The sequence below is a fragment of the Lagopus muta genome, chromosome 24 (genome assembly GCF_023343835.1).
Source record: "Lagopus muta isolate bLagMut1 chromosome 24, bLagMut1 primary, whole genome shotgun sequence".
Lineage (NCBI taxonomy): Eukaryota > Metazoa > Chordata > Aves > Galliformes > Phasianidae > Lagopus > Lagopus muta.
In genome coordinates, this window is record NC_064456.1 from 3484796 (window position 1) to 3592095 (window position 107300).

The following is a 107300-nucleotide window of genomic DNA, read 5'->3' on the forward strand; positions in this document are numbered from 1 at the left end:
GGGACGGGACATCCCGCGTGTCACCGCACCGCGCAGCTCCTGTCCTCCTCTCTGCTGTCGGTGTTTGACCGCACGGCCCCTCGCAGGCCACCGCGGTGCTACGACAGCGATCAGTCGGCGACATTAAGAGAGGCGCAAGGGAAACCCTTCCTCCGTGCGCTGCTCAGTTCTTCTCTTAACGGAATGAAGCGATCCCAGGGATGCTGGCTCACACTGCAGCACTGCAGCACAGAATCTGAGGAGAGCTGCAGGGTGCCAGGCGGGTTGCAAGAACACGGTCTGCCTCTGACACAAGTCCATGAGCCGGGAACAGCCCAAGAAGAGAACTTTCCTCAGTTGTGGGATCAGATTCCTCCTCCTGATGGATGGCTTTGATTTTCATTGGTTCCAAAGGAAAGGAGCAGAGGTAGGGGGAAACAAAACCAAACCACAGCCATCACGCAGTGCCCGCTGTCAGCACTGCTCCCATGTGCAGTGCCCACTGCAGGGCCCATCAGCAGCTGCACTCCATCCTGCTGCACTGCCCAGCCCAGAGCCCTCAGCCCCAGAGGAGGCAGTGGGGACACAACGCATGGAAGGGAGAACCAATGGGTGCTGCTTCCAAAACCAAGCCAGGAATGGAGCATTTCCACGGCTATGATTTGCACAGACCTGGCCTGGGCCATCCTGCAGCCATAAGGCTGAAGGCAACCCAGTGACCTTTAGCCCTGCAAGGATGAGCCTCTGCCCTTGTGCTCGTGAGGAGTGTGACCGAATGCAGCTCCATGCTGCTGAGCAGCCCTGGACCAGCTGTTAACAGGATTGGCACCCATAGGCAGATGCAGGTTTGCCTGCAAGCTGTGCTCAGTCCTTGCTGGGCGCTCCGGACTCTGCCCAGGGCTGACATTGGGATGCAGTTCTGCAGGCGCCGAGCTGTCCCTGCGCCTCCCACTGTGCTGCACCAGCTGATCCCTGTACTCTCACACCAGGGCCTTCCCACGGGCTGGCTCCAAGCACAGCCTCCCAGTTCGGCCCATGGCCCCAGTAACTTTCCACCGGCGTTTGTTTTTACTGAAGAGTTGCTGTAGCGGAAGTGCAATACCAGCAAAAGCTGGCAGGGAATCCAGGGGGCAAGTCTGGAGTAAAATTCTGATAATGCTGTGTTTATACCAGGAATTTCTTCAGCAGATAAATCAAGTGAGCGCAATAACAGATGGGGAATGGCTGCAGACACCAACGGGTTCTGCACGCAGCTGGGCACCCGCTCACCATGGGTGCTGCTGCCCTCCCACCTCTGCAGGTGCTGCTCCTGGGGTCCTGGGCTGTCCTGCACTTGGAGCTGTGCCCTCGGGCTGTGGCTGCATGGAGCTGGGGACCATTAGCTGCATGCACGTGAAGCTCTGTGCTGCAGTACTCGCTGGCTTGGTTACATCCATTCCATCACTTATAGATGCTGCTTTTGCAGGAGCAACCGACAACTGCTTGTGTTTCTGCTGTCAGCTCCAATAAACAACTGTGTTCAGAACTGCGGGGGGAGAGGGAGCTCGGAAACTATCTGAAAACACCGAGTTTCAGCACGATATCCGTGCCAGCTAAATGGCTCCGTATCTCTCTCAGGTCTCTGTGCTGTGCTAGAGGGAAGTGGGCTCTGAAAGGCAGTGTGACCCACTGCCAATAAGTCCCACCCTGCAGCCCTCCCACGTGGGCTGCTCCAGGCCGCACGTTTCTCAGCACGCCGGACCCCGTGGATCACGCACCATTAACATTCTCAGAGTGACATCTCCAAAATACTTCAGGGATGAATTGGTTGCTGGATGATTTGCAAAGCACTGAGGCACAATGCCCCCGGAGGTGTGCTGGTGGGGAGCCAAGGGCCGGGGCCCAGCAGTGATGCACTCCCTGGGGTCGCTCAGGAGCTCAGCTCAGCCCGGCAGCATCCAAACCTGCACAACCCACCTTGTGGAGGGCACAGCACAAGGATGTTCAGGGGGGGTGTGAATGCACACACAGCCCGGCAGAAGCGCTGTGGGCATCCCCTGTCCTCACAGCCCCTCGGTGGCTGAGCTCCCGTAAGCACCAGCATCGCCTGCAGCAAAGCAGCCCAGCACCAGCCGGCAGGATTCTGGCGCTCGAGGGCGGATTAGACATCAAACAGAAGACAGACAGGACGCGGAAAGCCTCTTCCATCTGCTGAGCACAGCCCCGGCCCCGCACAGCCCCACGCTGCCCAGGGATCAAAGCAGCGGCTGACGGCGCCGATCCGCTCCTGCAGCACGGCCGGACCTCATCTGCCGGGCAGAAGGAGCAGCTTCCCATGGGCAGCACCCTCTCCTCACTCCCTCTGCCCGCAGCACTGCTGTCACACCGCTCCTGGCTCGGGACGATCCCGACATCACAGCACTACAGCACTGCTTCCTCACCTTGCTCACACATTGCTCGCCTAAAATAAAGCCCAGCTGTGCGCTGACTGCTGCTATCCTTAAGCCTTGCGTTCACCAAATAAAATCAGCAACAAGACCACATGTTCTCACTCACAGCTCCCCTGTACAGCAGTGTCGGCGTCTTTGCTTTCACACTGTGAAAACCCAGGAATGAGAAGGGCTGGTGCTCCCAGCAGATCAGCGCAAGGTTATCACTGCAGTTTCTGCTCCTGGCACCAGGGCTGCCAGCACAGCTTGCTGCCTGCCTCCTCAGAGGGGCTGGCACCTGAAAGGCTCCCCCAATTTAGCCACAGTTCGTTATCCAGCACAGCACACCATAGAGATGCTCACAGACATAACCTGTTTTCCTCCTGCTGTGCTACAGGCACCGACCAAAGGGAAGGAAACACTAATAGCTCCTGCTGGGCAGCAGCACTGAGATGCTCTGGGCTATTTCTGTCCAATCGCACACGGGAGGAAATCAGAAGCTTCTACACACCTCCATTCAACTTCTCTCCATTAACACCGATGTAACAGAGATTGGAATTTCTGCTCTCTTTTTTTTATATATATATATATATTTCTGGTATTTTAAAAAGTGCTGAAACTCTTCAGCTCCGTGCTGAGCTTGAGATAAAAGTTAACCTCTGAACTATGCAGCATCTTTCATGTGTGGCACCATACGGAGCCTGGATCCCTAACGAGCATCCTGGATGGTTTCTGATTGCCCTCATCCCAGCCAGCTGGGGCACGAGGGAGGCACTGCCTATGGCACACACAGCAGGTGAGGAGCAGCCATGCCCTGAGCCCTGGGCATTGCTGTGGTGCAGGACAGGCTGGGCTCAGTTCCAGGACTGCCCCACCGCATGGCAGGGCACTGCACAGCAGGCACAGAGCTCGGGAACTGCTGTTACCTGATCCTGGTTCCCGTCCTTCCATTTTGGAGGACGGTCCTCTGAGCCCATCCAGGATCTATGAGTCACTGAAGAAGCACTTGAAGAAGCACATCAAGCATCCATCCTTGATGATAAGGTTGAAGCTATATGCAGGACGTGTCCTGCCCTACTTTGGAGCTACTCTTGTGCCATCCACACTTCCTCATATTCCACCTTCCCACCCCATCCCAGCTCTCCTGTGAGCTATGGGGGCTCAGCCCCAGCTCACATCATGCCCAAGCCAAAGCTCATGCTGTATGTGCTGCACACCTGTGGGCGAGGTGAAACCTGGTGGCTCCCACCTGCACCAGCATCAGCCTGAGCACAGGTTAAGGACAAAAACCAGTAGATGTCTTCACTGACACGTGCAAACCCACAGCTCTGCAGCATCACCTCTGCAGCCAAGACAAGACATTCACCTGGTGCTAATGAAATGGTTATACTTCACCCTCAGAAACTTACTCCTTTTACTTTCTCTGTTTAGAAACAACGCTGCAGCACATCTGATAGGCTTTTTTTTTTTTCCCTTGGCCATTTCCCACTTGGCAGCAGAGGTGCAGTCCTGGATTTGCAAAACATTTCCAAACGTGTGTCTGTTCCAATTCAGTCACCCACCCCAAAGCTGCCTGGGTTATCTGGGAAAAGAGCCACTGGGAGCCACGGGGCCATGAAACCAGGCTGGGGCACAGCAGTGCCAAGGCAACTTCTTGGCCACGCTGGGGATGTCCTCTCTGGGGCTGCCCTCAGCCATTGGGAACACGGCAGCACCCAGTGGTGCAGGACGAGCCCACGCACCGCTCACCTCCAGCACTCCTCCCTGCCAAAAAAGAAAACAAAAAAACCCACCTCCACCACTCGCCTGGTTATAAATAAAGCAGCCACTGACCCTGGAGATTAATCAGTGGCTTGGTGTCTCTGCGTGATGTCACCCCGCGTTTTTCCACAGGCCTGTCGAATTTCAGCCCGTCTGATCCGCCGATGACAGACGGGGCTCGAGCCTGCCAGACAGCCCTGGGACGCGGGAGGGGGGAGGATTTATGGCTGCCTTCCTCCCGCACGCTCTGCTTCACTCTGCACACAATACACAGATGCCTCTGCGAGATGACGGAAAACCGGGGCTGCGCGGCGCGGTCGGGGTATTTTTAGGCATATTGCACCATTTCTGGCCTTTGGTGGCTTTATGATGAACGCAGCCGGGTGTGCAGCCATCCATCAGAACCTGCTCGCTTTGTGCACGTGGAGCTCAGGCTCAGCAGGGTGAGGGGTGGCTATGGAGCGAGGAACAGAGCCCAGGCGTCACCAAGGGCTGACCACGAAGCCAGGCACTGCAGGTCCACGCAGCTGCTCCTCAATTAGCCTGAGATGGCAAAGCAATTAGCTATAGAAGAGAAGGAAACACCACCAGCACCAAAGCATTGCTCTCCTCCAAGGGCTGGCTGTGTCTGTTTGTTTGACTCCTGCTTCTGTGGTGGTGGAGGCTGTTGTGAAGGGTTGATTCATCGCTTTGGGAATTTGTAGCTCTCCAAGACGTGTTCTTAGCATCGTGGGCATCAGAGAGACAGCCTGGGGCTGGGGGTTCAGGGATGGCCATTCTTTGGGGGAGCAGGACATCCTTTCACAACCAAGTGCTGAAGCCACACGGGGCTGCAGCTCAGCACTGACAGCACAGCCTCCATCACTGCACCAAAATGGTGCTGTCTGCAGAGCTCACCCATAGCACTCACAGCCCGAGGGCCCCAACTGCCCCAGCCCAGCCTGGGACTGCTGCTCTCCATGTGTGCACCTACAGAGGGGCTTTGTTGCATCAGAAAATAGCTTTCACCCAAGATCATCAGGCCTGGCACTCAGGGTTACCCCGGGACAGTGATTTTCCCCACTGAGGTTCCAGGTGGCAGATTATGCAAGGCTGAGAGTTATTCCTGGGGTGGCTGCATGTAAGGCGAGCTGCGAGCTGTGCCCAGCATGGGCGGGTGGAGGTGCAGCCATTCCTCTGCAAAGCCCCAGTGCCTGGCACTGCCCCAGCACCTGTGCCTGCAAAGAAGGCAGGAACCAGTGCCAAGGAGGGACAGCTGGGCAGCAAGTCTGAGCCCTGAGCGTGGGACAGAGCACAGCCACGCTCACCAGCAGGGCTGTGCCTTGGGAAGGGGTGGGGAGGCTTCTGCAAAGCTTGTGGCCAACGCAAAGTGTTTGCACTAGGCCAGAGAGCAGCCGGGCACCTCCAGCAGCCTGAATGAGCTGCAGCGAGCGACCTGCTAGGGAAATAAATACAGCGACCTGCTAGGGAAATACAGCAACCTGCTAGGGAAACTGAGCACCCGCTCCTTTGAAGTTAATGAATCGTGAAAGCCTTTGAAAGCAGAGCTTTGTTTATTTACTCCCGGCATCTCATGCCGATGAGGCACACACACATCCCCAGCGCTCTGCTAATTTGAGTGAAAGATCAAATGCGAGGCTCCGGCAGCCGCTGGGACACCGAGAGCAGCCTCTGCCCCTCCACGGGCCACTGATAGGAGAGCCCAACACACAGCCGGGGAAGCTGAAGCGACACCCGGAGCTGCCAACCAGATCCTGCCGAGGAAAGCATCAGCAGAAGGGATCAGGCTGATGGAGACGTTTTGCACGTCAGATGTTAAGCACTGTGAATCAGGACTCAAAGGCACGGCCCAGCACCTACATTCAGCCCCGAGCCCCCTGCAGACACCCAGCACCCCCCCCTTGCCTGCATCTCCTGCCCAGCCCTGAGCTCTGCCCAGCGCCAAAGTGCAGCCAAACCAACCCCAGGGCTGCACCCCGCTCTGCCTTTCCCACAGCAGCAGGGTGCAGGGAGCTGCATCTCTTCTCTTTGAATGAGAACAATCCACAGAACGGCAGCAGCACCGACAACCCAGCCTGGCTCTGCAGGGCAGGGGCAGACGCGGTCCTGCTGCAGCCCCGTCCCGGCTCCGAACCCCAACGAGCTGCCTGCTGATGGGGCTCCCGCACGAACGCCCAACCTCCCACAATAGCCTATAAATATCGGCCTTTTCAGCGCAATAGCTTCGTGAACAAGCTGTAATGCAATATTTCACTGAGGCTCTCAGACAAAAGGACGGCACCCCACCGGCACTCGCTTTCTGCTGCTGCAGTTTTCAGAAGTATAATTGGATTATAACCAGGCGCGAGGCTCTAGCCCCAGTTTCTCCCAGGCCAGCGAAGTCGCTGTCTGATCTCTAACAACGGGAGTCGGAAGGAAGGAGCAGAAAGCTCACTGGGCAGAGGGGAGGGGAGGCTGAGGGCTCTCGCACCGCTGAAAGCCCCTTTCGGCAGATACCGAGCTTTGCGGTCCCGGCAAATAATAATTAGGCGTATTGTGAAGAGCCAACAATGAGAGAGAGGCGACCCACTTAAGGCCGATGCCTTCACCGTCAGGGCGTGGGAGGGCTGGCGGGCCGGGCTCACAGGGAAAAGGGAGCTCCAAGGTGAGGCAGCCGCTCCGCACACCTCCCCCGCGCGGTGGGTGCCGAGCAGAGCTCCGTCGGGCGCCCGCAGTCCGACCCGGCCCGGCCCGGAGGAGCGCAGCCCGCAGCCCGAACCGCGGAAAGGCGCGGGCGGAGCGCGGCGGTTTGGCACCCTGCAGTGACACCTGGCGGGGGCGAGCGCGGAGGAGCCGGCAGCGGCCCCGAGCGTCCCGAGCTGCGCCCCTTCGCCGGCGGACCCCGACGGGGCGGCCGCGGAACGGCGGATCCATCGCTGCGGGACCGCGGCGGAGGGCGAGGCGGCCGGAGCTGCCCCGCGGGGCGGCGGGCAGGAGCCCGGAGGGGGCCGTCTGACGTGCCCTTGGGGAAATGGGGGTCGGTCCGGCCAGAGCCGCGGCTCCGCGCTTCTGACTCTGCCCAATGAGAGCCCGGAGCACGGAGGGAGCTGTCAATATTTGGCCACAGCCCCCGCGCCGCTATCCCCAGTGTGTCCTCGCCCTCCGCACAAGGACCTCTATGGCCCGGCCCGGCCCCGGCGCACGCCGTGCTCCGCTCGGGGTGCGCCGGCCACGCTGAGCGCCCGGGACCCCCGGAGCCTCTCCGCCGCCCCCCGCGCGGCAGCATGCGCCTGGGAGCGGGGGCCCAGCCGGGGCTCGCTCAGCCGCGCGGAGCCGGGAGCCGCGAAGGAGGGCAGTGACGGGCACGGCTCGGCGCCCGCACCGCCCTCGCCCGAGGGAAGCGCGGGCAGGACCCCGTCCCCGCTCATTTCTCCGTCTGGACCGCGCCCCGGAGAGATATGCTCAGTCCAAACCGCCTGGAAGCGTCTCCTGGGATTGCCGTGGCCCCCGGGCGTGCGGAGTGCGGAGCGTTCCCTCGGACGGCGGGTGCGGCCCCGCGGATTTGCCTTCCCTTCGTGCTCATCCTGCTCGCCCTGACGCCCCGCGCCGACTCCTCGTGGTGGTGAGTGCCCGCGCCTCGACGGCTCCGCGGCGGCGATTCCCAGCCAGGGAACGGAGGGGGGGGGGGGTGGAGAGAACGCGTCTGGGTTGCGGAACGGTCGGGGATCGGACGATCGGGCAGAGCGGCCCCGCGGGTCCCGGTTCCTGCGGGCGCGCACCGGCTCCGAGCAGAGCCCCTCCGCACCTCCCGCGGATCGGGGACGGACACAACCGGGGCCGCTCGGGCCGGGACTCGCCGGGAGCTGAGCCCTGAGCCCGGCCTTCTGCGGGGAAAGAGAACGATGAGCCCTCGGTATGGGCTGGGGCTGAGCGGCAGGCAAAGCCGGAGCCCCGCTATTAACCCTCTGCAATTCTGGGGTCGCGATCCATCTCCCAAACGCCTCTGGACTGCTCTGTTATCCCCCATGCTCCGCGATGGCTTCTCAGCCGCTCCCAAATTACCGCTCTCCCTGTTTGAGTAAGATACGGCTCTGCCACAGCCAGAGGTGATGCCATAGAAAACGCACGGAGCTGCGGCGGAGCCAGCCGGCCTCTCCAAAATTAATCTCCTGTCCTCATAACAATTAAAATTCGTGCATGCAACACGAGAGTCGGTAGGAAGACAGGGAAGGTGAAGTTTTCAAGTGAGCCCACACAGCTTCAGGAGCTCAGAAACGCCCGAGGAAAACTGATTGCTGCACAAGAGTTCTCAGCGTCCCGTCCTGTAACAGCGCTCATTAACCTTACGGAGAACCCCAATTTACGCACCATCACCATTAGCAAACTGAAGCTGTCTTTAATCTAACTTAATCCATCTGACATTGATGGGGATGGGTGGCACTCCTGAGGTTGTGCAGCGCTGGGAGCAGCTCCGGTCCTCCTGGTGCTCCGGCACAGCGCTGTGAGTCACAGCGGCGGCTCTGAGCGCTCCGGGACGGGAGGGGAAAAGGAAAGGGAGAGGTGATCCTGGGGACAGGATCCCAGGGGACACAATGCCTGCAATGCCCAGAGGAGACCTGCAGCTCGATGAGCCCACAGGGGTCTGAAAGCTCGGGTGAGGAAGCGAGCCTGCAGTGGTGGGGCTCAGGTCGATGCGTGCACAGCTTGGCTCCCGGCCGCCTGATCGGCCCCCACCCCTCACAGCAGGCGAAGACAGGACAACATCTGTGCAGAAGGTGATGGTGCTGCTATGCTAAAAGCCGAGGCAGTCTCAAGATCGCAGCGAAGTCGGAGAATTCCGTGTCCTTACCAAGGAGGCAGGGGAGGGGGGAAGGTTTGCTGGAGCCGGGGGTGGGCGCACGGGGTAATGCTGCTGGAAGGGGACAGGCTATGGCTCACAGCATCTCCCAGAGCTGAGCAGTTCTGTTAACGCACTCAGATACCCCCGATGACTCAGAATCCTGAGGAACAACGTGAAAAACATCAGTTTTCCTTACTTTCACACCCCGCTTCTCCCCACAGTGACTGCACTGCAGTGGTGGCCCGAATTCCAAATGCTTTTCCCAGCAAATGGGAGCAAAACCAGCCATGCTCTGAGCCTCAGTGGCTGCATTCTCTGGGTGGCACTGGATCTGTTCTCACAGCATTTTGTGCCCTCGGCTCCGAGGCAGAGAGGAGCAGGAGAAGTGCTGGGAAACGGGCAGGGCTGAGCAGGCAGTGCCCCCCACACGCTGTGCCACGGCGGGGCCAAGCACGGCGCTTTCAGCCTCTCTCACAAAGCAGAATTGGCCCCAGGGTCCAACGTAACGTGCCTTAAAAAAAAATGAAAGGAACCCTAAACCAAATACGTTAAACTCAGCAGTTCACTGCTGATTGCACTTTCTCTTCCGTTGAGCAGAACATTCCTAAGAAAAACCTTCACCAGCACAAACGCTGCTCCGCTCTTCGTGTCAGCTCTGATAAAGCAGCGCCTTTAGCTGAGATTGAGCTTTACTGAAAGCGGGTTCAAGCAGCTGTGGTTTGGGAAAAAGTTATGCAGTGATTTCCATGGGCTTCCAAGCACATCTCTAGCACTACTGATATTACGGTAAATACATTTGGTGGTGCATCATCGTTCCTTATTTTTATTATTATTGCCAAATTCTTCTAGGGATTCACACACAATAAACTTGTGGAAATAGAGGAAATGCTTCTCATTTTCGGACTCAACTTTTAAAGTAGATTAATAGAAAAAAACTGGGCCGCTTCTGATCGGAGTACATGGAAAGGAAATATCAACCAAATGTTTCTTCTAAACAACTGCAAATTATTAATTTTGGGTGACGTCAGGCGCGGTGCCACTGCCGTGCAGAGCTGCAGGAACCGGGGAGCTCTGGGTGAGGGGTCTGGGGGTGCGTGGTGATGGGCTGTGGGTGCTGGGGAGGAGCAGCGGGTGCTGCCAGGACCACCAGCGGGTGTGGGATGGCGCAGGCTGGGCAGCAGCACCCAAACTGTAAAGCTCCCAAACTATGACACGTCACTTAGCAACAAAATACCGCCTGAAACACAGACAGAAATTAAAAAGGAATGCGATGGGAAAATCCCTAAATCCCGTTTACACTCAAGTGCACCCAGGCAGGGCGAGCGCAGCGCCCGCGGCGCAGGAGGGACGGTGCCATGAGCCCAGCAGTGCTGCAAAGCCCCGAGAACGGCCTCCAAAATTCCTTGTAAAGATTGGGAAGATTAGGGCCAACGTTGCTTATAAACACGAACCGCGCAGTAAACAAACGCCGTGTAAATAACCAAGCCGGGTTCGTTCGCGACTGAGAGCTCCGCCGAGCGCACTGCTGTGGATGGAAGGTTTGCTTAAAGGCAAATGTACACAGGCCTCGTGCACACCCCACCCTCACACGTACCCGCAGCCCCACGCGCATCCCCCGCTGCCGCGACGCGCCAAGTCCTCGTCAGCTAACTTGTTTATTGCTAACCACAGCCCTTGGAAACTACAAATACTCGATTTCATCTGGCACTGGAGCAGATGGGAGGCATCAGGCTCCCAACGAGATAAAGCAAATCTGGGGAAAGCAGAGCAGTGTGGGCTCGTGCTGGGGTCAAGCAATGCGCGGGGTCTGACTGCACGCGGTGTCCCCAGGCTGGGACCTGCGGCACACTGGGATGCTCCATCCCACTGGGTGGCCACTGCCACCCTTCAGCTCTGTGCACACACTGGGAAGGGCTCATGAGGAGGGAAACACAGCGTGAGGGTACATCATGGAGCAGGAGCACGGCCTGGGCACCTGCTCAACTTTTTGGGGCATTGCTCACAGGGACACCACAGTGGCTGCTGCTGCTTCCATCCCACGCCAGTGCTGAGTCCTGGTTTGGGTGGATGTGCACAGGGAGCAATGGAGAAGTCGAGATACTTGCACACGTGGTTCTGGGATATCAGAGAGGGGCTGACTTGAGCAGGCATCGCATGAAGGTGTGTGGGAGGGGAAATAGCATCAATAGGAATGTCTGAAATTAAACCAAGGGAAGGAGAGCTGCACGAGCCTCTGCAGTGCAGAACTCATTGAGGAGTGCATGCTGCTGCTGCCAGTCAGACCCCAGCAGCCCAGTGCACTGCAGGCAGGGCAGTGCTGGGGGCTCAGGGACCCCATGCTGCTCCCCACAACGCGCTCTGCACGGTCACAGCAACAATAGGGCAGTGATCAGGACATCCCCTGTCCTCACGTGCTCCAGCCCTGGCCATCCATGGATCCCTTTCATTGAAACATCAGTCCTAGAGCAGCATCAGAGGGATGGAGAACAAACTGCGCCCTCGAGGCAGTCCTGGCAGCGTTTGGGAACAGATGGGTTCTCTCAGTCGCTCCGCTTAGTTATAATAACCCTAATTGTGTTTTGTAGTTCATTTTTCATTAGGGTCACTTTCACCTATAGGAAGTGTCTCTTAAAAAAGAGAGACAACAGAAAAAATCCTTCTGCTCTCCCAAGCTCATTGGCCGGGTCGCTCGGAGCAGCCTCACCCAGCATTATGATATTAGAAATTATTCAAGTGAGACTAACGCTCTCAGCACACAGAGCAGTGGCTCTAAGTGAGGAAATTAGGACTATTAATCACTCCGAGGCGCTAACAATTCCAGCAGGCCAGGATGGCCCTGTTCCCAGTGGGGCTTAATAAAATACTCAGGGTTTATAATAATAAAATAATATCTCAAATGTCGATAGCAACTTGCAACCCAAAGCGAGGTGCCGTTGGCTATAAATTGTCCCCCCCAGCACCGTGCAGAGCTGAGGAAGGAGAGCAGCCTCTGCAGGAACTATGCAAAGCACTCGAGGAGCGAGATGCTGCCAGGCCCTCTGGAATTTGCTCTTTATCAGATAAAGAGGCAGGGATGCTGGATCCGATCCTATCGGGAAGAGGTGTCTCCAATAGCCGCCGGGGGCTCTCGGCCTCCCACCAAAATGCAGATTCCGTATCCTCTCAGTGGGAAGGAAGAGAACAGAAGCTGCAGGGATGTGCTCAGAGCTGCCCCCAGCTCCAGGTGGGATCGACTCTGTTCTACTGCAGCCCCAAACACGGGCACCCCACTTTAACCTCTGGTGCCGAACTCAGCTGCTGTCAATCTGATTTAGAATTGCACCTTCAACGGTATTGGTGCATCCCTGCTTTCCCCACAGTGGGAGCTTGCATTTCTTGCTAAATAGCTCAGCAGCAGGGGGCTGCTGCCAAAAGCACAGTTAGCAATCAGGAAAGGGACTCTGGAACACTATGAGAGCCAGAGCTGCTGCTGGGGACATCGCGTGGCACAACGCACAGCGACACAGACACCCCCTGAACCCACAGGGAGAGAAGAAGTGGGCAGAACCCCGAGCTGTTGAGCAGCCTCGACTGGGAGCAGAGATGCAACGTGAGCCACATGGCTCTGCAAGAGCCCCCCGAGGAGCTGGGAGCAATGGGGCAGCCGGGTGTGCAGTCCCAGGAGCACAGCTCAGTGCAGGGCGTGCATGGGGAGGGGGTTAGCACAACTGCATGCTGCCAAGTACATGGATGCGTCTGCCTCTGATTTGCATGTTTATCTTAGAAGCAATTTAGGTTTCTCCTTGTTTACAAGAGGAGAAGTCAGCAGACTCTTAGAGCAAGAAAAACAACTGGGAGCCAACATGTGACAGTTGTCTCCTGTTCCCCACGCATGGCGCAGCCGGCGCGCGCAGCCTGTTGGGAAAGAGCATCGGCCACACGGCCCCAAGCAGCAGAGAGCAGCCAGCAGCAAGCTAGGACTGCTTCCCCTCCCTTACACCCAGGCTCTGGAAGCACTTACCTGCAGAATACGAAGCCCCTGCTCTGTGCTGGTGCTGCGTGAGGTCTTCCTCGTGGGAAGAGATGAGAAGGTGGAGGTGCGGCTCAGCTATCTCCCAACAGCGCTGCCATCTGAACCCCAAGAGGAAACAGGAATCAGAGGGATCCACAGCAGCACAGAGCTCTGCAGACACTGCTCAGAAGACCCAGAGGCACACCTGCAGCTCTGAGCAGGCAGAGCAAAGCTCGTTACCCACCTGCATGCAATTAGCAGTCTCACCTCCTGGCTGCAGGTACCCCTCCATCACCAGTGTCCGTGGCACTGGGGTCCAGGACTGTGTTGTCCCCAGGGATGGATGGGCACTGCACTCTCACGGGTGTTTCTGACATTGTGGTGTTTTTTTCCTGCTGTATAAACGCGGGTGCCCCAGAAGCAAAGCGTTTCACAGAATTTGCCATGTCTGGCATGACTTCATTTCTAAAAAATGGAGCAGCTTGTTCTGCTAAAGCAACTGGGAGCTTCTCACAGCACCCTTCTATTTCCTATTTCAGTGCTTTCAAAACATCACAGCGTTTTAGCAGTAAGATCAGAAGGGATGCTTTCACCAATCCAAAACAAATGTTTGTTTTTTCCCTTCCCAAAATTCTGCTTGGCAGGAGATTTCCCAGTGTTCTCCATCTCGCCCCATTTCATAGAACCAGACCCCCTGGAGCTGCTCTCGGGCAGCAGAAGCACGGGCTGCTGCCGAGGTTTTCCCATGCACAGAGTGGATTTTGTCCCATTGTGCCATGGCAGTTCCAGGTGCAGTATCAGTGCATCATCACAGCGTAGGGCTGCGGGTACCAGAGCTCAGCAGCAGCACTGGGAATGCTCTCGCCAGGCACAGCAGCACAGTGCTCCTGCAGGCAGGCATCCTGCCCTGCTCCATCTTCTCCATTTTTCTCTGTGCTGACATTTAGCAGGAGCATTAAGGAGAAGTAATTAGCTCCATGTGACAATGAGAGCACGCAGTGTTCATCCTGCCCAGAGATTTTCTTTGCTCTGGGTCTGGGGGGTGTTGCTGCCCTCCTGCTCTGTGCCACCACAAGGACACAGTGCCCATGGGTCCCAGTGCAGCAGCAGAGCCGTGGGGAGCCACATCTGCTGTCCTCAGCTCCAGCCTGAGATGACCTCGTGCTTCTGCCAGCATTTAAACAAAATATTGTTAAAAAAAAAAAGGGGGGGGGGGGGGGGGGGGGGAAGATCCCATTGCTTTCTTTGCTCGCTGGGCTTTCCTGAGCCTGGGAGCTATCTCTGAAGCTGATGGAAGTGATAGAGCATGGCCAGAGAGAGAGAGAAAGACAATGACATATTGCCCAAGTTTATTGCTTTTTAGTGTGATTAAAGGGAGGGTCTTATTTCCAGTCTGGGGGTTTGAAACATTTGAATCCCACCCAAACCTCTTCCCTTGCAGCCAGAATCGCAGCTTCGTGGTATGTGGCAAAAATCACTCCCCAGCACAGAGCAGCCTGCTGCTGGCAGAGCATGCATGGGATAGGGATGGAAAATTCCACCATGTCTCCATTGTCCATGCAGGCCTGAGGGCTGCTGGGTGCAGGAAGAGCCAGGATCCCCCTGGTGAGTGAGGAAAGCTGCCCACTGCACACCGAGCACAGTTGTGCATCGTGCTGCTGCATGGAGCTGCTGCCCGCTCCCAGCAATGCATGGAGATGCAGGCAGCGTGCACACAGCACAGCACAGCCCCAGCTTCAGAACATGATCTTAAACGTGGCTTGGTGCTAGCAGCACGAGCAAGGCCTGCAGCAACAAGTGAAGCTCACATCTCTTCTTCCACCTGAGCGCTGCATTGGCGCCTGTGCCACGCAGCAGCAGGGATGGGGCACAAAGCCTGCACCTCCAGGCACCTCCACACCTTTCCCTTCTCCCTGCAGGTACATCGGGGCGCTGGGGGCGAGGGTGATCTGTGACAACATCCCAGGGCTGGTGAACAAGCAGAGGCAGCTGTGCCAGAGGTACCCCGACATCATGCAGTCCGTCGGGGAGGGAGCCAAGGAGTGGATCCGTGAGTGCCAGTATCAGTTCCGTCACCACCGCTGGAACTGCAGCACCCTGGACCGGGACCACACCGTCTTCGGGAGGGTGATGCTGCGAAGTAGGTGCTGCTGTGTGCCCATGCCGTGTCCCCATTGCAGGGTGTGAGTTGGGATGGGGGAGGAAGGGAACGGTTCTTCACATCCTTCCCCTGCATAAACAAGAAAACAACAAGAAGAGAGCTGGGAAGATGCCCTGAGTCCTGAGAAATTGTTGTAGTTAGAGTGCGTGGCTTTTGCTTGCAGAAAGAGCTGCAGGTGAGGTGCGTGCATTCTTTGTGGAAAAATATAAAATGGAGAAAAACAACCTTTTCCCCTTTAAAATTACATTTTGATGGGGAAAAAAAAAAAAAAACAACAAAAACTGATTAGCTGTGCTCTGGATACTATGGCAGAAGGAAAGCTGAACATCGAGTGTGGGGAGAAAAGGGACCCAAGAGGGATCTGCACCCAGCTCACAGTGTCCCTGGGGGAGTCCCAGCTCCCACCGTGCCCCACTACTCTGCTAGGAGCATCCCTTATGCTGTGCCCCCTGCCTTTGGTTACTGCTTGGGAGAGATTTGCCTTCCCTGTAAATTAATCAAGCAGTAATGGGCGCACAGCACTGCTTTTGTAATAGCTGCACCAGAGGAGATGGAGCAGGGGGAGCACTGGGGGAGAAGGGAGAAGGAGGAGACACCTCCAGAGAACAGGCTCGTATGTAAACAGTAATGGGATATATAAATATTTGGAGAGCAGGGTTGGCCAGGAATCAGCAGTTCACGTGGGAACTCCCTGTTCCTCGCATGGCAAGGGAGGCAAGGCCGGGCTCGGGTGGCATCGCTGCTGCAGGCTCCAAGCTGGGGCTGCACCATGGGGGGGTCCTTCCTGGTACTGCAGGGAGCTCAGGGCACGTCAGCCATGATGAGACCTGCTGGGAGTGGTAGGAGCAGCCCATCTGCAGGGCACGTGGGCATGTGTGGGATGGGCTTTGTGGATGCTGGGCAGACTCAGGGCAGCCCAGGAGGAGCACAGGAGGCTGCAAGCACTGGGGCACAGCGCTCAGCCCCAGCATCCCCCTGCATCCCAGCATCACTGCGCCCCCACGTCCCGTCCCAGCCGATGAGCACAGGGGCTGATGAAAGCTCCTTGCCATACCCCATCCTGCCAGGCCTAGAGAGAGCTCAGTTCCCTTTGAAGTTGCTTTCAAAGGCTCTCCAAAAGAAGACAAACATGGTTTTGATTTGCAGCATCTTTTACAGCGTTATAAAACCAGCTGCGAACTCAAACCAGAGATGCAGAGAGCTGGGGGGCACGCTGGGCTGCGTGGGGAGCCCGGGGGCCAGCACAGCTCCCAAAACCCGGCTCCCCCCCACCCCACACCCCCAGGCTGAGCTGCAGCTCTGTGCCCCCTCCCAGCCCATTCCTCACCACGTGCTCTGTGCCCGCAGGCAGCAGGGAGGCCGCCTTTGTCTACGCCATCTCCTCGGCAGGGGTGGTTTATGCCATCACACGTGCCTGCAGCCAAGGGGAGCTGAAGGCCTGCGGCTGTGACCCGCTGAAGCGTGGTCGTGCCAAGGATGAGCGCGGGGAGTTCGACTGGGGTGGCTGCAGTGACAACATCAACTATGGCATCCGTTTCGCCAAAGCCTTCGTGGATGCCAAGGAGAAGAAAGTGAAGGACGCGCGGGCGCTGATGAACCTGCACAACAACCGCTGCGGCAGGATGGTGAGTGAGGCTGGGACACTTCCTAGGGCTGCTGGGGGTGCGTTTGTGGGGTCAGGGCAGGGTCCAGAGCTCCACAAACCTGAGGAGAACACATTCCTGGGGCTCCTTTCATAGAATCATAGCATGGCCTGGGTTGAAGAGGATCTCAAAGATCATCTCGTTTCAACCCCCCTGCTATGTGCAGGGTTGCCAGTCGCTAGACCAGGCTGCCCAGAGCCACATCCAGCCAATACATCTAGATGGTCCTGCTAGCTGTGGCCACCATTTCCCAGTCCTGATGTGCTCCCCATCCTGCAGGCTGTGAAGCGCTTCCTGAAGCTGGAGTGCAAATGCCATGGGGTCAGTGGCTCCTGCACGCTAAGGACTTGTTGGCTGGCTATGTCGGATTTCCGGAAAACAGGGGATTACCTGCGGAAGAAATACAATGGGGCCATCCAGGTGATCATGAACCAGGATGGTACCGGCTTCACCGTGGCCAACAAGAACTTCAGGAAGCCCACAAAGACAGACCTTGTGTATTTTGAGAACTCACCCGACTACTGCGTGATGGACAAGTCAGCAGGTACAGCCAAAATCTCCCATAGGCACCTACAGCAGCTCTCCCTGCCCCCCTCCCCTCCGATGGCTTGCAACCCCCAGGGGTGCAGCTCTATGACTCTTGGAGCATCCCTGGGGCCAGGATGCTCTGTGAGTAGGGAAGGAGCCCCCAGCAGCCTCGGTCCAGAGGGATCACTGCTTCCTCAGTTGAGGCCAGGCACTGAGGTCAGCACGGAGACTCCTGCTGTTGCAAGGCTCACCTGCAACAAAGCAGAGTAAGCACGTGCAGAGCAGCCTGCTCACAGCCCTCGTGTCGTAACAGCACATCTGGGCACACCGCATCAGAAACAAGGATAAAACAGCCCCGCCTGAGGCTCCAGGTGGTGGACACACGGGTGGGGGGGCCGCAGGGAGCACGGTGTAGGGGGGGATCATCCTGACCCAGTTGTTTCCTCCCCTCCAGGCTCACTGGGCACCGCAGGGCGCGTGTGCAACAAGATCTCCCGTGGCACCGATGGCTGCGAGGTGATGTGCTGCGGGAGGGGCTACGACACCACCCGTGTCACCCGCGTCACCAAGTGCGAGTGCAAGTTCCACTGGTGCTGCGCTGTGCGCTGCAAGGAGTGCGAGGACACTGTGGATGTGCACACGTGTAAAGCGCCCAAAAGGGCCGAGTGGTTGGACCAGACCTGAGGAGACGAGTGGCAGAACCTGGCTGTCAAAACCCCCCCCGAACCTTTTCCAGTTTTAAACACCTGTGCCCTGTGGGCCGCCGCTTTCTGGGAGCTGTAGTTTGACTGCATGGCTTTTATTTAATTAATTAACTCTGCAAAGCACTACGAAAGGACTACATTTCCCAGGAGGTGCTGTGGACCCTTCTATTTGCTCAGCAAAACAGAACCCCGTTCCCAGGAGGCAGCCAACCTCGCTTCAACTGTGAAACTTCTGCTGCCGTCGTTCCCTTCGCGGAGGGACAGTGCAACTGACACAGACTGAGAGGACTGACCATTGGGATGCAGTGATGGAGCAATGCTGCCTCTTCCCAACTTTACATTGAAGTTTCACCAGCAAAAAAAAAAACAACAACCCAAAAAACCGACTGTTTCTGAATAATACACTCTCGCAGACAGCATTCTTGCTTTTACCTTTCTGCAAGGCCAGAGGAAGGGTGTTGCAAAGTCTTCAGAAAGCTCCGTATCTCCGTGCTTCCCTCGAGCAGCCCTGGCACGCTGTCCCCACTGCACTACTGACACTCGCTGAGCAACTTCTGCAGTCTTCTCCCTGTGTCCCAGCGAAGATGACAAGCGGAGTTGTGAACTGTCAGCTGAAGCCTGAACGACTGCAAAAAGACAAAGGCTACAGAAGAAGGCCGTAGAAGTTTGCAGACAAAGCGTTAGAGAAAGCAAACGAGATCTGTGAACTTACTGGTAGGTTTGGAAGTTGATGGATACAAGAGCATCTCTCTGTAAAACTCACTTGTATGTGGTGTATACTGCTTATTATTTTAAGTCAAAATTCATTATAAACCTATATCAGAAAATGATGTTCTTTGCTTTTTGAATTTCTGCATTCTGCTTTGTGCTTCCAACCCCGTGGGACGTGACTGCAGCAGTCCCTCCTGCCCCAGGTCCCCCATCCCAGGGCACAGCCACCCCCTGTGTTCACCCCTCGTCCCTCACAGCAGTGCCTCGGTGTCCAAATCCCATGGGGAATCCACCCAGCAGCATTGTGCTCCAGGACTGGCAGAATGCTGGGTCAGGCAGGAAGCACCAGATCTGCTCCCACATCTTTCCCTTACAACACCCAAACTCCGGCTATCAGCTACAATTGCAGCTGGTGAGAGCAGGGCAGGGAGCAGCCAGGCAGTAGGTGGATATGTTATGGGGATTAACCCCTCTCATCTCTAGAAATTCTATTTTCTCCCCCCAGCTTGCACAAGCACTGATAGATGCTTTATGCAGTACACAGATACTGATCAAAGAAGCATCCAGACTGACCAACCCACACAGGCAGCCTTAATGCACAAGTAGGGGCACTGAACCCATTGACTAAACTGATCCCATTAACAAAACTGATCCCCCCCCCAAAAAATAACAAAGAATTACCCAAACCACTGCAATTCCTGAACATGTACTGAAGCTTCAGATGCTCAGCATCCTGAACCAAAGCTGCAAGGAGCTCATGGTGGCCAGGTTTGGGACTGCAGAAGCCCCAGGATGACTGCACAGCCAGAGCTGATGGCACAGCCTGACCGCAGCAAAGTGACCACAGCTCAGCTGCCCACTGCCAGGCACTGTGAGCAAGTGAAATGTTACCTGTTTTCCTCATATTGTTCATCATTGTGCTGAAGGGCACATAATGAAATTCTGTGCATGTCAGGAAATGCACAGTGTGTGCTTTTATGCACGTTACAAGCTTCCAACAACAAGAAGGAGGAGCCTGCAGTGATACCCAATTGTAAACACGTTTAACTTGAGTCTGATTTCACACCACTGCTGTCCCAGCAAGGTGCCCGACCTCTCCCAGCACTGACAGGTTCCTCCTGTCAGCATTCCTGGTTCCCTCTATGCAACTGCAATGTTCAAAGGATCACAGCAGCAGGATGGGATTAGAACAAAGATCGTTCTGTTTCTGAGCCATTCACTAGCCATTGCACAGAGTCACCTCTGAATGAGGGTTCTACCCAATGGCCTTAGGAAATGCTGGCGTGAACAGGGAGAGAAAGGCCCTTGGAGGACTGCTTTGATGGGAAGGGCTCAAAGACTTCACGCAGCCCCCACAGGGGCAGCTGGGGGCACCTCACCCCAGGCAGGCTGTGAGGAGCAGAGGTCCTGCAGGACGAGCCCCAAAGTGACCCATGTGATATTAAAGCAGTGTGAGGATCCCCCTGCCCAGCTGTGTTTCCTGCACCACCAACCCACCCAGCACCACCTCCCTTTGCAATCCCACACAGACAGCACACGAGGGCCCCACTGCCTGTCCTCAGCACTGCAGAAGGACCCAGAGCAGCGAGTATGGAGGCAGCCCAACAGCTCGAGCCCACGAGGCAGGAGGTCCTTCTGCAGAGGGCTATGCGAGGCTGTGCTCTCCTCTTGTTTATTAACAAGTGATTAGCAGAAGCATGAAAAGCACGATGCCCGGGAGCCAGCAGTGCTGGTTAACAGAACTAACCCCAGTGCTCACACAGGAGGACGTCCCACTGCAGGCTGAATGGAAATCAGAGTGCTGTGTGTCTTCTCACAGATGAGGCCTCCCGAAACTCCCCTTCAGTGCACTCATCTTCAGAAAGCAGATGTTTTCCATCTATAAAAGTTTATGAAGGCTGCAGTCTTGTCAGGGAATACTCGGTTCCACTCACAAGCCCCTCTTAAGTAATCTAAAGTGTACGGGGAGCCTTTTATGGAAGATCATGTTCTAATTATCCTCCAGTCAAAAGCATGGCTGAACTCACAAACAAGGAGCAGAATTAATTGCTAGACGAGCTTCTGAATAAATTACCTTCTCTGAAGAAGCTGGGCAGATGCACAGGAGGAAAAGACATCCAAAACATGGGACCTGGACAAACATAGGGCATTCTCTCCACCAAGCCACATGCAAGTGAGAGAGGGCTTTACCAGGCCGTATTTCTGGATGGGTGTACTGAACAGATGGATCAGATGTTGACCTACAACAATCCAGAATGCATGCAACACTCGGTTACACCCCAGTCCTAAAAACCCTTGCCACAGCTGTAGATGCCTCTGCTCACCATCACACTCCTGCCTCTGCAGAAGGCAGTGCTCGTGCACCTGTGCCACTATCTGAATGAGGGCTGTTCCAGCAGCCACACTCCTGTGACAGGTCCAAGATTCAGGGACAGATGTATTGGGGTATTCTGACTAACATTTGCACAACCTGTCAAGGTCTGTGTGGGAGCCTTCCTATCCCTTCTTACTGAACACGAGTCACGAAGGGCTGCTCCAACTAGCAGCAGGGAATTACTGCTCTGAAATCACAGCTGATGAGTCAGTATGGGAGAATGCAATAGTCACATACTCTGTCACACTGTTTTATAACTGATGATAGCCTATAGCCAGATAGGAAAAGAAATCAAGAGTTTGTTAAGAGAAGGATCCAAACTGATGAGGCTATGGTGTGATTGCACAATTCAAGGCATCCAGAGTAGAAGAAAATGTCATTGACCAGAAATAACCAAAGCAAGAAGATTCCCCAATGGAGAGATGTATTCATTTTAATGGAAGAACCCTTAGTGATGCAATGAACGCGGGCGTGTTATCCAGCATTCCCCAATGATTAGACTCACCTAAGGGCCCACCAAAAAGCAAGACACAACAATCGAAGCTGGAAATAAAGAGGAAAATTCCAAGCTGATGATCAGCATCCCTGATCACCGTCCTCTTCCTGCAGTGCTTAGGGCTGGGGCATGCAGAGCACGCCTCAGCTGGGAGGTGCAAGGAAGGGAGGAGGGAGCCAGAGTTCAAAAGCTGACTTTCTCCCCGTCTTTATTGACATGTGGGTGAGTTCAGATCACAGCAGGCTGAACACAGAAGCCCACTGTTACTGCTGCTGCCAGTGTGACCTGATGGTTAGGGGACATTTCTGAACCATAAGTAGAAGATCAGAACAGACAGCCCAGCACTTACGCAGCCACACATCCTTGAACTGCAGAAAGGAAAGCAAGGAGTCTGCTTGTCCTTGTTAACAGCAAAGCATGGGAACGTGGGTATTGCTGGGAGGCTGGCAGAATCTGAATCCCATCTGTGCTCGCTGCCCTTGCTACCAATACCATCCTCTGCTCAGAACACAGCACCAGCACACATCTGCTCTCTGCTTCCACAGCTGTTCCTGTTCTGAAATCTCAGTGCAGTTCCATGTGGCTCCCAACCACACACCCCATATATTAGTAGTTTGGGAGGTGCATCTCCCCTCAGCCTGTCATCTCTGGGCAGGGGGGAAGGGCAGATTAATTTATGTCCATAAGACCCCCATATGTACATCTCCTTTTCTCTCTGGGAGTTTGCTCTCGTGTTTAACCTCCTTAGCCTGCTGGCACAGGAGGCCAATGATGCAGTTCAAAGAGAGGTGCAGGCTCTTCTCTCTCCCCCTCCCCTTGGAATCTTCCTCTCACTTGTGGTCCTTGGGATTCACCCAACGCTTTTTAGAGAAAAAAAAAAGAGGACCTCAAGACAAGTATGCATTTAATAAGCAGTGAGACAAATAAGCTCCAGTTATCCCAGCAGAATTACAACACCAGAGAACAATTTTCTGCATTCCTCTGAAGGCCTGAAGGAACCCAATTGCCTGCTCTCAGCCTAAATAGGTACCAGACACCAAGTGCTCCATAAGCAAACAGAGCCCCCAAAGTGCAAAAATGAAATAAGTAAAAAGCTTCACGTTACATATAAACCAGCCGTTTGCACCTTGTTATTAATGATCTTGACTATGACCTTTAAACACTGCCTTGCTCAGAGTCATGGATCTACACCTTGGCACCTTCACAACAATTCCAGGACAAGGAGGCAGGAAATAACCTGGCCTGGCTCACAGCACAGACGTGGCATGGGATGGCTGGAGCGCCCCAAGCCTCAGCCATCAGCTCCAATGCAGCAGCCTGGGCTAAGAGGTGAGCACCTCCAGCACGAGCTTGTCAACGCAGTGACAAATGGTGACTGTGGTTTGTGACAGGGTGGAAAGTCCTACAGCCACGTGTGTGCATAAGCAGCAGTAATGCATGTTTCAAGAACAGAGGTGACACCATGGTACACAGCTGTAAGGGAGCTAGTCACCTAGAGGCTCATTCTGACGTGGCTTAGGAGCCCAAAGAAACTAGAGATGCTTCATGCTGCCTCTGTCAACCAGAAGAGTTTATAAGCCTATGCTGTCACACTGCTGCTTTAAGAGTTAATTATACTCCAGAGGAAAGTTTTGCAAATGGAAAGCTGCTCAGCACAGTCACTACCTCTGCAGGACACAAATGTCTGGAGGGAGCTGAGCAAAAACTGAGCTGTTCTGAGGTGCTTTAAGGCACCATGAGCAACAACAACAACAACAAAATTCAAATGCTGCCAGTATGAATCAAAGAGACTGTAATTATTCACATATTAGCAGCATGTATATAAATAAATGTGGATTTTCAAGTTCTTTGCCTTTCATTGGCTCCTCCAAATAAAATGAAGACTTGAGAAGTCTGCTGCATGACATAGAGCCTTAAAAAGGCTCCTGCTATTCCAGTGGCTATGAGGCACATATTGCAAAGTGCATGTTTCAGGGAAATGGCAACAATCAATGCTTATCTGTCCCCAGTCATAATTGTCTTGTTACATATACATTATGCAACTTAATTGCATGTGGACTGATATGGTAGCACTGTGGTATGCATCAGGTGCTAAGCCCCTGCTCCAAGGTGGCAAAGGAATGTTGCTATAAAGCATGAACAATCCTGCTAGGAAATCATGCAGGGAGCTCCTCCTTCCTCAAGAATTACTGGCACTTCAAGGTAGACAGGAACATTTTCATTACATAGGCTGCTGCCAGCTATACTTTCAGCACAAGCCCATCCCCTTTCTGTTACTGTTATGTCAGGGGAGGACAGTGAAAGAAAGCAGCTCTTGGGATGATACATGGGAGGCACTGCTTCATTTATAACCTCACACAAATGCTGGAAAATGTTCAACTTTAAAAAGCATTAGGTTGGTTACCTTATGGGCCCCTGTGGACCAAGATGTGAAATTACACGAACACAACATGCCTATTAATCACCACAGTGATTCCACAGTGAGAAACACCACCGATGGCTGCAATTCAACTGGAAGGGAAGCTGAGAAAGGCACCTACTAGAGGGTGGGCAACTCAAAAAGAAATTGGTATTGCCTTTCTATAGGGCTCCCCTCTTGATTCCCTGATGAATTCAAGTATTCAACTTGGATTAAAGCCCAACCAACGTATGTAAGAGTAACAATGGCATTCCTACCTAAACGTGGGTGCTCCATCTCAGCCATTCACAATCAGGAGGTGCACAGGTGACTGTCTGCTTCATAGTCTTTTTTTTTTCTTTTTAAACTAGATTGGAAAAACTCCTTCTGTTTTTACATTGCATGTTTTCACTTTGCATTCTGCCAAAAGCTGGAGCAACCATTCCACTACTCACAGCTGCCCACTGGTCCATAGGCTGGATGCTCTGCAGAGGTACCAGAAGCTGTGCCTGCACCGAAAGACCTTTAGAGAATCACAATTATGGAACATTTCACTTATGATATTTTAATTAGTACAAGAGGCCTGCCTACAATAAAGAACCAAATAAAAAACACTCTTGCTGGTTGATTTAGGTACTGCTTCAGAGAACAGTACAGGCTACGGCAAGCTTCTTCCATTCAGGATTCAAAAACCAGAGTAATTTATGACACCTTTCACAGAAGCTGTCAAGGTCACAGCTCACATCAATCTTTCACAAAGATCACTGAAGATAAAGCATGCAAAATCTCCCTAGTTATTACGGATAACTACACGTATCTCAGAAACACAGGATGATGGACGACTTTTAATATGCACAGAATTAATGTTTATCTGCAAGCCTGTGCTATTTTTCTAATTTCCACATTTTAGGAAGCTTTTTGCCTAACACGAGCCTGCTTCCCCAGTACAGAGCAGCAGATCTGAGTGTTGAGAAGTTGACATATTCTCTAATGGGAGAAGGGTGGAAATGGAGGTCACACCAATTACCTCCAAGCACTTGGCTGCCACAGCTATCTGTTCACCTTTCCGGTAAACAGACCCTCGTGGCTGGTCCATATCTGAAGTAATTCCTTTTAAGAGTGCTCCACACCTCAGGTCTCTTCAGATCTTGATATCAACAATGATAGCACTTTTCTTTGGACTAACACTTGAAAGTTCAGGTCTCCCAAGGAGACTCCCATGCAGATACCACAATCACTCTTAGTAGTTTCAGAAAACAGCCCACTCTTCAAGGCAAAGGGGTTTGACAGACAAAACACACACAATTAACTCTAAAGAAATAAAAACACAAAGTAGAGGAGTTTACACTACAATTTCCTTCTGTAATGCAAACTTACAGGATACAGAAGAAATAAATCTCTGCACACTACCATCTATATTAAAACAGGCGCTTAAGAATTCAACAAACTCCACACGTTAAGAAGCAACCTTTTAATAAAGCAAGCAAAACCATACTTTGCTCCTAACAAATATTTTGAAAAAGGCTTACAAAATTAAAACCAAAGCCAGTTATCCGGTGCATCTGCAGCTGAGAAGGAAGCGTCAAGACTCAAAACATCCGCCCTACTTACATTCTCACAGCTCTTACAGAAGTATTACCTTCCAGTTGTACAAGTGATTAAGGGAGCAATGAGGTTACCACTCAACAAAAACTATTTTCTTAGATGATTACAGACTCTATGGCCAAAGAAGGAACTCAAACATGAAGCAGCATTACCAACACGGCAGCCTACGAAGGGCAGCTGTCTGAGCAGCACAGCTTTCTTCTCTGCCTCCCACAGCCAGGTATCAGCTAACCATGCCCAGGGTGCTGCCAGGACACACTGAGAACAAGGCAATCGAAGCCCCTGGGAGGCATGCTGCACTCAGCTGGTGCCAAAGACTGGAAAACGTGAGGATCTTAATGTTTCCACAGCAATGGATAAAAGGAGAGTCCCAAAGAACTGGAAAAAAAACAAAACAACAACACAACACAGCAATGACAACAAGTGAGCTCTAGTTTAAAAATCAACTTCATTTCATAGCTTTAAGATATGAACAAAGAAATCAGAGAATCAAACCGCATTTGAGCACTCAACACCTGTGACACTGTGACATCAGTAAATGGAGGGAGAAAGGCTGAGCCTTCTTCAAGCTGATGGGGCAGTAACAAGGATGGGGGACAAAAATACACCAAACAGAGCCTCACACTTGTGCTGTGTGAGCAGTGCTCAGTGTGACTCACCGGGGATGAGGGGCTCAGCCAGATGCCAGCACACTGGGGGCACTCACAGGCCACAGCACTCGCAGCACCTAGGCACAAGCAGCACGTGTTAGAACAGCCTTTCTCCACGCTAGGCCAGTGTGAAGCACATTGGGGAGGGGGGTGGTGCATTCTGTTGGGGAGATTCAGACACGGATTATTTATAGGTCACTGATTCGAATGTGTAAAAAACAGACAACCCAGCAAGAGCAGCCCATTCTTCAGACAGGATCCACAGATGCCATCTAAACAGTTCCAGAAACAGAGATTAAGTTAAAACAAATGATGCAAACCCCCCTGCACCTTCTCAACATCCCCACACCCAGCCCCCTCCTAACCAGGACCTGCGTTATCCTCACACAAACCCTCTTTCCATGAGGCAGCAGTGACAGGACTCATTTACTTTGAGACTTTTACTTCGGCCCTCCTGGCTTCTATCATAACCTCAAATATTACATTAAAAAGGCTTTTAAAACATAACATTGACAACAGAGCAGGAGCTTTTCATTGCAGCTAGCTTCTTCAGTGCCTGTGTGCGTGTGGCACCTTCACATTAAGTGCATGAGTTAAGATGTAGATTAGTGAGGCAAGGAACCTTTGCCCTTGGCATCGACACTCGGCCGTGACAGGAAACTTCAGGCTTTTTTTTCTATGAAGTGTAGAACCACTCATTGCACATTGGCAGGGAAGTGCACATCTCCAAACTATACACATTTTCTCTTAGATAAGCAAAAGACTCAAGTGTTTATAAATATGAAAAGTTCAGCAGCTGGCTAAAAAGTTAATTCTCCAGTCTCACTTAATGAGCTTTGGGGAAAGTGGTAGGGGGATTTGTTCAGAAAGTAAAGCAGAGTGTCACAGAAAGCAGGACTTGCCAGACTGGGCTCTGCTTAGTCCTGTATTCTGCCTTGAGATGGCTGCTATCAGCAGAACAGAGAGGAATCCTCTAAGGGGGAGCCACGCAGAATGAAAAATGTTTTCTCCTTATCTTGCTATCATAAAAATTAGCCAATTTTTTAATTTAAGTCCCATGAATTCTTTCTTTGTTGCGAAAATATCAAGCAAACCATATCAAAATACTTTGGAACATGGACTGTCTTCGGATTTTGTCCAACTCCCTGAGCAAAAACGTGCTTTCAGTAGGATTCTGGAACGCTGCTGCAGTATTTTTCAGTACTTTAACTAGCACTGCTCTATTCCAGTGCTAGTTAAAGTATTTCCCAGCATATACTGGGAAAGAAGGTTAGGACTTAAAGCCTGGGACTGATCTGTTTTGAAGGTAAGCACGTCAGACATGGCAAGGAACTTCTGACATGAGTGCCTGCAGCATCTGCTGCCACTGCATCTGCAGCTTTCCTGAAAGCAGATTTCCCAGCATCTTTGTAAGACTTTGTACAGACTGTTGTGTGGCATCACTTCTGCAGAACGATACACAATCACCCAATCCTCCACCTATGTAATTAATACAAACTAAAAAATCATACTGAATGGAAAAAATAATCAGATCCTCCTGCCTGCTGTTTTGGTAGGAAATATTCTTCAGCGTGCTCAGCTGTATATACCACTGCCCTCCATCTTCTGTACCTCCTTCATTCTGTCACTTACCAACCCAATTTGAACACCATCTCACGACACAGAGCTGTCTCAAACTGTCACCAAGAGAGCAATTCTCCAAGAGATCAGAAATCTCACTGAAACAAAGAGCAGGGCTCACTGACCCCTAACCCACAGCACCACCCAAAGCCCCTGCACTCTTTCTGCACACCTAAGAGCTCTCTGCCCCTGCACGTTCTGCTGGCATCACCCACAGTGACTCACACACTGCATCTTATCCTCTTCCTCTAGTTGAAGGATATTAAAAACTAGAGTTGCAAGAGAACAAATGAAACCAGGCTCACCTCTGACTAGATTAGTAAACGCTAAGCACTTCTCTGCAAGCCCTTCCACCTGTATAAAACACAACCAAGTTCCCTTGGGTGCCTGATCCAGGGCCAGGGAATACAATGGAAAGACTGCCATCAGTTTCAAAGGGAGCTGAACCAGAGTAGGTGCCAGAGCTAAAGCCTTTTGTTGATGGTGTATTAGACTGTATACATTGGAACTAGTAAATGCTTCACTGTGATTTTTGGCCACTTGGAACATTTTTAGCAATTTGCCAAGGTTTACCCTGTGATTTATTATGGAGGAAACAAACTCAAGCACTAACAAATGAAAATATGTAAACTCCAACTTCTAAAGTCAATAGAAAGGTATTCGACTCCTTAATGCTGTTTAGAAGCAAACAGTTCATACAGAGGCGTACGAGGTTCAACTGCAGGAAACAGCAGTACAAGAAGTAACAGAAATGCAATTTAAGTAGTCATAAGTCACTTAGAGAATTACAGTAGAAAAAAAATCCATGCAAACAATTCTTTTCAATTGCCATTCCCAAATCTGTGCTTTAGATTTGCTGGAAATTCAACAGTTCTGACACTTTGCTGGAAATCTATTTGGGGCCACTTCCTCACTAAGGCTGAGGCACTCCAAGTGTCTACCATCTGGAACTTTATTATCTCTAATTATTAGATTTAATAAGTTAAAGCATTGTATCGTGAAACAATACTCAAAATCATGAAACATACAGGATTTGTCTTTTCACTTAGAAAACTTAAAAGCCCTGGAATTACCTGCAGGTAATTAAATAGAAGGTAAGCTTCCATTTTCAGTACAAAATTCTTCTTTTTACAAAGAATTTCTTCACAGAGAGGGTGCTCAAGCATCACCAAGGGCTGCGCAGGGAGGTGGTATTTAAGAGATGTGTGGACGTGGCACTATGGGACATGGCTTAGTGATGGGGTCAGGCTGATGGTTGGACTCCATGATCACAGCATCACAGAATTGTAGGGGTTGGAAGGGACCTCCAGAGATCATCAAGTCCAACCCCCTGCCAAAGCAGTTCCCTACAGCAGGTCGCACAGGTCGGCATCCAGGCAGGTCTTGAACATCTCCAGAGAAGGAGACTCCACCACCTCCCTGGGCAGCCTGTTCCAGTGCTCCGTCACCTCACTGTACAGAAGTTCTTGCACATGTTTGTGCAGAACTTCCTATGCTGCAGTTTCCGGCCATTTCCCCTTGTCCTGTCTCCATTCACCACTGAAAAGAGTCCGGCCTCGCCATTCTGCCCCCCACACCTCAGATATTTATAGACCTGGATCAGGTCCCCTCTCAGCCTTCTTTTCTCAAGGCTGAACAGACCCAGTTCACTCAGCCTTTCCTCATTGCAGAGATGCTCCAGGCCCCTCACCATCTTGGTGGCCCTCCGCTGGACTCTTTCCAAGAGATCCCTGTCTTTTTTGTACTGGGGAGCCCAGAACTGGACGCAGTGCTCCAGATGAGGTCTTACCAGGGCAGAGTAGAGGGGGAGGATCACCTCCTTTGACCTGCTGGCCACGCTCTTTGCAATGCACCCCAGTAAGCCGTTGGCCTTTTTGGCCATGAGGGCACACTGCTGGCTCATGGCCAACCTGTCGTCCACCAGGACACCCAGGTCCCTCTCCGCAGAGCTCCCCTCCAGGGGATCCTGAAGATCCTGAAGGTCTTTTCCAACCTAAATGGTACCACCAAGCTATGAAAATTCACCTACATGCTAATGCCACATTCCTCCAAAGCACAAGAGAGATGATTCTATGAGAACGTTTCACGGAATCATGGCATTCATCCCGTTACTTCTATTAAATACAGAGATAACTTACAAAGGATCTGAAGCAATCCAGAAATACAACTGCAAGTTTGAGTTTGGTACTGAAATATCATTTTTTTTCTTACAGGCTTTCTGGATGGTCCTGAAAACATCAGGAATAGGATCAAGAGTACAATAATCTAATAACATAAGAATATTGGAGTCTGAATGGAATTGAACATTAATTCTGTCAAAGGTGACCGAATTGTTCTGGAAGACAGAATTTCCCTCTCAGCTGTCCATCTCAAGAGATAAATACAGAATTCACTTCTTGTCTGTTTATCTAACAACGTAGTTTCCACTTTTTGCAGTGTTCAACTAGAAGAGTGAGTGGAAAGAAGCCCTTTGTCAGTGCCAGCGATCACTGTCAATTGGTGGAAGGAATTATGTGGTGATATGCAAGCTCCTTGATCATCTTTTCTGCTGAGCAGACACTATCTGCCCTTTCCTAAAGACAGTGAAATAAACACAGTGCCAAATGGCCGAACACTGATTCTTTCCCCCACACTTGGACACGTCACTTGACATTCAGAGTGCCATTATACAAAGCCAACTAACTCGTACAAAGTCTTTTTTTGGTTCAAGAAACCCAACAGAGAGAACTTCACCAAGCAATTCTTTGTTAGCATAACATTTGACCTTGTATCTCTTTGGAAATCATACAACTTTGCTAATGCAGTCCTTACAGAATTAATCAAGCAGATAGTTAGACCCTGGTTACTATGAACCCAGCCAATTATGAACAGCACTGAAATTTGTCACTGGCATGTCCAACTACATTTTCCAACATAAAGATCAACAGAACTGTGTGGAAATGAGGCCCCATTCTCAGACCTGCATGATTTGGGCATTGTGGACTGGAATAAATAAAGTAAATCCAACATTCTTAGGAGCAATGTATTCTTAGGAATATTATCTCCTAGGTCCCCATTACCTGCTGTATTAAAACAGCAAGAAAGCAGAACCTCTTTCACGCTCTATTTTGACTAACAAACATTGAAAATAACAATTAATTGAGAGTTCAGTGTGTCTCAGCTTCAGCTGGGCTGGAATTATTTTCTTTAGAGTGGTATGATGCTATATTTTGGTTCCAGGAGAAATACAATGTCGATAACACACCAATGTTTATAGCTGCTGCTAAGCAGTGCTGTTCAGAGCTGAGGCCATTACCAGAGAAGAACCCAAGGAGCTGGGAGGGAACAGAATTAGGACAGTTGACTTAAACTGGCCAAAGGAACATTGTGCAGAAGGAGTTCTGGAGGGGGTGGGAATTCATCTCTTGTTTCCACAGCTCATGGGGGCTAACTGGGCATCAGTCAGGGGGTGGTGAACAACTACTTGTGCATCACTTGTCACACATTCATATACATATATACACGAGTTTCACAGTTCAATAAAGGCTTAATAATATATACTAAGGTTGGGCCTGTGCATAAGGGAAGCTGCCTATCCAGTTTGCTCCTCTCTGCTGAAGTGAGATACTGCTGCTTCCAGAGCACAGGAGAAGATCATAAAGTTACCATCAGCAGCAATATTAATGTGTAAGCAAGGAAAACTCAGAAAGAACAGGGCAGAAAGAGGGAGAGAGGAGGGACACAGAAGCCATCCATAGGAACAAGCAGCTCGACAGCAGACAGATTTGAAGTAGCAAAGAATAGAAGCAATCAACCTACCTTTTCATCGGTTCCATTCACAGAATGCTACTAGTTTCCAGTGCTCAGCAAGAGATCTTTTTTTTTTTGTGGAGCCCATCCCACCTTGCATTCATTTCTCAGGAAGCTTTAAAACCTCCTGTACTGAGCCTTATGCAGTAACAAAGCACAGCAAACATCTGCAGTCTCTGATTTTTAAAAGATAAAGGTGTGGGAAGCCTTGTTAAAATAGAAATGACAGAGACCATACTTACAGCTTTAGCAAAAACGACCATCAGCTCAGGGAACTGGTGTGTGAGGAGTGCAAGCATTGCCGAAAAGGAACACAGGCCTGCTGTGAAATGGATGAAAAAGGGGAGCTCCTTCTGTGGGTAAACGGAGACTTCGTGAAATGCTGAAAAGAAAAAGAATATTGGCACTTGATAATCAAGGGCAATTTTCTGACTTATTTGCATAGCCTTACGCTCCACTGCAACTTACACAAGGTATAAATGCAGTCTAAGACTATTGTGCAGCACAATGTAGTAAATAAAGTACTTTATCCACACTTCTCAGAAATTTTCCTTCCCAACATTCTTTCTCGTTTGCATGAGACTTACTTCTGAAGCACTTCATCAGGCTTAACTTTTGATACTCTTAATTGTACGGAGGGAAGAGTTACACAACTCACAAGCTGTAATTTTGACTATTAGGTCTATTTCAACCATCCAGGCGTTCTCAACCTAATTCTGTTATCTGGAGAGAGGAGCAGAGCTGCCCTTCCTGTAAGATGAAGCAGCTCGGTGTGCACAAAACAACCACCATGCCATATAAACATGCAAAGTAGGTCCTCAATGGTTTTCAAAGATTTCTGGTTGGCAGACTACAGTAAATTTTTCAGAGCAGCTGACAGAGTAGACCTCAAAGAAAACAGCACCAGGACGAGGTTATAAATTCTCCACATAGCAGTTCCTTGCAATTTCCAATCTATGGTAACAAAATCAAAAGAAGGTGATTAGCAAGGCTGAGGGGCTGGCATATGGAGCTTTCAGCACTCAAGACACTACAACTGGTTACTAGCTGAGGATCTGTTTGGTGAATGTGCAATTACTTCTGGCCCAGAATACCTGCAGCTCTGACTTCTATCCAGTGATTCTGAAAGGTTCTTTAAATGAGGAAAAGCAGTTTCTATAGACATAAGTAATTCTGAAATGGCTGCATGTTTCTTCAAGAGTTGATTTTTAAAATCCAAAATAAAATAAAATAAAATAAGCTTCAAAACTTAACTTACTCTGCTGAGAAATCAAAGAAATCATTTGTCTATGGAAAACCATTACGCTCTCATACAATGCAGAAACTCAGCTGCATTTTAAAACGTGGAGATACATAAGGTAGAAAAAGCCAGAGTCTAACTTAGGAAAGGGTAAAAAAAAATGGAAAGAATCCTTTTTGCAGTATTTTTTCCTTCATTGGTACCCTGGAATCAAATCCAGAATATATAAGGACAATGAAAGACACTTCTGTATGTTCACAGCCATTTGGGGACTGTTAACAGTCAGAGCTCAATCCAGGAGTTTTGAATCATTAATTTGGTCAACGTAATTTTTTCAAATTTATCTATTTAAAATGAAGTATCAAGGTTTCTTGAGGAAGTACTGCAATAAAAGTGTTAAGATGGTTTTATTTATGGGTAGTTTTATACTTTAAACATAACAGGAATGCGTGAATGATTGTGTTGAAATATCTGCATGTGTTGGTGTTTAATTATGCTGGGAAGTCTACAATTTAGGGTTAGTCACTAACTGAGGAATTCCTTCTGCAATATCCTGCATAAGTGAGAAATGAGTAATTTAAAGCAGTCTGGGGGCAAATTTAAATTACACATTTTAAATATAACTTCAGGTTTTTAAATAGAAACACGTATGTGTAGATTTGCTTTCCACAGCTGTGGTCTCCGTGGGTCTGCTGCTGCTTTTGCAGTAGCTCTTTCCTCTTTCTGTGGGACTTGTGTTCATCCACAATGTAGACACTTACCCTCAGAGGAATTCTATTAAACATACAATTAAGAGCACAATTCTAATCTAAATTGATGTTATTGTCCTAAGAATGATGAGCACAGGCTTTAATGGTGTATTTTCAAGTCGCCTTACCAAGAGAATGAAGCTTGTAGGCTCATACTTCCATAATTAAACTCAAAGTACTGAGCATTTGGGGAAGACTTCTTTGCAAAAAGAAAACAACTCTTCTACAATAGCTATCAAATCTACTGCTCCTTTAAAAATGTAATTGAAAGAATCAAGCTCATGTTTACCCTGTGCACCTGTGAGATATTTTTAGGATCATTTGGGGACGGACATCAACAAATAGCTGAAACCCCTTCATGAGAAGCTCTAACTCAAAAACATAGTAAGATAAATACAGAACACCACAAATTGAACGTGTCCTTAGGTTATGTTTTATTATTACTGCTTGCAAACCACTTACTTGGCAACAGTTCTCTGTCTGCTGTTTCCGTGCAACTTGGATAAGGATAGAAAAGGTGACCTTTCTCTAACGGGTATGGGATCATCCTAAATGCTGACAAAAAGAGGAAGTGACATTAGATCTGAACCTAAACCGAGCTTTACCAAGGTTTTCTCTGCAAGAGAGAACAGGTGAATAAAGAAGACTGATTTAACAAAGGCAAAAAGGTTAGTCTACTGAAAGAGAATGAAAAGAGATACTTACTGCCTTCCCATGTACAGTGCAGCAGATGTAGAGCCCCTTCTATTCTCTTCCAGTGCTGGAGATGGAAAAAAGCATATGCTACTGCCTCACTGTCCCCTCGTTTCAGGATATGCTCTGGAGGTAGGACTAAGCTTTTCATCTCCAGTAGATACTGAAAGTAAAAAGGGAAAGCACACTGGTTAAACAGAATATTCCAAAATCTATACTGACGGTGAAGAGGATCACTTTTGGGGCAGCAGAGCACCACAGAGACCACCCTCCATGTGCTGATAGAACAGCCCAGTCCTCACACAGTGCAGGTAGCAAGGCAGCACCCACTGGCAGGGGAAGTGAAAAGCACTGAGTCACCCATCAGTGTATAAGACCCAGTTTGGGGTTCTCACACACAAAGTACCAAGATAGAAAGAAGAAAAGAAAGCATCTTCAGTAAAACAAACATTACAAAAAAAATCTTGTGGTACAATGCCACAGGAACTACAGGTGTAGGCTAATAAAAAAATTGGTATTTTGGCTCATCATTTCATCCCTGCAAGTTTCAGCATAGAACACTAAATAGGTATTAACTCCCAAGTATAAGGAGTGAGTCAGGAAGCATCGGTATGCTAATCAAACAAAGAATAATCCACCAAACCCAGGAAAACCTTAATTTCATCTGGTTTAGTGGAGCTAGCATCAAGTATCTCCAATTTGAACTTTCCCCATACATCAGCAGAACGTGTGATGTGCAGAAGAGTCAAATAACACAAGACTGAATAACTGAAGACTTTCCTCAACACACGGGACACACAGTTTTGCTTCTTCACTGTATACTAAAAACCCAAAGAAAGGTATTGCTTTGGAATTTTGCTTTCAAAAACAGATGAGTCTTTTTAAAAGAATTAAGTGATAGTTCCAGCTCTATTATTTACTTGAGTTGTTCTCCCCCAGCATATAGCATCTCATTCAATAACAGCCAAAGCTAATCCACATCTTTGATCACTGTAGCTAGCCATTCCTTTGACTGTCTCCCAAAGTGTAAGAATGCAGCTTGCTCACCGATTTATTTCAGCAGATGCCACAAACTATGAGATTATTTACTAATCTAGTTTGAGGACTTAACTTTTCCCATTCAGATTCTTGAAGGAATGTAGTAGGGGTTGTGCCCCGGCCAAATAAAGCACATTTACTGCCTGGCTAGGTTCTTCCCTTAGTGCCTTGGGCCCACACTCTGGAGGGTAATATTCTTGCTAATCCTCTCTAATCCTCTTCAATTTTTTTTATTTTTTATTTTTTTTTAACACAGTAAAGGATCACTCACACAGGGCTGCTGTGGGAAAATGGTCTCAGATATCTGACCTCTGACCTGACTCCTCATGCTCTCTCCCGTGCCCAGTTTTCAAGCTGTAGGAACTGCTTCGACTGCAAACCCAGCAGTTGTGATGGAGCCCTGCTACCAGCATTGCCACAATATCCCACAGCAGCCTTCTCCTAGCACTGTGAAACATCTCCTCGCCTTCCAAACGAACAAAAAATTAAAAGTAAAGCTCAGAGCAGAGAGAAACAGACACTTCTCCTTACACAAAATGATGTTACGTGTAAAGAAAACCACTTTCATTGGATCCCAGAAGAGATTTCTGTGTTAGACATTTATTTATTGTTAGTCTATGGGACAGAACAAACTGCAAATTCAAATAACAGATTTTCTTCCCCATTGGACCACTGCAACCAATGAAATGCTGCCATGCAGTCCAATAAAGCACTGCTTGAAGGCAACATTTTAATTTTAAAAAGTCACAACAAAAATATGGATAAGCACACAATTGGGAGAGATGATCAGATTACTGAAACCTGGCCTCCGTTTCCATGCATGTCTGCAGAACTACTGTCTGCAAACAGACTTTTGACATGCTGTCTCACCAAGGTATATGGGACTCCTGAAACAACTGAAGGACAAACAAAATTAAACAAACTTGTAGATAACGATAATGCGTTATAATCTTCTTCCCCTAGAGGCAGAGGCAAAAGAAAAGTCTGTCTGAGACTGTCTGAAATGAACTTGCTACGCTCTTGATCAGTCATGCAAACAAGCAGCAATTTCTCCCAGCAATTAGCTTCCCCAGTGCACATTCTATTAGATTGGACAGGCAGACAGAATAGAGGGGTTGGATAATTTGAGCCTTCATAGCAATAGTCACTCGGACTCCATGATCATTTGCAGAGGATTAGGTCCAGACCTAAGCAAACCCTTTGCATTCAAGGTTTCAAACTGAATGCATCTCCAATACCAGGACAGTAAAATGCAGTACAGAATTTCATTTCCACACAGTGCTCGGTGGAATCCTTACCTTGGACACTTAAGCAATGAGATATGAAGTTACATCATATGGCAGTATTGATTCTTCCTCTCATTTAAAAAAGAAGAAAATCAATGCTGGCACATCTGCCACCAACCAGAGCTCCAGAGCCTGGCTTCTAAGCATAACATCAAGAAGCATTATGAAATTCTGTGAGTAGCTATGGTTTGGAAACTTCATTTGGCTGCAGGGATTTTAAGTGTTTAATTTTACATTTGCTAATATCTATCCTCATCCGAAACGGGCCTGTAGAAATGCATTAGTGGATTTTCCAACAAGTTAGATAATTTTGAGGGGTTTTTTGTTTTGTTTTAAATCAAAACCATTCAAACATAACCTATTACAAAAAAAAAACACCTTTACAATATGAATACTTGACTGTTTAATAAGTCAAGGGCCACAGTTAACATCAACTTCAAGAAAATCTGGGGCTCAAACAATCTGATAATACAAAATGACTACTTTAAGGAAGTAATAAAGCAATCCAATAGAAAATAAAACCCTCTTACCTTTGGAACATGAGGGTTAAATTCCACAGCTCTGTGAATTGCTTCCACAGCATTTATTTCTGCTGTACTAAGCCCTCTTTTGAAGGCAGTTTCTGGGGAGAACCTGAAGGGGAAAATTCATGCTGAACAGAACTAATAAATAATAAACACTAACCAGGTGTTTATTGGCTTTTAAGCTTGAAGTTCATTAAAATTGACTGATTTGTTTCACGGAGGCAAACGTTCCTGCTAGTTTAAGTATCTTGACTGTCATCCAAGCCCACAGGGCAAAGATATGTTAAACTTTTTGAAAACTTCATGTCGACCTCCCAGGGTGACTGAGCACCCGTATCTTTCATGAGATTGATAGGACACCAGCTAGGGGGAGGTAGAGTTGGAATCAGCCACGGAAACAGACCAGAATCCAAGCACAATGCCAATAAACCACCGCCATCACCCAACCCACAAAGCAAAGAGCTGCTGAACGCCACGGGCAAGATTGAAACAAGATTATACAGAGGTGCATGTGTGCCTGGGCTTTCCAGAAACATCTTCACCTGTGTTAACGCTGTGGATTCTTAAAAGAAACTTTAAATTATGTCTCGCTATAAGTACATTTAATTATACATAACTAAACATATACATAAATATGCATAACTTGCTCGTTGACATATATCACACATTGGGTCTTGACCTTTTAAATTCATATTTTAAAGCTTAACTGGAGATTAGCAACCAACCATTGCTTTCACAGATGTGTTTGCTTACCTTTCTGAAACAGCTCTGGCTTTTAACAGGGCTGCTGTGTAACAAATTGCTGCTGATTTTGGAAGACTGATATCTGTGATAAAATAATCAAGCCGTAAGATTTTAAGGCAAGACAAAACCTTTTCAATCAACTTCCTTTGAGCTTAAAGATTTTTGGTACTGGTGCACCATACAATAAACGTAACATCCAGAACATTCCACCTCCATTTAGAAATGTTGGTTCCCTTTGCAGTTGTCTTTCTGATCGCTCATCAGCATCAGATTAAAAACTCGGAGCTGCAGTTAGGCAGTAAAGTGACTAAAACATAACAGAACACTGAAACTGAACTCAAAGAGCAGTGCATATATAAATGCACACTTAGGAACAGTGTGCTTTTCCTGTATTAACTCAGGAAGATTTAAAACAAGCTTCTGATCTTTGCCTAATTTTGTAACATTAACACAGTTTTACAAAAAATGGACAGAATCTAAAAGCTGACCAAAAAATTGCATTACAGACAGGTAGACAAATTTTATAGAAAATGCAACTTCTCTTTTCCAGTTACCCAGGGGAAAAAAAAATCTATTAGTTATAGGTTTTGTAGAACATGCAAGGCTACGTTTGAGCTGACAATTATAGATTGGAAGGATAGCACTCCACAGTACAAGTTTACTTTAGAAGCAGACAAAGTCTGGGGTCTAATTCCCAAATACCATGTTGTGTATAGTCAGATGGCTCTTGCTTTTTTTTTGTAAATCCCATCCTAGGCTTGTCCATCACTTACTAGAAGTCTGGCTGTCGTACCAAGCAAAACACAGGGAGGCTACAGAGAGTTTGAAGCTCATGCTCGTTTTTCCAGATGCTTAGGAAAAAATCAGAAACCTTTTCTTAAGGAAGTGTCACAAACTCTGATGTTAACAATGAAGCACCAGGAAAAAAAGCAAATGATTGTGTGAAATTAATAAGAATCCACACAGAAGAACATAGATGATGAAATAAAAGGAGCTTGCATTTGGGGTGGCCACATACAACAGGCACGGGATTTTGGCAAGAACATGATATTTTTAATTCCCTGAAGCTATGAAGGAAGTTTACATTTTATTAGCTTTTATCTAGACTTGTACAACACCTGAAATGTATTAGTTCAGATGGAAAGTGAAAGCAAACTGCTGCCAATTAATGGACAAAAGCTTGTACACCACTAATCTCTGGCAAGAAGTATGCTTGTATGTCACTAATAATCCCTGACAAGCAACCTCAGCATTACAGAGTTATGAAGCCAAGCCTGCAGCACAGCAGAAGGGAAGACTAACTTGTTCAGCCATTTACATCAATTACATAGGGGGGCACGCACTAACTGAGAAAGGCTGATGAAATTAGGCATAACCAAGGATGCAGAAAAGATTAAAAAATTAAAATAATCCTTGAGCTGGAGCAAAGTGAGCTCCAAGACCTCTTTATGAATTAGAGTTAACTTAGGACGTGTGTACTGGCTTACAGCTTGACTAAATTAGAGCTCACCATTGAAAAAAAAATATATACAGCCCACAGTATGGAAGAACCTATTCACTGGTGATTATAAGAATCTATTCAAAGAGATGAGATACTGGGCAGATACGTGCTTTCAGACAGGCTCACCTTGTCCAGTTCACCTGTATGCTTACAAACCCACCAATATTTCCCAACAGGTGTCACTTACCATCATACTTTGCTAAAACTGCCTGGACATCTGCATAAGCCTGTAACTCCAGTAATGCCTCCAGGAGGTTTTCATGAATATTCAGCATGCTGAGAAGTGGAAACTCTTTCATTAACTGAAAAATCAGTAAAGAGAAATAAATTAAGCACATACAGAAATTCACTTGAATCCCTGAATATTTAATAAGAGGCAGCATGATAATTTAAGCTTTTTTAATGTTCTTTTCTTTCCCAGTGTCAGAAACTGACAAGAAACACAGAAAGAACTGCAGCATTCCTACCTTAAAGTCATCACTTTTTTCCCCTCAATACACCTACTAGAAAAATAAGCACAATGAGGCTCAGTCATGCCCTCAGCCCAGATCTGCACATCTCCCATAGTGAACTGATTTGATTAGTAATATTTTCCCATACAAAAACAGCCTGTTATACATGTTGGGCAAGGGAGAGAAAAGTTGATGTTGAGAAAAGGATGAGGTATAAAGGCCAGGTATTTCAACAGAGTACTTGATAAGCCAGGCACAAAGCAAACTGGACAAGAGACTCCATTTTTTTCTGATTACTTACATCTCTCATCATTTTTACCGATTCCCGAATTCTTCCAAGTTTTCTTGCACACATAGCCAGCCTTCTTTTCACATAGACCAGCACATTAGTGTCTCTTCCTGATTAAAAGAAACAAAAACAACAGACTAATCAGTTCCAATTCTTTCTCTCTCTTCAAAACACACCAGAAATCCTACAGCCTTTATCCTAGCCACACACAATAGCATAAAATAGTTACTATTGCTATCCCAGCAAAAGCCCATCTAGCCCAATGCCAGCAACTTTTAAACAGCTTAAATTACCCTCTTTTCACAACCTGTGGTGAATACACAGCAAGCTGCCACTTCCTAGATTCATTCAGGTACTACAACAGGTCATATAGCAGACGATGCATAAGTAAGAAGTGCCTCAATACACTGTAAATCAAACTAGAATCACTAATTCTAACTTTGGTTTTCCACTTCTGCTCACATAAAAATAAGTGTTTCTTTGATTGAAAAGTGCTTACGTAGCTGTGCTTCATGCTGGGGACTTTGGGAATGGCAGTTCTGAGACTTCCTGTAAATCATCTCTCCTGCTTTCAAAGCCTGCTTGAAATACCTCTCAGCATCTACAATGGTTGTTGCTTCTTCCTCTGCGAGAAGAACGTATGCAGTGGCACAGCTGTAACAAGGCAAAAAGCCACAAATCATTGTGAGGGACACAGGAGCCTATTTTTGAATAAGTACAGAAGAACCAGAAACAAGGAGTTTTCACTTACGTGAACCTACAATAACATTGACTGAGTAATGCTCAAATAGCATCAGGAAAACAAAACTTTGCAGTTTTAGAGAAAAACACAAACTCTGAGAAAATTTGCTGATTATTCCTGGAAGGAGAAACTAACAGCGCACTCAGCTTTACTCCATTTAATCTTTCAGACTAGAAACAAAGCAAAGGAGTCCACAGTCTAAACTTACTCATTGTTCAACTCTAAGGCTTGATACGCTGCTTTAATCCGGGCTTGAGGGTTCCTCTCTCGCCATGCTTTCTGCATAACTGTTGTAAAAACACATAAAGGCTGGTGAGATACAGAGAAGCTGGCAAACACCTGCTAGCAAAGCAGAAAAAGTGAGGCAGCAGAGGCTGCCCATGCCTCAGTTCTGTGTTAACATCCACTTGCGTTTGCAAATGCCTCTTTGCTGTGTAACTGTTCCAAGGAAATGAATGTTTTCATGTCAGCAAGAGTTTCTATCGAAAGCAGCAGAATCTTGCAACTTCTCACTGTGTCACAGATTTGATTTAAGATAGCAACGCCATCAGGAAGATTATTCACTGACCATTTAAAAACTCCTACACTGAGAAGCAAAGACAGCTTACATAACCAGACAGATGTACAATTTCTAAATTACTACAGCTTTTGGAAACATTTCCCAAGACTTCTTGAAAGCTTGGCAGGAGTAATTGTTAAACACAGGCTCTTGCACAGACCTGCACAGAATTTTAATTTATGCTTTCAAACAGAACCTCCAAGAAAACAGTGATAGAGTTAAGATCTGTTGCACATATCTATGAAATGCTTCAGTGTTTAGATGAGATCATAAAGGGTTAAACAACGTCCTTTTAAATTTGCAAAGTATCTTCCAGTGGCAAAGCCACACACAAAGCCAATTCAGTATATACAGTTACCACCTTATTAGAAAGTGTTGTAAGAAACAAAAACAGTGAGTTCTTCCCACTCAGAAGGGTAATCTGAATCTCAATTTGAATTCAAAATCACAGTCAGATGAAGAGCAAACAAATGGAATGCAGCATCTCTAAGCCTTTCCCTTAGTTGGAAATAGAAGTGAAATTCTGATGGAATGCCTCCATCAGGGAAAAATGGGAATCCCAGAATCCCAAACTGGAAGTCAGCTTCTAGCAGAAGACAGACAGCATACTTAGAGCTGCCATTATCTGTGCTGAAGTAACAGCTTTCACACTAAATAACAGTTCTGAAATAACTCCAAAACTTTACGTTCATGGAATCACATATCTGGCCTATCTCAAAGCACGATAAGAGAACTGAAGAATCCATACATGTTTCTTTTGGAACAAAACTTTCTGCTGTCCAGCAAGAATAACGTGGAAAAATGTTTGAGTTTTCTTTTGGAAACAAAATATTAGTCTTGGCTTAGCAAGAGAGACAGTACACTGCACTTGTGAAACAGAAATAAGTAATTCATATCAAAAATGTCACAACGAGCTGACAAGCAATGCTTCCGGAACGTGAGAAATTGGTAACAGCTAGGAGCCAGTCTGACAATAGCCAGGTAGAGAACAGTTTCTTCACTCAACATTTGGAACACGATGGCAAAATAACGGAGATGGCACTGTCTGCTCGTAAAGTTTACATGAGATCACTTCAGTAGTTGTTGAGGAAACAGTCCATGTTTTCAATATTGCGTTGTTCACTATTTTTTAAGTGAGTTATTATAATATGCCAAGATCCTGAGAGCCTTTATTAAAGCCTGAGGTGAAAAAAAATCTTCCCAAATCCACACGTTAAACCTCCAAAGTAGGAGAGAAAGGTTAATTCACAAAATATTTGGCAGGATAGCTCGTGCCACCTGGAAGTACATGAAATATCTCCAGTTCACACACCCCAGCTGTTGTGTATCTTATGCATACGGTACAGGTACCTGTATCTGAAGGCCGAAGGGCATCTGTATCACATGTGAAAAAGTTCTGATGATCTTGAGCGGATAAATTCATGTCATAGTAGGTAAGAGGCTCTTTCCCAGTCACCCACATGTATCTTAAATGGGAGAAATGTCAGTAAAATGGTAATGCTGATGCCAAAGAAGATATCTGATGCGTTTTACAAGTAGTGCAGAAAATTTGTTATTAATAAAAGTCAGGTGCTACTAATTTCTAGTTTTCTAGAGTTTTCTAGTATTACTGTTCCATAATCTTAACAGGATGCACAAGGAAAAAAAATCTTTTTGATCCTGCAGTCCTAATCAACTTTCTTCTCAAGAAACAAAATAACAGAGACTTACAGCTGCATCTTCTCAGAAGAGAGACTTAAGATTCAGAATCACTGTCTCAATCTCTGAATAAAACAGTAACAGCTGTAAGACCAGGACTTTCGTTTTCAAGAAGAGGGAAAATAATTCCGGGAATATTTTTCTCCTACTTTACTCTCACAAAAAAAAAAAAAAAAAAGGATTATTTACAATAATATTTGCATTCTTAACATTGAAACTGTCAAAGCTTGGATAGGTGCCTTTTAAACACAGGACTGGCATCAATCACCCCTGCAGGGTTCGGCCATTTCCCAGTACAACCAGCAAAAGCTCTGCAGTGAAGTCATGCATAGGCTCCCAATTAATTTTAAATACATGCAATGGAAAGTGAGATGGTCAATACCTGCTGTATTCTGCCCCTCTGAAAAGATTAAGGGGATTTCGCCACATCTTGCATTCTGAAAAAAAAAACACTTTTTGAATTAAGAGCACAACAATCCTACTTTGAGTTTAAAATGCAATTATGAAAATACAATTTTAATTTTAGAAGCCCGTTTAATTTTCAACTTGATTCAGCTTGATCACAATCATACAATCTTTCCCATCTCCATAAACTTCTGCTGTCACATACGTGTTTTGGCTGCTCATTAGTATTAAATATTAAAAAGTGCCACTTATATCCAAGCAACTTGTACCTTGCACGTATTTAGAATAGCAAATATCTAAAGTTACTGAAACAGTTTTAGCTGAACGTGCCATCTATTTACTAAGGGAATAAATAATTAATGTTTTAGATCAATTACCTCATTGTATCATTAACAACACACATCATAAGATGTAGGCCTTTCATAGAATGATAGATCATAGAATGGTCTGGGATGAAAAGAACCACAATGCTCATCCAGTTCAACCCCCTGCTGTGTGCAGGTCACCAACCAGCAGCCCAGGCTGCCCAGAGCCACATCCAGCCTGACCCTGAATGCCTGCAGGGATGGGGCATCCACAGCCTCCTTGGGCAACCTGTTCCAGTGCCTCACCACCCTCTGGCTGAAAAACTTCCTCCTAATATCCAACCTAAACCACCCCCATCTCAATTTTCTCCAATTATTACAAGCAATAGCACAGAGTAAATTCCCTTTAAAAGTCAACTCATTTGAAAGCATCACCTTCAAGCGGAATGAAAACTGTTGGGATGTGTTAGCAATCACCTGGCACGTTCTGTCTGTTGGCCTCATTCTCCCCAGCTGAGAACGCTGCTGGTGCTGGAGGGCTGTTTTCCACGCCGCCGATGAGCGGCCTCAGGTGACTCACAGATACCTGCTCAATGAAGGACGTGCCATACTTTCGGAAATGCCACCACTCAAATACCTGTTATGGGAGGAAAGAAAAAAGCACCCCACATTTCCTTATGCAACACCCTTCCGACATAAACACCAGGGATGAGGAGAAAACTGCACAGAGCGAGGACATCCCCTTGCAAATGTTTACAGACAGAATATATTTACCTACAAATTAATGGTAATCACCTACTTCAGGATTGTCTTGTCACACAGGATTAACAACACAACATGGGAAAGTTTGAAAAAAGGAAAGTTTTACTCTCATTATGTTCCTCTCTCCCCAGGTCTTATTGTTACACTATGGACAATGAGGTATTTATACCTTAATACATGCACAAACCACCAAACTACTACTGTTGGAAACTAAACTCCCGACCTTCCAAGAGATAAACATCTCAGAAGTTTATTTCCACAGATGTCCGCAGTCTCTGCATGTATATTTTGAAATGTTTATATGTTTATGCATATAATTTATGCACACACCTGCTCAAAACAAGCCTGAGTACCTTAAAACAGATACAATCTACTTCGCCTAGGCTCAAGTGACACACAAGACACGTAATTAAAAAGTATTTAGAATAGGTATGGAAGCATACTAAGTAACAAGCTCCTTGCTAGTGCAAAGGCACCCTCTAGAGTCTGAGCACAGAAATCTATGGCATTCACCTTCAATGAAACTACCTCAGAGGTGCTGAAAATGCAGGGAAAGAAAAGGAAAAAAGAAAAGCTGCCTACTTACAAATATCAGTCCGGATATAAAGGATGAGGTCACTGTGAGGGCAAAGTAGAATTTTGGAGTCAAAGTGCTTAAGAACACAGTCACTGTTGGGAGACAGAAAAACCAAGACTTAACGAGCAGAACTGAAACACGCAGAGAGGTTTTTATTGAACAACACAGCATGAAAAATTACACACAAGTGTGGTATAAGATCACCCTTGGGACCTCGTGGCTAAAACTGCTTTATTAGAGCTCTTTTGGTCCGAATGTATCTCTGTGACAGCTCGCTGCTTACGCGACCGTCCCAAAATACAAACGTCACTGAACAACAGCCTCGTGGCACGGGTCCTTTCAGGGCATTATTTCATCTTAACTTATACCCGAAACACGCCGCGTTATGTACGGGGCTGCCCTCATCGCCCTCACGGCACAGGAGAGGAAACGCGGTTCTCTCTCCCTTACACAGACCGAGGGTTGACCACAGCCCGGGCTCAGTGCAGCGCCTGGGGGGTACAAAGCCCGGTTAGGAGGGCACAAAACCCGGCCCGGAAGCCCCGCCGGGCTCCACCGCCCCGCTCCCCGCCCGCCTCACCGGCCGCCAGGCCGTCCCGGAGCCGTAGCGGCACCCTCAGCGCAGCGTAGAAAAGCCCGAGCCCGGCGGCCACAGCCAGCAGCCCGCGGGCCCACGGTGCCGCCGCCCGCCGCCTCAGCTGCTCCCAGCGCCGCAGCGCCGCCGCCGCCCCGAGGCACGGCGGTTCCCTGCCGGTCCCGCAGCCGTCCGCCATGGCCAGCGCGGAGGATGCCGGGAAGGGGCGGGGTGGACGGGCGGAGCCGGGCGGGGTCTCCCCGCGGTGCTCGGTGCTCAGAAGCGGCCTCGGTCCGGCTAAGTTTCCCCCTCTTCCCCAGGCTCATCCACCGGACCGCAGCCCCGAGCTTCCGCTCCGCCTCCAGCCTCGCGAGCCAGCGGGCTCGGCTCTCTCGACCGCACCCATCTCTAAGATGGCGGCCGCGTGGCGTCTGCCCACAGCCAAGATGGCGCGGAACGCGCTTCCGGTCCAGCCCCGGCTACGGCGCCCGGTGCGGGACTCCCGGCGTGCTCCGCGCGGGGCCGGGCCGGGCCCAGAGCTGCCAAAATGGCCGACTTCGAGGACCGGGTGTCGGACGAGGAGAAGGTAGGGAGCGGCCGCCCCCGCCCCACGGGTCCCCTGCTGCCTCACGGGCCAGCCCAGCCCAGCGCTGCGGGGCGCCGGGAGCCCTACAGCGGGCAAGGGCTGCCCGTCGGCTCCTCCCTTTCCCCGGGCCCATTCAGTTCATCGCCCTGTTTCGTCCCCACGCATGCAGCCCCGGCTCTCCGCCCGCATTGCTTCGGTGCGGATCGAGGAGCTGAGGGGACGGAGCGTGGAGAGAAAGGCTCGTATTGAGAGGTGCAGAATGATCGTTCCTCTGATGTGGGGATGCGGAAAAATTGCTGTCTTAAAAGCAGCGCTGAGTTGCTAGAAAGGAAAAGCTGGCAGCCTATGGCCATTTCTTTCCCACATACCACAGCTAAAATCAGCACCCACAGCTACTCTTCCTTGCATAGTAAAACTATTGCATGTGGGTTTTTTTTGTTGGTGGTTTGGTTTTGTTTTGGGTTTTTTTTTTTTTTTCTTGAAATTCTGCTTTGGGATGCCAACATTCGTTGATCCTCAGGGATCCTGTGAGCACGGAGTTGCTTTTATTTTCCTCTCCAGCTGCCTGCTTGTGCTTAATGACAGTGGCCACATGGTGAAGGAGGCTGGCAGGCCCTTATGATTGATGTGGCCTTTGATACAGTTTTAGATCACAGCAGCATCGAAATGAATATTTCAGAGCAGAATTCACGTGGAACTGAAATCTCTCCAATGCTGTATCAAGTCTTTGACCTGCTTGACTGCTGCAACAGAAAGCGTGTTTGAAATGAAAATGAAAAACAAAGCTTTAGCAAGTTTTTAGCAAAGGAAGTGAAGTGAATTGCCTTTGGTAACCTCACAGGTCATTAACAGAGCTGGAAAGTAGAACTAGATCCCTGTTTTAGGCTATAGCTAAACTTATCACTCAGTCTGGGAGCGAGAATCAGGATCTAGAGTCAGCTGGGCTCTTTTTCCACTGCATTCCCTGAAGTCTGCGGTTCCTTCACAGCACGTTCAGAAGGATGCATCCTGCACTGCCGTGTACCCCAGCATTTCATTTGTCCAGGCAGATAGGATTTCACTTGAAATAGGAGCCCTTGTTCAATTTCATGTCCCAGCACGGGCAGGTTTGAATCAGTCCAAGTAGCTCCGTGTCCATCGCTGGTAGAAGATGGAAATGAGTTCTAAGAAACATGCAGCAGAGCTTTATTACAGCATCCATGTAATAAACAAAGAAACCCAACGATCAAACAAATGGTAAAATTCATGTATTCCCTCACACCTCCCATCCTTATAAGCTTTACTTGAGGAAAGCCAGGGCTCAGGAACCAGACCTGCTGCAGCGTGTTTTCTAACTTTATTCTGCTGCTGTTTTGCCAGCTTTACCAAAGAGCTGGGCAGCTTCTCTATCAGCAACTCTCCCCATTTTGGAAAAAGGAAGTCAGTGTAGTTAGCTTGCTGCAGAGCTACCTGAAATGGCAGCGATGGGCAGGAAGTGGGGCAGCTTGCAGAAAGCCTTATTTTCGTGCTTCTGCAAAAGAACTTCCTTCCACTGTGCTGACAGTGCTCCGAAACAAACCAGCCCTAAAAACAACAAGTAATGGTGGTTCAAATGCCTGGCATTTAGGATTAAGTTCTCTACTGTCAACTTCTTGCACTCCGCTCCTGATTTCAGTGGTTTGATTTAAATGCTTTTTATCTTATTGCTCCACGACAGAATCAATGCGAGGGCTGCTTTAAAACAGTGAGTGGTTTTCTGTGGCAGAGTTTGCTTTGTGTCTGGTTTTGTGGGGACACAGAATGGAAGTGCAAAGTCTTTTCTGTGTTGACTTAATTTTACACATCCTTCCTGTGTTGATTGAATTTTACACATCCTTCCAAGGCAGAGGAATGTAGAAGACTAAAAATCCCTCCTGCAGTATTTATTCCCCCCCCATGTGTTTTATGAGAAACTATAGACCTATAAGTCCACCTCCTACAACTGTGGTCCCCTTCTACCATACAGAGCACAGTTCTGCAGCCACAACATTGTTCCTTATGTGTACACAGAGTAATTTTTATGGCTTTTAGAGGGGCTTTTCCATATGTTGAGCACCTCGTAAAAAGTAATCTGTTCCTCTGGAGAATTAATTTGCAGTGCACATTCTAGCCACTGAAATGGATCTTGGTGTGCAGTGGTACATGAGCTCCAAGTACTGTATCTCCTGATGCTTTAGAGCAGTCTGATCCAGCTGTACTGATGCTTACACTTGCACTTTCTCAGAAAAACACATGCTATAATTTCCAGAGTGTTTCAGCCCTTCAGGGCTGTCTGTCAGAGAAATCCACAGAGGATACAAAACAGAAGCATCCCTCTTAATTACTGCAGGATTATCTTCGTCACCATCCGAGCTTCCAGCAGCGAAGTCTAACAGGATTGTGAAGCAGGACATCCTAATTACAGTTCTTTGGACAGTGAGAAGTTTCACACAATAAGAACAATATTGTTACAATCCTAACATTCTTATCAGCCTTATTTAAAAGCAGGAAATGATGAGAAAAAGGCTTTACATTTTTACTAGTATGAACTATACAAGTTACCAACTTACACCAACAATCTTCAACGTAAGTTTTTCACTCATGCTACATAATTATTCCATGCATAAAGAACACGTTTTTTGCAAAATAGACTCCAATTTGGAAAGCAGTCTCTTTCTATCTGAAGCTCTGCCCAATTAATGCAGGGTTGTTACTCGATACTGTTGGAATAAGGCAGTTTACCCTTTGTTTGCAAAGGTGTGAGTTTTCTTTCATGGCTTGCTTTAAATCATTATGTGACAATTGATGCAAACAACTATTACTAATTAAAACATAGCAGACAGGAGAGAAGCAGTGTTTTTCCAGCTGTGGCAGTAATTCAGCTGAAATAGGTGAACACTCCAAAATTCTAATAATCCCAGACTTGTATATGGGATTTTTGGTTACAGTACAGCTTTATTATTTTTCAGAAGGGAACTGCTTTTGTTTTTACAGCCTCAGTTTACAGATATTTGGGTCTTTTCCTTCCACTTGGCCTTTTCTCTTATTGTATCACAGTTCCAGATGCCTTAATTCTTTCCTACAATGACAGCTCATGGCTGGACTGTGCTGCAGTTTGCAGTAGAAGACTGCTGCAGGATAAGGGAAGGAGTAAGGGTGCCAGACAAGGGTGGCAAGTAACCCTTGAGAAAACACACGCCAGAAAAGCTGGTACACTGCATGGAGTAGTTCCAGTTCTTTTTGTTAACCACAGACTTCAAAGAGACAATAACTCCTGAAAGCATAGCGTGACATCGATAACAAGGAACCAGGATGTCCTGTAACGAAGCCCTGTTCAGCTCCTGACAAAGTCAGCAACAAATCCATAAGTCAGGGGTGAGGTCAAACAGGTTTCCTACACTGTTTCCAGATAGGTTTAGGGTCTGAAACTTTGAGTACACACTCAGTGTTCCTGCACAGGGCATCACACTGCTTGGATGAAAAGCTAAATGTGGGTGTGATGGATGCACAGATACACATTTGCAATACAACATTGCAACTCTTACAGAGAGTGAAACTGTACTGTGAAGGTTGAACAGTTCCCATTTTTTACAGTTACCCCGGTGGAGTTGGCTCTTCTTGCTGAGCATCTGAAAAAAACTCCTAGTCTCATGGGACTGATGGTTTCCACTTTGAAAACACACACCTGGATTTCTCCCCAAATCTGATAGTTAGTGTTTTTTGTTTAATTGCTTCGGAGTGGGTTGCAGTCTGTATGAAGTCAGCAAGTGGTTTTGTCTTTACAGGTGCGTATAGCTGCAAAATTCATCACTCATGCCCCTCCTGGAGAATTTAATGAAGTATTCAATGGTAAGTAAAGAAAAGCCATCAGTAGCATTTTGTTCACATTCATCCACTGTGACAGACTGTGTCACGATGCATTGCTCTGAGGTCAGAGTGGGGAAAAGCATGCTGCCATTCTGTGACTACTTACCTTAATAAAATGATTCAAATCAGCAACGTTTATGTTTGTACAGTTGAAAATTGGAGAAACTTTGATCAAAAAGCCAATAACTTATTCGAGCACTCCCTCCTCCAGATGTCCGGTTATTGCTTAACAACGACAATCTTCTCAGGGAAGGAGCAGCACAGTGAGTATTCGTGTTTCAAGCATGCCAGAAAGAGTATGCCTCTCTGTGGTGGTAGTTTGACTTACACCCATCATGCTGAAACAAAGGAAGCCGTTTGTTCTATTGAGAACAGGCTGCTGTCGTTCCTTATCCCCCACCAAAATATATAATGAAAGGCACGGCTGGTTCTTTTTAAAAGGCTTAAATTGGAATTTGTGGTGTAGAGGCCCTGTGTAATTGACAGGGAGGCACTCTGCCAAAAAGGGTAATTCTGCAGCAGCAAGAATGGCTGATCTTGTTGGAATGTGATTTGGTGAGCAAGTGAAGCCTGAAATTCTGAGTAGTCCTCAGCCAGAGCTTAAAAAAATGAAAAGCTGCCTTCAAAAAATGCTGTCAGAGCATCTTGTTTACTTGTGCAGTCTCATCAGAAGGTGTCTACATGTTATGCATACAGGGCTTCTGATGTTTTATTTAGGTCTGGGTGACACATCTGTCAGCAGGTCTTGGCAGAAGAAAATTGTTATAAATATTAGTCTACTCATATTTGTTTACCTTGCTGCCTGTTTTGCATCAGCTTGCTCATTTTCCCCCAGGCTGCCTTCTGTTCTACTTTTGAACTCTATACTTTCATGATTACTGAATAAGCCTGGCTTTAGACCCAGATGATTACAGCTATCAATGTGTGGATTATTTGCAATGGCAGTTTTCCCTGTAGTATGAGTCACACCATGTACTTATCACTAAGAGAATGAGAACGTGTACATACAGCTAAATTTCATGCTCTTAATTCTTAACAGTGCATTTGCACAGTATAACATGGATCAGTTCACTCCGGTGAAGATAGAAGGCTATGATGATCAGGTAAGGAAAAACTTTACTCTCAAGGTTTGTGTTACTGCCCCACACAGAAGCAAGAAGTATTTTGTTTTATCAAGATCTTTATGATGATTTTCTTTCTACCTGCAAGTTATCATCTTCCCTTCTTCCCCCACGTCATCCTTGCATTACCAAATTGTTGTTCTTGTGTAAGAGGCAGAGGTGAAATCTTTAGAGCATTGTCTGTTACTACCTGGTGACCAATTCATGTTAGGTAAAGCTCCACACTGAAGTCATTGCAATTCCACGTCAGGTATGAATGATTAAAGATTGCTGTTTATTTAAAGATTGCTTAAGCACTTTACTGCATGCTCACAGTTCCTACTGATAGGAGTGAATCCTTAGTGTTGTTTTCTCCTGTGGTCTCACATTTGTAGCAGCAGAAGAGCATTTTGATTTCTGTTTCTTATTTTTCAGGTCTTAATCACAGAACACGGTGATCTGGGCAACGGCAGATTTTTAGACCCAAGAAACAAAATCTCTTTCAAGTTTGATCACTTAAGGAAGGAAGCCAGCGACCCCCAGCCTGAGGACACAGAATCAGCTTTAAAACAATGGAGAGATGCCTGTGACAGTGCACTGAGAGCTTATGTGAAAGATCATTACCCCAATGGCTTCTGCACTGTTGAGTATCCATCTTGTCTGATGGAAAATCTTGGCTCTGTGTCCCTCAGGACTTTGAGTGCATTCTGTGCTGGGCAGTGCTGCCTGAGTTCTGTCTTCACTGGTGTTCTGGCTAATTTTGGAATAAATTCAAAAAGGGTGTGAATAATCTTGGTATGCACATAATGGTAAAGATTTATTAGACCCTATTGTTCATATTCATGACTGCCAAGTGCCCTAACACCTGCAATAAAAGAATAGGAGGCATTGTTTGCACATAACTACAAGTGGAAGTACTGGACAGCATAACTAGGCACACATTCCCAGTGAGTTTCCACAATGGGAAGCCTCCACAGTGCTGCCAAGAACAGAAATTGCAAGTGGTTTTCCTCAGCTCTTGTGCTGTTTTAACTCTTTTTTTCCTGAATACAGGTTTATGGTAAATCTATAGATGGACAGCAGACAATTATTGCCTGTATTGAGAGCCATCAGTTCCAGCCCAAAAATTTCTGGTAAGACTACTTAAACATTATTTTCTTCCTTTACTACACTTCAAATAAACCCTTCTTCTACTTGCCCTGAAAGTTAAGATGCCTTTGGCTCCTCAAGGGGTTCAGTTTCTCATTCTTTAGTCTATTTCTCTTTGCCAGCCCCTGATGCTTCCCTAAGTCATAACTCAATGACTTGCCCAGAGAAAAAGCAGCTAGCAGGGCTAAGAAGATCCCCCTTAGATATTCCAGAGCATAAGTGTGTTGGAGCCAGCCTGTAACAGATGCATGGTGTTGGAACTGTGCTTCAGAAGTTGAGTTCATTGGCATATAAAGCACTTCAATACTGATCTCAGAGCAGCAGGACCAAGTTGTTCACATTCATTTAGCTTTTTTTTTTTAAGCACTTGCTGCAAATACACTTTTCATGCTTCACCTGTTTTTAGGAATGGTCGCTGGAGATCAGAATGGAAGTTTACCATCACACCACCAACAGCTCAGGTGGCTGCAGTGCTCAAGATCCAGGTGAGCTGCATTGTCTGGCAATAACAGGACAAACTGCTTGCCAGACACCACTGCATTTGCTCAAAATGAGATGCTGAAATTCAGCAAATGTCCTTCTGGAGTCAAGATATTATTGAGCTGTTCAATTCAAGAAATTAATTCTTAAAGCTTCATTGTTTTGAACATTGTCTGCAGCCTGGCCTGTGATTTCTTGTATAACATCATCCTGCGTGCCTCCAAGTGTTTGACTTTTCAGGCCAAAACCTGTTCTGATTTCATATACTTATATATATAATTGCTCTTATTTCAACTCTAGGCGTTTACTGCATTAACATAATCTTGAACAGTCTTGACAAAGAATGAAACCTTTTAGAAAATCCATCCTGCTTTTAGTCTCCACGTAAGCAGAGAAGATTGGCACAACAAAGCTGCTGTGCCATTCTGGTAGCATTTGGGGGCTCTAGGGATTCTAAAACGAGTATTAATGATAACCTGTGTTCTGTCTTTGTTTAGGTTCATTATTATGAAGATGGTAACGTTCAGCTGGTTAGTCACAAAGACATCCAGGACTCTGTACAGGTTTCAGTAAGTGTGCCAGAACACTTCTTTCAAAGATAAAGCAGCTATTTTATTTCTTAAACATCTCATGAGGGATTTGCTTGTATGACTACATTCCATTGAGTTTTAGTTTAAGGGTGACTAGTCAGCGTCATTTTAGGTTTGTTTTTTTTCCTTGATTGTATTAAATACACAGACTCTTAATTGCTTAAAATAAGACAGTATTAGGAAGTACAATCTCCATTGGACAGCTTAAGAGTGTCATTTAAAGAGGGCAGAATACACCTTTCTATATACAGGCTATGGAAACCAAGGCAGTATTCTCAGGGCAAAGTAAGAAGCTCTGTAGCACAGCAGGGGGAGCAGTAGTCAAAATCCCAAGTCCATACTCCATCCCATGAAGGCTTACTTGCCTTTTGCTCACAAGGGTGAATCCTGTTTCAGTTTGAAGCACAAGCTCAGCCTGCTATCTTGAACTCCACTGAGATACCTGCAGTGAGAAGAGGCTACAAATCCCAGCAGCTTCCATCTCATGTTATCCACTGTGTCTGTGCTCAGCCTCTCGTTTGGGAAGACATCCATTAAAAATGTTATTTTTAAACATGCAAATTGGTTTTTTTTCCCTCTTTGCAGAGCGACGTTCAGACAGCTAAAGAATTTATTAAGATAATAGAAAATGCAGAAAATGAGTACCAGGTAAAAATCAGTGGTTGTTAAACGTGGTGGAATCATTTCAATCTCCATTTATGAAAACCGGCCTCAAATTTTGCTCCTGACTTAATCTAGCATTGACTCTAAGAATTAATTAGAAAAGAGCATTGGTTGAATTAGAATCTAATGATAAAGGTACGTGTAATCGTTCAGTTTGCTGTATAGCAGTTTCAAAGGGTTGCAAATGATGCCTGGAACAAGCATGGAAAGGGAGTGGGTGGGTCTCAATGTTTTCCTCTGTCTGAGGGCTTGTTATATTGTCCCAGCCTGTGTGCTGGAAGGAGACTTGATGCAGATAAGTCAGCGAGGCACCTGGAGTGGACCTGCTTTGTACAGGAGGGCTCAGGAGAATCCCTTTACTTGCACCCACACTGCATTATTCATTTGGTTGTAGCATGCATTCCTCTCATAGAAAAAGGCTTGAACAGTCGTGCTTTTTCAGGGTATCTTAGCACTGCTCTAACTGAATCTGCTTGCCATTGCAGACAGCAATCAGTGAGAACTACCAGACAATGTCAGACACCACCTTCAAAGCCTTACGCCGGCAGCTGCCTGTCACCCGCACCAAGATCGACTGGAACAAAATCCTCAGCTACAAGATTGGCAAAGAGATGCAGAATGCTTAAGGTGGAAATAAGGAGCTGTATGAAATGTTTGTGTGCAAAACAAAAAACGAAACAAATGTGGTCCTATGCCAAGTAGATGGTTTCTAAACCAGTGCAGCATATTTCTAGGGCTTTCAAAGTTGACAGGTTTTCTAGCCTGAGAGAGAACTGTGGAACAAATAGCATTGTCTTTGTGTTTTGTGTTTCCTGCCACGTAAGCTTCCTCTTGTGATTGCATATACTGATAGGTCATTTTAATTAAACCACATTCATGGTTCAGAAGTGTAGCTGTTTTCAATCACTAATTGTAATGGTTGGAAAACTGCCTAGCTGCAAAAGCCCTATTATAAATACATCTGAGGGTGCAGGGCATTTCCTTCACCTGTGTACAGCACTCCAGGTACTCCAGTAAGTTCATCCAATCTGCCAACAGCTCAAGGCACTGTGCTGCAAGTTGTAATAATGCAGACACAGTAAGTGCTCCCAAGCATCCTTGCTACTGACCTCCACAAAGCAAAAGCCTGTAGGCCTGGATTTTACTACACATAACGAGTTTACAGTAACCATTACAGAAATTCCTGCACAGCTAGCTCTTCCAGGGGCTTTTTTTCCCCTCCAACCTGAAGATTTGAGCCACGTTCCCTTAGAAGTGAACATTTTTGCTCTCCCTTATGTATGTACAGTTATCAGACATCTGCATTTTTAGAGAACTCTGAGTCAGGTCGCTGCTGATCTGTGGAGACTGGATTAGATTAAAAATGCAAATGTCTGCAAAATAGGGATGTTGTGCTTTAATGCTTTGTGGCAGGTTCATAACATTTGTATCACAGGTGTATGGATGGATAGCATACAAAATAAATAAACTTGAACCAAAGTGGGAGGAACAACTTTTCCATTTTGTCTCTGTTGTGGCCAGTTTCTTGTCATAGCTAAGGGGAATTCTGGAATTAAGACCTTCATTGCTCTTAACTGCTTGCTCCGTGTTGATTTGTCTTTCTGTAAAATCAAGAATAGCAGTGCTATCAGTTTCTCTGCCAGAAGAGACGTGCATGCTTTCTCCTCAGTCAAAACTTGCAACTAGATCCATCACAACATGAAACCCCTTTGGTTCACCCACTTTGCCTTGTTGACACTTGGTTATCAATGGGCCTTTTTTTTGCAGGTTCTGTTTTTTAAACTGGCTAGCGTCTTCCTAATTTTTAATTACACAAAGAGCTCCAGAAGATAGGGACAGGACTGCCAGTGCATTGCAGCTCAGGTTTTGCACAGTAATATCATGTACCCTTTGTGAGATATTTTGTCTAAATAAAATATATTTGTATTTGCTGTTGAACCCGACCGTTCGTAGCGCAGGCACCCTCTGTGTAGTCTGGTAGAAATACACCAGCCTTTGTTTTAAAGCCATTCACGCCTGTTCTTTCCTGATGACTGCAAACAGAACTGCAGGTGACAAACTGAATGCTGCAAACATCCACCAGCCCCACACGCAGCCCAGGGAACTGGAATTGAAGTCTTCCAGGTTCAAAGAGAAAAGCAGCCGTACGGCTTTAACAGAGAGCTTCGCCCTGGTGAAACAACAGATCAGGGGGTTCTGCTCTTCAGTACTGCTGCAACATCTCCTAAGCTCAACTCGTGTAACAGCACTGGATACAAACACACCATGCTCAGAACGGCTCCTCTGGAAGGGACCTTCCAAATCAACACACGTCCCAGGTCAGGCAATCAGACAAAGCAACACTGCCTGAGTGCTAGCAGTGTTTGTGCTCTGCCCTGCTTGCACACAGCTGTGCTCGGTGCTGCTGAAGGACAGAGCGCACCTTGTGCCAGCACTGCTTGCAGGAAGGTTTCCTCCCCGTGCTGCCGGAGGAGGTGAAGCACAGTGCAGAGATGCTGTGGGCCCATCCAGACAAACACTGCAGCAATTCCAAGAATGTGAAGCTGAAACAGAGGCCCGAGATAACGCTGCACACAACAGAGCTTTTATCTACCAGCACAGCCTCGACCTCAAGGCCAGTCTCTTCCTGCTCTGGGTTACTTTGCAAGTAGTTCACTGCTTGTCCTGGCTTTAAGATTGAGAGGACAGAGTGTTTCTACCTTCAGAAAGCCTTCTTTTAGGGCCAGTTCACCCTCTCACCAACCTCCTCGCCTTCTTGCTCCATCAGCTTCTCTGCAGCACTCACCTATCCTTACCCTTGGCCCAGCTCTTGGAAAAATGAACAAGATTCAGCATAACAACTGCAGCTGAGGCACTGAAGTGCCAGTGATGACACATTCTGAAAGCTGTTCTATCTGTAAAGCTGTCAGCTGTTCTCAGCCAGAGGTTTCAGATGAAACTAGCTTGAAGCTGATGCACTGGTACAGCGTGCAGCCACCAAACACTGAACCAAACACAGCAGTGCAGCTCAACTAAACCAGGAAAACTCAGACAGTTTTCCTACTTATTTACAATATCAGACTTTAAATTCCCAACATCCTAGACGAAGAATATGACAAAAATGCTCTGAAGTGACTTTTTCCAAGAGCAACACCTGCATTTTCCAAGCCTCAGAGCCCTCCCACAACCTGCCCAGGACCCCGAAGCACAGCCAGGAGTCACCCAGCTGCACCGACAGCAGCCTTACCCCAGTTCCTCGTGCTGCAGGCAGTCCCGGGGCCTCAAGCTGCTTTACAGGAGCAAGTTGAGAATCCCCATCCCTCCTAGGCAGGCTGTAGAGTTAAAGCCTAGAAAACTAGCGGTAGAAACGCAGCCAGCGCTGTCGCCGCCCTATTTACGGAGCAGCAGTGCCAGCTGCGAACCCACACCCCTTATCATTGCCTCCAGCACACCTGCTGTACGACCACACCTCGTGGACCACGCAGCCCTGACAGCAGCACAGGACTGAGCCCGGCCCTGACCCCCTGCCGGGATCCGGGGTTTGGGGCCGGAGGCCGGGTAGGGCTCGTGGGGGCGGCGGAGCGCCGTAGGGGCGGCCCCATCCCCGGACGGGCGGTTCCGTGGGGCGTTCGGCCCCTTTCGCTTTCGTTTCCCTTGCGGAGCCACACCGGCTCGGCACGGCGCTGCTCGGCACGGCCATGCCGCGGTTCAGCGTGGCGGAGGCGAGGCGGTACGGGGATCAGTTCGTGCAGTTCTTGCGGGACACGGACCGGGAGCAGGAAAGCCGGAGGGACGTGCTGCGGGACATCTACAGCCAGGAGTTCCGGGCCAGGTGAGAACTGCATTGCTGTGGAGCCGAGTGCCGGGCAGCCGTGACCCTCGGGGCTCTCCTCTGTCACCCGCTGGGATGGGATGAGGGCTGAGCGCTTCCGAGGAGACGCCCGGACCCGTGGAACTCCGAGCACAGGGCCCTGTTCCTGGGGAACTTAGAACGGTACTGCTGGGCAGCTTGACTCCTGCAGCACGGAGGTGTGACTTGACTCGCAGCATGGCGAGTGACTTCTTCAGACGTTGCCCTGTGCCTTCTGTGCTTCCCGCTTCACGGGGACATTCCTGGCTGCAGGGACCCCTGGCAGCAGCCTGGGCGCAGCCTTGGGCATCACTGTGCACCCGCCTCGCCCTGCTGACACTGGTCACTCTGGCCCCGTGCAGCCCTGTTAATCATTGGCAAAGACAGAGTTCATCCACCACGGGACGTGCCCCAGCACAGAAGGAGGTGGGTCAGCCTTTGGGTGCAGGGCACTGTGCACCTCTGTGCAGCCTCCACCCTACCACCCAAGTTCTGGCAGGGACAGGACTGCAGAGTTGGCAGGGCACAGCTGGAGAGGCCGTGGCACAGCACAACCGTGCTGGAGCAGCCTGCAGGGCTGTAAGGTTTGAGTGGAGCTAGAGAGAAAGCCCCCGTCCTTTTCCCTCCCCTGAAGTAGAGGGAATGGCTGGTGTGAGGGGTCGTGCTTTACCCCCTTCCACCCCTGCCCAGTATTCTCCTCCTCACCCGGAAGGTCTCTCTTTATATGTAGGACTGACACAAGAACGCCCAGTTTCTCCTCCATCCTGTATGCCCTGAGAGCGTCCCAGCGGGCGCAGGTACATGGGCAGACCGTGCGCTTCAAGAAGGTAATGGAGGCCCTGAGCTGGGGCAGTGCAGCAGCTCCTTCACCCCCAGGGATGGGCTCTGGTGGGGTCCCAGCTCCCAACAAGACCCCAGCACACACTGAGGGGCTGTGCCCACACTGATGCTGGCTGCTCCTGGCAGGAGAGGAGGCGGGTTGTGGTGGCAGATCAGTACCGCAGACCCAGGACAGATGTTGAGGTGTCTGCACCCACTCCAGGCCAGCAGCCCAGCTCCGGACCACCAGTGCCACAGAGCCGTGCCAAGAAGTGGTAATACTCCCATATCCTGCACGGGGGCTCCTGATATCTCCACCACGGCTGGGGAGACCTCAGTGCCCCCTTTCTGCAGGGCCGAGTTCATCCGTGGGAAGCATGGGGTAGAGATCGTCTCAGAGTACGACCAGGGAAATGGGCAGATCCGCTTCCCTGTGGCTCTCAGCGAGACGAAGACATTCACCGTGCAGGTGCAGAACCACGGCGCCGAAGCCGTGACCATGCACCACTGCCATCCCCTGCACCGCGTGCGGGAGCTCTCCTTCATGGACGAGCAAGGGGTGACACAAAACCAAGCGCTGCTGCTGCACCCAGGTACTGCCTGGCCCCACTCCCTGCTGCCCCAGGGATGCAGGATGCAGCCCCAGCTCTCCCCCCCCTCGCAGGTGGTGCGTACCCCATCCAGGTCCGTTGTCAGACCAGACAAAATGGGTTCTTCCGTGCCGTGGTGGTGTTTGAATTCAGCAAGGAGCTGGATGGGCCCTTCCGCATCGGGCGCTCCATTGCTGCCATTGCTCAGAGCCAGCTGGCCAAGGAGCTGGGACCCTCGGCGCCCTACAGGCCCTACCAGGCCAGTCTGCAGCGCCCCATCACTGTCATCACCGAGGACGGAGTGCCCCCCGTCAGGTACAGGGCCATCACCCACTGCTGTTCTGTGTTGAGAGCCCTGGGCATGGCTCTGCTAGCAGGGATGCAGCTCTCTGCTCTTGTGCTGGCTTATGGCTGCTTCATCCTGGGGGGGTCAGTGGCAGCGGGCTTTGGGACACAACCCCTGCAGCATCGCTGTTCCCTCACCCAGCTCCCTGAAGAATGAGCTGGAGAAGGAGATCCCCCTGGGCACCTACCCGTACCCCAAGAGCCTCAAGGAGACCATCATGCTCGGGCCCAAGACCAGCCCTGACTCCAGCTGGATGAAGATGCAGTGAGTGCTGATGGGGAGAGGGATGCCTCCTTGCACCGTGCACATCCCATTGCTGCCCCGTGTCCCAAGGGCTGTGCTGGGCATGGTGACATCCAGCCTCACATCTCCAGGTCACTGCTGGAGGCCCCGTTGCAGCCTGAGAACTACAAGCAGAAGTTCCAGCTGCTGCTGCACCTGGAGGAGATCCAGCTGGAAGTGGACATCCGCCGCTACGACCTGCAGGAGGTGCCCATGGTGCAGAACGGGACGCTGCTGCTCCTTAACGTGAGTGGGGACTGCTGTGGGGCACAGGGGTGGGGGCAGCTCCGAGCACCCGATGTGACAGCTCACTGCAGGTGCCTGGCGTGGCTGAGAATCGCCCGTCGGTGCTGCGGGGCGACCACCTCTTTGCCAGCCTGAGCAGCGAGCGGGATATCTCCCCACGCATCCTGTACAAGGGCTACGTGCACAGCGTGGAGCTGGAGAAGGTCCAGCTTGGCTTCTCCCCCAAGTGAGTGGGCCCTTCCCCTGGGCTGGGGGCGGCCATGGGGCAGCATCCCCTCTCACCCCAACTCCTTCCAGGCTCATGAAGAAGTTTGTGAACAATCTGAAGTTCGACGTGACCTTCACCTTCAGCCGCCTGCCGCTGCAGGTGCAGCACCGCGCCGCCGCCATGGCCATGCAGAAGGGCCTGGACAGCATGCTCTTCCCCTCAGCCTCCTGTCAGCGCTCGCTCTTCAAGGGCACCTTCCAGCCCCGGTGAGTCAGGGTGAATAGCAGCTCTGTGCATCGGGTGGAATTGAGTGGGGGCTGCTCAGCTCAGCCTCTGCATTTGCAGGTGGTTCGACCGCAGGCTGGAGGCGAACGAGGAGCAATGCCAGGCTGTGAAGCACATCGTCACCGGGATGTCCCGACCTGCACCGTACCTCATCTTTGGGCCTCCTGGGACAGGCAAAACAGTCACCCTGGTGGAGGCCATTAAGCAGGTGGGTGGTAGGGCCCAGGGCCAGCACAGGGCATCGCTGCCCAGCCCATGGGGCTCAGCCTTCCCTCCCCTCAGGTGTGGTCATGCTGTAAGGGTGCCCGGATCCTGGCCTGTGCCCCATCCAACAGTGCTGCTGACTTGCTGTGCCAGCGCCTCCTCACCGACATCCCGCCCCGTTACATCTACAGGATCATGGCCAGCTCTGCCAACTACAGGGAAGTGCCTGTAGACGTCAGGGTAGGTCTGTGCCCCCCTCCCCAGCCCCTGCAGAACAACCCTGAAGAGAAGGGCCCCCACCTAATGTTCTGCTCCAGCCCTGTTGCAACTGGGACGACACTGAGAAGTGCTACGTGTATCCCAGCAAGGAGCTGCTGAAGCCCTACCGGATCCTCATCACTACACTGGTGACAGCAGGAAGGTCAGGGCTCCTGGGGCTGCCTTTGTGCCCGGCTGCAGGAACAGCCTCAGCAGAGTGCAATAAGAGGGGATGTGGGGGGCATGTGAGGAGGGTGATGATGAGGGAAGATTGTGCAGGCAGAGCTGCTCATGCCACCTCACTCCACCTCTCCTCAGGTTGGTGTCAGCCAACTTTCCCCCAGGATATTTCTCCCACGTCTTCATCGATGAGTGTGGCCATGCGGTAGAGCCAGAAAGTGTCGTGGCAATCGCTGGTGAGTGGCCTCTGGCTGCCTCCTTGGGTCAGCATTGCTGCCCAGTGCTCCGTGCTCACTGCTGAGCTCCCTCTGCCCAGGGCTGCTGAATGTCATGGACCCGAACACCAACCCTGATGGGGGACAGCTGGTGCTGGCAGGGGATCCCCAGCAGCTGGGCCCTGTCCTGAGGTCACCACTGGCTGCTAAGCATGGCTTGGGTGAGTGAGGGCAGGGCTGGGGGTGGCACAATGCCTGCATAGCATCACGGGAGCCATGGGTCTGACTGCATGCAGGCACCTCACTGCTGGAGCGCCTGATGATGCACAATGCACTGTATGCTAAGTCAAATGAGGGCTACAACCCACAGTTCGTCACCAAGCTGCTCTGGAACTACAGGTAGGGACAGGGCCACGCAGCTCAGTGCAGGGCACATGGTGCTGTCCCACTCCTCATGGGTGCCATGGCTCTGGGGATGGGGGAGACCTGCAGCCCTGGGTGCCTGGTGCCCGAGGAGAGCATCAGGTCTCTCCTGCACTGCACTGTCTTGCCTCCACCAGGTCCCACAAGGCCATCCTCAAGGTGCCCAATGAGCTCTTCTATGACAGCGAGCTGAAGGCGTATGAGGGCAGCGAGCTTGACGTGCGCAACTCCTACTGCACCTGGGAGGAGCTCCCCAAAAAAGTAGGGGGGCACGGGGGACAGGGATGGGAGGAGCCCCTGCACTGCAGCTGAGCTGATCCCAATTCTTTGCTCCAGGACTTCCCCATCATCTTCCATGGGGTGTGCGGGGAGGACGAGCGGGAGGCCAAGAGCCCCTCCTTCTTCAACACGGCCGAGATTGAGGTTGTGGTTCAGTACCTGCAGAAGCTGCTGCAGAACCAGGGCCGGCACGGCTGCCCCACCATCTCACCCAAGGAGATCGGCATCATCTCTCCCTACAGGAAGCAGGTGCAGGCTGAGGGAAGCGGGATGGGGGAATTGGGGTGGCGCAGCCTCCCCAGCAGCTTCACTGCAGCACATCCCGTCCTCCCCAGGTGGAGAAGATCCGCCTGGCCATCACCTCTAAGGACCGCGTGCTGAAGGCTCTGCCAGAAATTGAGCAGCTGAAGGTACCCTGGGCCCCACACATCACTGGGGAAGTGATGGAGCCCCAGCCCCTCTCACCACACAATTCCCACACCCCAGGTGGGCTCCGTGGAGGAGTTTCAGGGTCAGGAGCGCCGCGTCATCCTCATCTCCACTGTGCGCAGCTGCAGTGAATACCTGCAGCTGGACCAGACCTTCTGCCTTGGCTTCCTCAAGAACCCCAAGGTGCGGCCCCCAGCTCCCTGGCAGAGCTGCTATGGGCACAGGCGCCCCACAGCCAGCAGGTGAACACAAGGGAAACCCCAACTCTTCTCCCTTGCTCAGAGGCTCAACGTGGCACTCACCCGGGCAAAGGCGCTGCTGATCGTGGTGGGTAACCCAGCTGTGCTCAGCAAGGACCAACACTGGCAGAGGTGAGCCATGCAGCCCCCCAGACACCCCCCCAGCCCCACACCCTTTGCCCACACCCCACTGTGTCCCCAGGTTCCTCAGATACTGCCAGGATGAGGGCGCCTGCAGGGGGTACTATGAGGAGCCCCCCGAGGAGGACAACCTTGCCAACCACCTCGACTCCCTGCACCTCGGCAATTAACGGCCAGGTAACGCACGGCTCAGGGCAGGAGCTGCTCTCTCTGTGCTGCTCCAAAGCCCTGTGCTGTCCCTGCAGGAGCCCAGCACAGCCCTGCAGAGCTCCGGCACCCCCAACCCGGCCCCATCCTGCAGCCACCTCCTGCTCTGCCCCCCTGGAGCCGGGCTGTGCACTGGATGGAACCCACCGGCCGTCACACAGAGGGCTGCAGCTGCGGCTGAGAGCCCAACCCAGACCGTGGGGCTGGAGCCCCAGGGTCATCAACATCTTATTTTTTGTTTTCTTTTAAATCTTAAACTTTTTTTTGATACAACTCTGGAAAACCAACTGTGCTGTGACTGCTGGCCCCAGCCCGCATGCTGAGCCATGTGCAGCACACCTACCTTCGTGTCCTTGGAATAAATGTTCAGAGAAAAACGCTCTGTGTTGAGTCCTGTGTGGGCACAGCACAGGGTCTGCAGGGGCAGCCGAAGGGATGCCACACATGCAGAATTACAATTACTCAAATACCAGTTAGCATTTATTCTCCCAGTTACTCAGCTGAGCATACTGGTGCTAAGAGTCTATGAGGAACTCGGACTCGAAGAAGGCACCGTCATTCTAATGGTGGATGTGGGGACAAGGCACTGCCCCGGGGCAGACCCAGGGTGCAGGGCACTGCTGGCACTCCTCGCAGCACATCTCTGCAGGGCAGGGCTGAGCACAGCCCTGGTGAGTCCATAAAGGCCATGGGGCAGCTGGGGCCAGCACAGTGCGGGGAACAGCCAGCAGCCCCTGCTTCTGCCAGCCCTGCTCAAGGCAGAGAGACCTCACAGCCCATAGAGAGCGATGGGGAACGAAGGCATCGCCACACAGCGTGGCACAGGGATGCCCCAGTGCCTGGGGACAGCTCTGGGGCAGAGGGTCGGGGACAGGCACGGAGCAGAGCCCTTCCTGCTCACAGCAGCGGGCAGCCCCGGCGCTTCTTGTTCTTGCGGACCTGCAGGCCTGCACGTGTGGCCATCTCAAAGACCTCCCGCACGCCCTCCTTGGTCTTGGCCGAGCACTCGAGGTAGCCGAAGGCGTTGATCCGGTTGGCCATATCTCTCCCCTCCTCTGGCTTCACAGGCTCCTGGGCAGCATTAAAAAGGAGGGTTGAGAATACCACCAGAAGCAAGAAGCACAGCAGCTGCCTGCAGGGCACCCCCCGTGCCCAGATCAGGGCTGCAAGAAGGAAGTCCCAGCAAAATAGCCCAGGGTGAGGGGATCCCAGCACTGGCGCTCCACTGAGCGTGCACCCAACCCCAGCACATCCCCACCTGCTTCATCTTTGCCAATTCCCGCCGTGTGTGCTCATCGTTGCGCAGGTCCTTCTTGTTCCCCACCAGGATGATGGGCACGTTGGGGCAGAAGTGCTTCACCTCCGGGGTCCACTTCTCAGGGATGTTCTCTGCGAGGAGCAGAGCGCGGCTGCTGAGCTATGGTGCATGGGGACACACAGCTGTGCTGCTGCTCCGTGCAGGGCAGGAGGGGAGCACGATGAGCTGCAGCCCTGCACCGTGCAGGGGAGCATGGAAATGCCCCACAGAGCCCCAGGGCCACCCAGCTGGGCACAACAGCCTCTCCCAGCACCTCCACCATGCACCAGCTCCCAGCATCTTCCTGGAGCGTGCAAAAAAGCTGAGGGTGGAACATGGAGACACAACACCCCCAAAGTGGCACAGGGACTTCCCAGAACCCAGTATGCCAGCAGGATCTCAGCCAGCAGGACCCCGTGATGCACCCCCTGCTCCCTACCGAGGCTGTCTGGGCTGTCGATAGAAAAGCACATGAGGATGACATCCGTGTCCGGGTATGAGAGGGGCCGCAGCCGGTCATAGTCCTCCTGCCCAGCCGTGTCCCACAGCGCCAGCTCTACCTATGGGCAAAGGGACACTCAGCACCTCACAGACCCTACAGGCAGCCCGTGGGGCCAGGAGGGATACTTGGCCTTCCTCAGCTGCAGTGAGGAGGGTCCTTTGCAAACCGGGGCATGGTTGGGGTAAAATCAGGGGTGCTGCAGGGCTTACTCTCCACCGCAGCATCCCATCACCACCTGCACAGAGTGGGGTCTTTACCTGCTTGCCATCCACCTCGATGTCGGCGATGTAGTTCTCAAACACGGTTGGCACGTAGACCTCAGGGAACTGGTCCTTGCTGAAGACGATCAGCAGGCACGTCTTCCCGCAGGCACCATCCCCCACGATCACCAGCTTCTTCCTTATGGCTGCCATCGCTGCAGGAACGAGGATGAGGGTGAGTGGAGCTGCAGGCTGCACACAGGGAACCCCGTGCAAAGCCACCGACTCCTCCACCTGACACTGAGACAGCATCTGTCACCTGTAATGCTGCAGAGCACCCAGCCCTGCCCACCAGACCCTGCGGGGGTTTCCTCTCTCTGCTGTCACCAACACGCAGCAACATCAGCCACACACCCTCCTTTGGGATTTATGTTCAGATTATGCATTCTTTGGGCAGAATCTGCACCCTGGGTTGCACACGTTGGCTCCTCTGTAATCAGCTCAGTGGCAGCAACGCGCCACGCTTGCGAGCAATCCCAGCTTGTGCCTGGCACCCGGTGCAGGGGCTGGCCCCATCTCAGCCCTGTCCCAAGGAGCCTGTGCCACTGCTGCAGCTGCACCAGGGCTGCTGCCAGGCTCTGCTCAGTGAGCACAGGCCAAACGGGCTGCATTCTGCCCCTTGCACAACAGACACATTCCTGCAAGTCAAACCACACCTCTCATCCCGCAGTCTGGGAATACTGGGAATGGCCCAGCAGTGCCTGCCCTGGGGTCCGAGGGAGGAAGGCAGCAGGGTGAGATCGCACTGGGGTCCAACAGTTCTTTGGCATCTGCAACTCCTCAGAAACCTCAGTGCAGAGCCTGACCCATTTCGTAGGCCCCACTGATGATCCCATCAGTTCCCCATCCATGCAGAAACCCCAGGCAAGGCACATGATGACAACTTCAGTCCCCATGCAAGCACACTGCTCTGTGCAGAGGAGGCTGTAACCCACTGCAAACCACTGGGGCTGTGGGGCTGCATCCATCCTGACCCACGGAGAGGTCAGCAGCACCCTGAGCCCTGCCCAAGGCTGCCGTGACTCACGGGGCAGAGGCCCTGTCCCCGCCCAAAATCTCAGCACAATTCATTCCATTACTCACCCAGCAGCCCAGAAATAGCCCATTGCTAACACACAGCCAGCCTCCACAGAGCAGCACGGGAGGAGGCAGGGAGCAGTGCAGCCACAGTGCCCCTCGGGCTGCCCCATCCCTGTGGGGACCTCGCATGGCACCAAGCAGCTATTCTAAGGTCACCAGCACTAACACAGCAAGGGCTCTGGCACAGCTGCTTCAAGGCGAGCCGCTGCTGAGCTCCGTGCTTCAAAAACTGAAATTCCTGCCGAGCAGGAAATGGGGAATTCCTGGTAGGATGCATCTTTCACCCAGTTTCTGTTTCTGTACCTCGGGAAACAGCACAGAAAGACGTCACCACTTTGAAGAAGGGGTTGGACCATAAACAGAAACCTTTCCACTGATCCATCCTGAGATCCCACCCCCATCACACCCAGCCCTGAGCTCACAGCACTTTGCAGCCATGGGTGGGGGGGGCACAGATCTCCAAGGAGAGCAGCCGGCTCAGTCTGTCCCTCACTGCTGTGTCTGCAGCCTCTGCTGAACCTCAGTGTTTAACAAACAAGTGTCCTGAGCACTCAGACTGTTTGGATTTACTTCTGGTTGGAAGGAGCTGGGCTAATCGCAACACAAACCAGGCTCAAGGTTAGAACATCACCAAGCAGTTCGCTGGGTTTCACTCCCCCAGGTGCTCAGGCAGCACAGCCTGTGACACAGAGGAGACCTAAGGAAGCCTGCAGCACCCAAAGAGCACGAAACCCCAGCAGGGAACACAAACATCAGTTCCCAACCAGTGCAGCCAAGGACAGCAGTCTCTGCTTCTAAACATGGCTTTGTGTGTTCAAAGGGCTGCAGCCGCACCCCGACGCACGCCAGGCAGGGGCACATCAGGACAGGCCCTGGGGGAGGTGCAGCACGGCAAGCACAAGGCCAGGGTGGGCACAGAGCATCCCTGGAGTGCTTCGGGGCTGCAGCTGAGCCCAGAGTTGAGGGGAAAGGATTTGGGGACAGTGACAGAGGTACAATGAAGTCGTCACGACTCCAGCAGAAAGTCCCACAGCGCGGGATGACTTCCTGGCAAGGCTCAGGAATGGAGTCTTATACAGAAGCAGAACAAGATTCCCAAACCAGCTGGGAGGGAGGAATGACACCAACTCACAGCACAGCAGCAACAAAGCTCGGGCTCTGGGGTCCTGGTTGCGAAAGTTTGGAGCTGTTCCTAAGGTCTGACCAGACACACTGTGTTACACCAGGCTCCAGCACAGCAGCAGAGCAGGGCTGCTCTGCAGACAAGGGGCAGAGCAGGCAGTTTTCACTGCCAAATCCCACAAAAACATCCACAAGCAAAGCAAAGAAAGGGATTTGGAGCAGAAGAATGTTAAAACCCAAACTGGGCTTGAGCTGTGAGCACTTTGTGGGAAAACATGTGGGATTGCTGCCCAGCAAACCCAGCGCTGCACACCCTGCAGGGTCGGTGCTCTCTGGGCAGATACTATGAAACCAACACATGATACCAACCCTGACCTGCGCTTGGAGTCTGACTGCAACCCATTTAAATGTCTTCTGTTTCAGGATGACATCCAAGGAAGCAAAAACATCACATGTGCACAAAACCTCTTAAACTGAAACTCCCAGCTCTGGCTTTGGGACTACAGCCACAGCCTCCCCCTTTCATGCATCACGGGGCTAAAGAAGAGAAGCCAACATTTTGTACACAGTCACCAAACCTGCAAGGCTCCTCAAGTGCTGTATTTCAGTTGGACACATTGAAAACTCAGCCTGCTGCAGCAACTACTGCTCCTCAGGAGCCCCGTGCTGCCCTCACCTCCTCCCCCAAAGGACATCCATCACGTTCTTACCTTACATCCCACAGAAGCACCTTCCCCAACAGCACCAGTATCTGCTGAATGCCTCAGATGACACTCCCAGCCCAGGCAGGTGGCTGTATTTGTGCAGTGCCTCACAGCTGATTGCTGTTTGCACACACATTCCACATTCCCCATGCCCATACACATCCCCATCCCGGCACACACATCAAGTTACCAAGCAAGCCGGGTTAAGCACTCCCAATATCCACAGGTATATCCCTATATCCACCTATAAAACGCTTCCCTGGAAAAGCTGAAGCTGTCAGGAGTCAATTTAAGGCACATAAAATCACACGCAGCCGTAACCATGCTACCTGGAAGGAAGAGAGGAGCAAAGATTCACGGAACGGCACCGGGAAGGAGGAAAACGGAGCGCAGACGGCCTCGTGGTGCCGGGGGGGATCGGGCGGCAGCTGCCCGATTTGGTGCTGGAGCGCCGCTGTTGGTCATGGTTCTGGAATGCTTCTCTGCTCTGAGACATTGCACAATTGTTTCTGCTCCGCCGCCTGCCCCCCTTGTATAAATGTTTACAAATGAGCTCAGCGCTAAGCAAAGCAAACTTTTGTCCTTCTTTCTTTTTTTTTCTTTTTTCCCCCGAAGAAAATACAACGCTGCTGTGCCGGGGGCGGCTCCGTTCAGGATGGCTCCAAACCATCTTCGCCCCCGGGACCCGGCCCGCCGATACCGCACGCGGTACCGCACTCAGCACCGCCCCACGGCGCACCGCTATGCGCTCGGTCCCACATCAGCCCCGGCCCCGCCCGCCCCCAGCAGCGATCCCGCACCGCTGAGCTCCCCGCAGCGCCCGCATCCCGAGCACGGCCCGTACCTCTCTCCGGCACGGCACGGCTCCCTTCCCCGGTCCCGGTGCCGGCTCCAACCCCAACTCCGGAGCGCGGATCGGACGGCACCGCCCCGTTGTGGGGCCGCCCTCGGAAGGGCGGAGCTGTGCCGAACCGAGCCGGGCCGATTCCCGACGGGGGCTCCGCTCCCAGCCCCGCTGCTGCTGCCCCGCCCTGGAACCGGGGCTCTATCGGAACCCAGGCCGTGCCCTATGAGTCGTTTCTATTTTCAGATTTCGGAGACAATTTCTCCTTAATTTATCCCTCCCCGGGCCAGCAGCCGGCTCCAAAGGAAACGTTTCTTTAGTGAAGAAGGGAAGCGCAGAGGAAGCTCTAAATGCAGCCTCTGCCCGCGCTGCCCCTCCTCGGCCGGCAGCAGCGGAGGCATCGGGCGGCTCAGGGAGCAACGCAAGGGCGGAAGGACAGCGGCTCACATGGCACCCAACCTGCCTGCACGAATTAATCAGCGCTAATTAGCTTTTAAGTTAGTCGTCTTTGCAGGAGCTCCGCAAGAAAGGCGCCGAGGTGGGACTGCGGGTGGCACGACCTTTATTTAACCACGCAATGGCAGCTCCTCCAAGCCCAGCATCATCATCCCCTGCTCCCTGCGGCACAGAGATGCACGCAGGTGCAAATCTCACTGGGTAACTTTCACTCCCCACTAAGTGCACCCAGTTTATTTACATCTCGCTGATTACAGAGAGGAACACGCCCCGAAGGTGACACCCAGTGACGAGGGGCAGACGCTACCGTGCATCACCAAAGCACAGCACAGGGCTCAGCTGTCCCCACGGCCACCCTGCCTCTGTGCTTTGGCAGGGTGCAACGCTGCCGTTGTGCAGGAAACTCATCATCCCCCAGGTCAGAGGTATGCCAGATACAGAATGCAATACTGCAGAGAAAACAACTGCAGCTACAGAGCTGCTCAGGACCAGCTCCGAGTCTGGAGAAAAGCCAGCCCACTCCATTTCCCAGCCACGACCAAGCTGCTTCTATTGTGGGCTTTTAGCCCCCAGCTAAGCAGATCCATGCAGCACTTTAAGCTGTTAAGCTTGGCTGAACGGGGCTGCTCTGTAACTGCTGCTCAGCAGTTGCCAAATTAGAACGGCTCAGAAATAACAGACCTATATTCATACTGACTGCCACCTCACACCAAGAAGGAATTTAGACACTTTCCAGCTCAGCTCTCCAGTTAATAATAAATAATTGGCTCTAGAAACACAGCGGTGATCCAAGGCATGAAGAGAGGTGGTGGGCAGAGCCCATGGCACAGCCTGGGGCTGGCGAACACCATGAGAGTGCAGCAGCTCATTTCCTCCCAGGTGCTCTGTGACTGAGCCCTGTCACGTCCACCGAAACCTGAGACCAAGGCAGTGTGCCCAGCTGGGGATGGGGCCCAGGAGCCTAAGAAGGCGAGCACAAGGCTGGGACATCCTTAGGGCTCACAGCACGTGCAGCTGGGATGGGCGCTGCCCTGCTGCCAGCAGGACCCCACTCCACACCCATCCCAGTGCAGAAGCTTCAGCATCTGTGGTGCAAATGTCACAGGGCAGGAAAAGGAGGTGATTGCAGCAGCAAGCACAGGCTTCACCGGGTACAGGCACTCAGAGCCCAGTCACAGGGCTGTAGGCAGCACACCTGGGCCAGGGCAAGGTGCTGAGTGTGCACCGAGAAGCCAGAGAGCACTGAGGCTTTTCACAGCAACCAAGAAAACCAGCCCTTGAGCCCAGTCTCTGCTCTGTCCTTCCATCTCTCCAGAGGGCAGGGATGCAGTAGGTGAGGGGGTGCTTCGGGCAGGAGGCTCCGAGATCCTCATTCTTCTTGTGGTCAGCTCAGGAAATGAGTGCTGGAGTGAGCGGTGCCCTGGGCAGTGCCAGCATCCTGCTCGTGGCCATCCAGGCAGCGTGACTCCACTGCCCAGTGCTCTCAGATTATCACATATAGTTGCCAGGGCCACCCAAGGGGATCACAAACACGGAGATGTCATCACCAGAGCCCAGCTTGTCGTTGGGCAGCCGCCAGCCTCGTTCCTTCAGGACACCCCTGGAGCGCACCACCAGCTCCTGGGCCACCATGGTGTACCTGGGCAGAGCACAGCGGTCAGCCCAAGCCCAGCAGGAATCGTGCTACACCACAATGCTGTCCCCAGGAGGAGGGGGAAGCTGATGCAGCCAAAGGGGCAGGGAAGGGGCTCTAGGAAAGCTCAGATACATGCATACAGAGGGGCACTGTGCACAGAGGGATACGTGGCCACAACGCTGCTCCAAGCAAGATGTTATGGTGCAGGAGACACCTGTCTGTGTCTCCCCCTCACCTGCAAGGGTCATTGGGCTCATAGCTTGTCAGCACCTCCATCACCACGCTGGCCACCTCCTTGTCATTGGTGACATCCCAGAGCCCATCGGTGCCCAGGACCAGGACGTCATCAGGGCAGTGCTCATACTGTGTGAGGTCATACACCCTGACCTGGGAAACAGTGGGGCAGGATGCAAGGGTGATAGAGGGCTCATGGACACCCCAACACCACCAGGTGCTCTGAGCACTCTTTGAGATCAACCCAGTCAGCTCCACCTAGTGAAAGAGCCCTCGGGCTCACCTCTGGGAAGCAGGACAAGAAAGGTTTAATGTGGATGTTGGAGCTGAACACCTTGAGGTCGTGGTCTCCCAGGCCCCGTGTCACCCCAATAGTGGCCATCACCCGAGCCTGGAGAAAGGCAAAAACAAAAGCAAGCTTTAAGCTACCTCATCTTCACCTCTTCTCCTAGGAGAAATGATACACGTGGCATTGGCACTGTGACAGCATTGGAAAAAATGGGCTGGGACCCCCAGTTCAGCAAGGGCAGATAGGGAACAACCCCTGCATGGTGCCAGAGCCCTAGCTGTGATGCCACCAGACCCCCACCTCCCAGGGCAGCAGGGACCCCTCCCCTCACATCCCAGCATATTACCTTTTTGCCTTCCCCATAGATTAGTGGAAACTTCAGGTCATCCTCTTCAATCTTTTTGTAAGCCCTGATTGAAACAAGGCAACCTGTTGGCCAGTGCCCTGGGATGAGGCCCCTTTGGTACATGGGGATGGGGCTGGAGCTGTGGCCACATGCAGCAGCAGCCCCAGACAGCGCAGTACCAGCCATTCATGCTCTGGTCTCTGTACAGCATCTTCTTCCCCAGCTCCTTGGGCTGGATCCTGCGGGGGAACTCGAGGTGTGTGAACTCCTTTCCCAGCAGCTCAGGTCTCAAGAAGGCCTGCAGGAAGGGGCAGAGGGTTCAGCTGCAGTGCCATGAGAGCAGGGTCCTGCCCAGCATCACCCATAGAGCACCCCAGCACGGCACAGGACAGCCAGGTGCACCCGTGGGACATCGGTTGTGGGGCCTCAGGGTGAGGACAGCATCAGCTGAAGCTCAGGTGGTAGTGATAACAATGCAGCTTCAAAGCTGCCCTCCAGCACAGTGCTCAGAGGGAGGAGCAGTTCAGGACACAGAGCCAGAAGGAGTTTGGGCACATAAGAAGCCCAAAAGGGATCACAAAAAAGGCAAATTGCAGAAGAACTGGCCCAGGAGGAGTCAGAGCCACAGAGCTCCAGGGCTGCAGCTCAGCACAGAGCACGGTGCTCACACAGGGACACCAGTTGCTGTCTCCTTCCTGTCTGTGACCAGGGGCAAGCAGCAGCACAAAGCACAGGGCTCCAGGACATTGCTGGGTGGTCGCCAGCATCCCCACAGGCATCACCACCTCATGCAGAGCTGCCAGCACGCTGCTGGAGCCTGGCCTGGAGCTGGAACCCCAGGGACCTCACCCACACCCGATGCCCCACATCCCCCCCAGCAGCCCCAGTGCTTCCCCAAGCGCAGCCGAGATTGAGACAGTGCTTCAAAGTGCAGGTGGAGAGGGAGAGCAGCTGAGAGGAAGGAGAGGGGCCTTTGAGTTATGGCAGAGCTGGTGCCGAGGCACGGAGAGCCCTGGCCACAGCCCAGCCGCTGCGCAGTGGAGCAAGCACACGCCTGGCCCTCTGCCCATACACGCATCACAGCTGGGGAGGATCTTACTTACACCAACTTCTTCCCCTCAGTCATTCAAACACAAACATGAGAAAAAGTACCACAGTGCTCTCTCAGATATTCTGCGAGGCAGAAAATCCCATCCAGCAAGACCTCCCTTAACACAAACACCTCCTCCTCTGTGCTGCCCTCAGAGAGGTCTTTATAACCTTAACAAGTTTCATTACACAGCACAGAAGGTCTGCCCAGGACAGGGAGCTCTCGGGAAGAAAGCCAGAAATCTGCCAGCACTCTGCAGCTCCCCCTGGGAGCACCAGGCAAGAAACCAGCACTGAGCACAGGGACCCCTGAATGCACGATGGGATGCTGAGGGTGAAGGCAGCAAGAGGGGCAGCCCCAGGCAGGGCTCAGGAGGTGGGTGAGCAGGGATGGGGTTAGAAGAAAGGTCTTCCTTACTAAGAATTGCAGCCTCTGCCTCTCTGTCTCTGGAGTAAACTCCCTGGACATTGGAATGATTTCCCCGTTACGGATGATAATGGCCCTGCAATGAAACATGGAAGGATGAGGTTAGAGGAGAGGTCCTCTCCCCGCTGCCCATCAGCTGCAGGGACATCAGCCAAGCCCTGCAGCCCAGCGCCCAGGGCAGGGGAGGGAGGACAGGGAAATGGAAGAGAAGCATGGGACAGATGGAGAGCAAACTACGATTAGAAGAGAAGCAGCACAAAGGTTATTAAGCCTCCATCTCACGCAGCGCAGGCAGAAGTCGCCAGCAGCAGGACAGAGGTGCAAGTGCCCAGCACTTGGGGTGAGCTCCCTGCAGGAGGGCTGAGTTTTTTGATGGGTTAAACAATGGCTGCTTATGAGATGTTCCTGGAAGTCCCAGGGGATCAGGGATCTCTGACACTTCTGACCCCCCTGTCCCACTTGCTGTCCTGCAGAAGGCTGCAAATCCCCTGCAGTGATGCAGGGCCCAGGTGTGCCCAGTTCTGGTGGGGACTGATGGCAGGGAGGGAGTGCAGAGTCTCACTTGGTTCCAGCCAGGAACTGCCTGGATGAGCAGCACCCTTTGCCCCAGTCTGTCCCTCTCACCCCAGGCCACCGCCTGCTGCTCTCACCGTGTCACAGCACTCAATTCCACAGCACCTGCAGCCCTGTGACACTCCAGCAGATCCGTAACACCCAGCAGTCCCTGCCCATCACCCCAACCTCTGTTCATGGTCCCTGCCATGCCACTCTGCAAATCCTCAGCAGAAAGGGGCCAGGACTTCTTCCACACCATGTATGGAAGCACATTCAGAGCACATTCACCCTCAGCGCCAAACACTGTGGGCTATGAGCACACCTATGCATAACTGCAGTAATACAACCAAGGAAATGCATGTCAGGCAAAGTCCTTGGATTCTGAGCTCCCTCAGGCCCTGTCTGCACAAAGATTTGCACATCCTTCTGCTGCAAATGTTTGCTGGTACAAAACGTGCCCCCACATTGATGCTTGCACATTTTCAGCAGCTTCGTTGAAGCCAATTTTCATTCCCCCAACATGTAGCCCAAGCCAGCACTAAGGTGCAGTTCAGGACCACCTGCAAAGCACAGACACAGCTGGGAAGGCAAGGATCACGTGCCAGAGGTGGGGAAGGAATTCTGCAGCTCCCTCAGTGCTGCAGGCACACACAGCACAGGGAGGAAATCGGGGTGCACCCCAGCCTGGCTGGGATCATACATACCTGCTGTCACCAGCGTTGGCTACATAGAACTTGCCCATGAGGTAGACAGCGGCCAGGGCACAGCAGCCCCCAGAGATGTGCTGGGACGCCCGCTCCTGCTCGATCTGCTCGTCCTGGAGAGATGGAGAGCTGTGGGCAGAGCGGGAAGCAGCCCTTGCCAGCAAGCAAAGCTCCAAGCAGTCCGAAATAGCTCTGAGCTGCCCCGTCAGCACCCTGTCTGCCAGCTGAGGCTGGGCACATCGCCCTGCTCACCCCAAGGTCCTGTGTGCAGCCCAGGACACAGCCTCCTCAGCGCTGCGGAGCAGGCAGCAGCTGGAACAACGCCCAATGAAACCCTCTTCACCCACAGAGCCCAAAGCCTGTGTGTTTGGTGCCCCCAAAATGAAGCAGAGCAATAGGGCAGGAGCTGCCCAGCAGCTGTCACTGCAGACCTCCGTGCTGCCAGAGGAGACAGGAGCAAAACAAACACTGCCAGTCAGCAGCTGCAGCTCACCATGTGTTTGAAGGCGTTCTCAATGGCGCCAATCACCAGGCTCTCGTGGGAAACTGCCTTCTCCAGGTGAAAGCGTGGCAGAGCATCACTGGGGACCTCCTGGCTGTCCTCTGCCTGGCTCAGCTCAGCATTGTGCTGCAGGCAGATGGGAGGTGGGGAGGGGTCCTGCAGGATGTCCACCAGGTCCCGCAGCTGCTCGCAGATGTGCAGGTGCAGCCTCTTGGATGCCATGACAGCAGCACCGCTGCCCGCGTGTCCATCAAACAGGGCCCAGTAGTGGAAATAAAACCCCCTCCTGCCCTGTGGGGAGAGATGGGAGACTCAGCAATGCCTGCAAGGGAGCAGGTGGGCTTAGAGCTGTTAAGGGAGCAGCCTCCCACCATGCCCTCACCCTGTCAGGCTCCCCGCTGCCATCCCTGCAGGGCTGGTGGCCCCTGGGGCTGGGCCTCCTCTCCACAAACACCACCTCACAGCACGCCTGGTCCTCGTTGTGCTGGCTCTTTCCTGCATTTATCACCCTGTTGGGAGGAAAATAACCATTAGGGTTCTCCATTTTGCACTCCAATATCTGGGTTTGCCCAGAGACACTGCAGAACACCAGCCTCAGCTCATAGGGATGGGTTGGAAGCAATGTGGCAGAGGTGACCCCAGCAGCACCAAATTCCTCCATCCCCACCGCTACCCCAAACCCACCCCAGCCTCAGGGCACCCAGCCTGGGCACATGGACACTGCACTGGATGCACAGCCTCCATCCCAATCCAGCACCTTGCAGAGGGAGCAGGCAGCTCACAGAAGGAGATGAAAAATGGAACCAACAGGACTTTTGCAAAAAGATTCACATGAACTTTTTGCAGCTTGTGCTGACAAAGCAGATGTCAGGTCTGGACTGCAAAACCTGCTCACGAGGGGAATCTGTAAATGTGCACAACTGAATGAGCTATTTGGGTAAGGACTTCCCAAGTGGTTTGCAGAAAGAAGTCCTGGGACAGAGAGGAGAAGTCCCACTGTTGAGCACAGGGTGGTTTTCCTTCCTTTCTCCACAGCATCTGCAGGGTTTCTGCTCCTGCAAGAACGAGTGCAGGCTGCCCCTACCCCAGCACTTCCCGAAGGAAACACAACTCAGGAGGTTCCAGGGAAGCTCAGCTCGTGCAAAGCTGCAGGAGCAGAGCACAGAGGTGGCCTTCAGCTCCTGACCTTCCCCACCTGCATTCAGCTACGGGTGGAATTCAAAACCAGCAAAAGAAGAAGAGAGTGAGCTCCCAAAGGGGAAATCAGGGTCAGGTCCTGTTCCCATCACAGCTTCAATTCCCTTCTCCCATGTCCTGCGAGAACCGGAGCGGTTCCTTCAGCCCTCAGTATCAGTTCCCTGCGTAGCACCGGGCATCGGGCAGATAAGCGCAGAAAATGGAAGAGCTTCGAGCTCTGAGGGGATGGGGAACAGCGTAAACAGCTGAGCCGCCGGCAGACGGGCAGAGAGCCGGCAGGCAATCCTCCCGTGTAGGAACGCACAGCTCAGCACCGCCTCGACCCACTTTCGTTTCTCGTGGCCCCGCTCCGCCCGCTTCTCCCGGCTCGGTGAGGCCGCAGTGCGTTCTCCGTGGCCGGGCAGCGCCGGGAGCCCCCGCAGCGCTCACCGCCCCGCACCGCAGCGCCGCGCCGATGCCGCCGAGCGGTGACAGCCGCGGAGCAGCGCGGAGGGACGCGGCCGCCTTCGGGAGCGGCAGAACGGAGCCGCGTGTCCCGAACGCCCTCCCCGCAGCCCCCAACGGGCACGGCGCTTCCCCCCGCCCGGCCCGGCCCCGCTCACTCAGCGTAGCCCGTGCTCCAGGGCAGGCGGCGGCGGCCGTCGCGGGGGCTTTGCACCGCCCGCCCCGTGTGGTCGTCGGCACGGCGCAGTTCCTCGGACGTCAGCTGCAGGAAGGCCGGCCGGCAGAACGCCGTCACCCGCGACCCCTCCTCGCCCCCGGCCCCGCTACCGCCGCCACCGCCGTGCCGGGGCTCGGCCGGGGGTTGCGTGCCCGGCCCGGGGCCCAGCCCCGCCACCAGGTGCGAGACCGCCGAACGCACCCGCAGCAGCATGCCGGGCCGAGCCGGGCCGAGCCGCGCCGAGCCCCGCCTCCGGCCCCGCCCCAGGGCCGCCCCCCCGGGTGAGACGCGCACCGGGACGGAAAGCGGCGGCGGTCCCCGGGTACGAGATGGGACCGCTCCGGTGATGGAACTCTGAGCCTCTGGGCTGTGAGGGATGGCAGCCGTGGTCCTGGCAGCGGTCACCTGAAGCTCAGCCGGCCCTGATCCCCCCCGGCTGCTGGATGCTCCCCAGCTCCCGCACAGCTTCCTGCTCCGACCCGGCATCTGCCGCTCTTGGCAGTGCTTCGTCACGCTCAGCGGTGAGACCCAGCCCCCCGCGGTCAAGCCGAGCTATTAATAAGCAGCCGTGCTGCAGAGGAACGGGGAGCTGACGGGACTGAGAGCAGAACCTCCTTCTTCCTCCGGAGCTGCGGCAGCGCTGCTCGGGATGCAGACTCAGCCGCCCCAGGGCGATGCGCCTCTGCCGGCTGGGAGAACTGACAGTTCGGAGAGCACAGCTCACAGGGCCTGACCTCAGCACCTCCTGCCTCGGGATTCCTATGGCAACAAGCATTCTGCTGAAAAAAATACAATATTTGTCTGTGTAAAGTAGAACTGAGTCCATCTGCTGGGCTCTCCGTGTCCCGGTGCACTGCGCTCCCCAGGGAGCTGCTTTCATCCTTCCCGCACAGATCTGTACTTTCAGGTCTGTGCAGAAACACAACCCTCACTGCTCGCCCTGCACAGCTCCGAGTACATTCATCACGTCCTTGGCTAAACCTTGTCCCCTAAGCAAACTATTGAGGACATCCTATGGGTATTGTATTACTCTCTTTTACTCCCGAGCTGCAAGCCGCTCAGCAGCGCGTCTCGGTGAGGTCAGACCGCACGCACCCTTTCCAGGCTGCTTTTTGGAGCTGCCTTCACGTCCCTGCCGGCCGCTGCTGCCTCCTCCTGCCCTCTGCCTGCCGCTGCTCGGCTCCCACTCCTTCGTTCCCTGCTCAGAGCTCACCTCTATCTTCTCAGCGAGGCGGAGCGGGCACCAGGGGGCGGCACAGACTGCGCGCAGCGCTGGAGAACGCGGCCCCTTCCCTCCGCTCGACCCCGTCCCCGACCCCTCCACACCAGCGCAGTTTCCTCGGGGGGTCCTTAGCGGCATCCCCCACTGCCCAGCACGGCTGAGTCACCTTGGAAAGAGAGAAACTGCAGCGTCCGGATTGACTGCTGTGCAAACCCGACCTCGTTTCGTGCTCTTTGTGTTTCCGTTCTGCTATGCGCCGCGCAGAAACAAAACATAAAAACACACAGAAAACGTTCCCTGAAACAATGCAATGCTAATAGCTGTTTTCCAAGAAAGAGAGCGACATTTCCTCCCATTCATCCTCCCTGCAAGCTCAATGCAAGCTTCCTCCCTGCGTGCTGTCCCTGCACTCCTTTCCGGGCACTGCTGGTGCCAGGCACACGGCTGAGTGACGCAGGGAGGCCCAGCTGTGTCCCCTGAGTCCACTCTGGACGTCACCTACTCCATCCTCATGTTTCCTTCCCACCCTTCATGTTCCCGCCGGGGCTGCCCTGCCTGGGTGCTGCACTGGGTGCTCACCCTGCATGGAACCAGTTTGGGTGTCCCTTTGGTAGCGCTGTCTGTGTGATCCCTGCTGTGACCTCAGCTCCCTTCTCCCTGTTCTTGGAGGCCTCTCCAACCCCCAGCTGTAACGAGCTCCTTTCAGCACAACAAAATTGCTGCTGCTCCCCCTAAGAGGGTGATTGCTTAGGGCACAGCAGGGAAATTGCCATGAACTGTAATGCACTTTCTGGTGAGAAAATGTGAAAGAAAATGTTGGTGGCATTTAAGGCAGTATGTAAGCAAATTAAACATCTAGATCATAAAAGTAGTGAAGGATGTTTTAAAATAAGCCCTTTGCAGCAGTGCATTAGTTGGCTGCACAGCTTTACCATGTAATGAGCAATATATTAATTTATAATTAGTGTAATACAGTGAAGCCCCGCAAATAGCTCTGCGCGCTCCGGATAATTCATCAACAGAAGAAGCAGCTCTTAATGGTTTCCAAGCTTTGCCTGTCCCCCATAATTGGGGAGCTCAGAATTTACTGTTATTTCTTTTAAGGGGTGATTTGATCTTCGCTGTGTGTCTGCTCTGCTCTTCTGCAGGGCGCTGCACCCGGAGCTCAGCTGTGACTCTGCGCACATCCTGACAGTGTGCGGTGCTGTGGGCTGCCCCCATCGCCTCTGCTGCGGGTGGATGGAGGTCTGCTGCTGGGCTCTGCTGCTACAAACCCACCTCCCCTCCTTGCACTGCCCTGGGGATCTTCCCCACATGAATGCAGCTGAAGGGGAAATGATTTTTTCCATGTAAAGTCTGCAAGGTTTTCTTGTGCAGTTCCTTTCCCTGCCAGCCTTGTTACGGGCACTCAGCTTTGTTCCTCCCCTTCTCTTCCTCTACAGCAATGCAAAGGACTCCTGGAAGAGTCAGAGCCAGGAATGAGGACAATGCAGGGAGTCTATGAGTACACCGAGGAGTGGAGAGAAGGGAAATTACTGCTCTCTTCACCGGAATTCCAATGAAATCAGTTCTGCTGAAATGTTAATTCTTCCCCTGTATTGAAATGCTGTGATCTGGAAAAGCAGTTTGTATTTCTATGCCATTGCATCAATAGAGAGCTTGATTTTGTAGGCTTCCTTATTGAATAATCTGGCCTAATTTAATTGGAGTTTGGCTGATGTGAAAGGTGGTTTTGTTTGCCTTTGTGCTTGATGATTTCCATTAAAACTTTGCGATCTGGAAAGTAATATGTTTCTATTTACTTATCACAGCAATTTGTGACTCTCTGACAAACTATCTAATGAATACAAAGAGCAGGCTTAATTTCATGTTGTATTAATTTTTTTCCCAGTAATTTCCCCATTACTCTCTGATCTGAAGAGCATGATGCTCATATTTCCTTAATATCTTATTACTGGCGTTTGAGTTAATCTTGTAGAGCTTTTTTTCCCCCTTTCTTTTGAGCAGCCACGTCTAACCAATTTAACGTGGTGATGTGATTTTTCCCTTTCAAAAAGGGGACAAGAAAGTTCAGCTTAGTGAAATAGCAGAGGGAATGTATTCTTATGAAGGGTTTAAGGCCAGGAGTCATCCCCTGGTTGCAGGTCTCCTCTCGGCTCAGGGAAGATGCCCGGATCCCCACTGCCCCTGGAGCTGATGGGACGCAGTGGGGCCGGGCAGCGCCTCTGTGCTGGGCTGTCACTGATCCGAACTGGAGATGCTATAAATCAAGCCGAGATTATAGAAGGATGCGTCTGAGCTCGTGCTATGGGTCCATGCGGAAGAAAGAAACGCTCCCCGGTGAGGATGCTGTCCTGCAGCCTTTCCTAGGAAAAAAAGCTTGCGGTGTTGGACCAGATGCGGTGCTGCGGAGGCGCTCAGGGGCTGCGATTTGTTCCGAGCGGCTGCACGGCGCAGCCCAGCGCTCTGTAGGGCAACCCCGGGGCCGTCCCACGGGTTTGGCTTTGTTCTTCTTTTGTGGGGGGAGGAAGGGGGATACGTCGGGGAGATCAATTCGCTCTCTGACTGACCACTCCTAACGGCCCCGGTGATGAGCAGCGGGGATAACTGGGACGGGGCCGCGCCGTTCCCGCAGAGCCGCGCGGGGCCATCGGGGCGCGCAGCCGGGGCTGAGCCCGGGGGACGGCCGGGAGCCCTCCGCCGGTACCGGGGAGGCGGCGGCAGGCGGCGCTGCGCCCCTTCGCGCCGGCGCGGGCACCGGGGCCGCCCGGCTCCGCGCCCCGCCGCCCCCGCCGCCGCCCAGCCCCGCCGAGCGGAGCGGACCGAGCCCAGCGCTGCCGGCGCCGCCGCCCGGCGATGCCAGCCGGCCCACGGCCGCAGGGGGCCGCGGAGCAGGCGTTGACCCTGCGGAGCGCACGGACGGCGGCCATGGGCAGCGGCGGCCCCGGCCCGCACGGACGGCACCGGCAGGTACCTGCGGTCCGGCCCGGCCGGCTGCGAAGTTGGGGCGGGACGGGAGCGGACCTCGGGACGAAGCCGAGCGCGGCGGAGTTGCGGTGCCGTCGGGGTCGGGGCCGTCGCGGGGGCCGGTGGCGGAGCCGCTGTGCCCGGCTTGTCCGTGCGGGGAGCGCTGCGGGGGAACCGGGGAACTCCGGCCGGGAGCGAGAAGCACTTCCTTTGTGGGCAGCGGGTCTCGGTGCGCGGTGTCCCGGGTCGGTGCCGGTGACCCACACAGGGCCCGGTGCGCAGCGTGCAGGGTGATGCACTGCCATCCGCTCGAGCCAAGCGGCCCCGAAGGCAGCGGCAGTGCCCTGCTGCTGTTAGTCCCTTCCCGTCAGTGCGGTGCGGGGCTTGGGGCCGCCGGGGCTGGGGGAGCCCGTGGGCACGCAGGGTGCCCGTGCTCTGCGAGATGCTCTCTGCACTAGGGGAAGAGCCCACGCGGGGGAATGTGGCATCTCCTGGAGACCTCGAGCTGCCTCCACGGTGGTGCCGAGGCTCCCTTGGCTTCTGCTGAGCATGGTTGGGGCTCACACCCCTGGTATGTGACTGTTTTCCTGGCACATGGGGAGGGTGAGGTCGATGCTGACCTTCAGCATGCCAGCAGCAGCAGGAAGGTGGGATTCACCGAGATGAGGGGGCAGCAGTCAGGGCCGTGCTTGGGCTGAATTTAAGTTAAAAACTCTCCTGCTCAATTGAGCTGGGAAAAGAAAGCTGCAGACACAGAAGGAGTGAGGAAGGAGCTGAAAAACAACCAGCACACAGGAGAGAACACTTCTATGGGAAGCAGCACTCTGTGTTCCTGTGCCCCCTGCCAGGTTGCCGAGCTCATGCCTTGTGCTGCCCTCCGTGCTGGGGCTGTGGGACATAATGAGCTGCAGTGCTGCAAGTGCACTCAGAGCTGGAGCTAAACTGAAGGGTATGAGAGGGCTCAGCTCAGCCTGGAGCTCTGCAGTTTGGCTCTGGAGAGCAGTGGTGCAGCTCAGGACATGCAGGGTGGGAGTTGCTGCACAGAGCTCCTGCTGGTGTCCATCCAGGTGTGCACAGCAACTCCCTGTGTGCATCCCTAGCTCTGCAGCTGCAGCCTCATAGCTATGACTCCCCAGCCTTGCCTTTAATTAAGCATCATCAGTGCTGCTCAGGGAGCTGGGGTGTAGCCAGCTGCTGGCCAGCATGAACCCAAAATTGTGCATACAAAGAATGCTGCCGTTGTGCTCCGTGCTGAGATGCCTGACTTGGTGCTTCAGGGAAGCTTTAAAATCAAATTGCCCCTCCAGTAGGCAGTGTAACATCTGCAGTGATCACAGAGAGGTTTCTGTGCCTGCTGGGCTCTTCTGGGGTCTCCTCCCCACTCTGGGGCTGGGCATGGGGCTGCCCACCACTGCAGAGCCCTGGGGAACCAGAACACTCTCTTCTTACATTCAGCAAAAACGGCGCAGTTCCAGGCTGTGCTAAAATAGCAGGAGTGCTAAAATAGCTTTCAAACAAATAGCACATCTCTTGGGCCAGGTGTGCACAAAGGTTGGTGATGCTGGAGCTGCATTGGAGCGTTCATTAGCACAGACAGCCAGTTCACATCCAGCCTCCCCTGTCTCTTTGTTTCTTTTTTTGGGTAGAATTTTGCTGGCTGTAATTATTCAGCTCATGAGGACCTTTGCAAGGAGCACTCCCGACTTCCAGAGCTCGGCGCATCATTTGGCACAACAGAACTCCTCATTAGCACTGTGAGCACCGGGCTGTGCTCCAGCATCCCTGGCTGCAGGACCACCTCAGCAAGTGCAGGAGGAACCTCCAGGTTCACATCTGGGACTTCTTACCTTCTGCATCAGCGTTGAGGTCCCCGAGGCTGCATGTGAGGGACTGCTGCAAAGTCCACCCATGCTTTGTCCTGCACACAGCTCCATGCTGGGGTTAACAAATGTGCTAAATAATTAAAATTGTTGTGCAAAGGGCTGGGAGAGCAGCAACGTGGTGTGCAGGAGAGCCATGCTCACTTCTGGCACTGTGGCTGTGCTGAGAGCTGCCTGCAGAGAAGGTCGAGCCCCGCAGGTCCTGGGTGGGCAGAAAGCAGTTAACAGAACTTTAACAGAAAATATAACCAAATCCCAAACAGAACAGAACAGAAAACACTGATATTTTCCATCAAAATGAAGTGCTTTGATGTGCCACCACATCACTCACTCTTCATTTCACAGTGACATCCCAGGATGAGAAACTTTGTCAGACTGAACATCTGCAGTTGGTGTCTCACGGTGTTGGAGGCTGGCAACTGTCAAAATAGCAATTTCTGCAAAGCTGTGTTTTTCTATCCTAGGGGGACTTTGTGTGTGAGCATTGTGCACGTCTGCCAGGCTGTGCAGTCCCCTTGCAGAGCAGTTCCAGGCACCAGGCTGTGGGCACAGGATCTGCAGGGACAGATCCAGCAATGGGGCCGCATCACCTGCGCATCCACACAGTCCCACTGCATGCATCGCTGTCCTGCAGTACCCATAGGGAATATCTTTGTGCCTCTGAATTGTTTTCTAGCATAAAACACGTTCGTGTTGAGATTGTTTTCCTCTTGGAGAATATCAACATTTTTGGTGACATTTTCTGTTGTTTTTTTTTCCCCCCAGCTCAGAAAATCAAAACAAAAAGCATCGCTTTACATCAACATTTTGGAACGCAACGCTTTCTGTTCTGAAATGTCAGTTTGAAGCAGCCCGATTCATTTTGGAATGTTTCAGAGCAAGTAGTGCCCTTTACCTCCTCACATCACCTTGTTTCTTGTTAAAAATGTCAGTGTTTTCTGTGCTGTCACACCGTGAGATGAGCGCCTTTCGCTGCCCCAGCCTGGCCCAGAGCAGGATCCTCATTTAGAGGACTGTTGGACATTGGAGCTCTCTCCTCCCAGCACTGTGCTGGGCAGCACTGTGGGGTGCAGGTGAGAGCCCTGGTGTCGTTCCTGCTCATCCCTGACCTCCATCAGTAATTTACAGGCTGGTACTGAAGCGCTATGTGGATTTGCTCACCAGACCCCAGTGGGCACGGGGCTGGCCTCACCCCCGAGGAGGTGATGGGAGAGCACATAACTGCACTTGGAAACACCTGGCAATGGATTTCTCGTGGTTTGCTCTGCCAGCAGTTTGCCCACAGGGCTGTCTGTGTCTCCCCTTTCAGATGCTCTGATGTCTGCTGTGTGTGAAGCTCCCAACACCTGTGCTTGGCGGATGCACGGCTGTTAGCGGGAAGCCCCGGTAAGAGGTAAACTGTGCTCCTCTTTGCTGCTGTGGTTTCTTGCTGTCCTGCTGCAGATGAAGCCCAAGGGAGGCGGGTGCATCCTCACCGTGCCCCCACTGCCCTGGGGGAAGGCTTGACCCCATGGCTGCGTGCTTGGGACACCCCCAGCCCCTCTCCATCTGTGCTTCTCTCTTCTCGTTCTTGGCAGAATGAGTGAAAGGGACGTACAAAGCTTGAGCAGATGGGTTTTAGTGCTCACTCTCTGCCTTACCACACTATGGGGAAGACTGACGCTGGCCTCCACCCACCACAGAAGCCATTCAGGTAGGGAAGTGATGCTTCATGTCCCTACGCCACCAGGGGCTCATGGCACGGTGTGACCTGGATGCACTCAGTGCCTTGGGGCTCTCAAAGACAGCAGGCAGCCAAGGGTTAATCTGAAAATACCGTGCGACAGCCTGACCTCACACCTAACCCCGTCCTATTTCTGTTTTTCCCTGGCAGTTAAAGCACTTCTAATCCTGTAATCCCAATCCTCATTGCTTAAAACTGAAGCGTATCTTCCCGAGGGGCTCTATCAGCCAGCTACTCAGGGCTACCTGCATCCCCTTCCAACCTGGAGGGTGCAGGGGAAGGAACTCCTCCTCTACCACCTCAAGGATGGCCCTGGCTGCTGGGATCTGCTCTGGCTCCAAGCAAAGCCAAAACCACTGCCCCGAGGCATGGCCAGACCCTGAGGTGACACAGCTGTGACTCAGTGAGTTGTGGAAGGTGCCCCACGCATGTGTGTGGGGTTGGGAGTTACATGCACAACTCTGACTCTGTATGCAAGAAGCACTGATACGTTCCTATGCTCAAAGGCAGAGCTGGAGGTTCTCACTTGCAAAGATTTACCCGTAGAGGACCAGAGCTGTGCTTCTTATTCAGGCAAATGCTGATCCACAGCAAAGAGGGCATAATGGGAGCACATGTTGAGAAGTCCAACCCTGCTCTGTGTCTCTGTGTTGTCAAGGTTTCTTGCAGCACATCCTTTGTGGTTGCTGTAGGAGTTTTGCTGCTTGCACTGTTTCTTGCTTTCCCTGTTTTGTGGCGGTTCGTAGCATTCATTTTCCACTTGTCTGCCCCGTGCTTTTGCTTCATTGAGGGCATCTTTTAGTAAAGGTTATGCTGGGAATGCCCTTTTATAAGGTTGTGTTCTCAGTGGCGATGACATTTTCCCCTGGAAAGCCTGCAGTTATGCTGCTGCACACCGAAATGAGAGGGAGGTGTGGGCTGGGATTGCTGCACCTCTGCTGCTGACAGATGGCATACGCAGAGGGACAGACACATGCAGTGCTTTTGCCTGTGCACTGCTTTCAGTCACCTACCAATGAAAAACTGCAGGAGGAAGGATGCAATTGTGACAAGACAGCACAGGATTTCACGACCTGTGAACTCAGGGATTTCATGAAAGGAAGGAACGTGCAGATCCTCTGTTGGCCTTCCAGGAACACAGTGCATTTTAACATCTGGCTTTGGAGTACAGTCCAATTGCTCGTGTTCACTTCACACCTGGTGAACGCTGATGTCAAAGCAGAGCAGTGCATCCTGGTGTGTGCAATTGGATTTAAGCAGCCACATGGACCCCGTGCAGAGATGGAGTCATCTGGGGATGGAGAAAGAGACTCCTCAGTGCACAATGACCCACGTGCACCTTGCTATGTGAGCAGCTCTGGATGGAGCCCCAGCACCTTGTGATAAACGTGAGAGCCACAGTGCCATCTCTGCCATCACCCACAGCCATCGCTCAGCTGAGTGGGCACAGGAGGGAGACCTGGCCAGCTGAGCAGGACACACTGCCAGCAGTGGGGGTTTCCACAGCAGCACATTATCAGCAGTTCTCAATGCAATCCCTGCATTTGTGTTTCTTGCTCGTGAGCATCAAGTGCTGGGAGCTGGGTGAGCAGTTGTGTGTGCGTGCACTCGTACAGAGGTGCTTCCCTCTGTGCTGCAGAGGGGGACGGGATGAGCTGAGTTCTGATATGACAAGCTACTAAAAAGCTCCAGCCGGCACGCAGTGATAACGAGCAATAAAAACAGAAGCACTTCTCTCCAAACCCCTTTTAAATAATGCATGCACCCGAGGCAGTAGTGATTTTAAGGCGTGAATTATTCAAGCCGTGGTAGCAGTGGGGCTGTTGCTGGGTGGGCAGCGTGGTCCCCCCTGCCCTCCTGCCCTGCTTGGTGCTGCAGGTGTTGGCATTGCCTGTGGTTACACTGCACTTCAGTGCACGGAGATCTTAGGCTGAGCACACAGGGCATTGCCTGCTCCTCCTCAGGACAAAGCTGTCGTTTCAGGTTGTGCCATCAGCAGCCCCGTTCTGCCACTCGCTTAAAGGTCAGCCAGAGCAGGATGGTATTTTTGCTTTATTTTTTTACCCACGGGATTCAAAAGCCTCGTGCTTTCATGGCGCCTTTATGGTTCCGTCAGATAAGAGTTTCTTAAAAGGGCTCTGCAGGAGGCAGCTGTGTGCCAGCAGTGCTGCAGCTATCCCAGGCTTGCAGGGTTTGCTGTGCTCACTCTCTGCTCTCCTCCAGCTTGCTGCAGCTACCCTGGGGCTCTGTGTGCCCCCCAGGTGCCCTCTTACAGCCAACCAAACCCCGGGATCCTTGCTTGTCCTGTGAAAATCCCATAAAAGCAAAGCGAGTCGTGGTCACGTTTGTCCTGTAATGATGCTTTCCTTTTCCCTTTCACCAAAGTGTTTAATTTCTGCATACAGAAACAGTGGAGGCTGTCATTAAAACTGAATTATGATGGCGTTTAAAAGGAAGGATTAAATTTATGGCCAGAGATGCTATTACAAAATACTTCCAGGATAGGTAATTGTGTAATTATTATGGGCAGAAATGAAAGCGATGGTTCATTAAAAGAAAATGACCGTGAAATAACAATAAATAACAGCAAGTAATGGCACAAGCTGCCTTTCCCATGCACAGATCTGTGTGCACGTCACAGGAACGCAGCTCCTTTCTTCCCCTCTCCCCTCTCTGCCCAGCAGCTGCATGACTGCAGCCCATACCCAGCGTGGCAGTGATGCCAACACACAGCTCCGTGCCCGCTCCTCTGGTGCTCATTAAATGGGACCTGCAGGGATCAGTGGTGCTCAGGTCATGGGAATCAAGTCTATCCAGCCCTGTTTGGCTGATTTGTATTGTGCCTGCGTGGGCCGTTACCCAGTGAAATGCATTGATTTGCGATGCTAACCAGCTTCTGAACCCAGATCCCAGAGGTGATAAGCCAGCACATCAGTTTTCTTTCTGCCTTAATATTTTAATGGCACTGGGAGAGGGAGCAGCAGAGCAGCCGGGGTTCTTGCTGCTCACTGTGATGTTTCTGCAGGCTGGGAGCACTCTCCTGGCTCTCCCTCCTCCATCCCGAGGACGGTGCAGTGGGAGCACTGCATTGCACTGCAGGGCTGGGGGCCGGGATGGTGCTGCTGTGCTGGGAGCTGAAAGCAGAACGATGCAACATCCCCTCCTGCAAAGCACACCTCTCATTATCAGCTCTGGTTAGCCATTGTGCTCATTTGTTTCTGCAAGGCTCTTGGCTTTGCTGTGGCAAAAGCTGTTCATTGTGCTCAGTGATGGATGTGAGAGCTTTCAGGGCTGGACGCCGGGGGGTCTGGAGCAGGACCAGCACTTCCCATCAGCAGAGGGGTGGCCAGCAGGGACAGGGAGGTGATCGTCCCCCTCTGCTCTGCTCTTGTGAGGCCCCACCTGCAAGTGCTGTGTCCAGGTCTGGAGCCCCCAGTACAAGAGAGACAGAGAGCTGTTGGAGAGGGTCCAGAGGAGCCACAGAGATGATCAGGGGGCTGCAGCACCTCCCCAAAAAGACAGGCTGAGGGAGCTGGGCTTGTTCAGCCTGGAGAAAAGAAGGCTGCGGGGTGACCTCAGTGCAGCCTGCAGTACCTAAAGGGAGCCTACAAACAGGAGGGGAATCAACTCTTTGAAAGGGGAGATAACAGCAGGACAAGGGGAAATAGTTTGAAGTTGAGGGAGGGAAGATTGAGGTTGGATGTCAGGGGGAAGTTCTTTCCTATGAGAGTGGTGAGGTGCTGGAACAGCTGCCCAGAGAGGCTGTGATGCCCCGTGCATCCCTGGAGGTGTTCAAGGCCAGGTTGGATGGGGCCCGTGCTGAGCTTCCTTCTGTCCCCACATCACACAGCTCCTTCTCTCCTGCAGCACACGTAGAGCCCGGCACCTGCGAGGTCATCGCAGCACACAGGTGCTGCAATAAGAACAAGATAGAGGAGCGCTCCCAGACCGTGAAGTGCTCCTGCTTCCCAGGGCAGGTGGCAGGCACCACACGGGCAGCCCCTTCCTGTGTGGATGGTGAGTATCTGTGGGGCAGGGGAGCTGTGCTGGGGATGCCCTGTGGTCACTGCCCCCACCCCAGAGCTTCCCAGCATTGGTCCCTGTGTGCCTGCAGCCGGGGCAGGGACGTGACTCCAGCCACGCAGTGCCATCACCGGTGCACTTAGGAGCACAAAGCACAGCTCAGCCTATATATATTTCATCGATTGACGTCACATGCCATTACCATAGGGCCACCAGGAGCAGCTGGGAGCCTCTGCCGGTGCATTATTGATTCTCATCCTGCAGTGCATTTGTGCACAGTGCCAGGAAATACCCAGGTTAATTCTCAAGCTGTCTCACACAGCTTTTGTGCCGTCCTTCCCAAGGATAAGGAAGCCCCCTCTAATTATCCACACCGTTGGCGTTGGTTACTCACAAAGCTGAGCAGCACAGAACAGTTGCTCTCCGTCAGCAATGGGGCCCAGAGCAGAGATGCCTCCCCTGCCCTACAGGGATGGGGCTGATGATGGGGGCAATGATAGGCGATGGGATGCTTTGGGGGCACTGGGAGCAGCGGGTCCCTTCCTCTCACTGAACGGCTGCTCTCCCCCAGCCTCCATTGTGCTGCAGAAGTGGTGGTGCCAGATGGAGCCCTGCCTCGCTGGGGAGGAGTGCAAGGTGCTGCCCGACCTCTCAGGCTGGAGTTGCAGCAGTGGCAACAAAGTGAAGACCACCAAGGTACGTCAGCCCTGAGCCCCCTTCCCCCCCCACCCGGGGCCACCAGTGGCAGAGCACCGCATGATTGTTATTTTCATGGCTTGCTGAACGCCCCGAAGAACAAGGTGTAATTAAAATTTTATCAAACACATTAGTAATTACATATATGTCACGGTTAATCAGTTGCATAATTTTGTAATCATTGTTCATGCAGTCGAGGGTAATTATTCCTTGTGCTGGAGCTCTTCTCACCCCTCATCCCCTGCCGTAAAATTATCGTATTAAAAAAATGCTGGGGGGGGATTTTTTCTTTTTCATTATTGCCATTATTTCGGATCACCAAAAGGACTTTCCTGCTCAAGTGTGTGTGTGGATGTCTGAGAAGGTCTCTTTGCTCTGGGCACCCGGCCCTGCCTTTGGCTCTTGGTGTGCATTACTTGGTTCCCTACCCCCAACTGAGCCCTCAGTCTCCCAGTGCAGACAGAACCCAGGGGGAGGTCACAAATAACCCTGGATCAACCGCCCTGTGGGATGCAAGGAGCAGATTATGTCTGCATCTGCTGGGTGCTCATCATCTCCTCTCCTGCAGGTCACCCGGTAGCTCCTGCAGCCTGGAGTCAGCCCTGATGACATCGCAGTGCTGGGTGGGATGGGATGGTGCCAGCACTGCTGCAATGCCTCACAGCTCCACAGCCCCGTGATGCACCCTGCAGCCAAGAAACGGGCTCGTTTTCCCATCCTCTGAAATAAAATGCTCCGATTGTTGACAGTTATGGAGACAGACAGACAGCAGAGCTTTATTCCCAGCTAAAACAGCGAAGGTCAGTGCTGTGGGAGTTGCACAGAGAGCCTTGCTGCCTCCCTCTCCCTGACCTGGAAGCAGACCCAGCTCAGCACTGCCCGCAGTGGCGGTACGGGGCGGTCCAACACCTCCTCGGGCTCCGGAGATGGCAAAACATTTCCACAGAGCACACTGTTGGTTCTTCCTTCCTGTGTAATTGCATTAACGAGGCGGCGAGTTTAATGCCTATTCCTGCAGAGCCAGTCCCAGGCACCACATTGCAGCTCATGTTTGCATCGAATTTCAGAATAAAGAGGAGGATTCCAGTGCTGGACACGTGCAGGCTCTGCAGCCCTGGGCTGAATGTGGCATTAAGGAAACAGGCACCGTGCCCCCAGATGTGCTCTGTCCCCTCTCTGCAGCTGGAGGGGAGGTGGGGGCCCACGGACCCGGCGTGGAGGTGCTCCCGTTCTGGGGTATGCAGTGCTGCTGCAGACTGATGTACATAGCAGACTGTGAAATATTAAATCCAATTTAATCTCTGCAGAAGATCTCTTCATTGTGAAGCTGAGGGGCAGTGCTGGTGATGGGGCTGAGGGACCCTCACAGGCTCCGATGCTCACAACTGATTTTTAGTGCCATCGGACCACAGAGAGAGACATTTCTGCATCGGTTCCCCTACACATGAAATTGCTTTGCTGATTTGTTGAGTCCTTTGTGGTTTGAAGCACGCAGGATTTGGGCTTTCCATCAGTTCCTTTAATGGGAGGTGTTCTGAAGGAGAGCGGGGGTTTTAATTCAGGGAAAGCTGATTTACACTTCAAGGGCGAGCGGAGGATCCCTCAGGTTGTGGTCTGCATCCCGTTGTCCAGCAGAGGTTTGCATACAGGACACGCCATGGTTTGGGGGAGCAAACGTCCCCTCTGTGTGCCTGTGTGCTGAGCACTGATTCCCTGCATTGCTTGCCTCCTCCATGGGAGGATCCACAGGGGGGCCATTGGCTCCTCCTGGCAGTGATGCTGCACCTCCTGCTCTCAGGGGGGGTCCAGGAGCTGCAACGTGGCCTCATCCCCACTGGGCATGGTCCCTTCAAAAGGCACAGCCCCTGGGGGCTGTCACAGTTCAGATGCTTCCATATCATCTCCTGGGTATTGTAATTACACCTCGTTCAATTAGTCTTTGGGGGAGGAGGGAAGAGAGAAAAAAAAAAAACCCTTTGTATTAAGGTTTGGTGGAGAATTATTAGAGAGCGAATTAAAAGACAAGGATTCCATTTTACTTCACAATAACAAAGGCCTAATGGATAAAATATCCAAAAATTACGAGCTGATTAAATTTAGAGCTGTGCTAGGTGGTGAAATGAAAGGTAAAATGAGACCCTTTGAGAAGCGACGACGTGCGGTACGAGGGGGTGTATTATCTGAGAAGTAAGATGGAAACATAATTAACCATCCGGCGTTACGCTGAGAGATGGAAAATTGAAATGGGAGACAAAATTAGGTGAAATTGCAGAGCAGACTCATTTATTTCCGTGGTATAAATCAGCATTACCTGTCAGCAGGGCTGAGCTGCTCGGGGCGATGCTGCCGGCGCAGAGCGCAGCCGGGTGGCACTGCAGGGTGGGCTGCCCCTACCGGGCATCGCCTGCAGCTCGGATGGGGGAAACCCATCCCGGTGGGCGCCGCACTGCCCCAGCCTGGCTCTGATCCCTGAGTTTTGCTCCTCCCACTGCTGCATGCCCTCCTGCTGCGATCCCTCACGGTGATGAGTGCCGCAGCCCGGGTTAGAGCAGGAGGGACATTTTTGGTTTAGTGGCTTTAAATTTCTGCCTTTCAGGGTTAATTGGATTTCTTTCCCCTGTAGCAGGATAAGAGAAGTAACCCCTGCCACCTTCGCCCTGCCGCTGTCACTCGGTTTGCTCCTGTCAGCCCGTTTGGTTTAGCGCTGTTTGACGATGAGCAAAGAAAAGGTTTGTCTCTTCCAGAAGCCACAAGGGGAAGGTGCACCGTGCAGCTGCAGTGCCCCATTTAGGAACACGGAGCATCACTGGGGCAGGAGCAGCAGGACGGCTGGGCCGTGCATGAGGAGCTGAGCTGGGGGTCGCGGCCAAAGCTGCCCCATGTTTGCTCCGGGCAGCAAAGCAGCACTGCAGGATCAAGCAGCCTGGTGTTTTATGAAGCATGCATTTGTGGGGATGTTCTAAGGAAGGGAATCAATTATTCACTTGGGTGTTTCTGAGCTATAAAAGCAGAAGCAGGGTGCCACCCACTGCTCCAGCCCTGCCGACCCTTTCCTTTGCTTTCCTCTCTGCCCATCTCGCAGTTGAAGGCGGTGGGGATGGGGCACAGCCCGCTCTGCACGCGCTATTTACCGACCAAATCAGGGATTAAAAGAGATTTTCATTTTTATAAAGTGATTTCTAACCTTGTTTTCCTGCTGGCACTGTTGGCATTGTGCAAAGCAATGAGGGAGATTGCAATTTAATTTGTGCCTTTCCCAGCTTGTTGTTAATCTCCCGACTTACTGCCGGTATTTGATTTCTGTAGCATTACTTCATGATAAAGGGATTATCCTGGACCATAGGTCTCCTCTTTGATGCTCATCTGTTGGGGATTACTGAGAAATTCTGTAGTTAGTTAATGGGTCAAATAGGCACTGTCCCCTCCAGCCCTGAGCGCAGGGATGGGGTGCTGCCCGGTCTTCCAAAATGGGAAAACAGGAATAAATTATTTAAATGGGCAGAAGATAATTAGCACTAATCAATCTGGATTCTGCCCAGGCTATATAGCATTAATCTTACTAATTATTTAATATCGCTAACGCAGTTTGCAGTGACTTCAACAGTTCAGTGAATTCGGCGTTGAGTAATAGATGTAAAGTGATTGATTCTGAGTTGAAAGGCCCCTTGGGGCTGTAGATCCGACCATTTAATTAATCAAATTATCACTTTCAGGCCTTTCGAGGAGTAGCAGCGCAGTCTTGCAGGGGGACTTTTTTCCTTGCACGGATGGTTATTCTCAGATTGCAGGAGGGAGCATTGTGTCAAGAACATGAAGGGAGAAATTGGAGCACATTGGCAGTGTGAGTGATGAGTTCTGAGGGGATGGGGTGTGCAGCCTGGGCAGCCTGGGCTGCTATGAAACGTGGAGGTTGGTGGCCCTGCCTGTGGCAGGGGGTTGGAGATTCATGATCCTTCAGGTCTCTTCCAATCCAGGCCATCCTGTGAGTGCTGACATCGCAGCACAGTTCTGACCCAGGGGAAGGCTGAGCTCACACTGTGCCCCACAGTGACCCACAGCATTGGGGCTGTGCAGCCGAGGTCGGGCAGCCTGAGAAGTGGGAAGGCAGGGATGCATTATGGAGTAATTACTTACTCATCTCCTGGTGGTTATTGAGCACAGCCCTGGCTTTGATGAATCGCTGCTCAATTTCTGTGACGGATGTGCAGTTGGAGCAGTGCCCCGAGGCTGCTGTCAGGAGGGGCTGCGAGGTGCTGAGCTGTGAGCAGCAGTGGTGCTGAGTAGGAACTGATGGCATTTGCTTGGGATCGGCCTGGGATTCGTTCAGTAGTTCTACATTTTCTTCTAAAGAGCTCTGGGTTGAGCACTGGAGCCCCTGTCTGCAGCATGCAGCTGTTGGCCGTGTGCAGGTAAGGAGAGCTTTGGTGAGGCTGGTAATGGATTCACAGTAAGGAAACAAACTGAAAGCAGTGGTTGATTCCAGAGCAGGATTCACTGGGGTTCACCCAGCCCTACCGTGTCCTGGCAGCAGCAGGAGTGCAGGAGAGAAAGGGGAGCAGAAACCCTCCTGCTGTGATGTGGGGAGGAGCCGTGGGACTTGGAGTCAGCTTTCCTCCTCCGTTCATCTGTATTTGTGTTTGCAGAGTTCGGATTGCAGTTTACAGATGTAAACGCAGCTCCCATGACGTCTTCCTCACCTCCCAGGAATACACAGCAAGAGCTGTGAGTTGTGCACAGTGAGAAAACACACAGCACTGCTCCATGCCCCTCTCTAATGGCAGTGACAGCAGCAGCAGCGACAGCAGGGCTGCAGGCAGCAGGTAAGGGATGCTGCTGCCCCTGTGACCCAGGGAAGCTCCTCACCAGGAGCTCAATGCACTGCACTCCCCACCTGCAGGGATATCATCTCTCTTATTAGTGTTTGCCATCACACAGTTTAATCAGGGTCACTCAGCGGGGCTGTAAATGACATCTTAATTAATGGCCCTGATACATGCCAGCGCCCAGCAGCCCCTCAGCGCTGCCGGCTGCACGCTGCTCCCCAGTGCAGCCTTAAATCAGCTCTGAGGCTGTGATCTGTGTGTCCAGCTGGGTGAATCAGTGCCTGCTCTCCCAGAAGAGCACACCAGGTGGACATCTCAGCAGTCACAGCACAGCACGGGGCATCTGATGTGGCAACGTGCCGCTGTGCGCCCACATCCATCCATCACCTGACTGATGGCTCAGCTCTGTGACTTATTCCAAAGTCAGTCATAGTTCAGAGCCAACCCATAACTCAGCACATCACGTCTTCGTCAGTGACACCGAGCTGGGATAACTCAGGGGTAACTTCAGAATTAATTGTGTTACTGATGAAGTTACTGACATGACTTATAAATCGCCCTACGGCCAATAAATCAGAGAGACACCTGAGAGATCCATCATATTTCTTTCAGTCAGAAACTTCATATGCCCTATAAATCAGATATCTGAACAGCTCATTGCACATCAAACCCGTGCTTAGAAAACAGCTTTTGGGGAGAAGATACAGAAGATATACTTATGGGATATCTGTCTCGAGCTGCTTAGTGGGGCTAAAGAAAACATGAGATGGGTGAGGGGCAGTGCTGAGCATGCTGGGCTGATCGGCCCCTGCTCTGAAACAGCAACAGGTACAGCTTCCTGATAACAATCAATGCATCCAGTGGAGAATTGGGTTTTATTTGATGTGCAGTTCACTTAGGGCCTGACACATCTATTCAGATTTATTAAAGCAGTTCTCGTGCGCTGAGCTGGCGCTGATGGATTCCTTGCAATGCATTTTAGGGGGATTTTAAAGTCACGGTGAGGGAAACGTTTTCTGTATCTCACATCGAAACTGCTGTAACTGCGGTGTGTTCTTATCAGCAGGACTCCCTCTGGAATACAGAACTGCCCTGTTTTTGTCCTGTATAAAATGCATGGAAGAGTATTTTTAAAGATGGGGAGTTTTAATGAGTCTGTGGGCAATTTACCATAAATCACACATGGAAATGTAAAATCTAATCAACTGGTTGCATCAGCAGAGCCATATGGGCAGGAGTTTCACTCCTGCAAAACCCAGCAAATCCAATGAATACATGGGAGATGATTTGAATACATCAAGGAGACTTTTAAAGAACTTCCCCGAGAGCGCAGCCTGCACAGAGCTGCACCTCCAGCAGAGTGGGAGAGGTGCCAGCAAACATTGACATTAGAGGCCTGATGGAAAAACAAGGGGGGAAATAAGAGGGAAAAAGGCTTCGGGTTGATGATCTGCTGCTGCTGGAGCTCTTTGCAGCCGTGAAGGATCAGCAGAGGGGGAAATGATGCTGCCACCTGAACCCAGAGGTGTGCCAGGGCTGCCATGGGGACATGAGGATCTGGTGCTCAACAGAATGCACATCTCCATGCTGCTGCTGCTCTGGGCACTGCTCCGTGAACCCCAAGCACTGGCAGCAGCAGGGCTTCAGCTAAGGATGCTCACCTAGGCAGAAATGAGCCCGAGTGATAACTCCTAAAAACAGAGGTGCTGAGACTCGGTGGTGATGCTGCTCAGTTTCTATGGGAACAGGCTGAGCTGATGAGAGAACCTCGTGTGGAAGAGGCAGGAAAAGAACCAAACGGTGCTGCTGATGTGGGGATTAATTGGTGTGAGTCAGGCTGTGCCTTTATGTAACCTGCAGCCGCCCCAAAGCCACCTCTTGTATGGATGTAAGGAGACGTTGGCAGCAGAACAATCTAATCACTTGTAGCAGCAATTGAGCCCCTGCCTTAAAAGAAAGGAGTGATTTATTTGTGTCTGTTGGTCTCTGTATCAATGCCCTGGCAGTGCCATCGAGCTGCCAGCCCTGCTGCCATCCCAGCTCCCAGCTCCCAGACCTGACCATCCCTGATGCCATCCCTGCTCCCAGCCCCATCCCCAATGCCATCCCTGATGCCATCCCAGCTGCCATCCCAGCTGCCATCCCCATTACCATCCCAGCTCCCAGCCCTGTTCCCATCCCCGCTGCCATCTCTGCTCCCATCCCCATGCCCCAGGCTGTGGGCTCTGAGCAAAGCACTCAGGAGAGGCTGCTGCAGGTGTGGGCTCTGAGCTCCCCTCCCCTGTTTGGAAATAATAAGCACAGCTGTGGTGTCATTGTGAAACAAAAGCTCATCTGGAAACCAAAATTAGACCCGAAGCTGAAAGATAAACTCTGCTGTAAGCACTTGTAAGAAAGAGTTTAAGAAAAGGATTAAAAGGGATTTGCTGGGTCCCTGGGGCAGAGGGGGCTCTGTCAGGCTGATCTCCAGCATTGTGCTCTGCCCAATGGCTGTGGGGAGCAGAGCTGGGGGGCAGCAGGGAGAGGGAAGGATGCTTCTGGTGATTTGAGATCAGGAAAGCAAAACAAGCAGAACAAAGTGCTTGTGACTTTAATCTAAAACGCCTTTATGTTCTTGGGGAGCGCAGCTCGTGTTCCAGAGTTCGTGTCAGAATAAAACCACCACGAATGTTGCTGGGAATTTCCAGGATTGACACCACAGGGTCACAGGCAGGAGAACGCTGCAGGCAGGGCTGCATGAGCTGGTTAGCAATTATGTTAATGCTGGTAATTAAATTCATTTATTGGAAGCCAGAGGAGCACCGCTGCCACGAGCACTGCCAGCACTGCGCTGTGCCCATCTCCATCCCGAGCAGCGCAGCACAGCCCTGGGATGGCACAGCACTGCTTGGGAGTTACATTGCATTCAGAACAACTGTAGCCTGAGCAAAATTACACTGAGAGAATGCAAATGAGCTGCAGTTCCTTTTCGTTTTCCCCTCCAGCTGCAGTCATTCTGTTGCTGGTGGACTTATGCAGTTGGGCTGCACATTTTAATTGTCGTTTACGCGCACGCACTGTCACATCCAGGGACTAAAAATGTATTTCTGTATTGCATCCTAATCTGAACCACAGCAGAAAAACAGTCAGGATGTGTGGTTTGGTTCCAGCTCCATTTTGATCTGCCCTTAGAGTGGCTGAGGGGAGAGGACTGCACATATCTGAGGTGCCTCACTGCCTTTCTTCCCCTTCCCTTTCCCCTCCCTCTTACCCTTCCCGTTCCCTTCCCTTTCCCCGTCTTCTTCCCCTTCTCCTTCTCCTTCTCCTTCTCCTTCTCCTTCTCCTTCTCCTTCTCCTTCTCTTTCCTCTTCCCCTTCCCTTTCCCCTTTCCCTTTCCCTTTCCCTTTCCCTTTCCCTTTCCCTTTCCCTTTCCCTTTCCCTTTCTTTTTCCTGTCCCTTTTTCTTTTCCTTCTTACACTCCTTCCCTTTCCACTTTCCCTTCCTATTCCCTTTCCTCTTCCCCTTCCTTTTTCCTTTTTCTTCCTATTTTCCTTCTCTTTCCACTTCCCCTTCCCTTTCATTATTCCTTCCCCTTCCCTTCCTCTTCCACTTCCCTTTTCCTTCCTGTTACCTGTCCCTTGCCCCTTCCTCCCCCTTTCCCCTCCTCCTTCCTCTTCCCTTTCTCCTTTCTCTTTCTCCTTTCCCTTTTCCCTTTTCCCTTCCCCTCTCCCTTCCCCTTTCTCTCTTCCTCTCTCCCTGGCTGATCAATTATTTAACGTGTTTCATCCCAGCTCAGAGCTCCCTGAAGTGAGTTGTTTTAAATTAAATACATTTCTCTTTGAATCAACTCGAGTCCCTGGGAAATTTTTACTTCTGCAAATGAGCTCATTTGAATTTTGGAGGTGTACCTGAAGCTGGTGCCTGTGTTTTTTTCTTTATTTTTATTATTTCACATCTCATTCCACTTTGTTCCAGGCTCAGTCTTTCCCCTGCAGCAGTGCCCCATGCACTAATTTATCTGAATAATTTCAAAAGGAATGTATTAAAGTGCCCAACATGAGATTTCCTTGGAGAGCTGATGTGGGTTAACCGTCTGTATCTTATTGTGCTGGCTTGTTTGGAAGGCGTCTAACAACCATCCATTAGAGTTATAAAGCTGAATAATGACTACGGTTATATTTGGGAGAAAAAAAAAAAGAAGAGAGAACTGTTTTCTATGAATAACAGCACTGGGGCATTCAGAGCACTATTGGCTGCATGCTTTTCAGGAGCCTGTGCTGAAAAACACATTTCTCCCTTAATAACATCTGTATCCCTTGTACGACGCGAGCTTTCCCTAATCCTCTAAATACATTTGGAGAAGACAACAAAAATATGTAAGTCACACTGCGGATTATGGCTTCCCGGGATGCAAACCACCTCTTCATCTTCCCAGGCTCGCAGAGAGAGAAAAGCTGCCTTTAGGAACGCAGTGCTGGCAAAGAATGGCTCTGCTCCTGCAGCTGGAGCCGGGCACGGTGGGCACAGCTCAGGTGGAGCTCCCTGCCTGTGCTGCTCAGCTCTGCCCCACAGCCCTGCTCCCTCTGCAGCCCTCCATCACAGAGATCCCTTCTCCAAGGGGCAACTTTCCCTTGTTTTTGGAGGTGGGATTGAAAAAGGTGTGCAATTTACACCTGGATCTCATCCTTTGTTGTGTGAGTGCAAGCCTGGCAAACCAGCTGGCTCTCACACCAGGCTGAGTGCTTCCACCCAGCAGTGGAAATGGCAATTCACCCTTGGCATTCCCCCTCACCCTCAGCTCCAGCTCTGTGGTCAGGATGTGATGGCCTTTGCACGGTGCATGGTTAAGCAGATGGAGGGAGTTGAAGCAGCCACTGTCTGTTCCAGTCCAACTGAAGCTTCAGAGCGAGCTCATTCCTTTCAAACAGAATAATTTGCAGTTTCTTTGGAGTTTTTAAGCCAAGCTGTTTCCCTGCTTGTTACCTGAATCTGCCACTCGGATTCAAGAGCTGCCTACTTTGTTCAGCAGTGACTGCGGGCTTCCTGCCTGCCTCAGCTCTTGACAGGGAGACCAAAAAAACAGAAAATGATCCAAAATGGGGCCCTTCAACCAAGGTGAACTGCAGCAGCACCAGCTGGCACGCCGAGCTGCCAGCACTGCAACCAACACCGTGCTGCATGCCCATGGCACTGCTGCTGCACAACCAGGAGCAAAGGGAGCAAGCACCCTGTGGTCGAGCCCCCTGCACCTGCTAAGGGCAAACAAAGCATCCCCCAAGGAATCAAATCAGTGGTGCTCTGCCAAAATGCACAGCCGATGGAGCACAGCCCGTGGGGTGGAAGAAATTGCTCGTCGTGTTGGCTTACAGAAAAGCTTCAGGAGGAAGGCAGAGGTTGCATGCAGACAAGGAGTTTCACATTTTGGTGGTGGGGATGCCCGGAGCTCTGGGTGCCCCTCCTGCCTGCTGGGGCCTCTCATTCCCTGCCCCCCCAGCTGCCAGGCTCCAAGCTGCTGCCTCCTTTACTTATTTATCCGTCCGTCTCAGGCGCAGCGCTGCCTTTGAAGCTCCCTTAGCTGCTATCTCTCAGGCTGGCAGAGCCGTACTGCACATCTCCTTATTTCTTTCCTTTTGATCTCCCTGAAGTGATTTGCGTTACCCCTGCCAGGCTGCCTGCCCAGGCCTCCATCTCTGCTGTGGGTTCACAGTGCTTTGATGTTTCCTGGAGCATCACTCAGACAGCTGCAGCTCTGGTGCAGTGATGGGGAGGTGGCACCGGTGAGCTCCCCATGGCGCCGCTGTGTGCCACAGTTGTGCTGCTGTGCTGGCCAAGGAGTTCACTGCTGGCAGCAGGTCTGCTGTGTGCTACTTAGCTCAGAGAGTGCCCTGATGTGCCAGCTTACTGCTTCCAATCCTCATGCCAATATTAGCATTAAGGCTGTGCTTCTGAGCCAGGTGAGCCCCAGCACTCAGGACTCTGTAGGAGCAGCTGTGGCCACAAGGGACATGCAGCTGTGTGCACACCTGGGCCAGGTGTTCAAGGGCTCAGGGCTAAGCAAGGGCTGCACTGTTGTGTCTGCATTTTGGGGTGTTGTGCTCCAACTTCCAGGCAGGTCAATGGGCAGGAGATGCAGTGAGTACCCAGAGGGATGAGATGCAGGTGGTGATGCTGGTGTCTGGCAGTCCCTGCATGGTGCTGTGCTCCTGCAATGCCATTCCCAGTGGTGCTGGGCCTCACTGTGCAGGCTGTGAGAGCTTGGTGACATCTGCCAGGGCCTGTGGGTGCAGGCAGTGGGTGTCTGGGTGGGACTGGGGAGGGAGTATGGGACCTGAGCAGAGTGGCTGCATTGCTCTGTTCCCTGTTGCTCTCAGGGCTCTTCTGCAGCACACGCACTGGGAGAAACCCAAGCACAGTGTCAGGTGGGTGGTACTGCATGTGATAACTTCACAAAAGTTGCTTCTTCCCAGTGGAGAAATAGGGCTGAGAGAGAATGGCTGAGGGGGCAGAGGGCTATGAGTTAGCACAGAGCTCTGCTTTGAAGATCAGCCTGAGCTTCCCTCCAGAGGACTGAGCAGCACGTGATGTGATAACCTGATTAGCACAGGACTCCTTGCAAACGCATCTGCAAAGGGCTTTGAACTTCTGCATGGAGCACAATCAGCATGCACTGCATAACAGAGGGAGATGGAGCATTCAGAACGACCCCTCTGCAGCCAGCTATGCTCAGAACATGGTTACACTTGGTGAGGGAAGGTGGGCAGGGGCTGTGCATCAGTGTTCTCTTGCTATGAGGAACACAGAGGTGCCTTCAGGCTGGGGCTGAGGCTGCTCAGTCTGTGCAGCAGCCCCAGAATGGCACAGGGCTCCCATTTATCACCTGGAACACTTAAAGTAGTGCTTTTCTTCGAATACGGTCTTACGGGTTATTCATTTTAATTCGAGACATCCTTGAAGGTGAATTTAATACCATTCATACATTTTCATTTATAAATTTGTCAGTAATAAAAGTGTTGGCTCATGGGGGAAAGTAGCTGCATAATTGCAACTTACACGCTTGTCTTACTGAAAAACTGCTGGCTCAGGGCTCGCTCGCGCCGCGCGCCATGCATGAAATTGCAAATAGAATTTAATTTGCCCTTGTATCCTGTAAGATCAGCTTCAAATGATTAATGCAGGAGAGAACGCTGTCAGGATTTTATTCACTACAGCCTCAAAGGAGCGCGGAGCAAAACTGAAGTGTATAACATGACTGTGTGCAACATACAGCGTTTGGAACTTCTGCCGTGCAGTGAGCAGTCGCACTCCAGCTGTAGTTCAGGTGCTGAGAAGGGCTTCCCTCTGCAAGTCACTCTTTGGAGGGTTTATAAAGGTCTCTTCAGAGGGACTCGTGCTGCTGGAACATTTTCTGCTGCTGCTATGTCCCAGTAAGGAATGTGATTCATTTCCATAGGGCTAATTTAAGGAGGGAAGATTGAGGTTGGATGTCAGGGGGAAGTTCTTTACTATGAGAGCGGTGAGGTGCTGGAACAGCTGCCCAGAGAGGCTGTGGATGCCCCGTGCATCCCTGGAGGTGTTCAAGGCCAGGTTGGATGGGGCCCTGGGCAGCCTGGGCTGCTATGAAATGTGGAGGTTGGTGGCCCTGCATGTGGCAGGGGGTTGGAGCTTCGTGATCCTTGAGCTCCCTTCCAATCTGGGCCATTCTGTGATTCTGTGACTGGCTTGATGTGCTGGGAGTCATCATTGCATTGTCCTCTTCTCCAAACCACCTCAGCGTTGGGTTATGTGAGGAGGTTGCGGCTCAGCAACTGCTCCAATCAGAACAGCAATTGAGGAGTGAAATGTGGGTCGTGAGCGTGTTACTGACATTGATTGCCTGGTACTGATAGGAATACAACAGAATTGCTGTAGATCCCATGTAAGCCACAGCCGTGGGCATTCCCATCCCAGAGCATCACTCCCTCCATCCCACAGACTGATACTGCACTGGTTCAGCTGCCAGTGAGATGAGATAAATCAATGCTAATTTCATTGTATTACAACAGTATTGATTTCCTATTAAACAACAGACAAAGCGGGTTACGGCTTTAGGAAAGCTATTAGGAGTTTTAAGAAGGTTTTGTTTCTTTATGGAGAATAAATGGGAAATCAGTGCTTACCACTGCTGGGTCTGCAGGGCTGGAAAGGGAGGATGAGAGCAGCCATGCAATCCAGAGCTCAGCAGGGCTGGGAGAATTCAGAGGAGGGATGACATAAAAGCTGGGAGAGACAATAAAAGAGCAGAGAATGAAATGGGAAGACAAAAGATCTAATTACAAATGACATTATTTGCCTTCTTATCAGCGTGACTCAATTTTATTTTCTTATTGCTTTAATCTTAAAGCCTAATTCAGTGGAACACAGTGCATAAGGGAGGCAATGAGTGCCACCCGGTGCTCACAGGGGCAGGCTGAGGCACAGAGCCCACAGGGATCCCTGGGCAACACTTCTCTGGGGCTGGATGCACCCCTGCTCAGTCCTGAGGAATTCATCCTAATAGGAAAGCAATACAAACTCAAGGTTCTTCCCTGTGCTTGTGTGCAATGGGATCCAAAATGCTCTGGCTGTGATGGGGCACCCAGTGTGACCCAATGTTTAGCTGAGCACCTTACAGAAGAAGTAGGAATGATTCTGATGTTGCAGTGTGTTGTGCTGAGTGCTGAAGGGAAGCCAGTGGTGCTCAGGGAGAAATGCAGTTGTGCTTCCAGAGGGGGCTGCGATTCTGAGGCAGTTTGCATGAATTCCAAAGCAAAACTAAGCAAGAATCTGGCCCAATGCTTGAGGACTCTTGAAAACTCTTTGAAATCGTGCTCTCAGTAGGCATATCACCGTAACAAAGTAGTAATTAGTCCAGAAAAATTAAGCAATCTAAATAGCCCAAGAAGCAAACCACAGGTGATGTTCCAGAGGGAAATGACACCTGAAGTCCAACGCTGCCCTCAGTCCCCACCTCTCTGCTGCTGAGCTGGGATGAGGTTGGGGCATTCCCACTCCCAGCACCACAGCCTGGAGGGGATTCCTCACCCCCCACCCCCATTACAGCAGTTGGGGACATTACAGCAGTTGAGGTGCAACCTTTCGTTGCAGCTGTGGCAGAGCAGGAATGTTCACAGTTTGAATTGCAGCTCTCTCAGCCCGCTGGTCCATTTGTGTTCAGCCTTTATTGTCAGCTTATGCTGTTTTGTGATTGACTAAAAGCAGACCTGGGTTTATTTTGGGTTATACATAATGCCAGGGACGTGCAGCTGACACATTCCCATGCATTGATTTTTAGGCCAGCTCTGAGAAAGGCAATTCAATAGACAATTAAATTAGCAGTGGCATTTGTCATGTTGGGCCCAAATGAGATCCCAAGAAGAAATGGCCCCATTACTGCTCTGAGTTCATCACTCCACCTGGAATATCACAGCCCCTCCAGCTCAGGACATTCCCTCATTCCAGCAGCAGAACCTTGGTTGCCCCACAGTGAGACAGCAGAGCAGCACAGTACAACGCCAGCACTTCTTCCCTGGGTCTCTCCAAGCCCAGGCATGATGCAGGTAAGCCCACCTAATGGCACAGTAACACCTTCCATCTGCTGTGGGATTCCAGATCTGCGGGGGTGCAGCTGCACACAGAGCATGTTCTGCAGCAGTGGCAAGTCTTGGAGATCTGGATCACTTCTGCAACAATGAGTCCGTGCTAATTAGCACTAGAAATAAATGTTTATGATGTAAGGAATGACAAAAGGTGTTTATCACCAAGATAATAACTCACTGCAGAGGAATCTTAAGGCCAAGCCATGCAATGTGAATTGAAATGATGCTCAACACGACTCACAGAGCTTCGTGGCATTAGGCAGTGTGCTAATTAGACAAAGCTACTCACTGGTAATGCCTCTCTTGTTAGGAACAGACATTGGCCATCAGCCTCTCGGAGCTCTGTGAGCTGTGCTGATGTTAAACCAGGGCTCCAGAGACCTCCCTCTGAGTTACAGGTGACTGCTGAATAGAAACAGGAGCTCAGGGCTGAGTTCTGCTTCCCACCACCCAGGGGTTCAGTGCCTGAGCTGCAGGGATGTAACACGGTGCCAGCACGGATGGGTGCACGATGTAAGAAGCTAGCAGCTTGCATCAAGATGGAGAACATCTTCATTAGTTCCGAGGGGAAAAATACGATTAAACTCAAGATTGGGCACAAACACGGACTTCTAACGCTTCATTTCTCCTACTGGATAAATAATCTGGAGTGTGAGTGCAGCTCCCTTCCCAGCATCTGCAGGCACTGCACTGAGCACTGCTGGGCAGGGCTGGCTTTCCCCTCCAGAGCTCATTCCCAATCACAGAGTTGGTTAAATCACCTTCGTTTCAATGAATCGCAATTAGCAGCCGCTGCTTGGAAATCAAACCACTGCTTTGTGGTTGGACCCGATGATCTTTAAGGTCTTTTCCAACCTGAGTGATTCCATGATTCTGTGAAACTCTCCAACTTCTTCTCCCTGAAGAACAGCTCGCATCGTCCAGCGTTCTCCATCCTCACCGTGATTTAGAGGAGCTGAACCTCTCTATTAAGTAACATTTTCCAGGCCATGATTTCCCTCCTGACGTTTCCTGTCAATTAGCCAAAGCAATTTCCGCTGACTAATAAAGCAGTTGGTTAGGCTCATTTTCCAATCAAAACTCACTTCATTTCAGCAAATAACGATTGAGAAAAGAATTGATCAGAATCCTTGCCAGGCACCAACCTCCCCAGCCCAGGATGGTCACAAACAGCAGCAGGAGGTGCAGTGATGCTTTCTTCTCCTTATTCTTTCGGCTGTGCTGGTGGGAGCAGCACCACGCAGTCATCCCAGCCCACTGAAGAGAGATGGGCACAGCCTTGAGTCCTTCATGTGCCTCACGCTGATTTCCCATCGCTGTTACTAAGGGATGGGGCTGTTTGTTCGTGGTACCCCTCCTGAATTGCTTGCTTGATAGGGAATGGGAGGAGGGTTTGTTAAGGGTGGTGACCTGGCTTTCCTTCCCAGACGTGAATTCTAACAGTTCATACGGTTTCACAGTGTGTGTTGTGCACTCTGCTGGAAGAGCAGAAGGATGCTGAAAATAATGGCTTTAATTTATTGTACCTTATGGATTAAGTCACCTTCCATGAATATTAACAGGACAAGCCACGACAGTTTTGAAAACACAAGTCTGAATGATTCATTTTCCTATTGCTCCACGGTTCTGCTTTTGCTCCCCATGAGCATGGCAGCCCTGCCCACCCCCAGCAGGACTCCCCACACTCCATCTCTGGGCTCTGGTTCAGGAGCTGAGCTCAGTGTCAGTATTCAGCTCAGTGACTCCTAAACCCCCCCAGGCGGAGTGTAAAGAGGCTTCAAAGGAAAACTTCAGACCAAAATCTTCCTTGCCATCAGAATTTTTTAACCTTGAAGACATCACCCTGCAGACGCATCCCTGACTGCTAACGAGGAGCAGGAGCTGAGGCCGTTTGGCTGGGATTTTTCCTGCTGAACTCAGAAAACAGCCCTGGGGAACAACATGTAAATGTAGCAAAACTGCAAAGTGTGGGAGCTGCACTACAGCGACGTGGATGGGCATGGAATTCCTGAGCAGCAGGTAGCAAGGTGCCTCAGCCGTGCACACCAGTGGCCTCTAAAGAGCCCATGCAAGGGATTCACCCCCACCTGCAGAGGCTGTGCTCTGTTGGCACTGTCTGTTACATTTTGCCCTGCAGTCACGCAGCAATTGCTTCTCCGATCTCAATGTCAGCCCCTTAAAGGCGCTGCTGACCTCACCTCCACCTCTGTGCTCCCTCAGCCCCCCGTGTTGCTGTGCAGATGTTCACAGTGCAGCTGGCAACAGCCACCCCTGAGCCCACGCACATCCAGAGCCCCACAGGGCGCAGTGCCAGGGGCCAACAAGCTTCACTGTGCCCTCAGACCTCAGGCTGCAGAGGCAGCCAGTCCATACAGCACAGTTAAGCTGTGCGTTGAGTCTGCAGCCAGCTGGGCCCGTTCTATTTGCTTCAGAGGTTAATCCTCCAACTGAACCTGCATGGCACCCATGTGCCAGGGCAATGTGGTACCCATGTGCCAGGGCAATGTGGTACCCATGTGCCAGGGCAATGTGGTACCCATGTGCCAGGGCAGCAGGGCTTCCCCTCTGCAGCACATTTCCCTGCACAGCCATGAGAGAGAATGCAGAGCGAATGGCACCGATTATCTTTCTTCCTTATTGAGGAAAATCTTTAAAAATATTCACAGCTGTGCTGAAAGCTCTCTGGATGTTCTTCCCGCGGATCCCAAACAAGGGCGGGTTGCAGAGAGCCCTTTTATTCCTCAGTTATTACTCAATCACTGAAGGAGCAGCACAGGGGAGATAAATGAGATCTCATCGTCTCCTCATGTTTCTCAATTTATTTTGTGGGACACATTTCCGCACGCTTTTCTCCAGACAGCACTTTATCTCTGCTTTTCTTCCATTACCTCTCTCATTTTTCACTTACTTTTTTTCCCTTTCAGCTCCCTTTGGTTTTATCCCTCTGCTTCTCGAGGGCATCTGATGAAGAGCACAAACAGCCACGCTTCTTATTCTGGAGTACAGCAACCCACAGTGCAGCTGTGTTGTGAATGTTGTGTCCGTGGGGCTCAGCTCTTGGTGCACAGCTTTGCATCCTTG

The 107300-nt window shown here is 51.4% G+C and overlaps 7 protein-coding genes across 14 annotated transcripts; 4 read left to right on the plus strand and 3 right to left on the minus strand.

Moving 5' to 3' along the window:
- The first annotated feature begins 7319 nt into the window (after window positions 1–7319).
- WNT2B (Wnt family member 2B) lies at window positions 7320–18256 on the plus strand. Its single transcript, XM_048925763.1, has 5 exons — window positions 7320–7749; window positions 14878–15098; window positions 16467–16744; window positions 17042–17306; window positions 17745–18256. The coding sequence occupies exons 1-5, from the start codon at window positions 7586–7588 to the stop codon at window positions 17972–17974; spliced, it is 1158 nt and encodes a 385-aa protein (XP_048781720.1). The 5' UTR covers window positions 7320–7585; the 3' UTR covers window positions 17975–18256.
- Window positions 18257–25442: 7186 nt separating this feature from the next.
- ST7L (suppression of tumorigenicity 7 like) lies at window positions 25443–46135 on the minus strand. The gene is made up of 16 exons (XM_048925758.1): window positions 45782–46135; window positions 45211–45293; window positions 44340–44499; window positions 43535–43589; window positions 42805–42920; window positions 41104–41182; window positions 40653–40807; window positions 40166–40263; window positions 39600–39714; window positions 37921–37993; window positions 37174–37276; window positions 34332–34482; window positions 34089–34181; window positions 31880–32019; window positions 26238–26305; window positions 25443–25956 (listed from the first exon to the last, which is right to left on the minus strand). Exons 1-15 carry the CDS (start codon window positions 45972–45974, stop codon window positions 26252–26254), a joined length of 1668 nt encoding a protein of 555 aa, XP_048781715.1. The 5' UTR covers window positions 45975–46135; the 3' UTR covers window positions 25443–25956; window positions 26238–26251.
- Window positions 46136–46240: 105 nt separating this feature from the next.
- CAPZA1 (capping actin protein of muscle Z-line subunit alpha 1) lies at window positions 46241–55707 on the plus strand. Its single transcript, XM_048925773.1, has 10 exons — window positions 46241–46361; window positions 50144–50207; window positions 50437–50488; window positions 51265–51328; window positions 51761–51967; window positions 52379–52458; window positions 52881–52959; window positions 53452–53523; window positions 54130–54192; window positions 54693–55707. The coding sequence occupies exons 1-10, from the start codon at window positions 46323–46325 to the stop codon at window positions 54831–54833; spliced, it is 861 nt and encodes a 286-aa protein (XP_048781730.1). The 5' UTR covers window positions 46241–46322; the 3' UTR covers window positions 54834–55707.
- A 2080-nt stretch (window positions 55708–57787) lies between these two features.
- MOV10 (Mov10 RISC complex RNA helicase) lies at window positions 57788–63744 on the plus strand. Of its 3 annotated transcripts, none has more exons than XM_048925744.1 (22): window positions 57788–58018; window positions 58767–58863; window positions 59003–59130; window positions 59210–59448; window positions 59520–59760; window positions 59933–60055; window positions 60166–60319; window positions 60391–60545; window positions 60617–60793; window positions 60873–61020; window positions 61095–61256; window positions 61334–61437; window positions 61593–61690; window positions 61771–61890; window positions 61966–62068; window positions 62230–62353; window positions 62429–62620; window positions 62707–62781; window positions 62858–62983; window positions 63083–63171; window positions 63242–63357; window positions 63482–63744. In XM_048925744.1, exons 1-21 carry the CDS (start codon window positions 57885–57887, stop codon window positions 63348–63350), a joined length of 2898 nt encoding a protein of 965 aa, XP_048781701.1. In that variant the 5' UTR covers window positions 57788–57884; the 3' UTR covers window positions 63351–63357; window positions 63482–63744. The 3 variants fall into 3 exon arrangements, with proteins under 3 accessions (XP_048781701.1, XP_048781700.1, XP_048781698.1); XM_048925743.1 differs by having other exon boundaries at window positions 63426–63743; XM_048925741.1 differs by having other exon boundaries at window positions 63242–63743.
- Window positions 63745–63849: 105 nt separating this feature from the next.
- RHOC (ras homolog family member C) lies at window positions 63850–69321 on the minus strand. Of its 2 annotated transcripts, none has more exons than XM_048925775.1 (5): window positions 69197–69321; window positions 65444–65601; window positions 65124–65244; window positions 64646–64776; window positions 63850–64458 (listed from the first exon to the last, which is right to left on the minus strand). In XM_048925775.1, the coding sequence occupies exons 2-5, from the start codon at window positions 65597–65599 to the stop codon at window positions 64285–64287; spliced, it is 582 nt and encodes a 193-aa protein (XP_048781732.1). In that variant the 5' UTR covers window positions 65600–65601; window positions 69197–69321; the 3' UTR covers window positions 63850–64284. The 2 variants fall into 2 exon arrangements, with proteins under 2 accessions (XP_048781732.1, XP_048781733.1); XM_048925776.1 differs by lacking the exon at window positions 69197–69321 and adding an exon at window positions 68682–68825.
- Window positions 69322–69755: 434 nt separating this feature from the next.
- PPM1J (protein phosphatase, Mg2+/Mn2+ dependent 1J) lies at window positions 69756–77530 on the minus strand. Of its 2 annotated transcripts, XM_048925761.1 has the most exons (10): window positions 77234–77530; window positions 75817–75943; window positions 75426–75725; window positions 74933–75045; window positions 73665–73749; window positions 72337–72455; window positions 72158–72221; window positions 71806–71913; window positions 71524–71675; window positions 69756–71291 (listed from the first exon to the last, which is right to left on the minus strand). In XM_048925761.1, exons 1-10 carry the CDS (start codon window positions 77503–77505, stop codon window positions 71144–71146), a joined length of 1488 nt encoding a protein of 495 aa, XP_048781718.1. In that variant the 5' UTR covers window positions 77506–77530; the 3' UTR covers window positions 69756–71143. The 2 variants fall into 2 exon arrangements, with proteins under 2 accessions (XP_048781718.1, XP_048781719.1); XM_048925762.1 differs by lacking the exon at window positions 71524–71675.
- Window positions 77531–80986: 3456 nt separating this feature from the next.
- TAFA3 (TAFA chemokine like family member 3) lies at window positions 80987–93100 on the plus strand. Of its 4 annotated transcripts, none has more exons than XM_048925783.1 (6): window positions 80987–81010; window positions 84671–84747; window positions 84939–85054; window positions 88952–89101; window positions 89679–89803; window positions 90372–93100. In XM_048925783.1, exons 3-6 carry the CDS (start codon window positions 84940–84942, stop codon window positions 90381–90383), a joined length of 402 nt encoding a protein of 133 aa, XP_048781740.1. In that variant the 5' UTR covers window positions 80987–81010; window positions 84671–84747; window position 84939; the 3' UTR covers window positions 90384–93100. The 4 variants fall into 4 exon arrangements, with proteins under 4 accessions (XP_048781740.1, XP_048781737.1, XP_048781739.1 ...); XM_048925780.1 differs by lacking the exon at window positions 80987–81010 and adding an exon at window positions 81326–81484 and having other exon boundaries at window positions 84671–84754; XM_048925782.1 differs by lacking the exon at window positions 80987–81010 and adding an exon at window positions 81326–81484.
- Window positions 93101–107300: the final 14200 nt, after the last annotated feature.

Excerpts from the sequence above, each read along its gene's own strand:
- WNT2B (XM_048925763.1), top strand. The coding sequence starts at position 7,586 with ATGCTCAGTCCAAACCGCCTGGAAGCGTCTCCTGGGATTGCCGTGGCC. Across the intron at positions 16,745-17,041 it reads ACAACCGCTGCGGCAGGATG|GCTGTGAAGCGCTTCCTGAA; the intron begins GTGAGTGAGGCT and ends CCCATCCTGCAG. Across the intron at positions 17,307-17,744 it reads CGTGATGGACAAGTCAGCAG|GCTCACTGGGCACCGCAGGG; the intron begins GTACAGCCAAAA and ends CCTCCCCTCCAG.
- TAFA3 (XM_048925783.1), top strand. The coding sequence starts at position 84,940 with ATGAGTGAAAGGGACGTACAAAGCTTGAGCAGATGGGTTTTAGTGCTC. Across the intron at positions 85,055-88,951 it reads CCACCACAGAAGCCATTCAG|CACACGTAGAGCCCGGCACC; the intron begins GTAGGGAAGTGA and ends TCTCTCCTGCAG. Across the intron at positions 89,102-89,678 it reads AGCCCCTTCCTGTGTGGATG|CCTCCATTGTGCTGCAGAAG; the intron begins GTGAGTATCTGT and ends GCTCTCCCCCAG.
- MOV10 (XM_048925744.1), top strand. The coding sequence starts at position 57,885 with ATGCCGCGGTTCAGCGTGGCGGAGGCGAGGCGGTACGGGGATCAGTTC. Across the intron at positions 62,984-63,082 it reads GCTTCCTCAAGAACCCCAAG|AGGCTCAACGTGGCACTCAC; the intron begins GTGCGGCCCCCA and ends TCCCTTGCTCAG. Across the intron at positions 63,172-63,241 it reads AAGGACCAACACTGGCAGAG|GTTCCTCAGATACTGCCAGG; the intron begins GTGAGCCATGCA and ends CTGTGTCCCCAG.
- RHOC (XM_048925775.1), bottom strand. The coding sequence starts at position 65,599 with ATGGCAGCCATAAGGAAGAAGCTGGTGATCGTGGGGGATGGTGCCTGC. Across the intron at positions 65,245-65,443 it reads TCGAGGTGGATGGCAAGCAG|GTAGAGCTGGCGCTGTGGGA; the intron begins GTAAAGACCCCA and ends CTTTGCCCATAG. Across the intron at positions 64,777-65,123 it reads CGACAGCCCAGACAGCCTCG|AGAACATCCCTGAGAAGTGG; the intron begins GTAGGGAGCAGG and ends TGCTCCTCGCAG.
- PPM1J (XM_048925761.1), bottom strand. The coding sequence starts at position 77,505 with ATGCTGCTGCGGGTGCGTTCGGCGGTCTCGCACCTGGTGGCGGGGCTG. Across the intron at positions 75,046-75,425 it reads AGAACGCCTTCAAACACATG|GACGAGCAGATCGAGCAGGA; the intron begins GTGAGCTGCAGC and ends CCATCTCTCCAG. Across the intron at positions 73,750-74,932 it reads GCCAACGCTGGTGACAGCAG|GGCCATTATCATCCGTAACG; the intron begins GTATGTATGATC and ends GTTTCATTGCAG.
- CAPZA1 (XM_048925773.1), top strand. The coding sequence starts at position 46,323 with ATGGCCGACTTCGAGGACCGGGTGTCGGACGAGGAGAAG. Across the intron at positions 52,960-53,451 it reads CTGCAGTGCTCAAGATCCAG|GTTCATTATTATGAAGATGG; the intron begins GTGAGCTGCATT and ends GTCTTTGTTTAG. Across the intron at positions 53,524-54,129 it reads AGGACTCTGTACAGGTTTCA|AGCGACGTTCAGACAGCTAA; the intron begins GTAAGTGTGCCA and ends CCCTCTTTGCAG.
- ST7L (XM_048925758.1), bottom strand. The coding sequence starts at position 45,974 with ATGGCGGACGGCTGCGGGACCGGCAGGGAACCGCCGTGCCTCGGGGCG. Across the intron at positions 44,500-45,210 it reads TTATATCCGGACTGATATTT|GTATTTGAGTGGTGGCATTT; the intron begins GTAAGTAGGCAG and ends CTCCCATAACAG. Across the intron at positions 40,264-40,652 it reads CCAGCATGAAGCACAGCTAC|GAAGAGACACTAATGTGCTG; the intron begins GTAAGCACTTTT and ends TCTTTTAATCAG.